The 132,477-nt window shown below is 45.3% G+C and overlaps 3 protein-coding genes across 14 annotated transcripts; 1 reads left to right on the forward strand and 2 right to left on the reverse strand.

The window, feature by feature from the left end:
* Nucleotides 1-5,540: 5,540 nt before the first annotated feature.
* LRRFIP1 (LRR binding FLII interacting protein 1) lies at nt 5,541-109,608 on the reverse strand. 12 transcript variants are annotated; one of them, XM_084209710.1, is made up of 26 exons: nt 109,410-109,608; nt 64,746-64,832; nt 58,189-58,206; nt 54,855-54,902; nt 53,574-53,618; nt 53,012-53,062; nt 49,765-49,797; nt 48,279-48,326; nt 44,931-44,987; nt 42,013-42,093; nt 40,800-40,844; nt 39,882-39,947; nt 36,955-37,032; nt 29,257-29,289; nt 28,376-28,501; nt 27,187-27,258; nt 24,960-25,130; nt 23,970-24,062; nt 23,417-23,509; nt 22,207-22,299; nt 21,595-21,736; nt 11,441-11,487; nt 10,601-10,718; nt 10,091-10,170; nt 9,362-9,466; nt 5,541-8,374 (listed from the first exon to the last, which is right to left on the reverse strand). In XM_084209710.1, exons 1-26 carry the CDS (start codon nt 109,497-109,499, stop codon nt 8,264-8,266), a joined length of 2,031 nt encoding a protein of 676 aa, XP_084065836.1. In that variant the 5' UTR covers nt 109,500-109,608; the 3' UTR covers nt 5,541-8,263. The 12 variants fall into 12 exon arrangements, with proteins under 12 accessions (XP_084065836.1, XP_084065833.1, XP_084065837.1 ...); XM_084209707.1 differs by lacking the exons at nt 5,541-8,374; nt 9,362-9,466; nt 10,091-10,170; nt 10,601-10,718; nt 11,441-11,487 and adding an exon at nt 15,495-19,964; XM_084209711.1 differs by lacking the exons at nt 5,541-8,374; nt 9,362-9,466; nt 10,091-10,170; ... (1 more) ...; nt 11,441-11,487; nt 109,410-109,608 and adding exons at nt 15,495-19,964; nt 71,692-71,774.
* A 16,242-nt stretch (nt 109,609-125,850) lies between these two features.
* On the forward strand, nt 125,851-129,735 carry RAB17 (RAB17, member RAS oncogene family). Its single transcript, XM_084209110.1, has 6 exons — nt 125,851-125,888; nt 126,507-126,660; nt 127,897-128,048; nt 128,229-128,354; nt 128,533-128,626; nt 129,385-129,735. The coding sequence occupies exons 2-6, from the start codon at nt 126,510-126,512 to the stop codon at nt 129,495-129,497; spliced, it is 636 nt and encodes a 211-aa protein (XP_084065236.1). The 5' UTR covers nt 125,851-125,888; nt 126,507-126,509; the 3' UTR covers nt 129,498-129,735.
* An 805-nt stretch (nt 129,736-130,540) lies between these two features.
* PRLH (prolactin releasing hormone) lies at nt 130,541-131,037 on the reverse strand (the record flags this gene model as incomplete). The annotated part of the gene is made up of 2 exons (XM_084209066.1): nt 130,541-130,689; nt 130,938-131,037. The coding sequence occupies 2 exons, from the start codon at nt 131,035-131,037 to the stop codon at nt 130,541-130,543; spliced, it is 249 nt and encodes an 82-aa protein (XP_084065192.1).
* Between the last annotated feature and the right edge of the window lie 1,440 nt (nt 131,038-132,477).

Consider the following 132,477-nt stretch of genomic DNA (forward strand, 5'->3'; position numbering starts at 1 on the left):
GAACATGAAATAACAACTGTATGGTGCATCACTTGAGTTTTATTCCTGGAAAAAAAGCAGGATTTTGAGACTGTGAATGCTACAAAAAAAATTAAGGCTGGAAATAAGGCTTGGGGGTCCCTCTGGATAACACCACTAATTATAAACACTCCTAGAAGCTACGGATAGCATCTACAGTACCATTTAGCAATTTTTGCCTGATAACCAGTTACCCATTTTATTTTAAAGGACATTAAAGCACATGCCTCCCAAGACAGGTGTTTTCCTCCAAAGCCAGCTCATAAACCTTCAAGCAGTGCTGGTAGCACATCTCATAATAGATGGCCAGGAGCTGCAGCTCGGCTTCAGTTGCTCTCTGCAGGACGTTCTGACAGCAGCTTGATGCAGAATTCTTCCCAGTTTGCTTGTTGGGATGTTCTGCCCTTTAAAATAACAGCAACAGAATATTTATTCCAGGGTTTCAAGATTTTTTTTACATTCATGGTGTTTTATTTAGAAGCAAGGAGCTCACCAGAAGCTATTTTTGATATGATTTAAGGAAAATCCTGTTTAGCCCACAATAATGACTGTAGCATTACAGTCAGTTTTATCTGAGAGATGGGAACTGCACAAGCACATCATAATTTCTGTCCAAAAAGTGAAGCCTTAAGAACAAAAAGAACCTAGCAATGCTGTGGATCTGCAAACACATTGTTTCCACAGACATATAGTTTAGGAACAGGAATAGTTTAGGAATAAACACAGGAATAGTTTAGGTTGGAAAGGATGTCTGGAGGTCTGCAACTGCAGAACAAGGCTACTTTGGTCTCTGTTTAACTGCAGGAAGTCTTCAGCTCACTCTTCTCACCCATCCAGGCCCCTGCAGCAGAAACTGCTGCCCAGCAAGCTTTTAATACCATCAGTTTTGCCAAGCCACAGACAACCTTTCAATCATGAAAAAACCTCTGATGCAGGATCTCAAATTCCAAAACCAAGAACAACTCTTGACCCACCTGTCAGACAGATGATCTTTGGACTCCTGCTTTTCCAAAAAAAAAAAAAAAAAGTCAGATTAACACCTATGCAGACAAGTTAAAATTAACAAAAGTTCAGTCAAACTGATCTGGTGACCTTTCTTGTTTTGTGTCAATTACCTGCAGGTGTGAGCTGAGAGCTCCTAAGGACCATTCTGTGTTGGAAGCAGCATCCACAAAGGTTTGACCCAGCCACCCCACGGGCTGAGTTTTGCTCATCATGGTTACCTCTGTGCTCACTGCCCTGGAGCACAGACAGACCTGGGCACTGCTGCTTCTGCTCGTTGGGAATCCAGCTCTGGAATCAGAGCCAGCATCCACAGTGGCACTGGGAACGCTCCTTGGGGCTTCACCATGCTCTGACTTCACAGCCCTGGGGCTCCCACCAGAGGATTTGTCTGCAGCTTCCATGCCAGCCACAGGATTCTTGCCAGGGAAGATTTCAGGGACTGGGAGCTGGATTTCAGCATCCTCTGCAGTGCAGCTGGTACCACGAGTGCACATTGTAGGCTTTTCACAGCTGCTGAAGTAGGAGGGCTCTCCGCGTTTGCAGAGCTGGGCCTCCTCCCTGGGTGGCAGGAGAGAAATGTCTGGCTCCACTGCCCCACTCTGGGTGGGTCTCTGGCTCTTTCCAGAATCTTCTTCACCTGCTGTGATTTGGGGTGGCACCTTGCCACCAACCAGTGGCATGGCCTTCACCTCTCCAACCTCCTCCTGCTCAGAAAACTCACTCCAGTTGTTCTTATCCTCTTCGTACTCCTCGTGAGCACTGAGATACTCCAGCTGTGAGTCTTCCCCTAAATCTGCACCCAGGCAGGAGGTCTGAGTGAAGCAGCTCCTTCTGCTGCTCTTTTCCACTTCCATGGCACCAACACGCTCTCCTCCTCCTCCTCAGAGGGAATCACACAACTCACTGCCACTGCAACCTCTCAAAGTCACTGGTTTGGCTCTTCCTACCTTAATAAAAATGAAGAGAAGTTCAAGATGCTCCATAGTATACAGAAGGACAAAAAAAATACATTAACCATCCTGTTTTCACCTACTGCGCACTACTAGAGCGGGTAGAAATTCTACAGCACCTTCCTAAAGAAATCCCAAGAGCTGATTTCTGAATTGGTGGAATCCCTGTGACATTACACAGCACACAAAGGGTTAAAATAAAGGTATTATATTAAGGAAAAAGTGGACTTTGACCTCTGTGCCTCCCAAAAACTAAAAACCCCTTCGGTGCTGGACAAGGGGGACATTAAAGCACATTCCTCTTAATTCTGGGGAAGCAAGAAGAAACTTACCAGGGACAAAACCCTAAGAAAACCTGAGAATCTTTACAGTCATAAAGTTGTAAAGGAGCACAGGTCATTTAGCAATAGAAGGAAGCTGGACAATTCACCAGATTAAAGCAATACACCTGCTCTGAACTTGCAGCACACCCAGTTTGGTAACAAGCACCAACAAAGAGCAGAGAGAAAGCACGCAGGGATGGAAGATGCTCTTTGTGAAGTTTGTTTCTTAGAAATATTGTTAATTCTTCTCTGCCTTCCCTCAAAAGCTTCTATCAAAGAAAGGAATACATAAAACATTAGCCATATTTCTTAATTATATCTGCTTTCTAAACTACTTAAATGACACATCCCAATTCCAGTCACTGTCTCTGACAGCCCTTCCCCAGCGGGTGGGGGGGAATAAGGATTAATATTCAATGTTCAAATATTCAAGCCCTCCACTATTCCAGGTTGCTCCAAGCTCCCTCCAACCTGGTCTTGAGCACTTCCACGGTTTAATTATACACTTCTACAGTCATTTTTGCCTCAAAAACGTTGTCCTTTTTTTGCTACAATAACTTTACTTTCACCTCCTAACTGAAGCTTGAGGAACTCCACGGAATTAAAAAGCCGAATGCTGCCAAAGCACATCCCAGTTGCCTGTACAGAAATCTCAAGATTATTGTCACATGGAAGTGACTTTTCCCTTGAGAACAAGAACCAAAACACCTCCACGCCCCAGATAAGGTAAAATAACCCCCCTTGTCGCTGCTAGTGATACAACCAAACGCCGAACCGCAGCCGAGCCCGCCCCCGCCGCAGCGCCGGCTGAGGGCGGGGGTGCCCTGAGGGCAGCCCGGTGCTCCCGCTCGCCCGGGGGGAACCCTCAGGCCGGAGAACGGAGTCTCACCGCAGCTCCACAGCAAGCTGAGGCGCGGTCCCGCCGCCCCGGGCCCGCTCCGGTCACCGCTCGTACGAAGCCTCGGGCCCGCTCCGGTCACAGCCCGCACGAAGCCCCCGGGCCCGCTCCGGTCACCGTCCGGCCGCACGAAGCCCCCGGGCCCGCTCCGGTCACCGTCCGGCCGCACGAAGCCCCCGGGCCGGCTCCGGTCACCGTCCGGCCGCACGAAGCCCCCGGGCCGGCTCCGGTCACCGTCCCGCCCGCACGAAGCCCCCGGGCTCGCTCCGGTCACCGTCCGCCCGCAGCCCTCACGGCTCCCCCACACGCGCACCCAACGGCCACTGCCGCGCCCCACGCTCATTGGCTGCGGAGCGCAGCGCTCCGACGCCTGATTGGCCGGCGCGGAGCCCTCTCTCCCCGCGTGCGCCTCCTCCCCCCTTCCCCTCAGAAATTAGGGCCGCCGCCTCCCCTCAGAGGCAGTGCCGCCATATTCCCTCAGAATTGGTACCACTGTGTTCCCTCAAAGGTGAGCCGCCTTGTCCCCCCAGAATCAGTACCGCCATATTCCCTCAGAATCGGTGCTGCCGTGTTCCCTCAGAGCCGGTACCACCATATCCCCCCAGTATCGGTACCGCTGCATCCCCTCAAAGGCGGGGCCGCCGTGTTCCCTCACGGCTCTCCCTTCACGGTCCCTTCTGTCTCCTCATGGATCCTTCTTCCACGGTCCCTTCTCTCCCCTCACGCACCCCTCCCCTCACGGTCCCTTCTCTCCCCTCACGCACCCCTCTCCTCACGGTCCCTTCTCTCCCCTCACGGACCCCTCTCTTCCCCTCACGGACCCCTCTCTCTCCTCACGGTCCCTTCTCTCCCCTCACGGACCCCTCTCTCTCCTCACGGTCCCTTCTCTCCCCTCACGGACCCCTCTCTCTCCTCACGGTCCCTTCTCTCCCCTCACGGACCCCTCTCTCTCCTCACGGTCCCTTCTCTCCCCTCACGGTCCCTTCTCTTTCCTCACGGACCTTTCTCTCTCCTCACGGTCCCTTCTCTCTTCCTCACGGACCCCTCTCTCCCCTCACGCACCTTTCTCTCCCCTCACGGTCCCTTCTCTCTCCTCACGGACCCCTCTCTCCCCTCACGCACCTTTCTCTCTCCTCACGGTCCCTTCTCTCTTCCTCACGGACCCCTCTCTCCCCTCACGCACCTTTCTCTCCCCTCACGGTCCCTTATCTCTCCTCACGCACCTTTCTCTCCCCTCACGGATCCTTCTCTCCCCTCACGGACCCTTCTCTCCCCTCACGGCTCTCCCGCCGCCGAGCACTGACAGACCCAAGCGCGGCCGGCGGGAAGGGAGCGTAGCAGCTCTTGTACCGCTACTACAGACTCACATTATTACCCTGTGCTGCAAGGGACCCACGAGGATCATGGAGTGCAACCCCCAGCCCTGCCCAGGACACCCTACTAATCCCACCCTGTGCCTCAGAGCACTGACCAAACTCTGGCAGTGCCTTGAACTCTGCTTTGGGGCCGTGACTATTCACTGGGGAGCCTGTTCAGTGCCCAAGCCAAACTTTGGGGGAGGAACTTTTCCTAATATCCAGCTCCAGCCTCCTCTGGCACACATTAAAACCTACCTGAAAGTTTCCAGGCTGAAGGAGCACATTACAGGAGCGCAGACAAACCTACCTGCCACACAGGTCCATGTTGTGCAAGGAGCTCTGCTTCTTCATTTAAACATGTAAAGGTCGTAATGAAGTGTGTAAAACATCACTCAGTTGCCTAAAATTAACCTTCAGAGACATATGAGGGTTTAGAGCATCTAAAACAAGGACAAGCACTACCCTGCTGCTTAGTCTCCTTCATGTAAGTGACAGCTCTGGCAACACACCAGGGCAAGAGGACATTTAATACTAAAATAACATACTTTTGATGAACCAAGCTGCCTCCTGTTGTGAAGGAGTCTTCATGAAGAATTCTTCCAGGGAAAGCTACTGTGTGGGTTACCTCTGTGTTCACCATAAATAAAAGTGGAGAATGAATCCAATTAGCAAACCATTGAAATTTCTCCTGATGGGGGACTGTCCCTGTCCTCCCCCTCCCCAGGAGCACCTGGCTATGTTGAAATTTGGAGGTGCATGTGCCTCCTGCCACTAAAAATGTTGGAGGTACATCTCACACCAGTGCCCTCAATCACACAAGCCCCTGAATTTCTACATTTCCCAACCAGTGTTGTTCATGTTTTGTGTGATCCTGCAGCAATGTTTTGAAAAGGAAAATGAGCTGTTACACCCGTATCACCCTGAATTTTCTGTATTTTCCAGGAGAACCTGTACTGGTAACATCAGCATGGACAGACCACTCCATAAAAACTACCCAAACAAGTGACATTTTATTGGCGAGTTCTGCTCATAATGAATTTCCTTTTCCACGCTCACATTTCCTAACAGAGCGATTGGGGGGGAAAAGAAAAAACCCAACAAAAACAAAACCAAAAACATTTTGGGTAGCATTCCATTTGCAAGCGATAAAAATCATGTAACATTTAAAAATAAAACAGAGGATAACAAATTGAAACAGAAGTTGTAGGAAAACCCGTCCTGGTTCCCCCAGGAGTTGTTCCTCGCCCGGCTGCCGCCACCTCGGCCCCGCTCTCAGGGTACCGAGGTGCTCTCGTTTGGAGCTCAAATTTTAGGACTGGGACGTGTGCTATTATCACCATTCAAAGCCCTGTTGTTGTTGTTGTTGTACATTCTTCACAGAAAAACATAGAACAGTTTGCAGTAAACCAACCAGTTCTTTTTCTTCCCTTATTCTAACGCTAAGTCATACTGAAAGTTAGGGGAGGGGGGGGAAATGTGGCTTCAACATTCACCTACTTTATTACACACAAAGGTTTCTACTAAGAGCATATCCAGGTTGAAATACACATCTGATTTCCGTCATGAGGTTGATGCTTATGGGGTGTGAGATGAAATCTACTTCAAAATGACAAACACATCCCTTTTTGATGAACAAAGTGATACTTTTTGCCTTTTGGACCAACACTTGGTTGCTGGGTTGTTCCTCCTGAGCCTTGCCAGGAGAGGCAGCTTGCACTGCTGCCACAAATGAAATGATGGCTGGTGGCAATCACACACCTTACCATTGGTAAGATGTCGTATTTAGCATCTTTGTTTGCATTCTGAAAATCCCTTTCCTTGTTTTTTAGGCCCCCGAGGCTTTGTACACCAGAAATTACACAAGTCATGCACAGAAAATTGTAAATTGGTATCCACAGCCATTTTGAGGTATTCCACAAGAAACCTGGCTCTGCACCTGAATGTTCCTCTCAAAAACAATTTAAAAAAACCCAAAAACCCAAAGCCCTAACTGGAGTGGAAATTTAATTTAAAAAGATTCCTTCCAACCCCATGTTTCACCACATTTCATCAACAGACATACTTAATTCCCCAGGGGCACAAAAAAAGCCTTCTTCATCCTTTTCCTGGAATAATAACTTCAGTACTTCATTCCTAAATTTTCCTTGTGCACTTGGAAGAGATGAAGACGGGTGTTGTTTCCTAGCCAAACCAGAGAAACACATTCAGACAGCGGTTTTGGTTTACTGAATTTGTGAAGGTGCTCGAGGAAGATACCAGAGATCCCCTTGTGTTGGAAACAGCAGCGGCTCCTGCTCTAACCTCCCATCTGCGAGGAGGAGGCTGGGGAAAGACCTGGATTGCAGGGTCTGAAGACCAAGTTAGGAAGAAATGTGATCTCCTGGGCATGGATTTGGCTCGGTAGAACCTCTTGAGGCAGCCACGGCCGCTCCCGTGGGACAGGAGACGCTGCTCCACCGCGTGAGCGGATCGCAGAGGGACAGGCTTTCCTGTTAGGGCTGAGGTGGGACGGGCAGCTTTGTTCCTGGGGTAGCTGCTGCTCTCCTTTGAGTAGTACATTCAGAATGAGTTCTGATGAACCAGAGCTGTAGTGCCAGCCGTGTGCCATTTCTACACACGCAAGGATCGCCTGCAACATCTCACCGGGTTACGCTGTTCTGCGTGAGAAGTGGAAAACCTCCGCGGTGATGTTAGAAGGAGATAACTCGCTACTTCTGTAGCTGTAGAAAACCCATAGGCAGTAATATTTTCTAAAGTGCTTCTTTACTTAGCAGTTATTCTTTTAAAAATCAGACTTGTATTTTGTAGCGGCATTGTTTCCTAGTAGGTCATGGACCAGCAGATAGTTTCTGATGTAAAAAACCCATTACATATTTTGTTTAAGCAAATGACACTTGCTTTGATAAATGCACCAAAGAGAGTGACCCAAGTGCAAACCCCACCATTTCTGAAAACACGGCCTTATGCTGGTTTACTAATGCAACCTTACATGCTTTAAAAGTCATTTACTTCAACTCCAAGAGCAGGGATTAAATAATACAAATAAAAATTGAAAATCCAATGAAGCTATTGCCTATTTACTCTGAAATAAAAGAGTCTCACGATTCTACTGGTGCAAAAATCCCTCCAAACACATTTGTTTTATTGGCAAAGTCATTTAAGGTCACTTTTGCTTCCAAGACCATCTTCTTCCATGGTTTCCACTGAAGGAGTTTTGCTTTGTAATGGCTTGTGGTTCCACAGTGATTTGTAAATGAAAAACCTACTATGAATAACTCTACCGTAGTCACTAAATTACAGATACTGTCATGAGAAAAGTCCCAAACTTACAGTGTTTGTTTTAAAATTTTCAGCAAGACACAAAAATTCCAGTCAAAGTGTTTTCTTTGAGTGCCATTTTAAACGGCAATAAATGGCTGCTGTGCCCTCAGGATGGAGAATTCCATGTGCTTCTTACGTGTTGTACTTCGAATGTCCCCAGAGCTCGGCGTGGGAGGGCTCCCGCGGGCACAGCCACGTGGATCGGCTCCTCCTGTGGATGTAGTGCAGCAGGCTGGGATCTGCGCGGGGAGGCGCCGGCGGGGAGGCACGGAGCAAGTGTTGGGGCGGCCTGGTCTCGGGAGGCGATGGCACGAAGCGTCCCGGGCAGCGGGACACGGAAGCGGCGGCGTTCCGGTTCCGAGTAGCGGCGGTTCCCGCGGGAGGGGGTGGCTATTGCTGGGACAGCAGCGCGCTCCGGTTGGCCTTCATCTTCTCCAGCCGCTTCACCAGGTGGCCGTTGCTGACCTCCAGCTCCTCGGTTTTGTCCAGTGCTGAACGAAGCTGGAGGAAAGAAGGAAGCAGAAAAACACCGTGACTTTCACCGTGCTATCCCTTTGCAAAGGCACAGCAGGGTTTGTAGTTGCCAACGCTAACTGACTACATTAACTTGGAACATAAAGCAGCTGAAAATTCCTTTAGCAGAGTTAAACTGCTTTGCAGGCCACACACACAGGTGTTTAAGCACACTGCCAAAAAAACAGGGCATTTACAGAATGCTGAAGAAAGAAGGCCAAGGTAAGAAGAAATGTGGTCTCCCAAGTCTGGATTTGGCTTGATAGAACCATGTGTTTTGAGGCAGTCAGCATGGACAGAAGGTTACTCCTGTGGAGCAGGAGATTCCCAGACAATCACAGAATTTCCCTCAATCCAGAGGCATGAGGCTTTGGGTGATGTACACCTGTCTCACTGCTCAGCTTTTGTGTTTCTGGTTCCTAGAACTCTATCCACAGCTGTGACTGAGAGCCTCAGTTTCCTGTAAAACCCACCACGAGACTGGGGTAGGGAGAGAGAGCTGGACTGCACATATCTATAGGCAGCAAAGCAGAAGAACAAGCAATGAGCCATACTGGAAAAAAAAAAATCAAAGAAGCACCTCTGGAGGCAGTGAGACAGAAGCTGATAAAGGTATTTAGGCTGTAAGGAGACAGAGGCATGGTTAGAGTCTGTGGACAGCCACACTACCCCAAACAGGCCTGAAGAGATTGGTAGAGCAAGGCAAACAGGCTCACAAAGAACAACTCACATCCCTTTAGCGAGTCAGGAAGGAACAGTGAAAAGGCAGTGGGAGCTCACAGCCGTGACTGTGCCTCCAGTTTGAGTGCTGAAAACTTGATAGCACATATAGAAGGAGTAACTAAAGCAACAAAGCAATTAGATGCTTGTCCCTTGCTGTGCCAAGGAAGGTGGTTCCTCCCCTAAAAGACCCCAGGGAAGCAGGTTTCTCCCACAGGAGCAGGCTGACCTGTGACAGCTTGCAGGGGGAGTTACCTCTCTCTGCAGTTTGCGTTTCTCTGCCTTCAGTTCATCTTCTACTCGCTCAGCATTCTCAGCAGCAGTTTTGTATCGGGCTACCTGGCCTTCCAGTCGTATTACCTGAGGTGAAGGCAAAGGCTGGGAATGAGAAACTGTACCAAGAAGTTACTCTGAAACTTTACTCTTCCACTAGTACTCAAGAAATAACCAGAGAGATGCTAACTCCTCTTTGATAAAATAAAGGCTTATTTGCAGGGAAGAAAACAACACCGAGGAAGCCTGGCAACAGTAATTTACTGCTGACCTTTTGTACATATCCATATTTAATGTGCTTCCAGCAACAAAAAATACAGTCCATTGACTAAATTTCTCTTAGCAAGAACATTGCTGATGTACCCTGGACATCAGAGCAAACAATCAAAATGGAACAGCTGTGTATAAACTCCATCTCTACCACATCACATGCTGGGAACCATTTAAAACCTGTTGACAACTAGGCATAAGAAAGTGTTCAGCAGAGTTCATCAGGTACTTCTGGTTTTGATCATTCTTCCCTCAGTACAGATTAATATATTCCTTCTTCCCCATACAGAAATGTCATAGTGGCCCTCATGCTTCAACACTCCTGTTTCTTATTTTGAGGGAAAATCACAGTAAACATTATTTCATTTCTCATTTATCAAAACACACTTTCTTTTTGTATTCTCACCATGCCTGAACAAACAGAACAAGCCAAAAACTTACATTCTGCTCCAATGCTGTTATCTCTTGCTCAGACTTTGCTAGTTTAAATTTGAGATCACTGATCTGTCTGTTGGCATCTCCTAAAAGAATTGCAGATTTATCAGAGATGTCAGAACAAGCGTGAACAGTTTCTAATAAGTCTGTGGTAAAATTTCCATGCATCAGGGATCTATGTGGGGCTGCAGGAGAGTAGTTATCTCAGAAAGTGGCCAGGACAGAGGCCCCATTCCCAGTCCTCCCCGATTCCCTGTGAACCATTCTGAAGGCAGAATGAATCTGAACTCCCCCTAGCTCTGCTGAGGAGCAATAATGGAGATTTCCAACTGCAATCTTAAATAAAGGCTCCTAATTCCCTTGCCTCTGTAGAGGTGCATGGCTGCTCCCAGGCTAAAGCTCCCTTGGGACTGAAGGCTCATTCTTACTCAGAGCCACATGCTTATTATTGTACTGATACATTTTCTCATTCACATGCAGGGCACAAAATTCTCTTAAAATTAAAATACAGCTCACTTTGGAGGTCAATCATGTGCATATCTGTCCCGTTTTCCAGAACTTCATCTTCAGACTGTGTATTTTCCATCTTGCCATTCCTTTGCTTTTCTTCCAGTTGTCCCTTTAATTTTTTAATCTGAAGGACAGAAAATAGTTATTAAAATCACTAAGGGAAATTGTGGCTTGAATTTACTCCAGTATGATAAAACAAATTATGTATTTTTTGAACATAAATTCAAAAAAATCTTCTGTTACAAAGCAACATCCTAGAAATTCTTTTGGCAAATGACTCATGGTATTTTATACATCAGTGCTTATGTACAAGTTCAGGATCAAAACAATGAGTGAAAAATGACTGGTTTATTAGAAAAGCCATAAATCTTCTGCAGGCACATCCATGTAAAACAATCTTAAAAACTCCCAAAGTTGCGTTTGGTTGTGTGCAAGTCTCAAGGCCAAGGTCACTGAGCATATATGAAAGCACAGAGTGTCCTGCAGGGCAACAGATCAGCTGAGGTTTCTGGAATAAGCTTTATAGCCACTATGGAATACCATGGTACCAGCAATAATCAATAATTCCTTTAATTGCTCTTTACCCATCTGCAATTCCTCCAACAAACCTTTCCAAAAGGCTCATTTACCCACAGACCCAGCAAAGGGGAGGGCTTACTCTTGGAGAGAAAATTTGCTTCTACAATTTCTGAGCCATGTCACGGGAGGAATGTTTTGGAGGAAGAACAGAGTGGCCAGCAAGGCAGCAAGTCCTCAGCAAGAGCAACCAGACCCCAGCGCTGTTGCTCTACACCTTGAGTTTGGGCTATTTTTGTTTTCTGAATCCTTCACTTGCCCTGTGATTACCTGGTCTAGCAAGGACTCCCGTTCATCAATGAGCTTTTTCAGCCTGTCTGGAAGAGAAAAGGGAGAGTTCAGTGCTGACCGAGCCAGCGGCGCGTCGGGGAGCGCGTGTGGGACACGAGGCTGAGCCGCTCAGGTTAGTGACTACTGATGGGGAGTTAGGGCACGTACCACAGGACACGAGGCCCAGCGGGGCTGGGAGGGGGCTGCAGCCAGGGCACTTATGGCATTCTCACAGAACATGCTTGTCCCAGCAGTAGCAGCAGCCAGCTGCATGCAAAGAGGCTAATCTTCTACGTTAGGTTAGCATGCAAGAACTCTAGGGTCAAGCACAACTGCAACACAAAATCTCACAGATCTTGACAGTTTAACACAATGACAATACTGTAAACACCTATAATCACATTCTCAGCACTTTTAACTCTTCCCTTCTTTTACATGGCAATGACATTTTAGCTCCAATATTATGACCAGAAAAAAACATTTCCCCATCAAATTATTTGTGTTTCGAATGCAGCAGTCTGGTAAAACTCTGTTTTCTCTTCAGAGTCAATTCTCCAGGTCAAACATCAAGAGGCAATGGACAACCTGCACCAACTGTTGTGCTACATTTGGGCTTGGAAGTGCTACAGATCAGCACATGGGTATGTGCAGCCTTCCTTAATAAAGTGCACTCTACAGAATGAGACAGCTGGAAAAAAAAAACTACAAAGTAAGCAAACAACTTCAATTTTTTTCTGTCCCCATTAAGGGCTGCAAAATGTGCAAGCACATTTTCTTACCACCCAAATGACCTAAATGATTAATTAACAAGCTCAGTTTGTTCAGGTACACCTCAGGCAGGAGTGCACTGCAACACCACATGGAAATACACTCATTAGGAGAGGATCTGTTGACCTCAGCTGGGTCTCACCGCAGGTTTGTTCAGCTGGCCTCCCTTGCCAGCAGTGCACAGCTCAGGCTGTTCAGAGCTCAACTCCACAGCTGAGGTCTGGCCTGCTAATTAAATGGTTAAAATCCACAGGTCACTCAAGAAAAGGATTTTTTTGTAAACTTTAGGAAAGCAAGGTAAATTACACATAAGAGCCTGGCAGGCTTTTACCAAGTAAATTCTGTTGATAGACAGACTTAAATATTTTTAAGAGCTTTAAAAATACCATTTCTTCTTTGTTGACAACTCCTGAACAGGCCAAAGTCTTGTGGTTCTCCCTTTTTTCTTGTGAGCACATGCACTTAAAGGGAACCAAGAATCTGTATTGAATCAAATCAGGGTGAAAACTGTTCTCCCAGTGGAAGTCCCTCTGTACAGCAGGCATGTGGAGTCCATTAATGGTGGTACACATAGTCCCTTTCCAGAGCATGGAATAAAACCTTTACCTTGGCTTTTGATGCAATACCCAAATACAGATCTTAGTGTGACATCCCAGTTCAGCAGATCTTTGGATTAATTTTGAACCTCCTGAAGTCCTATTCTTTTTTTTTCATCCATTTGTAACACACCCAACACCTGAGCACTGATATGAAAGAACAAAAACAAGCCCAAATTCTTTTGTAAATACCACCCACAAACAAAATGTCCCAGTATAAACCCCTTTAAAATAATAAAACATTTTCACAGATCTATACGGGAAGGAAAGAAAACTTAAGACAGAAATTCTGCAAAAGATGGAAGATATGGCAGAAAAACAAAGGTCAACGAAGAAAGCAAGAACAGCAAACAGGTTGGAGAAACTTGGGCTCAAGAGATTGTGTTGGGATTTAGAGGCCAGCAAAGACTGAGAAATGGAGTTCCAAGGACTGGAAAGAGAATGAGGACTGGTGCAACAGGAAACCTTTAGGCCACTACAAAATCAGCCCGAACTCATTGACTCCAAAAGGGCAAAGTAACACATTTTGATCCTGAAAATCATTTAGTTGTGACTTTCATTAACACAGCCCCTGCTGTGGGGTGAAACCTGCCTGCCTGAAGAAAGGACATCTCTGCCAGCCTCCACTGAGGAAGCATACTTGCTTCCCCAAAGCCCTTTTCCTGCAAAGAGGATGCATTTTGGGGTGAACCTTCAAGTTTGGTCTCACAGTCAGATCTCTCGGCCCTCATTATGGACATCTGTGCACCCCACTGGGACATGCAGACAGCAGGGTTTACCAGATCAGGGAAAAAATGAGTTTGCTAAAATTGCCATTCACATAGAAGAAAAGTTTTCTGCCTGTAGAGATGAGGGTCTCTTGGGTTTCACTTATCTTAACCTCCCACATTAGCACAGAAACCTACTCTGCGGGGTCACCTTAATTTTGCATTTAGGAGATATTTTTCCAACAAATCTGAGGACCTTGAGAACAGATGAGCAGGAAAGAACAGCTTATTGAATCAGGACAGGAAGCAGCTAATTAAAATTCTCATCTGTAACAGTCATTATCCTTATTCCACATAGAAAGATACTACAGAGGATAATGAGAGTGTGACATTCACCTCAGTTAACTTTGGAAAGGTGATTCCCAGGGTACTCACTGCACCAGTTCATGGCCTTCCCACACCAGAGTTTAACAGAGGACTGAGGAGGAGATGGGGCCTGTGAGGGAGCAGGACACAGAAGGGTGAGCACGGTGCTGACCAGTGTCTTCTGCCACAGTTCTGAGTCCAGTCTGATCTCATTGCCTTGGCACTGCGGGTGACTCGAGGCATTGCTTACTCAGGTGCTGCTCCAAACATTCCCAAATCAGCCACAGATCCTCCATGTCTCTTTCCACTTGGAAGGGAGCATGGGATGGGAAGCAGCTGGTTTTACCTGCATGATTTACATGATTCGTGGCCCAGGAAGAAACAAACCCTGATGTAAAAATGAAAAGGGTAAACTGCTCTTGGAGGGTGGAAAGACATCCCATGGAATCCCAGCCCCAAGCAGAACAGCCTGCAAGAATCCAGCTGTCAGAGCAGGTTGGGCAATGCTCCCTCTCCAGATCTGTCAGTTTATTTTGCATGATGAGAAAATGCTTTCCTGTCTTCCTCAGAAGAGGGACACTGCCAGGATTTGGAAGCACTGGCATGCAGTACTGATTTTGAGGGGGACAGGAGAACTCTTCTCTATAGGAAAGAAGATATTGACCAAGACCTTTTCACTATTTATTCCCCTTTTTTATCAAGTAAGTTTCCTGAGATACTGCTTTTGAAAGCATTTCAGGCTAGCTCTGATGTGCACAAACCTGGGCTACAGCATTTATTTGCCACTAGGTGATGACCAGAAAACCCAGTGAGCATTTGGGGTTATTCTGGAAGACAAAAGTTTCCTACTTGGGTCACACACTCATCTTCAACATTCCAGGATGGATTTCTGGCACAGCAGCTACTCTGCAGTGCCTCTCCATGTTCTTGCTCCCAGTTACACTGGGAGTGGGATCAAAGATAGTACTTGGACAGGTAAGATTGGAGGTGCTTCTGCTCCTGTGAGCTGGCTTTAAAAAGGAATTCTCTAGAAGATGCTGTGTTTTCTGAAGTGGAAAAACTAGTTAAAATAAGAAATGAACTCGTAAGAAATAAAGGATATAATGGCATGTTGCCTAGTTTAACTCAGATAGATCCATTCACAGTACAGGTGAAGCCAGGTAAGAACATTTAATGATCTGTTTAAATCTATTTAACAATTAAAACCCATTTCCAACATTAAACCATATATTACTGCTGAGAGTATGGCAGAGCCAAATCTTTAAATAAACACTGCTTTTCATTGAATTTATTTATTATTCAATGAACTATTTAGAATATTATATGAACTACTCAGAGCCAAATCTTTAAATAAACACTGCTACATGCTAATAAGAAATGCTTATAAGATCTATGACTTTTTGGATTAGCATCTAGTGTAAACCTTAGGAACAACTGCCAATACTTACAGAAACCACGGTGGATCTGCTGTAAGTTGGAGAGAAGCCACATGAAAGGAGTGACAGGGTTACAGACCTGTTAGAGCTCTACAGTTAAGGTGCCATCACAAATTCAAGGTGCTCAAACCCCGCGGCTGCCCAGTCCTAGGGAGATGGCTCTTGTAGCTACGTGGCACAAGGCAATAAATAGAACAAAAGCTGCAGAAAAATGGTGTTGAAATGATACAGGTTTAAATAACTCCTTGTGCAGGTTTAGAAACAGTGCTCTGGACAGGTACTTTAAAGTATAAAATATGTTTATTTAAATTATATACAGCAGTACATTTTGATATACATCTTCAAATTTTGCAGTCTGTCTGCGCTCTGACAACTTTGTAACATCAACACAAATACAGCCTTCCATAGCCCACCCCCCCCTCGATCTGCATTCCCTTGGGACATTCATTGCTTAACACTTAAAATGAATATTTATATATGCAAAACATGCTCTTCCTCCCAAGCACTAGCAGAGATGCAAGAGGAAATACAGCAAGGGAGTCCAAGAGCCTAATTTATGCCAGCAATTCAAAGCAATCCAGCTTTTCCAAAAGGCACAGGGGGGCTAGTACACAAAACAACATTCATCTTTGGTCTGATATCCAGCAAGAGTTAAGACATGCAAAGTTATCTTCTTTCCAGAAGGAAAGAGATAAGATTTGTTTCAGAGATAAAAACATTCTTTCAGAATCAGAGCTTGCAAAAAATAAAATAAAATGCAGTAAGCAAATGCAATTTTAAACAAAAATCTTATTGGAAAAATAGATATTTTATATATTCATATCTAGACAGTACTTGATAGCAAACCTAAGCACACATTACAGTGTGTATTGACACTTTCTCTGGAAAAGAATAAAAACCCCATGTGAGACATGGTGTAAAAGGCCTATTGTGGTGCAAAGTGCCTAAATGAAGTAAACATGTAGATATTTATTCCTTTCAGCAAACTAAGACCTGCATGTTGCACTTTCTCCAAACTGTGTATTGCTCTTCCCAAGTGCTCAGACTAAGCAGATTCACAGTGATCTAACTATATTTTGGAATGTGACCATATAAGAAATACACACAAGGTGGAATGAAAAGATCTTTTTTCTTCATATTAAAAAAAATAAGAGATTGGTTCATAGGCTTTAAGCATTCTGAAAGAAGTTTCACCATCAGTGATGGCTGATCTGCTGAGTTCCTTCATAAAGAGTTCATGTACTTGCTGTAGATCTAAGTACAAGTAAGCAGCATGTGCATAAGTTCACCAAGGCCCAATGTACATTCAAGATATTGATCAACTAGTCTAGAATAAAAAAAAAATTCCTATAGAAATTCCCCAGGAGCAGCTATCCACACTAGAGGTACTTTAATTGCATAACAGTTTGAATAGTCAAGTGGTGAAGCTTCCTCATCAGGTGATAAGCTTTCCACCTGAGACACAGCAAAACCAAAGCCAGTCACAATTTCTTGTGGCTGGGTACAACAGTGAATAACTTAAAACTTGCATCATTACCACATCCGTGCTTTATGCTGAGTTACCTACAAAGACAAAGCTCTAAGAGTACTCCAAGGTCTGATGTCTTGTGCAAAGTGCATGTTTGTGTCCTGGGACTGCTCACAGGGCATGGAACTTGTGCAGGTTTGAGATTCTGAACTCAGGAGATGGTACAGTCATCTCTGGATCTGCCCTTACTCCTTTTACCAACCTGCAAATCCTCCCTGCTTTCAGCCTTCTTAATGAAAGCACTTTCCAAATCCTGTTCCAAAACATCTCGATGCTGGAATTTTCCCACTTTACTAGAATCTGATACTTTGATTTCATCTTCCTCCACATCAGCCTCAGCCTCCTCATCAGCTTTCCCCAATGCTTCCCCTTCCAAGCACCCTGTTTCTTCAGGCCCATCTTTTTTATCCTGCAGGACTTCACCTTTGGTCAAGGCATCTTTGGTTTCCATTTTGTCTGCTCCCTCTCCAGCTTTGTCTGTGTGAGCAGTTTTTCCAACAGCACCATTTGCTCCATCACCCTCTTCTCCCTGTGCATCAGCTTTCTCTCCATCACATTTTCCATCAGATTCTAGTATTTGATTTGACTCTTCATCAAAATCAAATGCATCACCATCATCTTCCAGGCTTTCCTCTGCTTGGTCCTCCAATTTCACTTGTTCACTAATGTCATCCTGCACAGGCTTCTGTGCAGGGGAACTATTTACACCTTCCTCTAATTTAACTTGTTCACTAATCTTTTCATCCTGCACAGGTTTCTGTTCCAGGGAATTATTTACACCTTCCTCTAATTTAACTTGTTCACTAATCTTTTCATCCTGCACAGGTTTCTGTTCCAGGGAATTATTTACACCTTCCTCTAATTTAACTTGTTCACTAATCTTCTCATCCTGCACAGGTTTCTGTGGCAGGGAAGTATTTGCACCTTCCTCTAATTTAACTTGTTCACCAATGTTTTCATCCTGCACAGATTTCTGTGGCAGGGAAGTATTTACACCTTCCTCTAATTTAACTTGTTCACTAATCTTTTCATCCTGCACAGGTTTCTGTTCCAGGGAATTATTTGCACCTTCCTCCAGTTTAACTTGTTCACTAATCCTCTCATCCTGCACAGGTTTCTGTGGCAGGGAAGTATTTACACCTTCCTCCAATTTAACTTGTTCACCGATGTTTTCATCCTGCACATCTTTCTGTGGCAGGGAAGTATTTACACCTTCCTCTAATTTAACATCTTCACCAATGTTTTCATCCTGCACAGGTTTCTGTTCCAGGGAATTATTTTCACCTTCCTCCAGTTTAACTTGTCCACTAATCTTTTCATCCTGCACAGCTTTCTGTGGCAGGGAAGTATTTACATCTTCCTCCAATTTAACTTGTTCACCAATGTTTTCATCCTCCACAGGTTTCTGAGGCAGAGAAGTATTTACACCTTCCTCTAATTTAACTTGTTCACCAATGCTTTCATCCTGCACAGGTTTCTGAGGCAGGGAAGTATTTACACCTTCCTCCAATTTAACTTGTTCACTAATTGTTTCATCCTGCACAGGCTTCTGTTCCAGGGCATTATTGGCACCTTCCTCAGAAGCAAATTCCCCACCAGGGTGGTCTGCAAGCTCTACCTCTTGCTCATTTTCTTTCGGTGTTTCTTTACTGGCTTTGTTTTCAGTAGTTACAGTAACACCTACACCTGACTCCTCTTTAGCTTCACCTTGTACTTGTGCAACCACCTTCTGCACTTCTGCACCCTCTAAAGGAACATTTTTCTCTCCCTCTGTGCCACCTGCAATTTCTTCACTACCCTGACTTGTTTGAATCTCTGCCTTTGGATTCAGATCTTCTACCGATTCTCTCCTACTTTCCTGTCCTTCCCCAGCCTCATCCCCTGTTTCCAATTCTGACTCCTTAATTTCATCATCTAAAAGACTTGGGTCTAAATGGATTTCCTGAGTGATCACCTCTCTCCCAACCTCTGTTCCTGGCTGTGCCTGCTGCAGCTCACTTCCCTTTCCCTCAGGAATGGAGCCTCCTGCCTCCACAGATGCTGCATCCTGCTTGCCTGTTTCAGCAGAACCTGAACACTTCTCCAGCTCTTCCACTAGTTCTTCCTTCTGTCCTTCCTTCTCACCTGTAGCAGTTTCCTCTTCAGTTTTACCTTGTGTACCTGGTTCCTCTGGGGATGCTGAAGCACTGTCCTCTGAAGAAGCTGGCTGGATCAATGCCTGATGTTCTCCACCTTCCTTTCCAAGTGGCTCTGCTGGGACATCCCTTTCATGTGGCTCTGTCCCCTCCAAACCCAAAGACTCAGTTTCCCTTGGCTGACCCTTAACTGTGTTCCCAACCTCATCTTCTCCTTCAGCTCTGTTACCTGCTGTTTTATCACTTCTTCCATCAGTGCAGTCAACACACTTTTCCTCCAAGACATCTGCAACCTTGTTTTCAGCACTTTCTTCTGAGTGCTGGGGTTCCTCTGGAGTGGAACTCTCCACATTTCCCTCTTCCCTAAGCAAGCCTGCCGCTGCTCCCTCAGGTAGCCCTGACTGGTTAGAAACCAACTCACTGCTCTCACTTGTACTGTCAGACCTTTCATCCATTTCATCATCACTCAGGGCATGGCTGGTTTCAAGATCCTCTTGTTCTTCCTGGTTGGGTGCAGCTTCTCCCAGCTCCTGCTCTATACCAGAGTCACAAAACATTTCCTGAGGAGTCTCAAAAATTGGGTGGCCTTGCAGAGAGCCCAGCTCCAGGTTCTCATTTGTCCTTGCACTCAAGTCATGGTGTTCAGCCTCTGTACTCTCAGGCTGCTGGGCTGCTGTGCCCCTGGACTCTGTGCCCCCTCTCAAGCCATCTGTGTCACTGCCACTGTTTGAAGAAGTGCTCCCTGACACAGGTTCTGTGAGGCTTTGGGCTTGTTCTGCAAACCTACTCTCTGGTAACATCACTGCTGGCAGGGCGTCCCGTTCTTCAACCATTTGTTCTGCCTTTGCATTTTCAGCAGCATGCAATGTCTGTACTTCCTCCTCCTCAGACTCCTCTTTGTGTTCCTCATGCTCAGTATTCTGCAAGATTTCTCTTTTCCCCACATCCTCCAAAATCTCATTTTTCATCTCCACTTCATTGGCTTTGCCTAAAAGACCATTGAGAAAGTTGAGGGGGCTACACCACAGCACTTACCTCCCCACTCAAAACCCGAAAGACAGAAGGAGAAGAACAGGTTAATAAAAGATCAGCTTTTGCCAATTTTGTGAGGCAAAGCAGCAATTGAATTAGTAAGGATCCAAGGGGTTTGATCAGTGAAACTCACCACCACCCTCTCAAAGCAAGAAGTCTCTGGTGCTGGCTCGTGTTTTTGTAAGGGAGGAGATTTTTGCTCTTGGCTGTGGGAATGACAGCTCTGGTAGAGGAGATCAGCTGGTTGAAGCAGTGCAATTTAACAGCAATACTTGCAGATGTACCTCTAAGGACTGCTTTTCCTCAGCAATTTTCTCTGCAACTTTAACCCTGACACCCCTCTATCCATGCAGGAGTCTGATGCCATTGCCATGGAATCATGAAGGACTATTCAGTAATATTTTGCTTTTAAAATCTCAAGACAGGCATCATCAGTGCACATGACAGACACTAAATGTAAAATCTGATTGGCAAGTGAATAGTTTGGCTGTTCAGACCTCCCAACACAGATCAAAGCTCAGGTAATGTGTGCCCCTTATTTCAGCCACCCAAAGGGGTGGGGACTTCTGTGGTTTTTTGAAGGTTATTTTTGTTGTAACACTTTTCCTTCAATTTCTATTTAAAAGCAACAGATATTAAAGCAATAGTGTTTGTTGTTAGTTTTTGGGTCTATGCTGTACCTATTCTGAAAAAAGAAACCCCAGGATTAGGAGATGTAGAGAACATATTACATTTAAAAATACACCCTTACCTTGGTTTTTGGTGTTCCACATTGTTTCCACACAGAAACTGAGTGAGGAAAAAGCAGCCAAAAGCTCAAAGCAAGAGAACCTGCACTTGCAACAATTGGCTGCCTGCAGCTATTTATTAGTATGTTCATTCAGAACAAAAAAATAATCCAACAAAGCAAAAATATTACTTTATTTCCTTACACTAGTACAATAGTTCTCTAATAAATTCACCACATAAAAGCATAAAGAGGTTTTGCCAACCAGATTTCTCCTTCCTAACGCTGTCCACTTCAATTACATCCTTTGAATTTAAGTGTCAGTGTAACAAGTAAAAACACAGAAGTGTTAATTTTAAGTGTTCAATAGCACAGGAACAAAGAATTTATCCTTTGGTGTGCTTTGGCAGAGCCCAGCACTGTTGTTCAAGCAGACACAGTTCTCAGGGATATTAATGAACCAACATACAAGCTCTTGATAGAAAACTAAAATGCCTTTTTTCCTGATTATTTAAGGCATGTGCTGAAAAATACTGAGCAGCAGTAGGATTTTCCTGGGACAATTTTCCAATTCAGAGTTTAAATGGCAATGTGAATGACTGTTACTTATCTGCAATATCCTATTTGCATCCCCATCCTCTGTCACCTTGCAGGGGAGGTGAAGTCTGCTGCTGGAGGAGACTGCAGGACACACTGGGAGTGATAATCAACATGAAGCAGGGAAGTGCACAGGGAGTGACCGGACAAGGAGCATGCTGCGTGGTGTTAATCGTCCCACTAACAACTGCCCCATCCAAGCAGAGGTGGATGAATGAAGGACAGACAGGCAGGAGGGGCTGAGAGGACACACAGCACTTACCTAGCATCCCCTCCCCTCCTGTCTTTAATGCCTGAGTGGTGCCTGGGGCAGTTCGGGAAGAATCCAAGTGTCCTTCGTTATCCAGAATGTCTGATGTGTCCCCGTTGGTGGCTACATCAGAGTCTGGGATTATTCCATGTTTCTGTGGGAAGCAAAAGCAATGCTTTAGAGCCTGCTGCTCAGAAAGGGAAGGACTGTCAAGTGCTCTTGTCCAAGATACTCTGAATAAACAATTGCTTCAATCATTCCATTTAATGTGGCTGGGAGTCAGGAAGGAGAACAGATATTGCAGTTCTCAGTTCAGCCATTCTGACAGAAAGCATGTGATCCCAGCTCTTTTTGGGATTTTTTTTAACATAAATCTGCTGCATAAGATGTTCCTCAGAGAAGCGACTCCTACAAAAACAACTTCTTTATACTTCAGTCTACACTAAGAACTCACAATCAATAGCAGGGGAAAGGACTTTATATAGAAAACCCCTGAAATGGCAATTTATAGGCAACATGAAAATCGAGTTATTGCTACTGAGCTAGACCTAATTTTTCTGCCCAAATGTACAGGGGAAAAGGGTCAGCAGGTGAATATAAATTCATTTTATTCCTCTTGCATACCTTCAGTTGCTCCTTCAGCACAACCACTTCGTCTCTAAGGTCATCCCGCTCACTCCTTATGGAATCAAAGAAATCTTTCTGCCTCTCTAGTGCCTGAGTTCCCACCACAGACAGAGGGCCAGGAGATGTGAAGAAAGGAAGGGAGACAAGTAAAGGCCATGAAAAGCAAATGTAGACAAGAATGAGCAGATTTGAGATATTCAGGGGATGGAAGGGGCACAGATGAAAAAGGTCGAGTTTACAGATTATAGGACTGAGTTTGCATACAGAGAGAGAAACCTCAAATCCAAGAAAGCTTCCCCAATAACCAAGAATTCCTACAAAGACATTCAGAGCCCAATTCTTCACTGGAGACCCTTCAAATGAGGGTCCACTTTTTATTCTTATCTGCTAGACAAGCTAATCCAAACCCACGTTGCTTTAGCATGCACACTGAAGACACCATGCCATTTCCACGTGCTAATGGAAGCGCATGGAAGTAGGCCCACTGGATTTCAGGAGTCTTTTTATTTTACATTTTAATTAATTTGAAAGCTGCCATTAAGTCATCCTTAGTCTGGGATGCACCATGTGCAAATGCGTATTTTGCTACTGAACTCCCCCCTCCCAGTATTTCTACATAAGTATAAATAGAACAATTAAAAAAAAATCAGACAATTTTCAGTTTCAAGCTGCTAAAAATTATTGGACATCACAAACATGGGCAAGCTGCCAGATTTCTCTCTCCTACGTTCTTCAGGAAGCCTTTCAGTGTTCAGCTGGAAAAGAAAACCAGAGTGGGTTTCCATGTGGCTTTGATAGGAGGTGGTGGGAAGGGATGAGAAGCAAGGGAGAATTTCATCCCAACATCCTATAAATAGCTCCATTACCTCTTTATCCCACTCCAGTTTCTGCTCAGTCTGCAGATTAAACCTGAATAAGAGAAAACTCAGTGCTGATGGAATTGCATTATAAATAGCACTTCCTTTCCCCATATGGCAAATGCAAATGGTGCAGCACAGCAAATCAATTGCCCTTGGTTTGGAAGCAGAGCAGCTGCTAGGTTTTCCTTGGATTTTAAGGTACTACTGGCCAAAGACAACACTTGCTATTTGCTACTTCACTGGCAACATCATAGGACAGCCACAGCAAGCAAAGGCACTACAGAGGGGTTTTACAAAAGCAGGATCAGTGTCACTTTGAACACATTGCAGGAGTTGACAAGTCCTACCCCTATTTTTTTGTCTTTCCACTCTATTGTCTCCTGAAGATCAGAAATTTCCCTGACATAGCTCTGCTGTTTCTGTTGCAGCTGTTGGATTTCCTGAGGGGCAGGAGCAAAACAAGAAGACAGAAAGCAGGTAACAGGTTAACAAGGAAGGCCAAGTTTGCAGTGATGCCAAAGAATGAAAAAAGTCAGGTGCTAAAGTAAATGAGTAACTACAGTGCACAGTTCCTGACATCCCAACTGAACCTGTGCTCTTGAAGGCAATCTTATTATCCACAACATCACTTCAAACAAGTTACACAGTTCTGTTCTTTTCCTCTGCATCTCCACATACAGCTGTTCAAAATGCAATATTTAGGAAGAATAAGGTAATACTTAGGAAAGTACTATTTCCATTAGTCAGCTCTGAACCTGTTTGGCCTGAAACACTAATATTTCTTCTGGTGAGAAACTTGAATAGGGAAAAAAATTCTCCATGCCTCACATTCTCCACTCTACTGCTACTTGGGAATGTACCAATCAAAGAAGCCATTAAAAGAAAAAACCAGTTACTTACTGCAAGCATTTCTTCTCTCTGCTTCAAAGCCTCTTTGATTTCCATGAACTGAAACTGCAATATGCTATGAGCATGCTTCTCCCTCTCAAATTCCTGTGAATAATGAAATATTCACAAGATTAATATTAATCAAAAATAGCATCCCATCAAAAAGAGGAAAATAAGCCCAAACACAAAGGAAATGCTTACTGCAATGTAATTCATGAATATCCCTCTAATCACAATCCCACAAGAGTGCAATTTTTAACAAGTTTGTCCTTTTTCCAAGATGCTATTATTGCACCAAATATAGAAGTGGCAGACATCATTTAGCCCATTTCATGAGCTGAGCAGCAGGCTGAAGAGCTGTTACACTCCAGTCCTTCAGACTGCACAGATGAATGGATGGGAATTTAACCCACTCTTCCCACATGGCCATGTACTGAAAGTTAGCTGGACTTTCAAATAAAAAGAAAAAAGACACATAGTATCTTTCAGGAACTGTGTTCTGAAGTGGGGTGTAGTCAAATGTCCCAAGCTACAAGAAGGCAGTTCTGAAAAAATAAGCCCCAGTTTTATTATTTAATACCAAATCACTGTCAGCTGCTGAATTAATGTAAAGCTTAATTCAACATTTAACCACGGAGCTGCCTGAACTGCACAAGTCTCCCAGAGGCTGCCTGGAGACACCTTTGTGTGCAAAACTGCTCCAGAAGTCCCTATGGATAACCCCTATGAATTTACTTTAGAGACGGAAAATAAAAGGAGATGTGATAATATCAATGTAGCCTTTACCAGCCAGAACATTTCCTCCCTTCTCCAGAAATGGATTAGGGAAAATTCTCATTTGTGTGATCACAAGTACACAACAAATTGGTATTTCATGTAATACTAATTAAACCCCAGTGATTCAAAATATGGAATAATAATTTAGCTGCCTCCTCCCAAAGATCTCTATCCCCCTCCCAATTTCTCCCTGTTTTTTCCCCCATGCCAGAGCTCTTTACATACTTTACTTTTCTCTTCATATTGCCTCCTGGATTCTGCCAGCTGTTCCTCTAACTCTAAGAGTGCATCCTTCAGGGTGTCCACTTGGTACATGAAATTGGTTTTCTCATTGTCCAGCTGAGCATTTGACACCATAGCCTTCTTGTATTTCTCCTCAACTTCAGCCAGAGAGTCCTGCAGAGAATAAGCAACCCTGGTCAGAGTCAGAAATGAAGGAGGACATTTTGCCAACCAAGACCTTCAGTGGGGAAATAAAGCACCAAAGCACAAGCCTGCCTGTGGAAAGCAGCATGAATCCTGTGCTGGAGGCTTCCAGCTGTCCCAAGGTGAGGAAAACCTGCCCTGTCCCCTTGTGCTGCCAAGCAAGCAGCCTTACCTCAGCATGGACCAGACGCTTCCTGTGCTCTGCTGCTTCAGCTCCTGCCTTCCTGCTTTCCCTCCTTCTCCCTCCTCCCCCTGCCCCTGCACATTGGCAGCTCAAAGCTGCTGCTGAAGATGGCAAGTTGGGATAGTTTTTTTTTTTAAAGGTAAACTGGCCTTGATTTAAGATCACTTTGGATGATTTGAGGCCAGAAATCAAGGCAGATTGACAGCCACTTCACAGTAATTTCAGAGATCCTTGCAGTGTGGGAACCCTTAAACACTGACTCAGGATTCACTGTGAAAGAGAAAGCTGCAGCTTTTGTGACCTGATATGTGATTTCCCATATCACATCCCTTCTTTACAAATTTACTCTCTACGATACAATTCCCAGTATCTTGAAAACCCCTTCTTGTCAGCTTGACCTGAGTATAAGATACTGAGACATTTATAACAACAAATGATGGTAAAATAAAGATTAGCATAATTTTTTATTTATGCAGACAAACTTTGCACTATTTGACTTTAGCAAAGAAATAAAAGAGTTATATAAACAAAGGAGTGTAAATGTGCAAACAAGGAGGACACACATGTCAACATTTTAGTTTACAGACCAAACAATTTCTCATGGAACTTGTGTAATTTTAATTATTACAACTGAAGTATGGGTGAGTTTCATATACTTCCTTTTTCAGTTGATAACAGAACTAAGGATGACAGTGGCAAAGTCTAAATCAGTTTAACTGACATTTCTATTAACAAATGAGATAATTTGTCATTTAGGAAACAAATTTGTCCAGTTCCAAATGCTTAAATGTGTTTTGGATCACTTTCCAGCTCCAGGTGAGAAATGCCAAGCACAGGAAAGCCACCAGGATTTGGAAAGCTCATAAAGGAGCTGGAAAGGAAGTATATGCAAGGAAGAAGTTAAGGAAGTTCTGCTCCACTCCTTCAGCATGCCACATTTTGGTGTCTTAGCATCAAACAGTGCAGCTTCAGTCCAAATCACCCCAAAAGGCAGTCTAAGGGACAAGGATTGAAACTTTTTTATGCAGTGTGATTATTTTGCTCTATCTGCTACTCAGTGACCATGAAGAAAACCAAAATTTTACCAAAAAAAGGCCTAACTACCCTGCTTCCAGAAAACTCACTTAAAATGGCAACACCTTCATCAGTCAGTGCTGAGCTGATGACACAATCAGCAATTAATGCTGTCAAATGTTGGATTTATCTATTTGCCTTTTCCAAAAAGCCACAGCTCATGTCACTGCTCACTTAAGAGGTGGGTGGAACATGAATGTACAAGCTGGTTGTTGTATTTATGTTGTATTCATAAACAAAATACATTTTGTTTATACAAAATGTATTTATGACTTCATGGAAGCAGTAAGAGCTTCAGCATTCCTTCTTCATGTGACAGGCTTTGAGAAATGGAGTTTTGTTGCAAGAATTGTTTAAGGGTGTCTTCTGTCATCTAAAGATGAAACCAAAATGACACCTCACATGGCCTTATAAAAATAAAAACAGACAAGGTTCTAAACTCATATTTGTTTTTAGTACTGTAGGAGATGAGTTCTAGTTCATCTCCCAACACTGAAAGGTTTCCTGGATTAGGAAACAATATTAAAAAACCCCAAATCATTTTAATTTGCTAGAAAAACAACGACCTCCTCACACCAGCAAAGACAACATGCAGAAGCAACCAGCAGCCTCTCAGGGAACACTTGGAAGCATTTCCCACCACAACCCCCCCAGTCAGAACAGTCTGCCAGTTAATGAGACACTCTGCACACAGTTCCCAGGAGAACAGCATGCAAGGGCAGCTCTGGGCTCACACTGGGGCCAGGGTTAATGCTCACACACCAGTACCTTCAGCTCTTTCAGCCCCTGCATGTATTTGCCTTCTACATCCTGAATCTGGTCCTTTAACTCATAGATGTCCTGAGGGAGGTGAGACAGGTCAGTGACAGCACGGGCACTGCGGGCAGAGTGCAGCTGGCAGGGACAAGCAGCGCTCAGGGTGCTGCTCCCAACACCTCTCCCACACACCTTAAGGGCCTTGCCACACAACCAGATTGTGGGAGCCCAGGAAATTCCTCTGGCTGCCCTCAAGGGCTCAAGACCCTGCCCAGGGGGCTCAGAGACCTGGGCACAGAGCCCAAGACCCCTGTGCCTTTGATTTAGCCCTTGGGAAAAACAATTACCAACCTCTATATGAAGAATTACAAGCCATGAAAGTTTAAATAGAATGATAGTGAGTTTATCACAAGGTGAAAAAGTAGATTTTGGGGTTCTTAGAATGGGGGTTCAGGGGGCAAGATGGAGGAATCTGGGCATGTCCAGCCTTTCTCTTTCTTCTTCTTGGCCTCCATCTTCTGCTGTGATGGTGGCACTTTTAGATTGGTTTAGAGTAGAAGCTCACTGTCTAACATAGGTAATAGGTATTGGAAAGTAATTGTAAATATTGTATACGTAGTTTTTAGTCTAAAAAGATAACACTGCCCCAGGGGCAGGCAGAGTGCCTCAGACTGTCTTGCTGAGCAGACCTTGGCTGGACAGGAGAAAAAATTTTATAGCTAAGATATAATAAACAACCTTGAGACCAAGAACTGAAGAGCTCTGACTCCTTCTTCGAGCACTGGGCTGGGAAAAGAGACTTTTACGTATCTCGGGGTCACTCTGACAAGCTAGAGACCCCGAGACCAGATTTCACAGTCAGGGGTTTGGGCTAATTCTGATTTTCTTTTTCTAGAAGAAATGGAATTTTCAGCGTTAAGGACGAGGTGCAGACCCAGGTTCAAAGGCTCCAGCAGTCCCAGCCCTCTTTGTCCCTTTCAGTGATGATCACCTTCTGTCCCAGGCTCTCTCCTCTGTGTTATCTCCACCCCCCTCCCGTTCCCTGTTCCAGGCTGGGAGCTGCCTTTTACAACCAGTCCCATCTGAGACACATCTCCAGCAAAGCTTCTCCTCCCAGCACCCCATTCCCTGCCCCAGCTCCTTCCTGGGGAAAGAGCCTGAAGGATATTCCCTAATTGATTCTGGGATAAGCATTCCTCACCTTGATTTCCCTGATGGATGCCTCTGTGTCAGCTGAGATGGACGTGTCCCCGCTGCCTCTCCGTGAAGAAGTTCCACCCAGAGAAGCCAAGGTAGCTGCTGATAAACTGGAGACAGTTCGTGCTCCCTACAATCACACACAGATAAACTGCTCAGATCTTTCTTTTCCACATGAATTATGGGTTTGTAGCTTTTCCCTTTTCTTCTTTATTTTTTCTAATACACACATTACACCAATCCTTGCACTTCTAAATGATGCGCTTTTGATTAAAATCAAACTTTCCAAGAAGTAAAAAATCAAAATCAAGATTTAACAAGGGAACCTAATGAGAAAAGGCAGATCAGAAGTATTTAAATAATACTGCAATAGGAGTTTGCATAATTTAGCTTCTAACTGTTAATTCTGAATTGGAGAAAGTCTTTAGGGGCTAGTATCAGCCTGCCAGACATTTTCAAACCTTGTAATAATACATTCTGTGGAAGCTTTGGAAGCTCCTCTCCTCTATGGATATTTATTCACACTGCAGCAGTGGCCACATGAACTGTTTGACTGTACTCAGGGTTAATGTAGCAGCCTCCTCTTCTATTATGATGATTTATTTATTTTTACATAAATAACTTAGGTCTTATAATTAAGATCTAATAAACACACACAGTGTTTTGTGGCTTAGCCTAAAGCAGTTTCAGCCAACTGCTGCTGAAGGTCAGCTACTTAACATTGAGTAAGCAGGGGCAGAAAAGTTCATCTTCAGAAATGCTGCAGCAGAAGGCTCCAGAAATTCAAATTTTATAGGAGATTTCTGTGCACTCATGGCAAGCTGTACCCACTGAAAAGAATGAACTAAGCATTATTGTCAGAATAACTGATAAGATCCTTCTTACCTTCTCAAAGTCTTTTTCTGGCCTTTCCTCAATCTGTAAAAGAGAGGTTGAGAAGGAATCATTAATAGAATCAGTAAAGGGTAAGAGAAAGCAGTAATATACCAGAAATGCCACCACATCCTCCCCATCCCAAATAGCAAGGTACCAAGTTAGACTTGAAATCTAAAGCTTCAGACCTGTGGTTAATATTCCTCTCTCAAGACAAGCAACTGCAACTTCAAGCAAAGATGCCAGACTACAAAACTGACCCTCAAATCAAAAATCAGGGATCAGTCCAAAGTCTAAATAAATGGCTCTTTTAGGGTTTCAGTATTTCACTGCAATTTATTAATTTATTAATTTAAAGAGAGATCCTGTACCAAAACTAGTCTACAAGAACCCAAACAGTGAGAAAGCAGCATTTAGGGGGACAGAAAATTACCATGGGTGCAGAAAGCTGAGGGGTTTAAAAGTTACAGAACATCTCCATCTAAAATGGAACTAAGCGTAAAAAGGACTGAATGAAATTAAAAACTCAGCAGAACTCAACAAAACCTGAATTCTTCTTGGGACATTCAGCACAGTCAAGTTGGTTTCCCAAAAGACTCCTAGAAAAATTAATGTCTTCCCCAGACCAAGAAGAGCCTATTTGCCAAAGGGAATAGTGTTTTTGAAACTACTGGAAAAACAATCACGACAGACCTGATTCAGGGGAAGGCAGGGCATAACTGAGGTTAAGTTGATAATTTCCACTGAAAACACACTCAAAACCTACATCTCTTCCTAATCAGCACACATTTGGCACAGTTTTTTGGAGCTTTTTTTTTTTATTATATAGATTAATATAGGGATAATCTCACTCATTATTCTTCATATTACCAATGTTACTCTATTAAAAAAAAAAATCTCAAAACTGTGTTACAAATCAGCTTTTTACACTGACATCTCACAGCTAAAATTTCCTATGAATTACCATTAAGAAAACTTCAGTCTGAGGCTTCAAAGTAAAATAAGCCAGACTTAAAGCACTAGATCTAAACTTGCAAAGACACTGAATACATAAAATCTTCAGGGGAAAACCCCTCAAATCTCTGATTTTGGAGGCAATAAGACAGGGTCATTAATGAAGACAAACAATTTAGCTCAGACCAAGAACAAGATGGACTGAATTGTGCAAACAGCTTTTTATTTTCATGCCAGACAGCTCCAAGTGCTGGATTTGGCAGCCTTCTAGCCTGGCCAAACACTGTGGTGTTGTTGTTTATCCAGACAGCTGTGGCAGTGTCAGTAATGGCACATGACAAAAGATTGGTGTGTCCACACACATGTACCTCTGGCAATCTGTGTACAGCCTTTGCAAAATCTGTCTTACAGGGCACAACTCAAAATACTCATTTTCCTTCAGCCATTTGCACAAGGGCCTCTATTTTCTGGAACAAAGTGCAATCTCAGTTTTTAGCAAAATAAAGAAGGGAGCAAGTATCGCTATTATTTTAATGATGCATCAAATGAGTAAAATAAAATTAAAATAAAATAAAATAAAATAAAATAAAATAAAATAAAATAAAATAAAATAAAATAAAATAAAATAAAATAAAATAAACTCATCACATGAGTTAAACAGAAGCTTGCATTTACAAAGGGGAATGTTGAAGACAATGTGGTGAGAGACATGACTGCAGTGAGTGTTTCTACTCAGAGCACTCCTAACCCCACCTGTGAAGCCTGCTACACCTTTATTGCAAAACTATCTTAAATAATGACTCTGGTGGGGCATAATCTCTAATAATGAAAGCTATTAAGTAACATCTACAACTGAGCTGGTTAAGGAAACAAACCAGATTTCATCTTCATCTTTCATCCACTCAGTGCCATGAATGCCATCCTCAGAGCAGTTTCTCCTCAAAACCAGCAACTATCCCTAACAATTCATTTAAATATTAACACTTAAAAACTCAATCCATTTCAAGAAAAGCCAGTTCCTCACACCAAAATAATATCCTTATATTACACAGATGCCTCCTGCTACACGAGACTTTTCTAAGCAAAAAGCCAGGCTGAAACAAGCAGCATTTAATTTTATGGTTACAGGGCAGTGATACACCAAAATCTGTCTTGTACAAAGAGAGAAACCTACTTTAGATTAATATTTTATACAGCTTTCATCGTGCTTATGTTTAGATTAATGTGTTCACAGTACCCTTTAAAAAGATAAATTTTTCCTAAATGAATCAGCCACCAGAGGGACCTCCAGGTTTCCAGCTTTCCCCCAGTCCTCCCCAAACCCTCTGGCAGTTGATACAGCAATAAATGAAACAGAGAAAGGTCAGGAGAGAAATGTTTATGTTTATTTGAAGTTGTATAGAATTCTTGCCCCAAACACTTGGCTTCTGGATTAGCATTCAATCAAGAACACTGCAATTGTTAAATAGGCTGAGAAGAGCTTCTCCACCTTCACATGCACTCAGCACAACCTTTCATAAAAATATCCTGGCTTTGGGACTTTTCCATCCACAAACATAAAGGACTGACAGAATACTTGCCAGAAAAGGAGATTTAAAGAGGGATTCACCTAATGGTACCTTTAATTTACACAACCCTACCATATCTCATTTGCACAAGGGTATGGGTCTGTCTCCAATCACAGATTATCTTCCTCTCCACCAACAACCGGGGCAATTTGTACTTCTGTGCATAAAAAAGCAGGAAAAGGAAGTAATTTTCCAAGGAACTCCAACATGCACATCTTTGTTTTGGCTGCTCTCTGCAAAATAAGTGCAGTGGGATCAGAGTTCAGCCTCTCCTGACAGCAATTTCAGAATAAATCCAGAGCCACAGGACAAAAATGTCAGCAATATCAGAGCTCACCACAGCTGGAAACAGAACACGAGCACGATCACCCCACAAGCCTTCATATGGCCAAAGTGCCTGTTTTCCATGGATTCAAAGGGTTATTAAACCCTTTTAGGGTGAAACTCTTTGCCACCAGTGGAGTAACCAAAATGAGTTCCTGCAATGCTAGCACAGAGCATCCAACCAACCAAACACCTACTGCAAGTACAGGGATCTTAAAATCAGTGAAAGGCCAGGACTGAGGCACAGTTTCCAGCCTCCAGCTCCTGAACAAGGCCAGGGAAAGGGAAGCCTGGAATTCTTCTGCCTGTGCCATGTCCCATGCTCAGGTATCAGAACAGCTTCAGTGCTCACTATGTGGCTGTCCCTGCTCGGCTCCAGCTCACATCTTGCACTTAGCTCAACTTCCTCACAAAAGCAAGGGGGATTTTTGGTGACAAATCAAATGAAGATCATTTCCTGCCCTTAAAGTAGCACAGCAGAGCTTGAAATGGAAATGTGGCCCACAGCAGAGAAAAATTGTTAGGCTAGAGCCTAACAATTATCTACAAAAACCTGGAATTAAGAAGAAGAGGTACTGCAGTCATACAATCCCTCCAACAAAGCCCATCTTACCAGTCTGATCAGCTGGGCTGGGCCAGGCAGTAACAGAGCTCCTGCTGCTTCTCTGAGAGCCACCTGAACTCCAGCAATTAGCAACAGTCAGCAGGGGAAAACCACTGCTGAAATCTGTCAGGTCTGAGGAAGGTTTGGGAGAAGAATCCTCTCTCAGGAATGAGTGCTATGCCAAACATCCATGCCTAAACAAACTTATCAGTGCCAGAAATGCAAGTTAGCACTGCAGCAAATCCTCACTCACTCCAGAGGGGCCCAAAGCACATCCAGACCATCAGAGGCAGGGCTAGGATACAACCCACCCTAAACCTGCAGGCAGAGAGAAGGCAAAGCTCCCTAAGTGCCTCCACCACAATTAAGTCTGTCAGTGCCTTCATTTTCTTTCTGGTGAGAACACAAAGTGTCTGCCAGCCAAAGGTGTTCACAGCTGGGCACTGAGGTGTGCCCTGGAGGCAGGGACACACCGGGGAGTCAGAGAGCAGCAGGGATCTGGAAGTCCTGGTCGATGGCCAGTTGGATCTGAGTCAGCAGTGCCTGGAGCCAGGAGGGACATCCCTGTCCTGGGGGATCACCCCAGCAGTGCCAGCCAGGCCAGGAAGGGCATTGTCCTGTCTGCTCTGGGCTGGGGCAGCCTCACCTCCAGTGCTGGGGGCAGAGAGCCTCCAAAGGAGGGACAGAAGATGGGGAAGGGGCTGCAGAAGCCACACAAGGAGCAGCTGAGGGCAGCTGGTTTGTTCAGCTAGAGCAGAGGAGACTGAGGGCAGAGCATGGCTGGCATCTTCCATCCTTGGGACAGCTCCCATCTCTGCTCCCTGTAATTCCTCTGGATCCAGGGAATGGCTGGAGCTGTGTCAGGGCAGGTCAGGCTGGAGATCAGGGAAAGGTTCTCCCCCCAGAGAGTGCTGGGCACTGCCCAGGCTCCCCAGGGAATGGGCACAGCCCCAGGCTGCCAGTAGATACCACTCCCAGGGATGCACAGGGTGGGATTGTTGGGGGGTCTGTGCAGGGCTTGGACTGATGATCCCCGTGGGTCCCTTCCAGCTCAGGATATTCTACAGCTCTGTGTGTACTCAGGCTGAACTCTCACTGCTTGTGTTGCTGCCTGAGGCTCCACAAGCTAGGATGAACCATCATCATCATCATCATCTCAGCACAGCCCTCTCCTCTTGTTTCACCTGCCTTGCCTTAGAGAGCCTTCAGACAAATACTACTGCATCCTGAGCCTGTTTCAGATTTAGAAATAATTGCTTTTCACTAGTAACTTCTTGATTTAGAAAAGAAAAAGAACAAAACTCCTGCAATTCATATTAAAAGTCCAGCTCTGCCAAAACATGCTGAGAGCTCAGGCCCATCTGTACAGAAATATCTGATGTTTGCTCTCAGTAGTGTTAAGATCTGTACTTTATGTGAGGATGGTTTTAATATTAAACAACATATTTGCATATCTGCAGTAACTGCAAGGACAGCAGATAATTACCAGTGGGATAAGATGAAAAATGTTAAAGAAAAATAAACAAAAAGCAAACTTCATTCAGATATAGCGAATTCTTAAAATAACTCCAAAGACAAATATTCACACATGGTGTTGAAGTATCTTCCTGCCTTTGACTGTGCCACCAACGTGGTAACACAAATGAGAATACCAGCTAGCAAAGCTGTGCACAGCAGGAAAACCACTGCAGGAAAACTACTGCTGCTTTTTGCTCACTGTTCACTGAACAGTGATAGGAGGGGGAAATAAAACTCTGAATAAAAAATTGAGCTGCAGTGACAAGCTACTGTTTGCTTTAATTTATAAAGTTCCATGGAATCATTCTCCACTCTCAAGTACCTGACTGAAAACTCGACAAGAACACTTTGAAGCTTGTCAGTAAAAGTGATCCCTCCCGCTGAGCTACAGGAAAAGCAATGTTTGTTTAATGCAGGAAAAAAATATTATAATCACAAAGTGCTGCTGGATTGACCCTGTGTAGCAATAGAACTTTTAGGATCAGCTGGACTCACTATGACATAAACTCTGCTCTTCTTCAAGGCAACAGAGATAAGGGAAGCTCTTCAGAGCAGGCAATAAACCACTAATTACACCAAAAAAAGATAATTTAAGGAGTGCCTGCTGTCTCCCTGCAGAGCAGATTCAGCTTGGTGCTGACTCAGCACAGCATCTCCAGCCACTTGCATACCACGGGGCCAAAGTGTAAGCAGAGAGTTTAAAACCCAAAACCTCCCTTGCACCTCCCAGCATCCTGTGATCCCTGTCAGCAACTTGCAGGAGTGACTCAGCTGGCACACAGAAAACACCCAGTGGGAACCAACTGCACTGTGTGGGTACCCAGTGCTTAGTGCCCTCACAGAACTGTGATGGAATCCCTGTTTATTCTGATTAGCTCTCGCTTTGGGGGTAATTGAAATTCAGTTTGCAAAGCCATTTAAGATGTATTACTAATATAAGTTATATTCTGCAAGAACTCATAGCTCAGGGACTCAGGTTCAGGGGCTAATTGAAACACTGATTTATTTATAGCTCACCGGCTGCCATACATTATCTGATGAAAATCCCTCTGTTTTTTAGCAATTTTAAAAAGGGAATGTACCCTTAGAACACCAAAACTTCAGAGCACACAGCTCTGTTGTATCAGTTTTCAAATGGCAGATTCCAAAACTCACTCTCTGTGGCAAATTAATGTTGTTACATTTTAGTTTACTGTAAGCTGCCTGTTTCCTCTACCAGACATCCTAGTGCACTCAGCAGCTGTCCCCATGCTTAGAAATAAATCTGAAAGATTCCCAGAGCTGGAAACAGCCACAGAGAGGAACAGCCACAGAAAGAAAGCACAAGGTGCCATTAAAAAAATTGAAGACAGAAACCCCCTAAAAGCAGGGGATGGCCAAGCCTTTAGTGATGCCCTGTGAAGGCTGACTTGGAACAGAGGCCAGACAGAGCTAAAGAATAAAGTAGGGATTTATTAAAAGGCCTCCATGGATCCACCTTGGGCAGCACAAGAGCCCAGCCAGGGCTGCACCCAAGATGAATCAAAATGGTCACAAAAATGGATGACTGGTCACAGGGTCTCTCACTTTTAAAAGTTCTGGTCCATTTGCATTTTGGAGTTAATTGTCCAATTACAGCTTTAGCCCATGAAGTTCCATCCCTCTTGCTTTTCTCTCTTCAGCCCACATTGTTTGTGCTCCTGGGCCTGAGATTTGGATCATTTGTCCTTGGTGCCCAGCTGGAGCAGGAATTGTTTTGTCTCCCTGCTCTGTGCAGAGAGCTCACCATCCCCTCATATGAAGCTCAGACCCACACACTAAAGCAGCACAGAATGTGAAAAATAGAAAAGCTCAAACCTGAGGCATCATTAGCACTGGAGCATTGCTCAGCCACAGCTTGTGCTGGGTGCTCTTTATCCCTCTAGCACTTCACCATGCTAAAGACTGCAGTGCCTGGCACTCTGCAGTCCCACAAAGATGTTCAAAATCCAACCTCTGGAGAGCCCTGCAGCTCTGCACCAAAATACTGCTCACTGGAGAGAAACTGAACTGCTTGAATGCTGCAGGAAGATTTAGGGCTTCCTGCTCCCCCAAAAGGAGACACAGCACTCTCATCAACAGCCCAGTCTTTTCCACAATAACCTTGCTGGGATTTTTCTCCATTTAAAGCAAACTCTCATTGTCATGAGAGTTCAAAGTGCACTTTCTGTTGTAAAAACATGCATTTCTGCATAGAAATTACTTCAGCTTTGCAATTCTTCCTCTGCTTTATTTGTCTTAAGCACTGCCCAGAAGGTCCAATTAACACCCTAAGAACCTCACAGAAACTCTTTTAACTAATTTTCTTCATCACTGCATTTATAAATCCAGGGATACAAGCACTGATAGTTAGAGGATTCATGCTCAGATGACTGACTAGGAGTTACTATTTGACAGTGCCATTAAGGGACTAGTGGGAAATGTCTGAGGTAGATGTACCTGAACTACTAAAAAAATCTTCCTACTGTTTTATGCACTACCAGGTTGCACATAGAATTTTACAGCTGAAATTTCTGTGCTGCTGCCTTTGCTACTACTAGAGAATTTTTCACTCTGAGGTTCCAAGTACTTAGGCAGATTACAGGAGAAGTGTGACAGTACTTTTAAGGAAATAATACATCCCTTGAGAATTACTCAGAGACAGTGACCTCTCTGTACAAAAAAAGACCTTGAAGGAGAGAGGAATGAGACAGTTGAGGGGCAAAGAGAAATAGAGGAGCTCACCACTGGACTGGCCCGAGCAGAGCTGGCTCTGGAGGATGCCCGAGATCCCGACCCAAGGTAGCAGCTGTACTCAGAAGGCTGCAGCAGGAAAACCAGGAACAGCAGGCAGAGAAAAGAGAAAGCCATTAGAGCTGGCAAGGGAAGCAGGAGAGGATGTACAGCATCACATCTGAAATTAGTTAAAGAGATGGTTACATGCAGCTGGACAAAGGAACAGCAGTGAAAAACAGAGAATTGTTAATTTGAAAATTAAGGCAAGCAGTAATTCCACTGGCAGTTCAAGTAGAGTTTTGACTCAATTCTTAGAATACTAATGCTTTATTTATATCTCTTCAGGTACCAGTGACAAGTAAACAATTCAGTTTCTCTAGAAAAGCCTCCATCCTCCCACTTTCCAAGATCTCTGAGGCTCTCTGGTGAATCACTTTCCCATGTTCCCAACACTGTGCACATATAAAATGAATTCCTTTGTACTCCACAGGCCAAAGGAAGAAACATCCATCTGTTTGGGGATTAAAGTAAAAACTGAGCCCAGCTCAGAGACTGAGTCTCTCTCCTGGTTTTCCAGCACCTGCAAGTCCTCATCTCCTGCCAAACAAAGTCTTGTAGCTTTTTTTGAAAGGAAACATCTAAGCAGAGATGCAGGACAGGCTGGTTGCTGACATGGACAAGGAATGTGTCCATGCTGTTTTATTTCCAGAGGTTTTAATGCAGTGGAAATGGAGCAGGGAAATGAAAGTTTAAAGCATCAGGGAAACAGAACTAGAACTTACCCTGGAAACAATGAGTTTATTTCAGAGGTGATTAGGACTGTTTCTCAGGTACAAACACACAGAAATCTGAAGATTTATTATACTTTGGAGATGCTGTGGGCTTTTCCAGGGCTTTTTTTATTAAGTCACCTGGCCACTACAGGAGCAGCCAGGCCACTGCAGGGCTGCTCCATCATCATTAGTCACAGCAACACAGCAGCACAGCATCACCTGCAAATTAAGCTTGCAGCACTAATGAATGGTGAGAGGCTAAGCTGGAAATAACCCCAGCTAGAGCACAAGCATAGGGTCACAGCCACTGCCCACAAAACATCCTGGGCAAGGGGCACAGCCCATGGGCAAGGCAGTGCCCTCGGAGGCACCCCGAGGGAGGGCCTGGCACAGGGTGTCCAGAGCAGCTGGGGCTGCCCCATGCCTGCAATGGTCAGTGCTGGACAGGGCTTGGAACACCCTGGAGAGTGGAAGGGGACCCTGCCCAGGTGGCTTTTAATGTCCCTTCCAACCCCAACAATTCTGGGACTCTATGTCTGACACTGATCTTGGTTTCAGAGGTGAGAATATGCACAGTTTAAACTCTGCTGCACCTGCTTCCAACTATTGCCAGTCCCACAATAATTCCTAAATTAAAGGCAAAAAGCACTGAAGTAAAAACACAGATTTGGTTTGGTCACTGCAGTGTTTTATGCTTAACAAAAGAAGGGTTTAGAGTAAATCTGAAACGTGAGACAGGGAAAAAGTTTTAAGTGCTGATGAGTCCCACATTAATGTTTCCAGGCCCTATTAATCCCACAGCTGCTCCCTGTGCATTGCAGGGCTGACTGTGCAAATAAGTGGCTGTGACCAAGCAAGGCCACTCTCAGCCTCACCCCCTGCATCCACCTGCTCTTCCAAAAACATTTTCTGGGAACAGCCACCCGAGGTGACACTCCCTCTCCAGGTTAAAAGTGCTGCAAGGTTCAGAGGCACTAAAACAACCACAGGTGTTATGACAAGGTTGCTGCCTCTGAGGCAAACCCCTCCTGCTCCAGCTCTCTCATTACTCCAGGAACTGGAAAGGCTGGGCTACACACAAATAAATACCTGTGGCTCTGGGTGGGATGGGGATGGGGATGGAGGGAGGGGAAAGCACCAGGGTTTCAGTCCTCATGCCACTGACAGCCCCTGAAAGACCTGCAAACAGGTTTTGGGCTGAAAGGTCTGCTGTAAATGATTTCTCACAGCTGTGAATCAGAGGGGTGGCAAGAGGATGGCACAGCCCTTGAAGGACTAACAAGCGTTTAGTAAGCATTCTTGGAAATGTTTCCTCCTCCAAGCTAATAAAAATGTGACATTTAAAGTTAACACCACTGCTCTGTCTCGAGGTTTTTCACTCTTATGGCCTTAGATGGTGGTTATTTGTTTGCTGGGGTTTCCTTGGTTGGTTGGGTTTTGCTACGAGAGGCAGAATAAGCAGAGGGTCCGCAGAGGAGGACTTAAAAATCTAAAGATTGGCTTTTTTTCTTTTTTCTTTTTTTTTCCAGGTGGCCACAACAGCAGCAGATGGACTGCCTAGCCCAAACACCCATAGAGGAGAAGATGTGAAGGCATTTTCTGCCTTTTAATCTGTAAATTAACTCCTGGAGTTTCTTTTTTGAAAATAAACAATTTATATGGTCATCCCTTATATTGTTGCTCCCCACCCATGACAGAGCCCTCCACTCTCAACAACACACATTTTGGAAGGACTCTCACAAATATGAATGTAAAATATATTTGACTGTAAAGCCAAGAAACAAAACCAAGCAACCCATATACTCCCAAAAATCATTCACTTCACACTGCTTACGTGGAACTGATTTTTGACTTTTTGGCTGATTATTTTTTTGAACTTGCATTTTTCTCAGTTTTGACAAGAAGAATTAAGTCTCAGGGAGGGTCAAGGATTTCATGTATGGCCTTTCCAAGGTGTTTTATCTGTGCAAGGCAGAAGTGGATTTCCTGTCCCACAGAGGGACGAGTTCCCATCGATCACTGCTTCATGGAAGCTCATGGGAACGGCGCTCCCATTCCTGCTGCCTAGAGCAGCAGGTCGTGGACGTCCCACAGCCCATGTGGAAGGTTCCCCAGGCTGGCAAAGGACAGGGACAGAGCAGGGAAAAGCAGAAAAGCTCTTACAGCGCGGGAACTGGGGGCACTATAGCGCCGGCTCCCGCTGTAAACGCTCTCCTCGTACACCGACGCCTACAATTGAAACACAGAGTCAGCACAGCAGGACAGCTCAGCCTGCACACTCACCAACTCAGCCAGCAGCAGGGACAGGGACAGCTCCTGGGTGCAAGGACAGGGACAGCTCCTGGGTGCAAGCACAAGCAGCATGCAGGGGAAGAGCCGAGGCGAGCTGACGTGCAGGGTCTGTCATACCCCGAGATGGGACACCAGCCATTCTCCCAGGGCTTCAACTCAACTCCAGTTCAATTCACTGCCTGCCCATAAAATGGCTACATCAATTCTTACACTGGTCCCATCTGTTTCATCTTCATTGCTGGTGCTGGCAGTGATGAGCTTCACTTACCACCTGATGAGCTTCACTTACCAGCCAGTTTAGCAAATTAATAAAATAGGAGGAAAATGCATGTTTTAAGACAGACTCTGGTTTAGCATAGAGATACATGGCTCAGGAAACACAAGGGGAGTAACAAACTCTACCTTTAAGCTTTGAGAAAAAATTTTGAGAAGGTCATTTTAAACAAGAGGGCAGGTATTTGTCTAAAAAAAAAATTTGTGAACAGATTTTTGTTAGGTGTTAAGCAGCCAGCAAGAATTGATGTTGCCTCTCTGTGCTGCTCCTGGAAAGACACCGAGGAAGACAATTCCCTGGCAGCATCACAACCCCATGAGCACAATCCCAACAGGAATTAAAGGAAGGAGCAGCAAACCCAGGTGTGCACAAACAGCATCACACACGTGGCATTCAGATGGATGGGACACCAGGGGGTGAGACAAATGCACCCAAGGGGGAATTACAGACAAGATGTGCATGGCTTGGTGGTGGGTGGCTCTGGTGTTGGTGCTCAGAGCATCAGCACAACAAACCCTGTAACTCCTGGCTGGCAGGGCATCGCTGTACAGCAGGGAGGGCTGGGGGAGACAAGCACAGCACTTTTTTGGTTTGGCACAGTAAATTCAACGGAAAAAAAAAAAAGGTGCCTACAGCAGAATGAACCCTCTTGGTGAGAGATTAGGATCACTACATGACAGCAGAAGGAAGCCCAGTACGGAGAATATTAGTCATGTGCACCATGAAAGCATTAGATCTCTGCTCCCAAAGACTAAGAATACCAAGCAGGCACGTGCATTTCCTACAGGAAGGGAGGACACAGACAGTATGCAAAAGCAAAACAGTAAAATTTAATTTTAGGTTGTTAATCTGTTATTGTCTCCCACACATATGTGTACAGGAGCCAGAAATGAGGTTTCTCCTCACTTCAACCAAAGCCAGAAAAAGAGCTACACAGAAGTGCTTCAAAGCACACACTGTTAGTGTTTCACACAGCTGTAAGATCATCTCCTGTGTGCTTCATTATTCATAAATGCAGAGAAAACCAACTAATTCAGGAAAAAAATTACAAGTGCTTCAATCAGAGCAGCCTGAAACAAGTGTTAGTAACCATCCCCCCCAAAATGCAGCAGTTCAACAAACCCAGAGCACTCTGTGTGTCTGGCAGAGCTGGGTGCAAGAGACACTCCAGCAGTGATCCCCAGCCCAGGTCCTGCTGCCAGTGCCCCATCCACACCCCTGTGCTGTGCTGTGTCCCCAGGCAGGACCTGGGGCACTGCTGGAGCTCTGCTGGCACCCAGCTCTGCCACACACAGGGGACAATGCAACCTCCCAGGGGTTTTACACTTCACTGATGTTCTCCCAGCACTCTGGGAGTTGCTTCCCTGTAATTTTGTGTGGTGCAGACTGGATTGTCTCAAGCTCAGCAGTCTGACACGCGAAGCAGAGGAGCTGCCTCAAACAGAGAACTTCAGGTAATTAAGATTTCCCTTATCTTTCCAGACCAACTGAGGCCAATGGCAGACAAGGAAAGGGAGGAGCAGCAAAGGAAAACTGACTGTGCTCGTTTGAAAACAGTTTTCCATGACTCATTCCAATCTTAAAAGGTCTGATTTGTTTGGGGCTTTTTTTAAAGTTTCACTAAAAAGAGCTACAGAGACTCTTGACAATTGGTCCAATTGATTCAAGTACAAGAGGTTGTATTATCCAAACAAAGTCCAGGCCAGGTGAAGCCAGAGGGCAACAGACCCAATTTCCATTTTGGGAAGAAAGTTGAGATGTGGAAGCATAGGTGCTGTTGGGGAGACCCAGGTCAGAGTAGTAGGAAGCCTGCATTAACAAACAAAGCAAAAAAACAAACAAACAAACAAAAAAACCTCCTTGAGAACTCAGTTTCTTTCTTTATTCCTTTAAATGGGAAGCAAAAAGTAAATTAAGTGAATACAAACTGCAAAGCAGTCAAAGTTGTCACAGATGCAAAAAGAAGCGAGAATTGCCTTAAAGCTGTGAGGATGTGTGAAAATGGTGGGACCTTTGAAGCACTGGAAAAATGCACTGGTCAGAGAGCTGGTCAGCTTCCTCCTGAGATCCTGGGGAGCTTATGTCCTGTAAGCTACACCCCTGGAATTTATGTCCTGTAAGCTACACCCCAGGAGTTTATCTCCTGTAAGCTGCACCCTGAGATGCTGGAGATGGAGAGCAAAGCCAGGGACCTGCTGGCTGTGCCCAGCAGGAAGTGTGAGCAGCCCACTGTCAGATATGTCAAGACTGAGTGGGGAGAAAACTCCTCTAAGAAGTGAGACTGTGTACATTAAACACCTTCTTTAAATTAAACACCTTCTTTCCCTGTTTTCTGCCTTGCATCCCGTCATCCCTGCGCTTCTGGTCCACTTGGGAGATCTTAATGAGGAATGGTTGTTCTGAAAGATCTCACACCTTCACCTCCTTGCTGCTCTCCAGAGCTCTCCTTTCACACCTATTCCCTGACACCTTTCCAAACATTTCTCACGGGGGTCTAGAGAGCCAAGGCTCTCTGCTTTCACCTCACAAACCCTAACTCATCCTTGCCTCACCACTGTGGTCCATGGAGGTGATAATTTCCTCACAAAGGAGGGAGATCTGTGGCAAAATAAAGACATTTGTTTGCTTTCTTCTGTCACTATGAGCAAAGAGACATTTAGATATGGCACAATACCCACAGGTACAAGCTGAGGGCAAAATCATTGTCCAACCTCAAAAAAAGCCTAACCTAAGAAACAACCAGCCACAAACCAAAACCCCCCAAACAATGCCTGCACAATAAGATTTTGACTGAAGGGAAACCTGAACTGAACTTTAAGAAATGACTTTCATTCCTGCTTAGAGTTTGCAATCTGCACGTGGGCTGTTTGGCACATGGCATTAATCATATTTAAGGGATCAACCTGTGACACTGCAAGTGCAGTGTTCACATGGAGATCAGTCCATTCTGGGACTTCAAACTGGACACTTATTTTTGAAACAGCGACTGCCAGCAGGTTCATTCATCATTTCCCTGCTGTCCCGAAGAATTTTCCTCCTTTTCATTTTTCCTTGTCACTTTGACAATCTTTGTGATTCAGCTTGGGCTTTTTGGAGAGAATATTCCTCAAAAGTGAATGCCAGCCAGACTGGCATTAATTTGAAGTTTCAGCTATTCTGAGTTACCCCCAAACTTTCCTCCCCCTCCTAATTAATGATTAATCCAAACAGCAACAGAACTACAAGGAACTAACGATGTTGCTGTAATTAAGCCCTACTCAGACTAAACCCCCACGCTGCAAACGCTAATTCCAGCATGATTTTAAATTATTTAAATGGAAACCAAACAACCTCTTCTCCCTGGATGACTTTCTTGCAGATATTTTGCTCTCCCTGAAGTCCTTGGAGCACTGGAGTATGTCAGTAAAGAGTAAGAACATCATTTATCACCAGCGCTACAGAATAAAGCTCCTTGAACTCCTCAAATGGGCCAGCAAGAGTGCCAGCAACAGGACAGGCTGTTTTTTCAGCAGCTCAAGCAACAGTATTTCATTGTCTCTTATCCACATAATGCCAGCTAAATTATATGGCAGCAACAATTTTTGATGGATGTGAAATATCAGGTTTCACTGTTTATCCAGGCTCCTGCTTAACTTCGTGCCTACAAAGTCACCCCCTGGACTCTCTCTCATGTTCAGCGGGTTATTGCTCAAACACTTGGATAAATGGAGGCTTAAAAGAGTTTATTTTTGGCCTAAACACTGAGCTTTAGGCTGCATAGCACTAAATTTCTTTAGAAGCACAAAGATCAACAGACTCTGAGCTTTTGTCTGGCTTTGTTAAAAAAAAGGGGGAAAAAAGAAACCCAAACAGTTCCCCCCCTTTAGCCCCCAGGCTGTGCCTGGACAACCCCTTTAAATCATTTGCACAATCCCCAATATTTAACAAAGCAGTGCCAGGAGCTGCTGTAATTGACACACAACACTTGTTGTGGAACAGGAGGGAACATTGTGACCTGCATTCTCACAACTGAGTTAATTATTAAGCTTTTTTGGACCAGAAATAAAAGTCCATCAATGTTAAGTAGTTAAGTGGGAACACTTGCACTGGCTCTTCAGTTCTATAGGCATTTCCAGAAACCCTAGGATATGGTTTATAAAGGGAAAAAAGAAAAAAAAAAAACAAAAACCCAAAGGCATTTAGTTAAGCAAACTTCAAATAAACAACGTGCATTTGGGGAAAATTCAAAAGCCAAAGTCCATTTTAACTATGCAAATCTCAAGGGACGGACTAAATCAGGAGATTCAGTACTAGAGCACAGCATGAACACCTTGCAGAGGTGGAAATGCACTTATTCTGTTTCCAGCAGGTGGAAATCCTCCCTGCCAGTGCTGCCACAATGTAGTTTTTAACCAGTTTTTTTACAAGTTAAAGCAGTTCTGGCTCTCAAGATCTCTCTGTACCAATTTCTGAGATTCAAGGCTGGATTTTTGATTTTTTATTTCCCAGACAGCTTCTGGCTGCACCTCCAGTGCCTGACAAACTCCAAACCCACAATGTGCAGGACAGGTAAAACCTGCTTCACTGCCAAAAAGAATTTGCTAATTAGCTTTAATCCCATTAAATGGAGTGATAGAATTTTATAGCAATAGAAATCATCTACTAACCCTGCTAGATTTTCTACTCTGGGATGATCCATACACGTCTTCCTCATAACCATTGGTCTGTTATGGAAGGAAAGGAAAAACAAAAAAGGAAAGACAAAAAAGGAGAGAAGAAAAATTGACGTAGACCCCGAAGGGCATTTTTAAGCAAATGTCATCACTTATGAAAAGCAAAGGCAGAGACAGAACTTTTCAAAGATACACAGGAACAGGAGCAGTGCAGGATTAGGTCATGATTTCAAACATGAAGACACAAACATTTGTGTCACTGCCTCTAGAACAGCCAAAAATGTCAAGGATACTCCTGCTTGCCCTTTTTGATCTCCTCCTTTCTTTTTTCTTTTTTTTGCCTCCCCTATGATTACTATATTCAAACGCTCTGTGAAGGGAACAGGGTACAAAATGGGGGCAAAAAGGAGATCAGAGAGTACAACAAAGGGCATAAATCACTATAACTTTTTATACCTCAGGCAGCTAAACATCTAAAAAGCTGCAAATTGTAGTAGAGGAATTAATTCTATTTGAGAAATCCAGCTTAGCAAACATGCAGTGCTGTATAAATTCTCTTCTTTTTGATTTTGAGCGTCAGAATTAAACCCAGACAGTGGCCATCTGCCACACCCCAGGATTCTGCAGCAGTCTGAGGGCTAGTAGGAGATTTGGGTGGGCTCAGCTGTCCTCCCTGGTGTCAGGAGGGAAAACAAACAAGCCCAGAAGGACTGTTCCATCAACAAGGTGAGGTGCTTCAAATCCCTGTGGCAGCAGTGCTGGGAATAAAAGAAAACAATCAGTGACTCAGTCCTGAGTCTGGGAATGTGGTGGTGAAGAAGAGAGGACAGACCCAAAAGTCTCCTCAATGGACAGCATTAAAAGCTCAGGTTTCCCCAGCAATTCACTGTTCAGGTATCACCTCACAACCAGCCCTGGTTTAACATGAAAACAAGGAAGCACTCTGTGTATTTGGGGTGGGGGTTTGGTGGAAATTTAATTAGAAATTCTATTAAAATTAAGTTTTGAAGTCCATGTTTTAATGAGTTCCAAAATGAAAATCCACTAGAACCAATCTGAATCAATTTCCAAGAGAAATATTTATCATCTGCTATACAGCAGCTTGCATGAAAAATTAAACAAATTAACTTAGAAACGAGTTCAGAGCTAAGCAGGGAAAGCCACTTCTGGGAAAAGCTTAGAATCTCTATTGAAATGCAATACTATCACCCCAAGTGGAAGGCAAACTTCCAAGTTTCTTTTATTCAAGAACTGATCTGAAATACTGCTGTAGCCTTCTCACACCGATTGGCTTCCTTCCAGTTTTTCCCAGGCTGTTGTTTGGTTTTTTTTTTTCCAAGCTCCCTGAATTTCTCCAAGGCTTAAGAATGGTTAAAATGGATCTCCAGCAGCTGAAGGCAGTGCTCTGTGCAGACCAATTACCTCCACCACTCCTTTTATTGCTACACTGAGGACTTGTTTGCCTTTTTCAGCTGTGCAATATTGACTAAATGTAACCTCAGATCACTATCTGAACATCCTATTACTTTGTAATGGTACCTTCATTTTTCCCAGATGTGGTATTCCCCATTTGTTTTTACTGTTATTCCATTCTGACAAGTTGTCTCCTGTTTATCATCAGTATTTTCACTCTAACTTTGTATGAAACTGCCTTCACTCCCTGCACGTAGCCAGCCAGGCAATACAGACTCCTGGGGAACTGCTTTTCCCTCTTTAAAAAACCCAGATAATGCTGTCTTAGCTGGGAACAGACCAGCTGAGATCCTTCCCAGCTGTCCTGTTCCCTAACAAAGTTCTTTTCCAACTGTACATTCCTTTTACAAGAACGAGATCTGGCCCAAGGTTCCCCTTAATGTCACGCAGAGACAGCCAAGAGCCTCACAGTCAATTTACAGTAACATCCTTTATGCCCTGGAATAATTACCCTGCTCAGGACCTCCAGCTGAATTGGCATGATGGATTTTCCACAAGCCCAGGGTAATTGGTTATCACTTCCCAGTTCAGGCCCTCCTAAAGGAATCTGCCTCACTTGCCCTGCGTCTCCCAGATTTGAGGCTGAAGCCCAAGAGCTGAGGCCATTTGCCCTGCCCCTCTGACCCATCCTCTCCAGAAACCTCTCCAGTGCATATTTTTGAAGGCAAATGCTCCAGGCAGCTCTTGGAGACCGGGGTCAGTTTTATCAGACCTCCTGGCCTTTGTTCTAGGCTACATTTACATGCAAAGCATCTGACCCTCGTGAAAACTGGAACAAATAAAACTGCATACTGCATACTGCATACTAGGGAGGCTAAAAAGACTCTATTTTACTTTTCTCCCTTTTATGACCCTATTTCTCTCTGTATTTTCTTCTTGCTTTTGACAAAGGAAACTATTTCACTGCCATTGTGTCCATTTCTGCTTGCAATGTTGGTTTTTTTTTACCTCAGGCTGTGGCTTGTGCTGCTCCCTCAGGCTTTCTCAATCCCACACCCAACCTCCAGCCCTCAGAAAAATTCTCTGCTCATTTCCAGTGTAGCAAAGAGCCCCAACCCAGCCTCCACCTGTGATGAGCCAAAGAATAAAGTAGGGATTTATTCAAAGGCCTCCATGGATCCACCTTGGGCAGCACAAGAGCCCAGCCAGGGCTGCACCCAAGATGAACCAAAATGGTCACAAAATGGACAACTGGTCACAGGGTGTCTCACTTTTATAAGTTCTGCTCCATTTGCATTTTGGAGTTAATTCTCCAATTACAGCTCCAGCCCATTCAGTCCCATCCTCATTGTTTTTCTCTCTTCAGCCCATGGTGTTTGTGCTCTTGGGCCTGAGATTTGGATCATTTGTCCTTGGTCCCCAGCTGGAGCAGGAATTGTTTTGTCTCCCTGCTCTGTGCAGAGAGCTCACCATCCCCTCACATGAAGCCCAGACCCACACACTAAAGCAGCACAGAACCTGAAAAATGTAAAAGCTAAACCTGAGGCATCAGTGTCCTCTTTGCCTGCCTGGAATAAGATTCACCCATGACAGGGCGTGGAAGGAGATGGGGTTTCAGGGCCTTTCTAAGGCCCAAACCATTTAGGATTCTATGCCATTCTCTCAATATTGCCTACTACAGCTCAAGTTAGGTAGCTCCAGTAAGGTTTTGAGTTTTCCCACATGCTCTTTATGCACAGCACTGAAATAAGGGTTTGGATTATCCCACATTTTGGGGAGGAACTTATGCTCATTATTCCCTATCAAATGCTGATAGCTAAGGTGTATCCTTGACACTGGGCTGGCAGCTCTCCCACCTGCACACACTCCTTGTCCTGCCACAGCGGCTTTGGAGGCAGAACCCTCTCTGAGACACACAAAAATACATACTGCTTTGGAGTAGTTCTTCTTTTTGGTCCTCTCACTCTCTAATCCAGCCTGCAGTGGGATGAAGAACGTGGGGTGAGATCAGTGAGTGTGTGCACACCCAAGCAGGGCCAGGCATGCACATCCCCATGCAGGCAGAGGAGCAGAGCAGGGCTCGGGGAGCAGCCGAGTCAAGCGCTCGGTTATCGGGGAATATCGCTCAAGTGCTGATGGCGCTGGTAAATTTAGCAGCTGTGCTTCCAATCAGCCACGCTGGCTGGGCTCACTCAATGCACAGGGCTGCCAGCTGTCCACCCTGACTGTATCAATAGAGCCATGCAAACACCCAAACGTGCTGAAACTATTCTGGGATGTAGGTCAGGCACAAATGGATGCGCCCAGCTCCTGGTTGGAAACGGTGCTGGGAATGAAGGAGAGGGGAAAAGCAGGAGAATCTGCAGGACTGCGCTGCCCAGTCTGCTTCCTGCAGACACCAGCACACCTCCAGTTCAACACAAGGCAGCTGGAAATGCTTTAAACTGAGCTTTAGTCCTCGTTGTTCCTTTCTGTTCTTTCAGGAGCAGCTTTATCTCAGTGTTCCCAGAGCAAATACTTGCTGTCAAAGCATTATTATTAATGTGATTTTGTCCTCTAAAGTGAAGGTAACACAAGCTACAGCTTTGGCAGGTAGCGTGTTTGTCCTGTCTGTCACTGTCCTGTTTTCTGGAAAAATCCCTTCACCGGTATTTCTTCTCCTGGGAAGCTGAGAAGCCTCAGAGAAAAATGAAAATAATAATTATCTGATTGCTTCTCCTGTGTTTGCTGCTTTGGAATGTGGTTTGGAGATTGTTTATCCAACTGGTGATTGTTTGATTGGTTTCATGTGAATTGCTTTGACTTAATGACCAATCACAACCAGCTGTGTCGAGGCTCTGGGGTGTCATGAGTTTTTGTTAAGCCTTCTGTCTGTATCCTTTGTCTATTCTTTAGTATAGTTTTAGTATAGCATTCTTTAATATAATATCATGTAATAAAATAATAAATTAGCCTTCTGAGAACATGGAGTCAGATTATCACTTCCTCCTTTGTCCTGGGAACCCCAAAAATACCACATCCTGTCACCTTTGCTAGATGTATTTACAGGGAGTTTATGAGAGTTTTATTCCTTTCCAGACCTGTGCTGAAATAAATCCAGATGCAGCTGGTCCAACAATGGACAGGCTTTAACAGAGACAGTGTTTCAGGGGAAATCCAAGCCCTTCTGCTCTGCCTGTGGTAACTACTGAGCTAAACCCAGCTCAGATCCCACTAATGATTTGTCACTTCTCATCTGAACTGCGTCAGAGCAGGAGGAGAGGGAAGTGGCACCCTGACATCACAGACCACAAACTGCCTCAGGATGCTTCCAGATCACCCTGATCTCAGAGCAGTTATCACAACCTGTGTTAGCTTCTTCATGATTAGTTTCTGAACACACACACACACACTGCAACTTGCAGACTATTCTCACCACTGGGTAGGTGCTGGCATAATCCAAATGAGACTGTAAAGGCATGAGAGGAGAGGAAAATCAGAATACAAAGTGGAAAACGCAAGTTATGTCAATTAAAGGAGCTCCCCAAAACAAAACAAACAACAAACAAACACAAAAATAGGCAGGGAGATGGAAATCCCAACTAAAGAATTTTGATAATGCAGGATTTCTTGCACAAAGGCACAAGTTTGGAAGCTGGGAGGATACAAAACAAGGATGCAGAAATTATTCATGAGTGATTGGTAACACAACAATATTTCATGCTGATGGTGTTGGATTAGAGACAGCCAGCTGGGAAGTGGAAGAATCATGACAAATGAAATAAAAAAGGGACTGAAGAGAGGCTCAAGAGCCTCAACAAACACAGGCTGATGTTACTGAGCTTTCCTAGGAAAATCTGCATGATACAGAACTGAGCTTGCAGAACTCCTGAAACAGGAATGGCAAGAGCTGTTGATGGGCTCAGGATTTATCAGGGAAGCTGCTGAAGAAGCCTCTCCATGGAGGAGCCACAGAAACAGCCCTGGACCCCTTGTCCCTGTTTGCAGCACAGTCACAGCTGTGGAGCCTCAGTCCATTTGCTGGCCTGGTCTAATGAATATCTCTGGAGGTTCTGCAGTGTGTAGTGCTACCTGCTCTGCCAGAAGCATCCAGAAGCTCCCCAAAAGCTACCTCAGCATATCTCTGGTGCCTGCAGTCCAGGCATCCACTTCAAAAATATTCCAGGAAAAAAGTGCAGAGTGAAACCCACAGAGATGAGTGGGGTGGTGAAGCCCTAGGGAGAAGTGAATGTCTGATATTGGCTCATTTCAGTGAAAACTTCCTGCACAGAAGAGAAGCACAGCAGCAAAAAGGAAGCCCTGGCACCACCAGCCCCTCACAGTGCAAGGAGCCTGAGTGCCAAAGATGGAAGAGGAATTTTCCAAAAATTGCATCCTGCAACAATGAAAGGAGAGCCTCCAAAAAGGCAGCATCGTTCAGAATTCTCCAAGTCATTTTATAAACCCTTCATGGACACAAGGCAACTGTTTCTGATGCTGATTTCAGGCCAAAATAGCTCCAAAGCCAAACTGGACACCAGAACTCAGGTGATTTTTTAATGTTGATCAAAATTTATGGGGCTTTTGGCTTTGTTATTTTGAAGACAGATGCAGCAGGAGCCAAACCTTCACAGATTGGCCACAGATGTGGCCAAATTACCAAAAGCATCTGCTGTAAATCCACTCTGGGAGAGTGATCAGAGAGGCTGTGTACAAGGGCCTGACAGGGAGTGACAGGGAAGGAAAGAATGGCGTCAAACTGACAAAAAATAGGTTAAAATTGGGTATTAGCTAGTAATTCTTCCCTGTGAGGGCACGCCCTGGCACAGGGTGCCCAGAGAAGCTGTGGCTGCTCCCTGGAAGTGTTCCAGGCCAGGTTGGATGGGGCTTGGAGCAACCTGGGACAGTGGAAGGGGGTGGAACAAGATGAGCTTTAAGGTCTTTTCTGACTCAACCCATTCTGTGATTCTATCAATTAACTATGAACAGAACAACTGGAAGACGTAAAAGGCTAAATTTCAGTTCAGACTGGCAAATATTTACGTGCTTCTACAATCCCAGTGACACAAAAATGAGGCAAGGAAGCTCTGTCAAAACTTTTCCTGTGCCTGCCAAAATGTCAGCACATCCATCACCAAATAAATGCTGCTTTTTGGGGACAGGGCCTGTGCAACATCACTGAGAAACACCAGTGTGGAAAGTTTCAGGCAAATCCTTCTGTCAGAGAAGGGCATTCCTTGCAGAAGTATGAGGAATTTGGGGCCATCCCATGGAGCAGCTGGAGGCTGCTGGTTATCAGAGCCTGAGACTGCTCAGGGAAAAAGGGCCAGAAAAGCTCCTCCAAGGCATAGTGAGGAGGCAGAATGCAGGGGTTCTTCTCTTTAAATGTATACAAACCCCAGGATTGTGTTGAAAAAACACCTCAGAAAGAATCAGTGGTGGATTTCCATGAAGAGAAGATGTTTCAGATGAAGATGTGCTATAAACACAGAGCCAGTGTGTTTGCATCGTGCCACGTTACAACCAGGGATAAACAACCCATTTGTGTTGTCATCGCCTTCTAAACAGACAGAATTGATATTTCAACTGAACTAGTGATCTCTTTCCCCTCCAAAAAACACTTCCATATGTCAACATTTAACCCTAAGTAAAATAAACACTGCTTTACATGTTCTGCTGCGCAGAGAGGCTTTTCTTCACTGAATCTTTGGAGCTTTGAGGCATCTCCTAGCTCTGAAAAGCACTCAAGTTTGTCATCTTGAGCAAAAAAGGTTTAAACAGCAATTCATGAGTAGCAATAAGGATTCCACTAAAAAGGGAACACGACAGCACTTTATATATTTAAGCACATTTTTGTGCAATTTTACAGTGGGATCCCTGAGAAGGCTCTGCAACAGAAACTTTTTTTTTAATGAGTCTTTTAGACAGTATGTAAAAACAGAGTTAAGGTTTATATAAATGTGTGTTATCTGGGAAAATCCTGTCAGTGCTTTACTAATCCCCCCCTCCACAAAACTCAGGTCTACAGATGATCTTCAAGTATTTCTAAAGCATTTTTAAAGCCAGTAACCAGTGATAGGACCTAAAGGAATGGCTGGAGCTGTGTCAGAGGGATTTTGGGGTTAGATATCAGGGAAAGGTTCTTCCCCCAGAGGGTGCTGGGCACTGCCAAGGGAATGGGCAGAGTCACAAGCCTGGAGAGTTTGGACAAGGCTCTCAGGGATGTCAGGGTGGGATTGTCTGTGCAGGGACAGGAGCTGGAGCAATGATCCCTGTGAGTCCCTTCCAGCTCAGGATATTCTGTTATTTTATGAGTATTCACCTGCAATTCCAAAGCACCCAACATTTATTTCCACTCATCAATCACTTCTGGTTTCCTGGGCTAATAAACACTGACCCCACAGCACTTCCCCCTTCCGTATTTCCAGTGCCAGGAGTGAAACAGGGGAGCTCACAAGGTGCATGCAGACACCAATGTCTTGGCTGAGTCCCTCCTGCAAGAGTGAAGAGCAGTGACCACAAAGGGTCCTGCACGGGGCACACAGTGGAGACAGTGATCAGTGATCCACTTGAAAAAACCCAACATGGAGCACGTCCAGGACAGCCCCCTCAGAGTGTGGGGGCACAGGGGACAGTGACAGCCATACACAGACATGCACACAGAGGTTGCACAGTTTACCAACCCTCAGGCTTCCACGGCTACCCACTGACATGCGCTCATCTTCATCCGAAGCCTAGCGAGAGAAAGCGTAGAGACAAAAAAAAAAAACAGTGAAAAGAACACAGGTAACAGGCACTGATGGCTTTGATGGGACAGGAGGAAGGGAAAGATGCACAAACTAAATGTTTTTACAAAAGAATTGCATTTAAAGTATAAGCAGAAAGCAAATGATACCCTGCCCAAGAAACAGTTAAGCATTTTACTGTAGGGTGAAGGAGGAGCTTGCTCAGGTGTTCCCTGCTCTATGCTCTTGGCCCTTTAACGAACATTAAACACTCCAAACAGGTTATTTCCCCACTTTCCACCCCCTTTATTCTTGCACATTTGCAAAAGCTCCCTGGCGCGACTGGGGAGAGGGCAGAGAAGTCAGGAAGTGGCTTTGGGGTTTCCACTTGCTGGGGGTGGCGGGAGTTTGTTTTAGTTCCTTTTCTTTTGAGAAGGAAGTGCCTTTTAAACTCATACAGCGTCTGTTTTCTTAATCTGAAACGTCTGGCTGAACAGAAAAAGCAAAAGCAGATACTGACCGAGGCATTTCTTCGGGCTCTACGGGAATAACGCTCACTGTCTTCCTACCAAGGCAGCAGAGAGAAAACAGAGGGAGGTGTTGAGAGGACAGACACAGCAACAGAGCCTTCCAGAAACACACAGTGAACTCCAGCCACACTTAGGAGCCAGTAAAGTTCAACCAAACAACAAGAGGTGACACCCTGTCAAAGCAGAAAAACCCTTCCTCCCTCCTCTCAGACCCCAAATTTCCTCTCTGCTACGCAGCCTCGGTGACACTGGAAATGCCATCAGATGTTTTACATTTCAACAAGCTGGTTTTAACAAACTGATTCACCACTGAATTTGGAAACAGCAGTAGAAAACAGAAAAAAAAAAGTTTTAATATTGTAGTCAACAGATTGTCACAGGTGAGCTGATTTCCAAGCAAGGGAACTGCCAGTGAGGTGGAGTTATGCTCATCCAGCAAGGATTTGAGGATACTCGGTGTGAGTCTGGGGTGGGTGGGTGGTCCATGCAGACCAGTATTTACTGATTAATTATCAAAGACTAAGGAATCTGGGGAGTTTGGGAAGCTACCTTCCACACTGGAAGCTGGCTGTTCAGTTTTGCCTTTGCCAGTGTGCACTACTCAGTTTTGCAGGGCAAGGCCACAGCTTTCAGCTGGCATCGCTGCTAACTGGTTTCATAAACTTTGGGTTTGAAGCCAGTGACTTCCAGCCCATTAGCAACTTCATCTCTTATCATGGGTGTTAAAACAGATGTTACTAGTGGCCAAGTCTGCAGCTGGTATTCACTGGTTTTAGGAAATTCTAAAATCCAGGACAGGGTATTATTGGAAAAAAGTGAGGATTGCCACCATAGCAGTAATAATTCCTCTGAGGGATTCCCCTGGGCCAGTACATGCTAAGAGAAATGAAACAGCATGAGTGAAACTTGCCCACAATTTACCTGAAGGCAGAATTAAGAAGACTCAAGTGGTGATGAAACCCACAAAAAGTAAAATGAGCCCAAATACTCCTTTTATCCCAAGGGGCTTTAACAGATTTTTATCCTAACCTGACCTTCCAGCGATAGTGTGGAGACAGGTCTCAAAAAGAGATGGCTCTAACCCAGTCCTTGCCAGTTTTAAGCTGATCAAAACTCACATTTCAGTCGGAAAAGCAAGACTGTGGGATTGCTTGGAGTGGAACTCACACTCCCAATGCATGAAAATACCTACTTGGAGGGATCTCAAACTCTATGAACTACACAGAACTGCAACACGCAAAAGTTGTTGAGCTACGTTGATCAAGTCCTACCATCCATTGCTCGATGTCTCCCCACTTAGTATCCAGCCCATAATATTTCTACAGACAGAAAAGGGAAAAAAACAGAATTTAGATGAGAGAAGCAAACACAGAACATTGAGACATGCACTGCCAGGCCTTGGCCAAGCCACACAGCTCCACGTGACTCTGCCAGCGAGAGCTGTGCCGCATGGCACTGGAGCCCTCCGCAGAGAGTGCCTGGGAAAAGCTGCCTGGAAAGGGGAAAGGGGAGCTTGGGCATGACCAGGGTATTCAGCAGCTTCTTCTCCCTCAGCACTGCAAAACCTCCTGTGCTGGGGGACAGGAGCAAGGAGAGTAATGAGTCTTGAATTCCTGACCCAGTTAAGTCAAGACTCATTACAAGGGAGGCGAGCACAGGACACTTCCAGGATGAAAATTGCTGTCAAATCATGTTTCCCGTAAAGGTTTGTCAAACTGGGCAGACAAGTTGGGTAGAACTCATCTCTGGGCACCCTGATTTGCTAGATTAGAGCTCCACAGAGCTCCTTTCAGAGCACCAGGCTTTTTGCCTACATTTGACCCACCTGAGAGCAGTGGCAGCACTAACAAAGGTACAAGGGGACAAGATCCACCAGCGCAGGCAAAGACGACACCGGGAACTTCCCAATGAACTTGAATTTCCTCCAGGCAGCAAGTTGTTCAAAGATCCACAGGTTTAATGGGACTTTTCTTCCTTCCCAAATAAGCCTGTCAAATCTGGTCTCAGGAATTTTGTATTTTTAATGATGCCCGTTAAAGTGATTCCTGTGTGAATTCAAATCACTGGCCTAAAGCACAGCAATAGGCAAATGGCAATCCTGCTTAATTAAGAAAGAGTAATATGTAGTTTAGAGCTTTCTTACAGGCTTGAAGAGGTAGGAGTATCAACAGCCAAAACCTTAGGAAATTATTTTTTAAAAAATCAGAAACCTGTTGTGTATTGCACTCTGGTTTTAGCACTCGCTCAATGGTATTAATGTAATTTTATTTTCACCCTTAAAACCTCAGTCACTATTTACTAATAAACCAAAACAAACAGCTGCACATTCTTCAGTGCTGTATTACTTTATTTACACTTCAGATTCATAAACCACGCACCAGCTTGTTATAAAAGTAACTGTTATGCACATCTCAGCCTGAGAATGACCCCTGAGAATTCCACGAACTCCCAGAGCTGTGTACATGATGAGAACCTACAGATTATATGCTTTGTAGTAAAGCAGGTCAGGTAAAGCCTTATTAGAGGCTTTTTAGCCATTAACAGACTGAGAACATTTTCTAACCCTAGACATCAATTTAAAAAACTGAAACACACTATTAAAATGGAGAATCCTTTTTCCCACAAAGGAAGGATCCATAAACACATTGTAATTATTTTAGGGTTTGCTGCTTCTTTTTCATGCCCTCTCACTGTCTGACACTGGTTTATGAATTCAGCCTGGCAAAAGGCAGATAAGGAAACAACCCTTAGAAGACTTGCTATGTCACAGTTTAAGTTCCACTTATAAGCTTTTCCTTCTCCATTTCAAATTACTCAGCTATGTGCTTAACATCTCCTGAAGAAAAATCTTAATGAACAAGACTGCCCAGAGACTATTTTAATTTATAATTTTTTGAAGAGCACGTGTCATACTGGACTGAACTGGCAGCTTTTGAGCTCTCAACTATTTTGACCCCTCACAGCCACTTTTCTCAGTTCTCCCTCTACACCAACTCTTCTGTTCTGCCCCCAGGGGCCTGATTCCAATGGGTTGGAGGAGGAAATGCTGCTTTTCTATTAATTCAGGTTTCAGTTAGAGGCCCTTGCTGGACTCAGGTTCCCTTCCACCTTGAAAAGTGTTGTTACAATTCAATAATTAATGATGTTAATACCATTGAGAGAGAATTCCTGATGAGATTCGCACACTGAGTGCCAGTGAAACTGCCAGACTCACAAACTCACCATGGGATGTTGGGAGCATAACCCACTTATCTCCTCATCCATGTCAGGACACCAACAGTAAACAACCTCCTGGGCTCCCAGGGGGCTGCTTTTGCACCAAGAGGTTAAATTAGTTCCCATAAAGAAGATTAATAAGGAGCCTGTCATTTCATGAGTGACATTGAGTCACTCAGTGTGCAGTCAACTCCAGAAATAAAACCAGGAGTGAGAGGGACTTGTTGCCAAATTGATGGAGTCAGGATTAAATACCAGAGCACATGATTTGAGCAGCTCTTTTCATATACATACACACTCAAAGAGGAGAACAGCACTCCCAAGAAGCACATGCAGGGCTGGGTCAGGCTTTGAAACATGCAGTTAGGGCAGCTGGAGTGCCAGAACCAAACCAAGCACACTGTGGTTTAGAGAGACATTCATCACTCAGCAAGCAATAAAAACATCTCAGGGGAAAAAAAGAGAAATATTCAATAAGGTAGAAAATGGCAGGCTTGAAGAAAAAATGTGCTTTCTCCCTCCCTGTAAAAGTCCTTGGGAGTTATTTCTGTTTCTAGGTGCCACTCAGCTCACATGCTGAAAGTGCAGAACAGCTAGGCTGTTATATTCAGTTCTTCTCAGGTGTATGGCTGTTATTTCAGCCAGACATCACAACAAAACCCCCAAAATCTCTTTCTACATAGCAAGTGACCTCAGTGAGAGCTACTGTTATCATCCTCTTTGCCATCATCGTGGAAAGGAAACTGGGAAGAGGGAAGAGATCATGACTTTAAACTGAGATGAGAGAGGAATAAACAATATAAAATCACTTTTAATGTGTGTGTGCCGTTGGAAGGAAGTCCATACAGTTTATTTACCCAAGGATTATGAATTCAAATACAGCATCCCTGATTTCCTTCAGTGACTTTGTGCAAATAAAGTCAGCTGCAAGTCATTCTTCCTGCTGGCACCTGTTAAATGCTTGCCCAGCCTGAAACATTCCAGTGATTTTCTTGGCCTTCAGCACATGAACAGAGGTGACACAGGGAGCCACTGTGCCCTCCTGTGACCCTGCTTTGCCAAGTCACTTCTGTGTTATTGCTTATCCTTTGCCAAACAGGCTGTAGAAAAAAATCACATTAAGTGCCTGAGCAGACACCTTACATGGGTCATCTTCCCCCACTCCCCTTGTTGTCCACCCCACAAGATTGTGGGGGGGAGGGCAGAATTACATGGAAATTGGCAGCCTTCTGGGCATCTCCCACTCTTCAGAGGATTTCCAAGGTTGGACTCCAGGATCTTGGAAGTCTTTTGCCACCTAAATGGCAGTGTGGTTGTGAAACTGTAGCAAGACTCACAGGGTGGGAAGAAGGCGGCATGCAAACAAGAAGGAAAGCGAGCAAGCCCTACCTTCTGCACCTGATAGATCTGGGGGGAAAGGGAGAGGAAAGAAACAAGGAACAAAGCTAGCATGAATGATGGATACATAGCAAATGCTCCACAGCTCGTTCTGGAGGGAAAAAACAGCATTTATAGAGAAAATACAGCAGAACATCAATACAGAGAAGAGCACACTGAAGCCCTGTGGATTTAGGCAGGACAAAAGCCGTGTTGGCATCGTGGGGCTCCTCCACGTGACTGGCTAGAACACAGCATTCCTGTTCCCATTCCCACCAGGCTCTGGGGTGCACATGGGACATTTTATCCCCAGGCTTTGCACCAGGCCAGAGCCCAGCCCAGCTGTGAGCCAGGACCTCTCATTTTTCCAGCCTTCCCTCCAAAGCAGGAATGGATACCCAAATATTCATCTGGGACGAGTCGTGTATCTACCACCACAATAAAAGCATTAACTACAGACCAACTGTTCCTCTTTGGAGGATAGAATTTGTCCTTGAGGGATGAAGCACAGTTACAAAAGCACCAACCCCACACACCTTTCACCTGTGCACAGCACAGTGCCATTGTGTGAAAATTCCTTGCACGTATATTGCTGGCCTTAAAGGATCCCTGCAGGTTGCTCTGTCAATTTTTAATGTTTCTGTGGAGCCTAACACTATTTTCAGGCTTTAATAAATGCCCTGCTGACACTGTTGTTCCACAGTCTTGGAGCACTCTGATAAGACACAAAACCTTTACAGCCACTCTGCTGCACCTGAATTTTGTGCTCTTGGAGACCTGCCCTGGACTGATGAGCTTTGTGAATCCACATGAAAACAGAAAACAGGTTTTTTTCTCACACCTTTCCTGAAACCAGAAATGTTTCTGGTTACCCAAAGAACCCTTCTTGCTCAAAAACACCTGGCTGGCTGCACAATGCCCTGGTGGCAAGGCAGTCAAGTCTCCCAGATTTTGAGGTATTTGGAGGATCCCTGGCATTTACTGTTCTCAGGAATACCTCATGGGAACCTGGATCCCAGTGCTGGCAAGCAAAGCTTATGTCTCTCAATCCCTGCCCTCCTGATCAGGTTCCCCTTCACGAAGGACAACTGCACAGCCCAGATTAATGCCTCAGCAGCTTTAATTCCCATTCCAGCAAGCACAGGAGGGAAAATTAGGACCCATTCAAAAACCAGCATTCCCACCACACAAGGAACCACCCCACTTCCCTTTCCCTAAGAAAGCCATGGAGAGGAAAATGAACTGGGCCCTCCCACAAGGCTGCAACCAATTCCAATTTCTGACTTCTCCATGGCACACTCAGAGTGCCTTTCATGCACACACAGCAGCCAAACACCACAGGTTCAAATGTGGCAATTACCAGCTGATTAACCTCAAAGCTTTAACTTTTCCATGCTGCTTTTTCACCCACTCCTCGAGGCAGCTCCATGGAATCCTTATTTTTCAAAGCCCAGTGCTCCAGGCCTGGCACAGCAGGTATTCCCTGCCGAGTCCAAAGCAAGGAGCCTCGTGCCCAGGACCCAAATTGCCAATGGACAAGATAACAATGGGGCCTTTGTTCAGGCCAGGCCCCGTGGAGGGAGGTGGGGATGCCTCAGGGATAAAGCCAAATTCATCATTTACTATCCCAGCTTTTTATAAAACCTGGAGTTTTGGAGGAACCCATTAGCCAACAGGCATTACAACAGCTCTGCTCCAAAGTGACTGATCCCTCAGCAGTGCACGAGGGAAAGGTGTCCCTGTCCATGGCAGGGAGGTTGGAATCAGGGGATTTTTAAGGGTTTTTCAACCCAAGCCATTTTAGGATTCTGTGATAACATTGTCCTCTTTAGAAAAGAGAAAACATACACTTTTAAACAATCACCTCTGTTGCAGATGTGTCCCCCCCAAAAGAGTCACTACACATCTAAGCAGTCAAATGCTTTAAAGAGCAGTTTCCTGTATTAGGGTACACAGGTATACAGTTTTCTGTATTAGGGTATAATCAAAAAACCCAAATCTGTTTCATCCACAGTATCAACAGCAGACAGCTTTCCTGATTTCCTCATCAAAGGAGGCTGCCCACAAAAATAAAGTTTTTCATAAAGTAGGTTTAAAACTGGACAGAAAAAGCCAGTGTTAGATGGTGGCAGAAGAAGAGTCTGCTAAAAACATCATCCACATCATCCCTCTTCAAATTTTCCTGGGCATCTTCACAGTGAGTGTATAAGACACAGATGAACCACCACAAACCTCCTTCACTTCCTCCCTGCTTATGTAAGCACCAAGTTCCACAGCCAGTCTCAGCCCTCCCCATTGGAGCCACAAGAATCTGCTTTTCCCTTTTTTTTTTTTACTAGAAAGCATTGGTAGTCTATTTTATTCCAAAGAAATATGAATCCAAAGGGGGAAAATATGTGCAAGTGAGGTAAGGAAGGAATTTCCAAAACAGCCAAGGCAAGTTTCATGCTGTGCCCTTAAAGCAAGTGCTGCAAATGAAGGCAGGAGACTAGCACAGTGCACTTGCCTTGAACCAGAAGTACAGGCTCATCTGCTGTGTGAACTGGCAGGGAAGAATCTTATCCCACCGATTAAGGAGTGGGAGGAGATCAGTCTCTTTTCACTTCAGGCACTAATATCAGCTTACACTGTGGTCTCCAAGTGTCAGCCCTTGAAGAGACATTTAAAGCCTTGCCAGCAGAACACACAGAAAGCACTCCTACAGAAAGCATTCTCTACAATTAGCCCTACTGCTGCAGCTTTCACGTGTCTCAAAACTGTTACTGTTAAATATTGCTTGGGAAAAAAAGGGTTTAATACATTTCAGGTCAAACTTCAGAGAGAAAAAAAATAAATGCACAGGGAAAAAAAAAATTCTTCCCCCAATTTTACCTTGTAGCCCCTGAGAATTACCGGACTGTTACTCAGAAAAACTGGGCTGCCCACTCCTAGCTTGCTGTTCTGCATGAATTAGCAATAAATACCTGAATGCACACAGGAATTTGTCTCAGGACCAGGCACATCTTAACAGCACAATCCAAAGGGACTGGTCTCAGACTCTGCAGCTGGAAACCAAACATTTCAAAAGCATGGCAGCATGGTATGGTAAACCAGGACCCATCACTGCTCTGACTCCCACCAGTGCTGGGAAACCAGGAAAGGGAGGAAATACCACATATTTTAATTGTCCTTCTAGCTCAGAAAGGCCCTGGCAATGAGAGCTGCCCTGCATTCATTGATATGTGGAAACAAACCAGAGAGCTTAACTAAACTTCCAGATTAATTATTTACATCTTTGGTGGGTAGCAATAACAAAGCAGCTCCGAATGAGAAGTCAGAAGCATTCAAGCTGTAACACTTGTCATGCCTGTGCCTCTCCTAAAGCCTCATCACCAAGAACACATTCTCTAATAAACAGAGAAATTGATTCACATCTCTGTGATTCAGGAGTGATCAATACCCTTATCTTCAGAGGGACTCCCCATGTCCTGGGATGATCCCACTGTGTGGGCAGCAGGAAAGGAGGGAATTCTGCCCTGCTCAGATGAAACCCCACCTGCAGAGCTGCTGGAGAGAGTCCAGAGGAGGCACCAGGATGATCAGAGGGATGGGACAGCTCTGCTGTGGGGAAAGGCTGGGAGAATTGGGAATGTTCCAACAGGAGCCCCATCAAACAGGAAAGATGGTGCAACAGAAAGAGAGTGACAGGGGGGAATGGCTTCCCACTGCCAGGGAGTAGGTTGACACTGGATATTGGGAAGGAACTCTTCCCTGTGACAGGGTGCCCAGAGAAACTGTGACTTCCCCCGGAGCCCTGGAAGTGTCCAAGACCTGGCTGGACAGAGCAACCTGGCTAGTGGAAGGTGTCCCTGCCCATGGCAGGGGGTGGAACAAGTTAAGTTTTAAGGCCTCTCAACTCAACACATTCTGGAATTCTGCGATCAGGTCACAATACTGGTGCTCACTTTTTTCTTCAGCTTCAGAAAACACTTTTCATGTACCCAGCTTATACTTCCCTATGAAATTTGTGCTCACCTTCTCCTCTTTAGCTTCCTTTCCCCAGAGAAGAAAAAACCAAACAACAAAGAACCAAACCAAAACACGCAAACCACTGGCACAGTTACCCTTCTTTGTGCTGCCTGGCACGAGGAGGTGCCAGGTGAGGAGATGATACTGCCTCTGGAGCACACCTGCAATCCTGCCCCACCGCAGAGCAGTCTCCCACAGGAACTTTCCCACATCTCCCCCTGCAACTGAGAGCTCTCTGCCAGAAGCCCAGCTATTCCTGCTGCACAATTTCTCAATCCTACGTGTAGACTCTTCATGCAAAAGTCACCCAATTACTTTAAAATGAGGGAAATGAAGTGCAAGATTGAGAAATGTCATAAATATGAGGTGCTGGGCAGGAGAGGAGCCAGTTTCCAAACCCAAATCATTAAAACACCCTCTTCCACTGCCATAGTTATAGCCTGTAATGGTAGCACCTGGAAACTTTTAACTCAGACCAGCAGTGTAAATATATTTCCAAGTAATCCATGCTCCACAAGAAGCCTGCCAGGGCATGCACACGGCTTAAAGCATGAAAGACTACACGCACACGCAATAAATTCATTTATTGCTTTTTAACTCCCAGAAGGGAGTTAGGGCTCTAAAAAGCCTTCTGAAGTAGTAAAGCAAGTGCTTTAACTTCTGGTTATTTAACATGGCAGCAGTGGAAAAGCGCTCTTTATGTTTCTGAAAAGTTTGCAAAGGGAAATGAAGATGGCAGAGAACCAGGTGTACAGATCTCAGTGTCACAGCAGGTTCCCCTCCAAGGAAGGGCTAGGTGCCAAATATCTTGTGTTGATCACTGCTTGGGATTTTCTGTATTTATGTTTTATTATACCTGCAAGACACTTGTGGCAATGAAAAACTTCCTGCAGCTATCCTTAATATCTCTACCTGGCATCTGGGGGCTAAGATTAAACTATTTCAAAAAGCTACAGAATACCCAAGCGTGCAAAACATTAAATAAATGTGTCATTTATGCCAGTGAGCACACAAAGCAGACTGTGATGGGTATCTGGCTTTCAATGACTGTGGTATTTCAGAGGGACACCCTGCCCTACCCAATTTCTAGCTATACAAAGCTCTTAATTGCAGGAGCTTTAGTTTTCACACCTAAATTTCAGTTTACCAAGACACCCTTTGCAGCATCGGCTTTTAATCTGCAAAGGGGTCATCAGCTTCATTAAGTCACCTGTAAATTAGATGGTGTCAGCTGCCAGGACACCCCTATTTACTTTGCTACCCAAACAAAACACGTGGTGCTTGTTTAGCACAGCCCTCCCACAGCTGCTCCCAAGTCCCCCCCGCCCCGGCTCAGCAGTGACAGCACTCCCCAGGGTGGGCCAGGCTGCAAGAAACATCCTTGAGAAAGCATCAACTGCAGCAGGAGAAGGCTCCCACCTTCCCCAAGCTCTGTGTTTGCAGCAAGGGAGCTGAGACACATCCAGACCTGCCTCACCAAAAGCTGAGCATGGGCAACCTGCCCAGGAGCTTCTCTGTGGGCTGGCTGCTGCAGCCTGCACTGGCACTGCTCTGCTGTCACATCCTGATCCACATCCTGCTGTCACCTCTTTATTTGCTGCTCCAAAGCTCAACCAGATCCTGCTCTGCACCCTAAAGCAAATGTAGAACCACTGAATTACAGAATGGTTTGGGTTGGAAGAGACCTTAAGAGATCATCCAGTTCCACCCCCTGCCATGGACAGGGACACCTTCCACTATCCCAGGTTGCTCCAAGCCCCATCCAGCCTGGCCTTGGGCACTTCCAGGGATCCAGGGGCAGCCACAGCTTCTCTGGGCACCCTGTGCCAGGGCATCACTGCCCTCCCGGGGAAGATATTTTTCCTAATATCCAATCCAACTCTGCCCTCTGTCAGTGTGAAGCCATTTCTGTTTTTTCCTGCCCCACATTTATTCCTACTATGTATGTATTCCCAGACTCGTGACTTCTTCCTTCTCCTTCAAAAATCTACTGAAAAAAACTAAATTGTGATTACTGTTGTCCCTCTTGCAGCCACTCTGCTGCTTCACTGAATGCACATCACCAAGCAGAAGTTCTGAGTGCTTCTGGTTCCGTTTACCAGGTAATGCTTTGCCAAGTGCAGCTTCTACCCTTGCCCCTGCCAGGGCAGCCCATCCTTTCTACAGACTTGGGGAGGGCACAGCACCAGCTTCACAGCAGGAAGCAGAACAGCTTCCCACTGGAGTTACACAAAGGGCCAGGAATCTTCCATATTCATTGGATTTCTAACGAAGTGATAAGAATCCACCACCTTCCGACAGGCACACAAAGAAGCTGCATACTTCAAAGTTTAACATTAAACAAGAATTACTAACCACCAGGATTTTCTGTGAATAATTACGCTGGCTTCACCGAGATAAAATCCTTGCCACCATCCGCATTTTTTCCAGGTTTTCCTACAATCAACATTAGCTCCACGCAGACTGTTTCAGCAAAATACAGACAAGCCCTCTGTTCCAGGATCTCTGAACATCCTCCTCCCTGGATACAACCCGGGCACCCCCCAAAGCCCCGGCCTTACCTCCTTCTGCTGCCTCTCCAGCTCTTTCATCCGGATCTCCCGCGCCTCCGCCCGCGCCGCTCGCTTCGCCGCGAGTCTGGCTTCAGCCTGGGAAGGGGAACACAGGGATGGGATGAGATCAAAGCTGGCCAACCCAACGGGGAACTCGCTCCGGAAGCAGGGCAGGGAATGGGGAGGCTTGACTCGGCAAGGCTGTAAACACATCTGTGGGAGTTAATTCCCTATTGCAGGTAATGGCCCTGCCTTCCCTACCTTGTTATCCTAACACCCCCGTGCAGGCACTACCCTCCCTGAGCACACTTGTGTTTAAAACAGCTCTTTAATTATTATTTGTGTGGCTGGAGAGGAAGCAGGTTGATTTATTTAAGAAAGGCGGGTTTTGCTCTTTTTGTTTTGGGTTGTTCTGTTGGTTTTTTTTTTTCTTCCCCTGCAGCATAGATTGTTTTTTTATTTATTTATTGAATTTATTGAATTAATTTGACCAACACCAAACACATTATATGCCATTTTTCCTAACCACTGTCACTGTGCACACATACCTGGGCACAGGATTTGGGTAAACACTGGAGTTCAGTATGCACAGCTAAGGCTGAAATCATGAAGAGAAAATGCACTAGCTCCATTATAAATCTCCAAAAATTCCATATTCCAGTCCAAACCTCACTGGAGTGGAATTCTGCCAACAACAGGAACAGACCTCTTGAGAGATCTACAGTGCTTCCTCACTTCAGCCCAGTTGGAAGTGATGGAACATGCTACAGAGTAACATTTTTAATATTCTGCTTTAAATCCCAGGCAAAGCCAGTAGATCTTAGAGAGGAAAAAGTAAAATTAGCTCAGGCTTGGTACAGTACAAGTGTGAGCAGCTCAGAACAGCTCAGCAGGGAGCCAAAGGCACAGCTCACAGCCAGTCACCCTGGTGTTACACCCAGCTCCTCTCCTTCTGAAACCTTTTACTGTAAGTACAGCACCTAGATTGACAGGAAAATCTGCCATAACATCAAGGTCAAGCACACAGAGAAATCAAAATGCTGGTGTTTTCAGTAGTGCTTCTAAACAAAAGGAAAACCACCAAAAAACAGAAAGGTGTAATTTCTTTTCCCTTCTGTAAGTGCAGTCACCACTCAAACCTAGGGAAAAAGGTCACAGCCTTCAAAAACACAAACAAAACATGGAAAAAAAGCCAAAAAAAAGGAGTAGGATGGTTGAAACTTGCAGTTAACAGAAAAGGGCTGATGAAAATCAAGCACAAGGTGATGCACGGGAAGACCAAGAGCCTTGTGATGATGTAGACCTTAAAACATCAGACTGGAGGAGACCAAGAGGGGATCTCACCAATCCATGCAAATATCCCAAAGGCAGGTACCAAGAGATGGTGCCAGACTCTTCTTAGGGGTGCCCAGTGGCAGGATGAGGAGCAATGGCCATAAACTAAAGTACAAGAAGTTCCACCTGAGCACGAGAGAGAACTTCTGTTCACTGAGGATGGCAGAGCACTGGAACAGCTGCCCAGGGAGGCTGTGGAGTCTCCCTCTCTGGAGGCACCCCAAACCCACCTGGACATGTTTCAGTGCCACCTGCTCTAGGTGACCCAGGGGACTCCTGGGTCTGGGAGTCCTGACTGGGACTCCAGAGGTCCTGTCCAACCCCAAATGTCCTGTTATCCTGTGAAGTCTGAAAAATTGCTTGTGAAAAGGAAACAAGCCTTCTCAGAGAATTAAAAAAAAAGCCCAAGGCAGAAAGAGCACAGGGCTGGTTTTGCACAGAGCTGCTCTCCCTCGAGTTCTTTGCCTGAATTTTGAGGTAAGTGGCTCTGCCATGGGCAGAAACTCGTAGCAGGAGCAGACTTTCCACACCTGCACCTAAACCATCCCCTCCCATAACCTGTTACTTACAGAGCCAGGTGACAGCAGGCTCTGGGTGCAGGCATGAATCCCCAGACGTGTTTTCAACACCACCTCCCAACCTGAAGCAGTCTGTCCAGGAAAAGAAAGCCCCAGCCCTGCTGATGCTGGGCAAAGCCTGGGTGGAATCCCTGGCAGGCAGTGCTGTGACCCACCTGCAGTGTTTGGAACTGCTGATGGCACCCACTATCCAAACATGCCCTGAAATGTGTGCTGAAGGCACGAAATCACAGCTCTAGAAACAAGCCTGGTATTGACTTGATGTGATCCCTCCCATTTATTTAAAAATAAACACTGGCAAACCCCACCTGATAGAGGTAAGGAATAACACCAGCACAAACTGGTTTTTCCCTATGGAAAACAAAGGGCCCTAAAGTCTCCATAAGCAAAACACACCAAACAATACAAGCTGTGTATCCCCAACTTCCCTCCTGACAGAAAAAAGCAGAAACAAGATTATTTGGATGTTAACATAATTGTAGTTGTCATCCTCATGAATTTCAATAACCAGCTGAGCTTTCACATCAGAACTAGGTGCCTATGGAAAATTCAGATATAATTCAAATGATACATATTTCCCCTTGTTTACCTTGTATGATAAGGGCCAAAGGATTTACACACCTGCTAGCTATGTTGAAGAATTATATATTCTCCCAGCAGTAAGCACAATATAATATGAAGTGAAGGAACTTGAAAAATAGGGAAAAAAATTTACAATTTAGCCAGGTTTTTCAGGCCTTCCTGAGAATGAGGCTTGCCAGTTTCTAAATTACAGATACCAACTGCAGGAAGTGAAATGAATTTTACCTTGTGCAAAACCACACATTTTGTGCGTCATTTCTCAGGATATAATTCTGCTTTTAGTGCCAATCCATGGTGCATCTCTACTTTTTTCTATTTCATCTTTGCAACCCTCCAGCTGCCCATTTAAAGCCAACCTGCAAACCTTGTAAGAATAAAAACACATTTTCACTCAGCAGCTTTGACTAACAATGGCTTACATCTTGGAACAAGCATATTGTTTATTTATGAACTTTTTCTTTCCATTACCACATCAGCCTTAAGTATCTTTGAATAAAAAACAACAGAAACAGTATCCTGGCTTCTTGAACTTTAAGCTAAAAACATGTGGTTATCAGAGACTGGTACCTTTGTAAGAAGGCATCAAGTTTTCTTCCATCCTGAGCACTCATATTTTAAAGAACTCATTTTCATCACATCGAAACAAATAATTACAGAATTGTTTGGGCTGGAAGGGACCTCAGGAGGTCCTGTCCACCCTCCTGCTCAAAGCAGGGTCAGCATCACATTCAGATCACACTGCTTAGGGCTTGGTCCAGATGGCTCTTGAAAACCTCTGAGTTTGAGGCTCTGCAGCCTCTCCAGGCTCCTGTTCCACTGCCTGACCATCCTCATGGAGTAAAGGAATAAGTCCCCACCAAATCATGCTCTTGGCTCCTTAGTAACCCCAACTTCTCTGTCAGAAGGCTGCTGTACCTTGAAGGCTGCATCAAGCTCTAAGGAATATTTTCAAGCACGTTCTCAAGGATGTCTGGGTGCCATTTAGATGATTACACAGTTATTTTCACCATGGTTCCTGACCAAACACCAGCTCATTTGTGCTGGACAAAGGAGGGTTTGTAAGAAACAGGCCATCCTTCCCTAAAGGGTTTTTGAGCCCACAGCAAAATGAGAGAAGGGGGGACAGGAAATATGCAAAGAGGAGAAAAAAAAAGGCATCAGTATGTGAGGCTACCCACGAGTCTTTGGAGGGTACTCTCCAGCTCAACAGAAATACATCATGCTACAGTCAGGCCAGCCATCAAATGGTCAGCCTGTGGCCTTCATAATCCCATTTCTAGCATGCTTTGGTGGATGGAATTACTCAATTCAGAATGAATTTTTTTTTAATACTCTGTAGGTGGCATTGGCGATGAAGCTGGTGTCGCCTGTGAGCTCAGAGGAAGTAAATCCATCAGGACAGGGAGGAGTCCACATCTCACTGGGTAAGAAGTTATCAAAGCCAAACCAAAGTCTGGTAGCAAGCCTAACAAACCCTGCAGTGAGGGTGGGAGCCTGCTGCACACAGGATTTCCTGTGCCAAAGCCCAGCTCAGGTACAGTGGGTGCCCTCCAGAATGGCACAGGGCACGGACACCCACAACAGCCCCAGCAGTTCAAGCTGTGAACCTTTAGGACATGTAAGAATAAGAACACAGGCCAGACTTTCAGACACACACAGAGGAGTGTCAGATTTATTGTGGGCCTCGTCCCCAGCAGCACGGGCGTGACGGAACGCATCGGGGTTTGTCAGACCACACTCTCTGAGCCTCCTGGACTCTGCTCTGTGCTATAAATACCTTGATTTCTTGCGCAGCCTGCAAGCAGCAACGCTAGCTTTACATTTCTCTCTCTGTGCTGACTAAACCAAAACAGGCTTTGCCTGGCTGACTTTGGTCTTTGTCCAGCCCAAGCACTTGACAGAGCAGAGTCACCTCTAAGGGCAGTAGCAGAGACACACTGCAGCCTGCAAGAGACACTGCTAAACATTAGAAAACCAGCCAAAAATTCACATACTTCAGCTTACTAAAAAGCTGTTCTTTAGGCTGCCTAAGGCATAAATAACTATTCAAGGAATGAAAGATTTAAAAAAAAGAAATTAGAAATCACTAAGACTGAAGAAGTCCCCTTGAGTTCTTAAAATCATTTAAAATTCATCAGTGACTCAGCAAGCAATACAGGCCTCAATCAAAAATGACAGATCACTGTCAAAAACAGAAGAATAAAAATATGAAGCCTAATTGCACTCATTACAAAGCTTTTGCAACTTCCCTTTTATGAAATAGTGCTCATCTGACAAGGAGAACTGGCAGCTTCAGCCCTACTGAGCATGTCATACCAAAAAAACCCAAACCTCATCAGAGGCTTCTGTAAGGCCCCATGGGCAAAACGAGAGGAGATGGCAACCAGACTGCTGAGATGAACACAGAACAGGGCACCAGCTGAAAAATCATTGCCTTAATTTATGGGACTCACTCAAATACTACAAATATACACACTGAATTCTTGGGTCTTTATTGCAGTTGCTCAGAATGATTTACAGTCACCAACCCCTGAAAGAAATGCACTGTTGAACTCCAAAATGCTTCTTGCTTTTGCTGGGCTACTTGCTCAGCCCTTGACACTCTAGCTTAAGGGTCACGCAGCCTGAAAATAAAAACCCAGCCCTGTGCAGCAGCCAATCTTTACCCTGGCTTAAGGATTTCAGTATGTTTAGATCTGAAGAGGGAAGAACTAAGCAGGTTGTAACAGGAGCACAACTACCTCTGGAAAAAAAACCCAAAGCAGGTATTGGGTGTCAGCTGGAAAAGGTGAGAAGCATCTTCTGCTGCCTGCAGAAGTGGGAGCACGGGATGTGCAGCTGCTGTGGAGAGACCCCTACCCTACAGAGCCCCTTTTTAAACACCACTGGTGGGGAACAGGCCTGGCTATGGCCGGGGGATGGAGCACAATGGTGACGGAAGCCACGGCTTCCTGGCCCCGCGTGTGTGCCGGGGAAGCTGCGCTGTCATCATAGTACGATGAGAGAATTATTGAGGTGAGCTGCTAAGGTAGAGGCCAAAGAGACACACACACATACACACACACATCCTGAAGGTGTGCATTCTCAGAGCCTTTCCCTCCTGAAACAGCCAGGGCTTCATTGTTCGCCTGGCAGCCCCAAGACACAGCCAACAAAGACAGGAAGTTATGCTGCTTTTCTGAGCGGTGAAAAATGACTATGTTGAATTGCCACATAGTTACATGTGTAAGAGTTTTCCAGCTATACAAAGCACCCCTCAATTCCAGTGCGCTCCAAATTACCTGCTTCTAAGACTAGTAATCAAAGCCAGTGTCATATTTGTCGTGGAGGATTGAAGTGTTAGCTTGCCAGCACCAAACCAGACCCAGAAAAGCTCTCTGATCCCACTGCCAGAGAAACCTTAAAACACAAGTCTGCCTGACTAAATTACACCTGCTCCCTGTAAGCAACCACTGCTGTGCATTGCTGCAATAACTATTCTCAGGCTGATTTAAACCTCTTGCCAACATGCTTAAGACACAGCCAGCCAGTCATTTTTGGGGCCAACATAATTTTTCATGAATGGATGCTGTCCCATTGCAGTATTCTGTATCCTCTTCCTCAAATATTATAGGACTGTTCATTCTGTTTAGCCAAGTCACACTCCATCGGTCAAAAATCTGATAAGGTTTCTTGCCCTCCTACATAATTTAAAGTCTGTTTGGACATGCAACACCTGATTTGCAATATTCCTGTAACGCAGCTGACCAACATAGCTACTGGGTAGAACCAGTGCTAACCCATGGCAATGTTTTTCCCGTCTCCATTTCAGCAACATGTGACCTAACCCAGGAGTTCCAGGAGCTCAGCAGGTGAGTGATGGCTATTTAGCATCGAAACAAGAGGGACTATAACGACTCCTGTGTTTAAGAGGTCAAACCAGCATATTTATCTGACATTTTTTTGCATATGAGTTACAAATACATACAACACTTTGCACCACTTACTCATATGGTAATGAACCAGTGAATCACGTAGGGCTCGGTCAGTCCACATCCTGCTTTACTCCTCACCTTTCTCTTAAATGCAAATTACTATTCAGAGGCAGCAGGCTGATGAACCTTAGCCTACACGTATCCATAGGGATTCCCTTCTAATACCCCGACAGCCCATCCTGGGCTGGTCTGACAGCTCCTGTCCACCTCGCAGTGACAGCGGTGAGCCCGAGTGACAGCTCGTGTCGAAGGATGCCCGACCCGCCCGCGGCCACCTGACGGTCCCACGGGGCTGCTGCGACACTTTACTCAGCAATCTTTCACAGGTTCCGCTGGCACGACGGCTCCCGGAGCAGCTCACAGCTCACGTTCTGCCCAGCGATTGTGCAAAGCGAGCCCGGGACAAACCCCCGGGCTGGGCGCCGCCCGCTCCCGGGCACCCCGCGGGGCTGTCCCGGCCGCGCTGCCCGAGCCCCCCGGCCTTACCTGCTGCTGGGCAGCCGGGCTGAGGCAGTCAGCAGCCGCGTCCATGGCTCCCGCTGCCGCCGTCTGTCCCCGGCGGGGCCCGCCCGGACGCGCCCGGACGGCCGGGGGCGGAGCGGGGAGCGGGCGGGGAGCGGGCGCTGCGCTCGGCGGCCGGGGCAGCACCGGGGGAAAGCCGGGGGAGCGCACACGCACACACACACACATATACAGACACACCTGCCGGGCATCGCTCCGAAACCTGCACGGAAAGCGCCTCCTCGCCTCCTTTGTGTCCCCGAGGAGGATAAACAGAACATCCCAACGGCTCGGCGCACGCCCGCCCTCCCTCCGGGCTGCACATCCATCGGGGCAGATGCTTATAAATGTATATTCCTGTTCACGCCAGGCGGCCTCTGCATGGCAGAAACAAACCGCCCCACCGCTGCTAATTGCTGCAATTATATCGGTGCTGCGGATTGCGTTGTGTAGAGCCGAGCTTAAAACGAGCCGTCCACGCTGGATGGGCTGGTGTTGGTTTTATTCTTTCAGAACTGGCATTACACGCTATGGAGTAATGGAAAAAAAATTTCAAACCCCAACACGTGTAATTGAAGTCTGACAGTACCGCAGAAGAGCAATCGGGAACAGTGGCTGGCCAAAAAAGAAGGACACCCTGCATTTCAAAAGGTCTCTGGTGATGAGGTGGATGAGCCGAAGGCACAGAAGGATTAGAGGGCACAAGTGGTTTTAAGTGGCTCTAAACAGAACGATACCCCAAGAACAACTGGAGACACGGTCAGAGCAGATATCCTGGCTCCACGGAGGTTAATGCCATCTGTTCATTCCACCGGATTTCACCCAAAGCATCTCTCGATTCCCCTTGACTTCACCTGAAGCTCGCACACCCGTCCCCTCCCAAAGGCCAGGGAGAAACGCCCGGGGCCGGGAGAGCTGCGAAGCCTCAAGAGCTCATTTTACCCACTGCCATTCCTCAGCAGCGACAGCAGAGCACTCGGGGACTCATCTCTTCCTGGCACGGGATTTTCCAGCCAAACAGGTTGCTCCTTAGCAACTCAGCCTGCACCCTCCTTCCCAGTCAGGAGCCCAGCGAAGCCTCCACCCAGCGGCTGAGCTCAGTTTTTCCATGAGCTGCCTGCCCAGGACAAGGAATCTGGCTGCTCAGCTGGCAGAGCACACGCTGCCATGCTGCTGACTGTATTTGAGCTGATCTGGAAGCGCTGGCACTGTTTTACATTTGGGGGCAATAACTTGGCAGTGCCTGGACCCAAGCCATGTCCCACTGTCCCTGGGAAGGCCAGTCATGCTTCCTTTAAATAAGAGGGATTAAGGATGGTCTAACTTGCACCCTGCCCCTGAGAGAAAGCCTGCTTAGGTCAGGTGAAGCTCTAAAATTATAAAACAGACTGGTTTTATGTGAATCACAGAACTACAGAATGGTGTGGGTTGGAAGGGACCTTAAAGCCCATCCAGTTCCACCCCCTGCCACAGGCAGGGACACTTTCCACTATCCCTGGCTGCTCCAAACCCCATCCAGCCTGGCCTTGGGCACTTCCAGGGATCCAGGAACAGCCACAGCTTCTCTGGGCACCCTGTGCCAGGGTCTCGGCACCCTCACAGGGAACAATTTCTTACCAATATCCCATCTAACCCTGCCCTCTGGCAGTGGGAAGACATTCGTCTATGTCCTGTCACTCCCATACACTTTGTCAAAAGTCTTTGTCATTCCTATAACAATTCTTTAAGTACTGAAAGGCTGCAATAAGATCTCCAAGTCACATCTTTCATTAATCTCCAAAGCCACCAGTTGAGCCTACAGGTTATTTTTAACTCCTTCACCAGGTAAATGACCCAACTTTACTTTAACAAAATAAATCTAAACTGTCTCAAATTCACTACAGCATGTGCATAAAGAAACTAATAAATACTATATATGTTCCTGTGAAGCATCTATAATTTAAATCTTCATTTAACAGACACTCACTTCATCCTCCCGCAGGTCTGTCTTTTGTGAACAGCCCCAAGTCCAAGAGAAGTCATGTCCTAATTCCCAGAGGCTGCTCAGCATTCACTTTTGGAGCAGGTAACAGCTTGATTTGAGGCTTCCAGCAATGTTTGGTGCTCAGCTCTGAAGAAGGCACTTCTGGACTGTGGCAGCTCACCCCAAGGCAGCCAGGACCAGGCACTAGAGTCAATTCTTCAGGAAAAATACATATTGCCTTAAATTAGACATTTTAACAGAGAAGGGGAGTGATGTTAACTGTGTAAATCTGAAGCACCAGAACAACTCAGCGTGACAAATATCTTCATCTTGGCTTGAAACAGACAATTTGTTCTGGTTCTTGGTTAACAAGAATTAACCTCCCCTTACATTCACTGGCAAATCTCTACAGGTTTTGCAGTGTCACTTGGAAAATACACTGAAAATATAAGTATTTCCTAAACCAGGCATAAATTACCTCACCACCACCACCTTTTCCTATTTACTTTCCAAGCCAAGATGTTTGGTTTTCCTCAGTTTACTTGAGGAAGCACTTCATACATACCCCGGGATAAATTCAAACAAACAGCTGTACTACAGACCTGCTGAGTAGGAACTGAAGGATCAAGAGGTCATTTTAATGCTAGCAAACTTCCATTTTTCAGCAATACAGAGCTCTGAACACACACTTCAGCATTTTATAATTGATTTTATGTAAAAGGAGGCTCAGAATTTCCATCAGTTCCTGACAAATCCCCCCAAAACTGCAGTGCCTATCTCATCATAGCTCTCTTCTATTCAGAAAACAGCAGCATCTTCTAAAATTGATATTTATTTATTTATTTATTTATTTATTCAGCACACAGTTCTTGCGTCCATGCATTTCCCATGTGAAATAGGATGCTGTGGAAGAGTGACATTAATTCCGGGACATATCTAAGCAGGAAGGATGTCCCCATTTATGCACTGCACATATTACAATGCTAAACTGAGCTTAAGAAAAACAGGTAAGGGGAGATTGGTGGGATAACTGTGAGCTGGGTATGTCTAAGCAGAAAGTAATAAGGAAGTTTACTGCATTTAGGACAGCAGCTCTGATTCCAATGACACAGACTCCTTATCTCCCTGTGGGGAACACGCCTCTCCTTTGCAAACACACACACACAAAACGCATGCCTGCACTCAGAATAAGGCAATCCTCCCCAAATGCTGGCCCAAATCCTAAAAATCAGCTCGCCAGAACTGCACTTTACCCATAATCAACAACATAATCAACGAGGAGCTGAGTCAAAAGCAAGAGGGAGAGATCACCCAGTCAGCCTCCAGGCATGTTAATATCACTGATAACTCAAATTCCAAGGAAGCCTGGCCCCCAGCACAGCTCATACTCAACTGATTTTTATTTTGTCTTCAAGGCATGTTATGGGTAAGTTAAGAGGCATGCAAGTAGGCATAAAGTAGTCAAAACCTTTAGAGACGGGTTTAAAAACTGAAAAAAAACTGCACCTTAGAGCACTCTGGCTCCAGCTTAGCTCACACCTCAGTATTAATCCCTCAGCCACTTCCCAACACTATCCATCACCACCACATATAACTCAGATGATCTCTGAGTTATAAAGATTATAAAAATTAAATATAAAAATGAAATTCTGCTGTGCATTTCCTGCATTCTCTTCAAGTAGTATCACTTCTGGTGGATTTGCCAGTGTTGGATTATTGGTTGGACTTGATCTTTCCCAACCCAAATGATTTTATGATTCTTAGAATTTCGGCAATGTCTGTCAGTGTCTTATTCAGTCCTGGCTTTCCAAACAGTGGGAACAGAGAGAGAAAGTCTCATTTTGTGGGAAAAAAGCTAAAAAATACTTATATTAGAAGAAATATTTGGTTATTCCTGTTTTGGGGTTTTTTTTAAATAAGGATGACAGTGTTGTTCTTCGAATACTGAAGAAAGCCAATAAAAACCTCTGGAGTGACACCCACCCGAGCTCAGAGGGACAGGAAAAGTGACATCTGTGCCTCATCACTTCATCATCCCTGCCTGCTGGGCAATCCTGACACGCCTGGAGCCCAGCTGGCCACGGGAACAAAACCTCCTTGTAGCCACCACCAAGGCAGTGGACTGCAGCAGACGCAGCCAAGTGCTCCTTAGGAAAACAATGTCCGGTTTTCAGCACCACCATCCCCTGCCAGGATCAACAGCTTATCTTCTGGCCAGGCTGCACGGCGGCCTGCAGGGAGGAGGAGGAGGAGGAAGGAAAGTCAGGCACAAGGCAGACTGAGTCATGCTCCAGCAGGGAAGCTGGGAGGCTCATGGGGAGCCTGTGGCACATTTGTCGTTCAGCTTCGAAACAGTGATGCCATCAACAGTTGGATACTGAATTGTTAGAAACATAGAGGCTGAGAATTTTAAACTTAAAATCCAAACACACACACACAAAAATACTATAACAAAAAACTTCCAAAATTAATTAATAACACTAAAATTACAAGTATATAGTTTATATTATTATTATTACAAGTATACAGTTTAAATCAAAATATATACTATAGTATGTGTATAATATATCTATATGTAGAACAGATATAAATGTCTATAGGTATAATATATATAATGTCTATATGGACATGTGTCTCTGTGTATATCACATATATGTCTATATGTATAATATCACATATGTCTATATGTATAATATTATATAAGGTTTTAGAATGTAATAAGATATATGAAACAAAACAGAAATACTAAAACAAAAACTAATCCTTCTTGTTTTCCTTCTTCTTCATGAGGTTAAGTAGTATTTTGTAATTAGACAAAAAAAAATCCGCATTGTGGGCTTTGAGTAATTAGTTATTAAATTAAAAGTAAAAATAGTGTCATTTCTAAATTAGATAGTTTAACCTTAAAAAACCTTACAACAAAAGATACTTAACCATTTTGTACCTTGTTAGTAAAATACTACAAAACTCACTACCTGTAAAACTATAACATAAATAAGAAAAAATAAACATTTAAACCTAAACATGAAACATCATCTCAAAAGCTTCAATCCCAACTTTAACAAAAGCAGTAAAAAAAGAAGTAGTAGTAAAAGTAGTTAAAAAAACCCAAAACCCAACATTGAATATATTAAAGTTGGACTACTTCAGCTTCAGAAATTTGAAATTTGGTTGAATGAAAGCTTCTTAAATTGGAAATATGGGTGGATGAAAAGTTATGTGATCTTCCTGTTGTAGAAGTGACAGATTCAAGAGTTGCTCCCATAATAAAAATTCCTGGCCTAGTCTTAAGCTTTTCCATTCCTCTGCTTAATAATGAAGAAAAAAAAGATCAAACCAAAGGGGAAAGAAAGAGTTTTGGTTTGGATCATCTCACAGAACCCGAGTGTAAAAAACCTGTGTAGAAAAATACAAAAATGATCCAGCAAGAACCTTTTACTTGGTGAAAAGTGCTTTTCTGGTGGTGTACCCATAGCACGAGGCTTGCCATCTCCCAGGCTCTACTTCCAACCTAATGAGATTAAAGAGTTGGAATTGACCATTCCCACCACGACTGTAAATGCTGTGAATTGGAAACCCAACAGTAATTCCAAAAAGGGCAGAGGTTCTACACTCCATCCTACCCCCATCAGGGACATTAGGTGGGAAAGCACCAGCAGCATTTGTAAGCTCTGGGAGTGCCATAATTAAGTCACCAAGCTCACCCACTCAGACCATTAAAAAAAAAAAAAAAAAGACAAATCAAATTCACAGTAAAAATCAAATCCAGAAAGTCAGAGTTACAGCTAAACTTCATCAGGGCTTCAACTGGAATATTTGACTGTATTCACTAGAGAGAATGAACTAGGATGGCACCTTCAATGAACAGGGATCACATCCTCTGCAAACACCAAAGAATCTCGTTATCAAACACTTGAGCAAAAGAATTGACAGTTGTCTTTAAGGAGTGTCCAGTTTTCCCATAGAAAGTGGATAATAAAGTATACCTACAGTGGAAACCTGGCCAGAAGAACTATTGTGGTGTTCCCATGAGCACCCTGACTGCAGCCTGAACCTATTTCCCTGGGTCATCCACACCCTGCAATCCTACAAGACTGAAGTTTGGTGGGAGATTAAATGATGGAAAGATTTTCTTGCAAGGGCATTCCAAGAGTGATTTCCAATTTTGTTTTTAGGGTTTCTCTGAATGCCAGAGCTCTGGTTTTCTGTTTTCCTTCATTCCCAAGCACCAGGAGTGGGAACAGGCATTCACTCTGCTCTGACACACTGAGGGTGCTGCTGTGAGTTATCTGTTTTAAGGGCTCAGCATTCCTGGTCCTCTTGCTCAACATTTTGAGCCCAAGACTGGGAAGGGGAGGAGGGAATGAGAGCCACGACTAATGAAGGAATTTATACATGAGCACTGTGCACTTTGGAGAAACATTTGCTGATGTGTCTGCCAGGAAACCCATCCTGGAGATAGAACTTAGGCATGCGAGCAGAGGCTGCAAAGTCTTGTTGACACAGACCTTTTCCCCCCCACAAAGGAGGAGAATGTTTATTCTGCACTGAACAGCCTGTACAGCTCCACAATGCAAGACACAATTAGGGACTTGCATCCTACCTCGTAAATTATATTGCCCTGGAGTCCCAAGGAGCTGCTGCTAAAAATACAGAAATAAACAATATTTAGTCTAAACAATAAATGAGCTCCACCAGGATTACCAAAGCAAATCCTGCCACAAGAAATTGATCTTAAAACACCTCTTAAAACCGAAGTATCTTGTTATCATTTCCATCTTGGCAGTGGTTTAGAGGCATTTATTATCTCAGTAAATGTTTTTGTTGGTGGGGTTTTGTTTTGGTTTGGGTTTTTTTTTCATAAGCATTGTAGCTCCGTTCTCCAGCACCACTCTATATATAGAGTGCACCGCTTCCACTGCTATTTAGCAATCAATCACTCCTGCTGTTTCCACTCCAAAAAAGCAAAACAGGGATGAAAGAGCAACTCCAGGATAGGATGTTGGCTGGCAGCTCCTCAGTTAGTATCAACTGACCACATTTACGTCACTTCTTCAATTGGCATTTTCTCCCTAAATAGCTCTCTGGTCAGTAAGTGGTTGGTCCCACCAGGGAGGAATTTGGATACTCCTCTACAGCTGTAACTTCTGAGAACAAATCCATGTGTTTTCTACACCCTGGATAATACTGCAGCCATGGATTTACATCAAGACTGGCAACTCATGGAAATAGTTTTGGGGGAGTCTAATTGACTTTGGAAACAGCTGGATCACTCATACAAATAAATCAATCAACCAGAAATGATAACTAGAAGGAGAAAAAAAACCCCAAACCCACTGGCAGCATTAGAAAATATGGGCCGGAATTTCACAAGAAAAGCATAAAAATCTTCCCAGTGTTGTCTCCTGGAATAGTTATTTGTATGCAGCTGCAGCCAGTGGTTTCTTCTACTTGTTTTACCCAACTTCTTTATAAAAAGAGAGAAGTTTCTCCTCTGCAGTGACCACTTGTAGTTCTCTCCATGGCACCAGCAGTGTTTTGCAGCAACTGTTGTTCTCATCTAAAATTTAAATAAAACTGAACCTCAGAACATCCAAGTAGAATGGCTGTATTGCAGAGTGTCACTTCAATACCATATTTCTGTTTGATTGCAGAACTGAAATTAAAGTCACTCAGAGCTCACAAATAAAAGAGTTGAGTTGTATTTCAGACTTTTGGTGTTTGACTTCTCTTTGGAAGCAAAGCTCCAACCAGTGTTTCCCACTGGGGACTCATCCTCAGGCACCAGCACACAGCAGAAAGGCTCTTAACAAGGAGCACACATGCAAAATTAATTCAGCCACTGCTGCACGTTACTGAAGAGCAAACACATTTGTCTTGACCATAAAGTAAAGTACAATAACCCCATTTTGAACCCTCAATGAAGTGCAATTTCTCATCTGGTTCCTTTACAGTATAAACACAGGGTGGGGAGGATTCTGGGGTTGAGTGGGTGCCAACATCATTTGATGCATGGACAGAAACAGAGGTTTTGCTGCTGACTGGTAAAAGTATTTAAAGTATAAATAAAAAGTGAAATTGAGGGATTGCTACAAGCAATGTAATCTGTGGGGATTACCCTCTGGTCCCCAGTGAACTACAAATATCATCTGAATAAAAGGTGGCAAATCCTGAACACAGCTCTGCACTTAGAGCACATTAAAATGTAGATACAAACCCCAGCAACTGCTTAAAATAATGCTCACACTACCAGCCAAAGAAAAGAAAATCACAGGTTTTGAAGTAAAGGTTACTGATGCTGTTCTGGGGATTACCCAGTCTGTGACACAAAATGATATAAAGCTTCAAGAAAAGGCAGAAAAAGAACACTAAGTTCTGTTTGGTTTTTTTCCTCAAATCAACTGCACCCGCTTCCTAGTTTAATCTCAGCCAAAATCCCACCTTTGCCTGCATCACAGAAAGAATAAATACCTTTACAGGGAATTCATTACGTGTCCAACAACAGCACTGGGTCTCCACAGAAGCACAGACTTTGCATGCAGGCACATGTAAAATTGATTTATTCTTTTAAGGCCAGGTAAAAGGAAGATCAAAAGTTTCAGGTAATCCAATAAACACTCTCCAAAGCTGAGATTTAATACCCATATTGCAGTTCCTGGATAGAAACAGTTCAACACGAGTGAAGTGATGGAAACTGCAGTGCTGAGACAAATCCTATCATTATTGTGAAATGGTGTAATATTAGAAATTACATCATGTGAACTGCTCTTGTTTCAGTGTCACACTCATGTGGCCCCTTCCCATTTTGCAAGAGGTCAGGACAATTTGTCTTTTAAGCTTCAGAGGGAAGTTCCTGGAAGAGTTTCACGCCAAAAACTAGTCAGTGAAGCTGCACAGGTCTTTGCCATCAATTAGAAGCAGTGAAGAAATCCACAGCACTTCAGTTTCTTATCCAGAGAACAGAGATTATATGTCCAGAGCTCATCTGTCTCTCTGGAGGAAAACAAACATAAGCAGTATTTGTACATCTTCAGGCACAACACATTAGATGTGGAGATTTTAGGCCAGCAGAACAACTGAGAAATTACAAGAAAAAAAAAACTTTCCCCAGCTACAGCCTTTGCATCTATTTGGGATACAGGAGAGCAAATGGGAGGTAGGGCTATTTTTGGGGGGGTTCAATATTCAGGAGCAACTCACTTAAGAAGGGCAGCAGCTCTGACTATGGGAGAGGAGGTGTCAGAGGTTTCACTGCTGCCAGCACAACCAGACCTGCTACAGCTGTGCTGCTGCCTCATCTCTGCTCTGACAGAAATGGAAACCCTGCCACATATTAACAGCACAATGAATGGATGAATTCTTGAAAAAAAAAAAAAATTAAATTTAAGAAGTGAATTAAATGCTTTTACAGATTTAGTCCCTTTGATATCAAAGAATGCTCTGATTTATAGAGGTACACAGAGGAGCAAGTCTTAAGGTCACTACCCCACCCAGTATATCAGAGGAGAACCACTGATTAATTCCTCCATCTAAACAGACCAAGAATGAACTCCAAGCTCATTTGGACTGGCCTGAACCCCACAAGAGGGAGCAGCAATCAAGCAAATCAAGTAAATCAAGCAAAGCACACTTTTTTTGTGTCCCTAAGGAGACACTACTTCCACCACACAGAGCTGGACCCCTGAATTTTCAATGTAAATGTTTAATTACATGGTTATTCAGTCATTGAGGATGTGGATGAAAATTACCATTAGAGGATAAGGGACACTCCTCTGTATTCCTACTGAGGACCTGGTAATTGAGCATTAAATTATTACCATCACCAGATACATTTCAACCACTTAGGTCAAAAAGCAAAGCTGGCAGGGAGTGGGGATGTTCAGAAGTTGTGTTAAGCCTACAGACCATCCAGATTCTCAAAATAACCCAAAAATCCTATCTGGCTTTATTTTTTAAGTAATTCCTGTTCTGCATCCTCACTCTCTGCCCCATCTCCAATACTTTTGAAGTACTCAAACAAAACCTACAGGGTTTTTTATTTAAATACCAACCAGCCTGTCCAAAAGTAACAGCTTCCACATTCAGCATCACTTTAACAGCAGGAATAAAAACAAACATGAAGAGGTTTGAAAAGGTTCACAATACAATTCCAGCAGGCTCCCACAACCTTGTGGCTAAGTGGAAGAACAGGCAGCAATGTGCTGTGCTGACAGATGGTTTTTAAGTAGGAGCACCTCAGAGCTCAAAGCAGAAGCTGAGGATTCAACTAAATGCTGTTTTTAGGGGCAGAACCTCCTGCATTGTTTTGTCTCCTACCTCCCAGGCTCAGTATTTTGGGACTCATTAATCATTTATTGCCTTTTCTTAGTTAGGAGTGGGAATTGTAAAGAGAGACCATTTAACTATAAATTACAATACAGAGGGGAGACTGGTGGAAACTTTCTGACAGAGGAACAGATTGAATTTCTTCTTTTTGTACCTCAGAGCAACATCAGGAGGGCCAACAGAGCACAGCTGAACTTGGTCACTGACACAGGAACCACAGCTGAAACCCATCATTAGTTCTTCTGGCTGTTCCTGGAGGGTGTGTTCCGTCCTCTTCTCATCCCTCTGGTATTTTTTGTTGCTGTTCTCCTTTCCCAGGGTTCTCCTTCTAGGATTACCCACAGTGACCTCAACAGGTATTTCATTATATGCACATCCTACTGACTGACAAAGGGAGGAAAGAAGGAATCTGAATTGGAGCCATGCCTTTAATCATTAAAAATATGAAAATTTTACATTCATCTGTAGAATCCAACACAGTGCCAATATCAGACACAAAACCCCCCCAAAGCACACAAGGCATTTTTATATGTTCTGGGTTCCTTTGGCAGTAGACTTTGCACACATCAATCATCCCAATACAGACTTCAATAAAGGCTCTGACTGCTCCCCTAATTTTTTAAAGCTGTCTGTTATGTATGTAGAAATACTTGGAGCTACAGACATACAAAACAACAGGCTTTAGAGGCTTGTCTGCCAGAGAACAGCAGATTTATTGTAAATTATTCCAGAATATTAATGTCAAATATTAATCATAACAACACAGTTTGCTACTAAAGCTAAAGTAGGGTTTTAAGTTATATTAAAAAACCAAACCACCATACATATGGAAGTTATACAAAGAATAACTTCAATTATCATCTCAGCCCTGAAAACAATTTCATGCAGAGTAGCATTTCTGAAAAGAATCACAGCAACTTCTCCCAAGCTGTGGTGATGCTCACAGCCATGTCAAACAGCACAAGTTCAAACCAACTAAAATTTGGGGAGAAGACCTCAAAGCCTTCCATGTCAGTGGAAAAATCTCCCAAATCTCCAAGGCTCAACAGCACCAATTAAGCAGGGAAGCAACAGAACCTGAGATGCTGCCTGAAAGGAAAAGAAAAGTCTCCTTAAGGTCACTGAGAATTCCTGGTGACCTTTTGCAAACGCAGATAAACCTGTGGGCTTGTCCTCAGTGAACTCCTCCAGGAGGATCTGGTGCCAGGGCACTTCATACAGTTGAGAAATTCTCCTGTGGTACGAGCAGTGAGCTGAGGAAAATGTACCCTTGCCAAGCCAATTCCAAAAAAATCAATCAGTGCAGGCTCAAGGGCGTGAATGACAAGCTAATTCAGCTGCTCACAGCAAACACCAGGGAGGGAAGCAGCACAACCTGGCCACCTTAAATGACAGAGATGTAAGAATTGTTGCTGATCAAAATATTACCTAAAAATTGCATGAATAAATTAAGATGGAACTGCTGACAGCATGCAGCTCCAAATTCATGTTAAACACTTCTCTGTCTTTTAAGTCCAGCATAAATCTTTTGTTAGGAGTGCATTTTAAATACACTGCACCAAATCAGCACATATTACTTAGGGAGTAAAAGCTGCTAGGGAACCTAAATGTATAAATATAGCATTCAGCTTGGATTTGCTGCATCCACAAGGAACTGAGAAAGCCTACTTTCACCTCCCAAAAGCATTTAACACTACTTTACATCTAGCCAATGCCGAGGAAGAGACTTGTGAGCTATTTATACACGGAGATAAAGGTGCCAAAAAAAAGTTTTTAAAAAACCCCTTGAGGTCAACAAGCCTGACTCTATCCAGGAGATGCAATTTTCTGCTATCCAGCCACTCCTTCATGCAGTTTCTAGCAGAGAAAGAAGTAAAAAAGGGAACTCTTTCTCTGAAAAAGACATTGAAGACAGAAGCTCAAAGTGCTGAGGACTGGGCCAGCAGATGAATACACCCAGCTTACACCGTGCATTAGCTACCAGCAGGTTTAAGGTTTCCTCTGAATAAAACATGTGGAGCTGCAGATTTCACACCAGTATTCAATTAATGGAACTGTCACTTCAGTGGGCAGCAATATCACCAAATCAGTCACTGCTCCATTCATACAGCAGGGGAAAGGCTGTGGAGTTCTACTCTTATTAACCTGACAGGGCTTTTGAAGTGCTGGCATTGCCAAGGTTATCTGGAAACCACCTTCAGCATTCAGAGGACACTCCCCAGCTAAGTTAATGGCTCGACAAGAGCGGCAGTCAGCAAAGTCTGCTTCACTGAAAGCCTCTAGTACAGAGCCTGGAAAAGCCACTGGAGTGTGTAACTGCAGCTTATGCAAATCCATGGTGCAGGCCTGGGAAAAGCAAGGCTAAATCCCTTCAAACGGGAGAAGCTCTGCCACAAATCCAGCTGTATAGTAGGAATAAGCATGATAAACAGCCCAGGTTTTTATAAAAATGCCTTTGTAACTGTTCTGCCGCAAAAACTGCTTGGAAATGCTCACATGCTTAAAAGAGTATCTGGTCACATCACACTACGCCTGCCAGGATGCTACAGCTCATATCCCAGAACAGGGAAAGGTTATACACAAGAGTAGGTGACAGTGCAATCCATATCAAAGGCCTCACTTAGCATTTAGAAATTGGGATGTGTGAGAATATTGCTAAGTGTTATTATTTGTTAAAAATTTCCACGATGTTATTTTTCAGCTGAACAGCAGGATAAAAAGTGATCCATAGAATATTTAAGAGAGAAGTATGTGTAGACTATCATCCCAAGGAAACTTTACATACAAAGATGCAACTGAAACAGCTCTTTAGCAACGCAAGAAAAACTTAGTTGCTTCTTTTTGAAGAACTTAGGAAAAACAAGTCACTTCACATTAGGCACGTATCTGCATTCGCTTTATGGCAGAATGAAAGCTGAGCACTGATACTGAAAACTGGGAAAGCAGCAGCCAGGACAGGGCCCCAGCCCAGCCACCACTCCTCACTGGCCAATTCTCCCACACCCAATCTAGGAATAATTCTCCTCCAAACACTGCCTTGAGGGGTGGCAGGGAAGGATGCCCCACTCTCCAACATTTCCAGCAGGAGCAGAGACACGCAGGGGTTTCACTGGGGAACACCTACGGAGCTCCATCACTAAGGAATACCTTGGGGACGGGTTCCTGCTGACCATGCAGCTCCTCTCCAGGGCTCTGGCAGCCAGCCCAGCAGCTGGCTGAGCCCTGTCCCACTTCCCAATGCCAGGCACAGAACGCCAGCCCACTCAGCCCTGTCCCACTTCCCAGTGCCAGGCACAGAACGCCAGCCCGGCGGCTCCCGGTGAGCGCTGACGGGATTTCACTCCCCCATCAGACACTGCTGAGCTTATCTCAGGCAGCAAAACAAACACTGGCTCTGCAGAGCCTGGCCCAAGGCTGGCTCAGGAGGTGCCAAAAGGAGAGCCCAGCTGCCCCAAAGGACAGGGGGGTGCGGTCCTGCAAAGGACATAGCACACACTCGCTGATGCTTTAAGTCCGCCTCTCTGGGGGCCACTTCTGAACCACTTTTGATGATCTGACCTCCTCCGACTGATTCTCCAACTAAAAACACAACCCGGAGGATTCATTTGAAGAGATTGATACAAAATCAATATTGATACTCTTCAACTAATTAATTGATACTCTTCATTTGTTTTCACTAGGTATCACCTTTGGAGATAAATTATCTACTTAAATGTAACAGAACATTGTTGCAGCTAGGTTGCAATATTTACTCTTAGCAAGTAAGGATTTTTCATCTCTTTCTTGCAAAATACCCTTTTAAATGTTGGTGTTCTGGCGAGATTCAGCTGAGATCACAACTTGCCTGCCTAAATATTTGACTATATAAGGATTCTAGCTGTGATGGACAATGCAAGTACAACACTGATACCAGGGTCAGCAGTACCTGATTTATCTGGCCAATACCATCACCCACATAAAATAAACCACTTAGCTGATCAGGGTTAAACATGGAGTTTGCTCTATATTAAATGTTTCACATGGTTTCGCTTTTGTTCTCAAAATGGCACATAATTAGCAAAGTAGGTAACAGGTTTAGTGTGCCACTCCTAGAATACATTCCTGACTTTCATGCAGATTCCTGTGGATTAAATATACTCTGGAAGAGGAAAGCTTTACCACAGTCACAGAAAAGTCATACACTCCCACCTCCTTACAGCAAAACATTGTACAGCTTTCATTCCAGCCATCTCTTTTATGAGGAAATGTGCTTATCCTATTTCGCTCTTTGTGCATTGTGTTTTTTATTAGTCCTGTAAATTCCACACAACTGCACTGCTGGGAGTATTGATCATTCTCCCTGGATCTGTTCGAGCTTTTAAATCTTGCTGTGACATTGCAATAACAACCAATTCTCACCACCACCAAGCCAAGATGAAGGGTTTGTTTTCCCTTATGATGTCCAGGATTTAGCCTCTGCCACGTCCTTCCACCAACTCCCCTGCAGCAGGGAGAACCCTAAACAGGCCAATTAAAAACCTCCGTGCAGAGGATGCCCTCAGGGGCAGCTGCACAACCTGAATATTCCCTTTGGCATTTACAGAAGGAATTCACACGTTTCTCCAGCGCTGAACGAGCAGCTCCTGCGCTATTCCCACTCCGCAGGCACGGCTTGATCCCATCTCCTTAGGGAATTAATGCCCGGAGCAGGCACGGCAGCTGCCACCCAGCCCCAGCCCGTTTGCCCCCCCGCAGCAGCGACAGCCCCGGCCTCGGCCACACAGATCCAAGAGACAGGGGACAGATGGCACTGGCACTCCAGCCACGCTGCTCCACAAACCTGCTGCTCCAAGGAATCAGCCTGGCTCTGATGCCAAGGTGTGAAAAATGTGTGTTTTATGATTGGCTTTTCGCAAATATTGAAATGAATATTAAATGTGCTGTGTTAGAAAGTGATGCTGTATTAATTCTCTTAAGTAGTGTGTTAAATATAGTTTAAGGTTATAACAAAATGTTAAAATAGAAACTGTGCCATGTAAGATACTTTTTTAAAGACAGGACTTGCAGCAAGACAGCAGCCACAGGACACCTAAACTTTCAGAGAAAAAGAATTTATTGCCCCATTATCAGAAGAAACGAACTTTTTCCTGCCTTGCTCAGCCATGAAGACCCTGTCAGGATTCAGAGGAAGAAGCTGACACTGCCCAGACAGAATCCTGTGTTTGAATGGAATTAATGCATCATGTATGAGGTGTATGAATATGCAACAGGTGATTGTTTTTAAGGGTTAATCCTCTGTTAACGTGGGCCCCTTTTTCAGGCTCGTGCTGCCCAGGAAAAGGTACCTGGATGTCCACAACTCTTTGTCTCTATTGTCTCATATTGTCCTTATCCAAATTGTCCAAATTATTATTACTCTTTTTATATTGCTATTTTATAACCATTTTATTATCATTAAATTTCTAACCTTTTAAAAAACAAGTGATTGGCGTTTTTCACACAAGGGATTCTCCGAGAGTCCCCCTGAACCAGCCACTGCTCCCTGTCCAGCCACAGCTGGAAAAATCATAGGAAATCAGTGATTTCCCTGCTCATCCCTCGTGGTGTGTCAGTGCAGAAAGAGAAATAAAAAAAGAAAATAGAACAGGCCATTTTTCACCACATTCACACTGTGATGTCTCCCCGTGACAACGCTGCTGATTTGCGCAACCGCTATTTCTGTCGCTAACAAAAGGAATAAAGGAGAGGGAACAAAGGGAAAATTGAGTAAGAAAGGGGGGAAAAGCACCACCCCAGCGCTGGAAATATGATTCAAGTATTAAAAAATGCAATCTGACTTAGAAAGGGTACAAAACTGGCGACAACTGTGTTCTTTCATTTGTGTGAAAGACAGCTCTGGCACAGGGAGAAGAAATGAGACCTGGAAGTCCTGTTTGTTATAAAATTTAGGGCCTGATCTAGCTGTGAGACTAACAAGGAGAAAACAAATTTAAGTGCTGACCTGTAGTTCTAAAATTAGTTTCATTAAATGCATTTACTACGAGCAAATGCCTTTCTGATGACAGGAAAGCCAGGAAAGGACTCTGGAAAAGCTGCATGTTCCTCACAGCACACATCACCCTCCACTCCAAAACTAGGTTCCTGCCTGTCTGCTGGCAACAATGCTCTTTATAAATACAATTATTAGTGGGTTTTTATGGGCTTTTCTATGTTGTCTTAACATGAAGAGTACTTAAGATCTCACCTTTACAGCCCCTCAATGTCAAAAAGCTCCAGCACTGCTCTGAATCCCACAGAGCTGCCCATAGCCTTTACAAAAAGAACAAATGTTCAAGCGTTCACACAGAGCCATAGTTCTGCTAAATATAAGTGGAATATTATATTCCTGATCTTAAAGAAGCATCAGAATTGACAGTTATGTGACCACGTTTTTTCTAGCACACAAGCTGTACAAAAATAGTCTTTTCTCCTCAAACCAAGACTTTCATGCCTCACAGTGACATTTAAACCCTTTGTGCTACGGGGGCGTTTCATAGTGGATTCAGCACCGTTCTTGTGCTGTTTTTATCTTTAAAATGTGTTCACTAAAGCACTCAAAAACCACTCCATTGGACTCACACTGCTTTTCCCCCAGGCACTCTCAGTCCCAGCTTCCCAAGCCATGGTCCATCTGCACAGCACCAGGCTTTCCAGGAAACCATTTCCAAGAGAAACTGGAACACAAAAACTTATTGAGAAATTCCTTTTTTCATTACTTTAAAATTACTTTTTCCCTTCTTGCCACCACCATTACCAACCACTGCTCAGACTGAAAACTATGAGAATCAACCTTTTAAATATGAACCTTTTTCCTCAAATACTCGTAAACAGGTTTTCAGTTTCATGGATTGAAACCTACAGGAGCAATTTCCTTCAAGCTTTCAGAGAGCACAAGATCAGGATCTGTGACAAAGCCACAGTGAGGGAGACCACTCCAAGGTCTCTGAGCTGACCCTTAACTGCACAACCATGATGTTGAAAAATGCACAGAACTATAAAGATAGGGCTTTTAAGTCACTGAGAGTAGGTCAAGAAAATATTTTCACAGATCTGAGCTTCAGGCTTTTGATTTCAAATTCACTGGTAGCTGACAGGTTTTCAAAGTGTCCATGCGGCTCCAGAGGACTTAGGCATGAAATAGTCTTAAGTAAAAAGCTACTAAACTTTGTTAACACACAGGTATTTACAGAATACTGCATTTAAAAATGGGCAGTGTCTTGATTTTTCTAAATCTAAACTTAAACCAACATCAACAACAGCCTACATAAAAATCTGAAATACTCATCAGCTACACCATTAGTATAGCAGAGTCTATAATGGTTTTAGTTTTGCAGTTTTTAAAACTCAGCAAATTCAACCGGACAGGAACCTTGGCACATGATACAGTGAATTTCTAACCCAGTTCTCCAGTAAAATCCTGGTTAATCCAGTCCCAATCCCTTTATTCTCACCCCGTGTTTAGCATTAGTTTTTATTTTTGCCAGCTGACACTTAGTTTGCTCATACACCTGAGCAGTGTTTATTACAAACAGAAAAAGGACGAGCTCATGAAAGCAACCAACTAAAGTCACTCTCACTGTCTAAGCATCCACAGCCCTGGGAGCAATGGAAGTTCAGTCCTACAGAGCACAATCTTTACAGGCTAAATCCTTCATGAACACTTGATTTCACCTGAAAGAATGTTTTATTCCCAACTTCAGGGCTGGAAGCAATGAAAGCCACACATGCTGTAAAAAGCTGCCTGGAGACACAGCAAGGAATTCTTGCTTCACCAGGAGAACAAGAGCATCCACATAAACTTTGCTACATTTGAACAGAAATGAGACTCAGCCACACCAGACAAACAGCTCAGTTTGTGGCTAAAGTCCAGGAATGAACATCCTGTATTCTGATGATTAAGGTATTAAAGTAATCTTTAACCTTTAACGGAAAAAATGCCTCAGAAACAGGACCAAGAAACTGCAGTATCCTGAATTTTTTGCACCTTCTTAGCTATGCCAATCAGAGGAAGTTGTAACATACTCTCCCTTTCTTGCTTCCACAGGATTTGTGAGGAGTGGGTGGTATTATCTTTTCATTAACAGGAAAAGCACTGAGAGTGCTCCCAAATCTGCCTGGGAGACTGAGATTACCGAGTGCAGAGATTAATGTTTGCACTTTTGGGCACCACAATATAAGGAGGATAGAAAGTTATTAGAAAGTGTCCAAAGGAGGCACCAAGGAGCCTCCAGCAGCAAACCGTGCCCAGATTAACAGCTGAGTTTCTTTTCTGCATCTCTTCCATCCTAATTGTTATCACAGGCACCCAATTGCAACAGCAATTCCTTATCAATACAGACCTGACAGCTGCAAATGAGAGTTTACAGATCCCTCCAGGGACAGCCTAAGGCATTAACTCCCCTCCACAGTGTCATTTTAAGATTATTAGAAGTGCTCAGGTGACTAATTCATGCTCCCAGGCAGTCACAGATTAAGTCAGGAATTCTCTGTGTAGGTGCTGCAATCTAAGGAGAAGCAAGTGGAACACAAAGAGCGAAAAAGCTACATAAATTACCTAATTTGGCACACTTTTGGTCGCAAAATGTCAGCTGCTGGAAATTGTTCAAGTGCTCAGACAAACACTTCCTCTGAAATACTACTTAGGAACTGTCATCTCAGTGCCAGCACTGCCTTGCTCATTTCCAGAAATCTGCCTAAAACCTGGATGTTTGTGTTCAGAGAATTGTTACTAATTTAAGAGGTCCCCGCCTAGTGCCTCAAACGGTCTAATTCTTTTAATTTCTAATGTGCTAGCAACAGGAGAGGTATTTTCCATGTGCTCAGATATTTTTACAGCCTTATTTTTGGTGTGGTGAGCTGTTTGAGGATTTATGTGCAACCTATGGCAGAGGAAAAGGAAAATATGCTGCACCATATATTCCCAGTAAGCTTTGGATGCCATCCTTCGTACATTTAGATTCAGGCAGAAGCAACTTTACCTGAGCAAGCTGAGGTTAAAAATTAAGTCTTGTTAACAAATCTAAGTTCTCTTTCTTATTTCTGTTTTGATTCTGCTTCCTTATTTCTGTTTTAAAAGAAGTTCTTTGATTTCAGATGGAACTTGCCTTACAGTAATCCCACTCTGTATTTCCTTTGTCATATTTGTCTTGGCAAGAGGTTGAAGGATAGGACATCCAGTTTCTACACCAAAATCTCAGTAAAACCAGAGATTCCAGGAAAAAAATTACTTTCCACTGCAGGAAAATCCCAAATGGTAAGCCACTATCATCATGACTTTTGGAGGGGAAGAAAAATAAGAAAAAATTAAAACCAAATGACAACAACCCCCCAGGGAGTTAAGAACAAAATAAATTTTGCAGATTATGAGCTCGTTCTCATATCCAGCTTTCATGTGCAACCTGATAGACTGGACAACTCATGGCCTGCATAGTGCATCCACAGGGATCGTGAGCTGCTCTCTGTGATGGACTGAGCTCTGTGCAGATGGAGTTCATTAAAATAAGCACTGTGACAAAAAGGAAACCATTCACACGAGAGCAGAGGGCTGCAGCTGTCGACCAAGTCCAAATAACTCCCATAACTCCCTCATGTAACACAGCCCTTCCTTATTTGTGCCTCCCTGCCTGGGAATGACTCTGGGGAGGATTCTCTCACCCTTCCCATCCAATGGGAAAAAGGGTAAGGGGAGAAGATTCAAGCTGAACTTACCTTTCAAGCCTTCAAAAATCCAAGCACAGATGGGTGATATTAGTGTTGACCAGTCTTAAATTATCCAATATAATTATTAATTTTGATGCACAAGGTTTATAAACAATACTATCTCCTCGAACTAGAAATATCAACAAAATCCCTGCCAGACAGCTGCCACTTTCCCTGTGAGGTCTTGTTTGTAAATCACAGCTCTGCTAGGGCCTATTAGTCCTCACCAACACAGCCACTTAATCTTTATTTCCCTAACATGTAATTTCCCCTTAATTATATTTGGAGAATATTTATGAGGTTATTAAAGTTAATTGTAAGACTCAGAGAGGTCTTTAGCCATAATTACCAGTACAAATCAAAGCTTTGAGCAATTTTTTGAGGGGTGTTTTTTTTTTTTAAAAAGAATCAATTTGATCATCTGCCATCCTGAACTGCTCAGGATGATGGAACTGCTTCACTCAGTACAGTGAGCAGCTGAAACTGATAAACATGAATATCTCTGTGGACAAGATTTAGCATCCAACTATGAGTCTGCAACAGCCCTTTCAAAATTCACTTAGAGACACAAAATGGGCTTCAGAGGAAGTGTTAAAAGAACTGACGCTCTCCTCTTAAGCTTTCATATAAATCTTTTTTACTTCCACGCCTGTTTGGAGTGCCATGCTTCATAAATTGAAAATCAGGGATATATTTATGCTCAGACCTCAACTGGTATTTTGCAGCGATTAGGAAATCTGGTTTTTAGGTAAGGAGTGACACCTGGATGATTGTCCCAATGGGAAAAGCAGACACTGCCACTTTTGAGGAGCAGAAATAGGGGGGAACTTGATGCTGCCAAGCTGGGGGAGCACAGGGAGGTGTCCAACAGAGGCTGGTTCAGTTGCAGTTGTCACACACAGATTTCCTGCCCCTCAAGCTCCACTCTCACAGATCATATGGGAAGGTTAATATTGCATCCGCAGCATCTTCAGAGAACCCTGCACAGAATCTGAGCAGCAACAAGTGTGACAAGTCCCTCCCCTTTTAAGTGTGCCAGTTCTTCAGTTCTCAGCTGTCATCTTCAATGTCTTTTTTGACAAAACTTGGCTTCAGACGCCAAGTGATTGCAACATAATCTTGTAAAAGAGATGAGCTAAGCTTTCAGCCCTCCTGCATGGGAGAAAACCTCAGCCACAGTCAGAATGCAAAGCTCTCTAGATGAGTTTTTTTCACATTTTTACTAGAAGTAGGTGAACATGAGCACTCCCAGCCCTTTCAGAGGTGTCATTTGTAGCCCCCTTTGCTTGTACACACATCCCTTGGTCACTATGAGGGTGGGAGGAACAGATAAAGGGACAGCTCTGCTCCTGAACTTTACCAGGATACTTTTCCAGCTCTTCTCCACAAAAAGTTCTTGGAGGCTACTGCTAAGCAATCGTGGCCTAACACTGCTGCAGCTACATTAAGAGAAGAGCCAGGATGCCAAAAATCTTGGATGTCAGGAAGTGACTCCAGTCCAAAATCAGTGATGAAAGGTGCACTACATACAAAAGCAGCCAGAACTATTAAGAATCTCTTGGCTTGTCCTGTCTGTTCTTTCACCTCATTCATAAGTCCTACTGAGTCTCTTCTCCAGAATTAAATACTTAAAAGTTATATGGTTTGAACTCACCAAATGTTGGGGACACACAGACACAACTTCTCAAATTTGCACTGGAAAAAAAGATGTATTCAAGGAGGAGAAGAACTGCCAAGCACAAAAGCTCATTTTCTCTGAATTCTGCTAGTAAATCAGTACTGCTTTTAAATACATCCTTGTCTTGTAGAAGTATCCTAAGACAACATCCAGTGCACCAGGGAGCTTTTTCTCACAGAAAGAAGGTCTGGTGCAATTTCTGCTGAACTCAGGCTGTGGTTTCTGAAGTGCAATTCCGCCCAATGTAATCACTTTATAATAGATTTCAGATGCTAGAGACCAACACTGGATTAAAATCATCCTGACATGAAGATAGTGAAGCACTATCAACACCAAGGTTAACCTTCCAGTCAATTAATCTCACTAATCCTTCAATTCTAGCTTCCTACCTTGCCAAATCCAGGCAGGAAAAGACAGGTCTTCTTTAAGAAACAAAACAAAAAAAAAGGCATTTCCTGCAATGGTTTCACTAATACCCAAGATGCTGTATCCAAAAAAAGCTGCCAACGACCTCTAATCTGTTTCAGAATGGAATTGAAAGTTAGCCAGCAAGCAGAAAAGCTCCGTGACACCTGAACCAGAGAGACACTTCACACTCTGACCTACTTCAGCCTGGAGAACTGCTCAGTACATTTACAGCCCTGAGGCAAAATCCAAACTCCGAAGGAGAAAGAAAAAGGAAAGGAGAGCAGTTTTCTTGCACTGTGCATTCCCAGAAGAGTTATTATGTTTGCTCCTCTAAGGGGTTAACTTTGCCACTTGGGTGCAAGTGTGAGTCAGCAGCAGGGAGGGGAAGACAGAACCTTAGGGTTACACCATTCCAGAGCCAGCACTGCTTCAGCTCTCCTTCAACAGGAGAAGTGAGGGAAGCAAGTGTTTGGGAATTAAGAAAGGAGGATAAAGATGCACCATAACTGGGTTCTGCTCTCATTCTTTACTGGCGCCCTGGATGGACACACAGGATCATGTCCCCTCCCTTAATTATGGGACAACTTCCAAGCAGCTGGTAAAATCAACAGCAACATTTGCTTTCAAATATATTTTAAGGTATAAGAACACCTCTATCCTTTTTCTCCTCCTTTTCTTCCCCCACAATCAATTCATTTTCCCTTTTTTCCTTCTTTTGACTAAGTGTTACAGTGCACTGTGTGACATTTGACAGATTTTCCCAGAGCTCTCTGCCAGGATCACTCTGCTCCTGGTTTGAATCCATGTCCAAGAGAGGGAAGTTCATTCTCCATTTCCATTCCAGCCATAGCCCTTTCTCCTGGAATTTCAAGCTATGGTAGAAAAAGCCACCAGACAACAGGACAAACCAGGCTCTTTGTTTTCTGCCCTGCACTAAAGAGTAACCAAAAGAAGACTGAAACCTCTGGATTTGATGAGCTTGGAATATTCCATAATGGAGACAGCTGATGCCAGCATGGGATGCATGAAAGTAAGAAAGCAGAACATTATCTTCTAAAAGCAGCAACATTAAATGGCATTCAAGCAAAACAAATGCAGAGTGCTTTGACATCTGACTACAGAAGCTTCCAGTGGCATTATCATAATTTTCTCTCATGCCCCTGAACTAGTCCATTTCTAAAATAAGCACTGACTGACAAAACTTCTAGGAAGCTGTAAGTGTGTGGGGTTTGGGGGTTTTTTTTCTGTCTTGGGATTTTATTTTTATGCAGCATAATCTCACAGCATAAGCAACCAAGCAGGATGAGGAGATAAACCAACACAGTGAAAATTCCTTGCTGTGCTCAGATCCAGCTCCCTAACTTGGATATCTTTTATTTAAGAGAGACCTTTACGCTGGAAGTTTGATTTCATTTATTTTTTATGGAGGGAAAAAAAAAAGTATCATACTGAGCATTGCCAGCCATACAATCTTTCAAGGGACCCCATCTTCAATAAAACTTAGGAAAACACAAGGACACTTTGAAGCCAACATCTCTATTGATTGAGCTGCACGGTGTCACACAGGGCAGTGCCACAGCCAGGCCCCTGAATGAGCACCTTTCAAGAACTGTGGAATCACAGCATCTCATTAATGAAACAACACTCAGGAGCAGGAATCATGCATAAATAATTACTCCTGCTTCTCAGAGATAAAAAAAAAAGTTTTAATTCAGCAGAATTAAGACCAGCAGCTGATAAGTAAGAGCACAGAAATTGGCCAAGAGCCACCACTTTAGGGAATAAAAATATTTATTGCTGACTCCCACCCTGCCTAACTATTTTCATGTACTATAAAAATAGGACTGGTTTTAAAACTATTGTGCAAGAAAAGCTATATCAAATAAATAACTAAGCATAGAAGATTATCAACTAGGCCCATTATGTTAAGTAAAAAAAAATCTCATTTCTGTACTTCCCAAGGTGTTCCCTGCACAATCAGGTCACACTTCACAAAGAATCCCCTGAAACACTACAGAATTGGAAATTAAATCCATTTATATAATTGTCCTGGTTTGACAGCATTGGGATGAATGTTTCATCTCACTGCATCCCATGTCTGCTTTCCTGTTGCACAAGTGAGGAGTGTGACAATAAATAAATAACTCAATAAATCACATAACTACTTTATTACCCCTTTTGAAAGCATATATAATATTTTGAAGGAAACAATTCAATGTACAATGTCAATTATCTGCATTTCCCTTATTTACCAGGGCACACTTTCCCTCTTTCCCCCAGTCTCCATCAGCTAGCAAATCCAGCCAGAGCAACCACTTTAGTGCATCTCAGATGGAATTCTGTCAAGCTTAGCACATTAAAGAGAGTACTAGAAGTGTGTAGCTTCTATATATAACTGCCTGTCTGGTGCACAGTATGTCTGAATTATACAGCCTGCCTGACGCCAAATCCAAGCTCTCCTGGATGAGGGGGGAAAAAAAAAATCCCCCTTTAGAGTTATTTTCAAAGCACCCCATAATTCTCAAGGAGCAGGAGTGCACAGAGTCTGAAAAAAAAGCCATCACACCTAGCACTTGCACTTCATTATTGAGTTTCTTTAAGTTAGCAAAGCCTTTTGTAAAGAACATCATTCAAGGAAGTAGAAACAAAGATTTGAGGCCAGGAGCACACAAAACCCTGCAGGAGTGACAAAGCTGCACCACTGCTGCCATCAGAACTTACCAGCTGCTCCCTACCACATCTCACCTTTCCCCCAGGTGGCCTCTGCCTTCTCATCCCTTTGTTTAAATATTAAAAATACAACCAAGAAAGCATTGTGCATTTATTCACAGAGTGTGTGTTTTATCCCACACAGGAATAAAATCACTTAAGGTTTTCAGCAATAACACAACACAGGTATAACACAGCTACCCTTGACCAAATTTATAAAACTCTGCACACAGAAATAAAAACACCTGAGGTTTTCAGCAGTGACACAACACAGGTATAACACAGGCATAACAAATGATCAAATGTATAAAACTCTGCAGGCCTTCACAAGGTGACAATGAGACTTTTGGCTGCCAGGCAGGATTTCCTGCCATGCCCATGGTGTCAGCTCGTGGAACTTCCTGAAGTCTAATGTAAAAATCACAAGTGAAATTAATTTTTCTAATGACTGCTGAAGGATTTTTAACCTGTCCAGTTCCCAGAACTCCTGTTCTCTGCTTCAGCACATGTCTCTTCAGCATTTGGGCAGCACTGACTGCTCAGCACTCCTCACCTCAGGTGCCACACAGAATTTCTTTTAAAGTCTGTGATCAGACTGCATAATCAAACCAGGTTACACAGACCCCCCATTATCAGTTGCTATCAGCACTATTTAAACTGTTAAGCAGCCAAAATAATTTTTATTTTATCTCTGCTAAGTTTTTATTGCAACAGTTTTGATCCTCAATCCCACAGCTCATTGACAGCAGGAGAAAAATCAGTGTGTTGGAACACTCTCATGGCAAGGCAGATGTCCAGAGCCCACTTCCAAAATGTAATATAAAAATGTCAAAACAAGGGATAATGCTGTAGAAGCCACTCAGAAATATGGACACTCAATAGTGTTTGAGCACCCTTTAAAAAAATAAGTCCAAGACAACTTTTCAGTAGTGAAAAAGGTTTCATCTGCACTCAGTGGCATTTTCCTTTCCCAGCCATGTATCTGAAAATAGATACTCTCCTTTTTCCTCATTTAAGAGCCTTTTGCCCTGGAAAGGACTGACCTAAAATTCAAGATATTTAAAAAACAAATTAATATTTAGAGTTAAGTTCTTTAATAAGTGGGAGTTCAAAACAGAAACATTCAAGTACCAGAACAAAGGGTTCAAGCTCCTTTTGCACAGCACTTTCATTTCAAAAAGTGTTAAATACCTACAACTACATACATCTAATAGACAAAGTTTTTCCTCATGCCTTATAGGTATATTTCTAACTTCTCTCACAAAAAGGCAGGGAGACAAAACCTCTTCAAATAATTAATAATAATTAATCCTTAAAGGCACATCCCTGCCTGACCTCAAGCAAATGAAAGACAAAACAAACTTTCACATGCATTAAGATTCAAAACATTAAGATTCAAAACAGGAGATGACCTTTAGTGCACCCTTCCATGAGTGGAATGCTCTCATCCACAAGCAGATTTAATTAAATTTAGCTCTTTAGACTGATTAGAGTTAATAAAGCAATTTGTTAATAGACCATTTTATTATGTTTACAATGTGCTGTTTTGTTGGATATTGTGCAATGGTTACAAGCTGCAAGGCACTGGTTTTTCACCCTCTCCAACTGCAATGATTTATATGAAATCTAAAAGAAGGGCCCAGAGTCATCATGAGCACTGGAGAAGAGCAGAAGCACAGTATATAAAATATATTGCATGAGGGGCCCTACAAGAGATGTCACCAGGGGTGACTGTTTTTATTTTATATATAAAACAAGCCATGCTTCGAATTTACCATATGAGAGAAACGCTTGTAAAAAAAAAAATCATCATATACAAGGGAATTATTGTAAAAATTGTGATGTTTCATGCCCCTCACTGCTATACATTTCTTTTAAACTCTGGACCACTTCTTTGTGTAAGAAGTGTTTGGACAGATCCAGGTGGGAAAGAATTACACGGAATTCTTCAAACTGTACCACCTTCCTGCAGAGAGACTGCGCTTCTGGTTAATTTAGATATTCTGCTACAGGAAACAGCCCACAGCTCTCCCTCAGGCTGTCCATATTCTCAAGGGAAAGGCAGAACACTTCAAACACAGGCTGAAAGTCTCCATTTGTAACATCCACCAAGGGAATGCCATTACCTGCTTGAGCAAATCTGATAGAAGGGAAAGTGTCTAAATCCAGAAAAACCACCTTAAAAAGCTGGGCTTTTCTTGTTAGTACAGCTGGATGCTGCAGAGGATGGATAACAGCTTCCTCTACACCACGCTGGACTGGATTTTCTGTCCTTCAAGCACAAATATCAAACTTCAAACATTTAGCAACAGCACTGAAACCACGGCTCTCCAGGAGAGGAGCCAAGTCCTACACTCAGTTTGCAGAAAAAGCACACAGAGGATATTTCACAGGGAACAAGGTGTTGTTTTTTAAAATTGCTGCAAAAGTGTGAATTTAAGAGACCTGTCAAAAAAAAAATTAAAAAGAAAATTAAAACTACACTGTCCTCTGTATCTCACTACTGCAATCAGCTCAGAAATTTGTGAGATGGTCTTACCTGGCTGGTGGACAGGAGTTACCCTGTCATGCTGCTATCATTCCACAAGCCTCTCCCTCCTGGGAAGAGGAATTCCCCAAGAGAGAGCCAGGACATGTCAAGAGGACTTGCCCAGAGTTCAGCGATGGCGCTGAACCACCCTTCAACTGGGATTAGGGCTAAAAAAACAGCATTGTTTGAGAAACGATTGGACAGCTTTTGTGTGGGGGTGGGAGGGGATTACTGCCTCCAAACTGGGGCTGAGCAGTAATGGATTACCTGGAGAATCTGTGTCCTAACCCTCTCACCAACAAATTAATTCAGTTTGAAATGTGCTACTGGGCTACACACACCTTGTCTAGGGGTACAGCAAGAGCGGCCTCCACAGCTGTTTTTACTGGGATTTTACTGGAATTCTGGAAATCACAGAATGCCACCTGGAATGCACCAGCAGCACAAGGCAGCTCGCCCCTGGGCAGCTCCTTTCCCTTGCCTGCTCCATTTTTCCCTAGCAGCCTTTACCACCCAGCAGATAGAATTATAAATTGTATCCTCAGTCACACAAACTATTTAACACTCAGATTGTGCAGACCTGTAAGTTTAAGGTCAGGAGCAGCTGTGTTTGAAAAATGGCAAAGAAACAACAAGTGTTGAGAGATGGGATAGGCAGCAAAAGCTTAGCCCTTGGAGAATCACATTCTATTAGAGGAAATTACAATGAAACCCCAATTCCCTTCAGGTTTTCTACCAGTTCCTGAGGTGCAGCAAGGAAATCTTAGAAAGGTTATTCCTAAGGGGTTTATACCTGATTGCTGTAACTCACAGAGCAAAAGTATTTTTTTTTTGGGTGCACTGTATTGATTTTATAGTGGGAAGACTGACAGAGGAGCCTTGTGCAGCCAGCAACACAGGCAGCAGACCCCAGAGAAGCACCTCTGGATAATTCAGATCTCTAAAAAGCTTGTTTCTGTTCTAACAGGTTCGGTATCCTCTAAACAAAAATGAGGCTAGGTTTTTGTAACAGCCCTGCAAACCAACTGATCTTTATTTTCTAATGCTAAATTTGTAGGTTGGCTATACAGAAAGTTCTGGGTTACCTCTTGACTGAAAATTATTGCTCAGTTTGACAGGATGTGCTTATCCCATCAGTGACACAAAAGCACATACAGAGAGAACCTTTCTTCACTTGCTCCAGTTCACCAAATAATGATTTTTTTCCTACCCCCCCAGGGTAATTAAACAAGAATGCCCAAATATTCCTAAAAACACAGTGTAACCCTCTATAAATAAAACAGGGACATTCTCTACATACACCAACATTATCTCTTGCATCCACAGTATTTCCCAGAGCCCCTGGATTCCTCCACAGTTCATGTAAAGGTTAGGTCACATCACTGTTCCATCCAACACACTCATTTCACATCGGGGCAGATTTCAATTTCATATGCAAGAGACAATGGAGGAGTGTGACCTTTGGGTATCACAAAACATGTCCCAAAAGCCCACTTTCATTTTCAACAGATGTTGGTTCAACATATTTGTCAGTGTAAATCCTCTTAAAGCCCAGCAGCACATGCGGCAAAGGAAGCAAACCAAGACCAACACACATATTTTTTTCATCTGGGAGAATGGACATTTTCAGGAAAACAGCTTATGGGAAATGCACAGTTGCACAGCAAAAAAATAGGGGTTGTAGACCATCAAAAAATTGACTTGTTTTCTAAGAGTATATGAAGTTGTATCTAGTATTTTCCTGTTGAAAGAACTTCAAGTTTGCGATCAGAGAGAAACAAAATGTAAATACAGATTTAAAAAAACAAAACCCCAAAGCAGTAGGCTGTTTCCTCTGTAGTCAGAAGAAGCAAATACAATTTCATGGGTTTGTGTGAAGACTGCAGCACTTTGGCACTGATAAAAACAGGCATATCTCAACTATCTGACTCTGAAGCAACATGTGTTTTAAAAGGGAAAAAATGTGAAGCTATAAGAGTCCGATAGGAGACCAGAGCCCAGGGATTTTTCTGCATGTGAGGCACACCAAGAGCCTTTCCTTGCTCTCCTGTCATCTCAGCACGTTAGCTGATAAATGCTCCATAATTAGAAGACCCAAGTGGGGATGCCTGAAATCCATCTGACCTGAGGGAATGAGTTTAAAAACCTGACCCAGCTTTTAGCGTGCCAGATCCTCCTGTATTCCATTTCTGCCTACTGGAAAGGGCTGGCAAAGGCAGACACAAGAGACAGACTCAACTAAACATGGTATTCAGTGGGATTAGAGAAAGGTTATTTTGGGACGTAGGAAGTACTCAAAAGAGGAGGGCAAAGGGAAAAAAAGGAATATTAAATTTAAATCAGATGCTGGCGAAGGGAAAGGTCACAAGATACGCACAAGCAAAAACCAGGAGGGAAGAAATATTACTCCTTTACATTCCCTGTATGAGCAGAGCATCTGTTAGACTGGGGAATGGCTTGCAGAGAATCATCAGTGGGACAGAGGCATCACCACTGCACTGCAGGCAATATTAACACACAAGCCACTGCCCAAACAGCTACGCACAAATAAACTCCTTTTGTGGAACTCTCTTCCAGTAAACTCGGCCGCTCTGGGAGAGATAAATCAATCTGACACTAATTACATCCAAAATCTGCAAGTAATGACATCATGTAGGAAAAGCCCAGCTCTATTTTTGAGGAAGCCAGTTGGAAATACCATCTTGCTATTCCTTTGACAGAAGTTTGGATGCAAATTGAATATTCCAGTCTCGTTCACATAAACCTTCCAACAGCTAAAAGGAAAGGAAACTGCAGCCCTGAGACCCAACTACTGTCTTTGCATTTCTTCCCATGCCAAAGATAACAAGCACTCTCATACCTGATTACCTAACATGGCCACAGTGGTGCACCTGGCAATTACGGTGTACCAAAGCCTCAGATTTCTAGTACAGCAACATGTAACACTAAATAAAACCCGAATATTGTCTCCAGGAGCACAGGAGCTCAAAGTGTTGGAGAAGCAGAAGGCACACGGTGTTTTTGCAAGCCTAATGCGAGGGTTAAGCTGTATGACAGAAGAATCTCCACTCTTGTAGAGAAAAGCAGTGGGCAGGAAGGAGGAAAGAGAGGTGATAAACCAGAAGCAATAAGAAATGAAGAGGCTTCCTCACTCCTCACCACATCTGAGATGGGAACACAGCTTGGATTTGGCACTTTCAGATCACTTTCCCTGTCTCCAGCTCAACTCTGAGAAGCTGCACGAGTGTTTAGGTGGATAAACCCACCGCCCATGCCAAGCTGGCTCACCGGCACACAGAAGGACAAAGCAGATGCCACTGAGCACATCCACCCCTCCTCCTATCACACCCAGGCTATTTCCTACTGAAAGCACTCCCCAAAGCAATCAACTTCCCACTTCTAGGTCAGACATTTTTAATGAGCAATTAGCTCAGACACTCATTTTTCTTGGCATCAAATGGGATCTTAAGTCCTTAAATTAACAAAAGTTATTTCAATGTATTCAGTGAAACTTTCAAGTCAGAACAAGTCACTTGAAGTTTTAGACCAGAGCTGTGCCCTTTATGTTCAAGTATATCCAAACCCCAAAACATCCATCCTTCCTCAACCCAGAAATAAATACCTTTGTTAGAACTTGCACATATTTATGTCTGAAATTAAAACCAACATCTTTTCCAACTATTTGAAGACAAACATCTCTCCTTTCAGAATTCCACACCCTGAAGTAGCACACAGTGAATCAGAACTCCACTTCCAGGAAAACATGAAGCACTGAGGGGATGGATGGCAGAACAGAGCACAGAATTGCAGACTGGATGCTCAAGTGCAAATCAAATCCATCTCAGGAGGACACTGCTTCATTTTAGCCAGGGACCCACCCATTTCTGCCCAGTTTTTGGTTTAGGCACACATCCACATCCCAAAACAAGCAACGCTCAGTTTTGGAAACGGCAGCATTAGTAAGTTTGTTTGAGTCTTCTCCTCTCTCAACACTCAAAATTCTCAGCTGGTTGGGCCAGAAAAGTGCTCCTAGCTCTGCTCAGAGGGAAATGCTTCCAAGCCTTGCCCTTCACACCTCATGCCACTTAGCTAAGTTTGTTTAAAAGCAGCAGGAGAAACCATGCCATTACTAATCGGAAATGCCTTTGGTGCTGAGGTCTAGGTGAGGGCATTTGCAAACCCTCCCAGTGGGCAGAGCTCTGGTCCATTCCTGCCAGCGTCAAAGTGGCATTTCTGTGTTTTCCCAGACCTCTGTACCCTCTCTGCAGACCCTCAAAACCTTGACTTTTTAACAGCATGAGCAGAACTCCCACATCCTTATAACAGAAAATTAATTCAGCTACCTGAAGTCATTTGCAAGCACTGCAGGGCTCTTCCTGCCTATCTAAAACCATCACATGCCTTCCACTGAAGTACTGCTTTATTTAGTATTTATTGTGCCACAGCAAGCTTTAATTTCAACACCTAAATCTTCTGCAGCCAGGTCTTTGTGAGCTGCCTTACATTTCTTGCAACCTACTGCTTCTACACCAAGCCTGCCCTTAAGGATGCTTTTCAAATATAGTTCTGCCTATGTAATGTTGTCATTTCAGTGCACAGACCAGCTTATTTTCCCAGCATTAGCCAGGAAAGTTCTTCAGCCTTCTTCTTAGTTCCATAAGTAAAAAGGTGAAGGAAAGGAGAGTTAAAGGCTACAAATGTCTTCTGACAAGAATCCCTTAAGTACTTCCCTCATCTTTACAGTGTGTTGAAGCCCCAAAATCAGCTATTTTTCTACTCCATGCAAAGCCAGCCGTGTCACTGGTCGATTCAGAGGTGCAAGAGCACCAGTTATGAGGGAGCTTTCTCTGCTTCTGGTATTGAAGTGACCATGCACCTCCCATTCTCTTGGGGTCAATATAAACCCTCAAAGTCACCTTTCTCAAGGAAAATTTGGTTTACTGCAGCTCCCTCACCCCCTCCCCCCCACACCCCACATTCCAGTGGGCAGCTTCTCCCCAAAAAGTATTTCAGCACCAGCGAGACAACAGCTGATATTTCAGAGCTGCTATTTTAAGGATTGCCTACGAGTGCTCCAGTCTAGCTAAACAGATTCACTGCTCTTGGCAACCTGCTGACTTGACAGGAGGGACAAATACCTCGCTTCACAAACCCAAAATACCACCTGGATTATGCTCCTTGCAAGCAAAGGATGAAAAAAAAAAAAAAAGATCCCAGTGTTGAAAGCCTTGCAAGCACATTTGAGCTCCAACTTTATCCAGCAACAGGCCTGGAAAAACATCCTTTTAGATGAGGTAATGATTAGTGTTACATCCTGCAGCCAAGCTCAGCATCTGGGCTCACAAGGACAGAGGCTGGGCTTCCCATGCTGTTAATCCTACCAGTAGTCCCTTGCTTGACTGGAACAGGAATCACAGTTCCTAAACAGCTGCTTCCTCAGACAGCAAGGGAACAGCTGAAGGGGACTCAGGCCAGGCACGGACACAAAAAAAGGCAACTAATTATTTCAAGTTGAGAGGCAGACTGTAAGACAGGCTCCAGTCACCCATTTAACCAGCATGAGATGGGTCTTCAGATTTTATCTCACTTCTTTAAATTGCTCCTTCCACATTTACTTTGGGGGAGAGAGACTGTTTAAGTGATGCCAACACCATTTGTTAGATATATGGATGCAAAGCATTAGGGGAAAAGGAGAGTTTGATGAAGAGCATATTTGCCACATAAAATCATCTCAAATCTGGCACAATTCCCCACGCCCTACTGGCAAGCCTCACCCACAGAGTCCTCCTCCTTTCCTATATTTAGGTCAGCCAGGCTGAGTCAAGGCCTCCAAGAGCATCCCTTGCTTTCGTAACTTTCTGTTCTAGGACAGAAAAGCCAGACATGCTTTTCTCAGATCGTTTGTTTGGATCATCCATTAACACTCCTAAAGGCAGAAAGTAATGCAATAAAGAAAATAAGTCAAGTATTGGTGCTTCATAAGCCAGGCTGTCTCTAAGGGCTTCTCTTGGAACATCCACCCAGTTTACAAAAGCCTTCACACATCTGTAATGCCAAATACTGTTCAAAAAAGTTCCACCCCTACCCTGATCTTATAGGGAATATATCCTAAGGGAGTATATCCTTAGGGAACACACTGCTTTAAATGCTCTGCTTTGCATAACAGGTCAATAAAGTTTGTGTGGCTTGTGTTCCCATGTACAAATAGCCACTCTGCTTGCTTTAGCTTCAACTTGTACCAAATTGTTTCCATCTCTATTTATGGAAGTCACCCAAAGTGCTGTATAAAACAGAGTTTTCTCCCCCAAATGAACCCCTCAATTTAACAGTTTCCACATTCAACCATCGTAGCATCTCTTCACTAGTCTCTAAGCTCCAATTTAGCCTGTTGAAGTTACTTAGTGCCTTCTTACTGTAACCATTACACCTGGCTGGCTGGTGTCATTTGCATTTTGAGCTTTTTCTAATTAGCAACACTTTCTGTGTAACATCCCAATTTTTGAATCACTAAGAATACAGGTCAATGCCCAAACTGATTACTTCAGTGAAATAATCAAATGCATGGTCCATAAATGGATTGTGTAGTTTTCAACAAAGTAATAATTGTGTATGTACAAAGATGTAGGTGACTTCTTGAAAGTGACATAAAGCGTACAAAGAGTGAAAGCACAACCCTTGCAACATTACTTTCTTTAACAATAAAAAATAAATCATGCTGCTTGAATTACTAATATCAAATTAATTATTACCTAAGGAGCTCTGCTCTGTAAAATGGTGGATGAAGATTTCTAGCAGAGAGAGGACACAGGCAGGATCATTTTTCTGAGCAGTGTAACACACATCTGCCTGCAAAACTGTGGCAAAACAAGGTGTCAATTACATTCCTAATACAAACAAGAAATTGACCTTGTCCTTCCTCATTCAAGAAAATAAAAAACAGTAACTAATATTATCTGCCTGCAAGTGAAATATCTAATTTACACAGCACCTTGCTGGATTTGCAAAACTCCTGCCCACGGAACAATATTTACTGCGGCTAGCTGAGTGGAAGTTAGCAAAAAAAAATATTCCTTTAAGAAACAATGTCTCAAGTAATCACATCAAAGCCATCTAATCCAAGCAGGAAGGCAGCTCCTAGAAGGTTCAGCCAGGCAGGACTGTGCCTTCCCGAGTCACACACGCTCCATCCGGACAGATGAGCGCGCAGCACGCGGCTCCCGCTGGCTCTGCTGGCACAGACCTTGAGCAGTATCAGAGTGCTAGATTCTGCAAACACTGCTGGCCTGTGCTCACCGAGGGCAATGAAGGAGCCCAAAAGTTTCCATTGGCCTAAACACGGAATAATCTGCTGGTGTGGAGGCCAGCCTGAAAGCGGAGAAGCCGATCATTGATCGGCTGCGCTGCCGCCCGGGAAAAAACAAGCTCAGCAGCACAAGCCAGGTGTGTGAACAGCAAATCCTGTGAGTGACAGCCTGTGAGTCTGTTAGAAACTCAGAACACCGTGTTTCGTGTTAATTATATTTACATATTTGCCATCCACTTAATTACCATGCCTGTCAAACACTGCAGGTGGGTCTGGTGATACAGCACTACCCTTTCCTGATGGAAGGGATCTGCACCTTCTACCTCTGCTCTGAACAGCTCTAGACAAGGTGATAAACTACTTCAGAAACTGCCTCAAACATTAAAACTACTACTGATTAACATGACTAATACTGCTACTAAACCCTTGTCACTACAAGATGCTTCACTCTCACAATTTCCTTCCTCTTGCTCAGTTACTTCCCCTCACGCTCACTCTCGCTGCCCTCTTCACCATGCCAGGCTCTCTCCTGGGCTGTGCGAGACACAGAGCAAGATATCCCACCTGCAAATCCACACAAATTTTATATTCAAATGGCAGGAGTTTCACAAAGTCCCTGCAAGTCTTGCTGTCTTCTTATAGGAGCACATAGTAGAGTGAGAATGGTGGGTTTGCCAAAATAACCACAAAATAAAAGGTAGCTCTGTAAGTCAGTCTGGCTTGGATGCTCTCCTGGGCTATCCCGTATGGACATAGGGAAAATGAGACTCTAGGATCTGCAAATAACTCGCCATCACCTCTGGCTTCTGGATAACAAAGGACCAAAGCCAAGAGAGGATGAAAAATCTATGTGCAAAAGCAATGTGTCCGTGTGCCAGCTTTGTCTAAGCACCTGTGAGGAAGGCTGGAAGAGCCAAAATATCAGGAACCCTCCCACCTTCTTAACATGGAGGCTCTCAACATCCTTGCTAAGGACAGACAAAAGGTTTAGTTGACATATTCTGGATGATACAGAAGGATTCATCTGGGATCCTTTGTGTGGAGAACAGGCAGTTAAACAACAAAACAATTAAAGTGCTCTGAGACTGGGTAATGCAAATAGATAAAATAATATGGGAAAATGCTGAACCTTGAACTTGGCAGTTCACAGTTTTAGCACTCAAGGGAAAAGATAAAAGACATGCTTGTGTTGGGCTTTTTGAGCAAATGGAGTTGTCCTTTAAACAAACCCCAGGAGAAAGAAGGGAAAAAAAAAAACCAAAACAATATTTGAGTCCTCAAACCATTACACAATGCAGTGAAAAGCAGATCTAAGATAAAGAAAAGAGAAAGTGGGAGATAAACGTGCAACAGAAAAGAGCAGCTGGGTTCCTTGTTAGAGACTGATGCCTTCCTTGATCAAATGACAGCCCAGCCAGGACCCATCCATGGAATTCAAACCCTCATCCCAAAACAATTCTTAGGATATTATCATGACTCTAACAGACAGCACAATCACTCTTACTTGCTATCTCACGTCCAGGACATGAGACATTCTTGTCCTCCTACCTCAAACTCCATCCTTGGGAACCTTCTCATCACCCTGCCACAAAAATCTGCCTTCAGAGAACACACTATGTGAATCACTCACACAAAACTCTGCTGGATGCACTCCAAAGATGCTACAAACCACCAGAAAATGGTGCACAACAACTGGTGGTAAGGAGGAGCACAATGTCACAGCTAACTCAACCTACCGGTGCCACCAGAAATAAGCCATACATTAGCATTCACCTGCAGCACGATCCTCCTGCAGCTCTGAATCAGGAAAGGAAACCAAGACAGACTAAAACTCCAGAAGAGCAATTTATCTTGTAACCCATCCAGGGGTCACACCAACACCAGGTGGGCTGACACACACAACCCATGCTAGGAGAAGAGGATGCTCACCATCAGCAGCAGCATTGGAGCAGTTCAGACATGGAATCACAGAATGGTTTGGGCTGGAAGGGACCTCAAATCAACCCCATGCCATGGGCAGGGACACCTTCCACCAGACCAGGTTCCCCAGAGCTCCATCCAACCCGACCTTGGACACTTCCAGGGATAAGGCAGCCACAGCTTCTTGGGGCAACCTCTGCCAGGGCCTCTCCACCCTCACAGGGAAGAATTTCTCTCTAATATCCCATCTAACCCTGGTCTTTTTCAGTCTGAATCCATTCCCTCGGTCCTCTCCCTACATGCTCATGTAAACTGTCCTTTTCCATCTTTCTTGTAGGTTTCCTACTGGAGAAGAACCTCAGGGCTGCTTATCCCCCTTTCCCCCATTGGAGGATGGCTACAGCAAGGATGGAGAACAGGCTTTGTCAGATTTAGGAAACGTAAAAAACAAATTCACATTATCTTGGTTACCACTGAACCAATTTAAGTGCACATAAGAAGAATAAGGAGGGAGGACACATCAGCAATCAGCTGGTTTAGAAGGTTAAAGTCACATTGAGCACAATGCAGCATCTGGTGGGCAGCAACATAAAAACCAGTTTCCAAGTGAGAGGGGTCACTTATGCCCACACCCAGCATCACCTTGCAGTATTCTGGCTTTCATTTTTCACCCCCATCCCTGGAAATCTTCCAGGCCAGCTTGGATGGGGCTCAGAGCAACCTGGTCCAGTGGAAGGCGTTTCACGGCAGGGCGCCTGGAAGGAGATGATCTATGGGATCCCTTCCAACCCAAACCACGCTGCCATTCTATGATATACACCTATCCGTAACACACCCGAGCGGCCTATTCTCAGCGCTTAACACCAATCCCAGCGGTTCCCAGCAGCAGCGGCCGGCGATGGACATCCCTTGCGGCGGGGCTGGTGCGGGGCGGCTCCGGCACCGCTCGCCCTTCCCTCAGGGACCGCGGGAGCGGAGCCCGGGCACGGCGGCACAGGCGGGGGTGAAGCAGGGCTTCCACCTCGCCCTTGAGCCGCCGCGGTGCCGGTGGCCGGGGGCGCCTGCGCGGCGCTCGGGGGAGCCCGTGGGGGAAGGCGAGGGGAGGAGGATGGAGAAGGGAGAAGGGGGGATGCCGCCTCCCGCCGCTCACCTCGCGGGCGATCTGGTTGAGCGCATCGTCCTCCGCCGTCAGGCGCTCCCGGTTCGGCAGCCTCTTGCGTCCGGCGCCCGGCGTGCCCATGGCGGGGCTGTCCCGACCGGCCCGGTCCGGCCCGGTCCGGAGCGCAGCCGAACCCGGAGCCGCTGCCCGCCGGCCCCGAGCGACCCTCCCGCTCCCTCCGCCGCCTCTGCCGGCGCGGCCGTCACCGCCCCCCGGCCCGCGCATGCGCCGCCGCCCCCCGCCCTGAGGGGACGGGCTGCCTCACGCCCGCCCGAGACCGGGCCGGGGGTGCCCGGTCGCTTCTCTCGCCCTGAAATCCTGCTGTGTTTAGGGGTCCCTGTCTGCCGCCCTCACGCCGAAGTCGGGCTGTGTTTGGGGCTCCCTATCTGCCGCCCTCACGCCGAAACCGGGCTGTGTTTGGGGCTCCCCATCTGTCGCCCTCACGCCGAAATCGGGCTGTGTTTGGGGCTCCCCATCTGCCGCCCTCACGCTGAAATCGGGCTGTGTCTGGGGCTCCCCATCTGCCGCCCTCACACCGAACTCGGGGTGTCTTTGGGGCTCCCCATCTGCCGCCCTGGCACCGAAATCGGGCTGTGTCTGGGGCTCTCTGCTCGCTGTCCTTACGCCGAAATCGGGCTGTGTTTGGGGCTCCACATCTGCCGCCCTCACGCCGAAATCGGGCTGTGTCTGGGGCTCCCTATCTGCCGCCCTGGCACCGAAATCGGGCTGTGTTTGGAGCTCCCTATCTGCCGCCCTCACGCCGAAATCGGGCTGTGTTTGGGGCTCCCTGTCCTCTGCCCTCGCCGCCCGGGATCGTGTGTGGGTCCGTGCTCGCTGCCATCACCACCCAAAATCGGGGGCTGTGTGGGACCTTGCTCGCTGCCCTCACACCCGGAATCGGGGTGTGCGTGGGATTCTTCCTCGCTCCCATCACCACCCAAAATCAGGGTGTGTTCGGGGGTCTCTGCTCTCACCACCTGAAATTTCCAGGGGTGGTGGTGGTTGTTTGAGGGACCCTGCTCGCTGTCCTCGCCATCCAAAATCGATGTGTGTGTGTGTTTGTGGGATGGTCCCTGCTCACTCTCCTCACCACCCAAAATCGGGATATGTGGGGTCCCTTTCCTGCTCCCCCAGCCCCACTGTGGACCAACCCCCTTGCCGCTGGGGTGCCTGGGCTCCCTGCCAAGCTGTAGGAAATTACAGAATCCCAGAATGGGTCAGGTTGGAAGGGACCACAAAGGATCATCTGGTCCAGCCTCCCTGCTCCAGCAGGGTCATCCCAGAGCACAGGGCACAGGATTGTGTCTGGATGGCTCTGGAATATCCCCAGTGAGGGAGGCTCCACAGCCTCCCTGGACACTCTGTTCCCTGCTCAGTCACTGCCCAGGGAAGGATGTCTGCCTCCTGCTCAGTGGAACTCCTGGGCATCAGCATCTGCCTGTTCCTCGTGTCCCATTGCTGGGCCCCGTGGAGGAGCAGAGCCTGGTCCATGCTCTGGAATACCCAGATATATAAATATCCACCCTTTGGATATTTATACACCTTACAGAGGTCCCCTCTCAGCTGTGCCTGCTCTTGAGGAGCCCCAGCTCCCTCAGCCTTTCCTCCTCAGAGATGCTCCATCCCTTCATCACCTCTGCAGCCTCTGCTGGAGCCCCTCCAGGAGCTCTGCCCCTCTTGTCCTGAGGAGCTTAGAACTGGACACAGTAAATTTACCAGAAATCATGGAAATGGGCATCAAAACCTTGCCTGTTGTAAAGCTGGGAGGTTCCTCTGCCCCAGACAGAGGGGGAGCAGGACAGAAACAAGACTCTTTGTGCCCTGACACCTTAGACATCTTCATAGTCCTGTGAGGTCTCTTCAGCAATGAATTTTCCTATTAAGTGTAAATGGACATCATTAATTTTAGTTCCAAGTACATGAGTGCTTCATTAACTCACACTGACAAGGAACATGTGTTTTCTGGGATTCCTGTCACAGCCCTTACACCTCAATTTTCACGCTAATTCCCTAAATATGAATTAAAGTGGCTCAAGCTCACATTATTACACAGCCAGAGTTAAAGGACCACAAAAAGGGCTACAAAACCCACCTACTCCCTTCTGACCAGAAAGCTGATTTTAATCTTTATGATTTAATTTTACCATCAATTTAAACTTGATTGAAGTAAATGGCAACACCTGACCGCTCAATATTTATTGGCCGTTTTTATGTACAACACCTGAGATCTGAGTCATCCTCAGCCTGACTGGGTAGTGATACTGCATCGATGCTGCTCTGGCACCTCGGACTGTTTATCTGTGCAAGAATCAAATGATTATTTTGTCAGCAGAAGCAGATGGATGAGTCCCCCACCTTGCTTGGGCAGCAGAACGTGCGTCACACCCTCAGATTTGGTGTCAGGTTTACTCTGACCCCGCACAAGGGGATTAAATGGGACCTGCTTTGCAAGACAGCATAGGGGCTTTAAACTGAGCTCTCACGCTGGAGGCAAAGCTTTGCTGGGTCTGGTTTTCCTAGATATCCCTCAGGCTTCCCTTTTCCATCTCCCCAAGCCCTGGCTTAGCACTACCACCACCCTTTCAGGCTCTGCATAACTCATTCCCTGAGCCCTTATCCTTGCATTTGCCCCTGCCCTTTGAGGAATTCTGGCTAGAGAGGCGGGGCAGTGCCTTATTTTTAGGTCCCTGTTACCCAGGGATTTCGGCCACCTGTGCAGCTGCATCACGGTATCCATGCAAGGAATTTCCCCGTTCAGGGGTGCAGGAGGATTTGCATCAGTGTGGTTTGCCTGCCTGGCTGAAGGCCTTGCAGAGCCTTGGGATAGGCAGGTTTTTTTGTCCAAAAACCGACTCTTGAGGGGACAAAGGAAAGGCAGAAGGGAAGGGGAGGAAGAAATAGAGGGGAAATAGAAGTCTGGGGGGCAAAGGGGGAAGAGAAAGGAAGAGAAATACAGGGGAAGGAGGAAAAAAAGGGGTGGGAGAAAGGGAGAGGGAAGAAAGAGAAAAAAAGAAATGCAGGGGAAAGATAGGAAAGGGGGAGAAGAAAGGAAGAAATAGAGAAAGGAAATGCAGGGGAAAGGGGAAAGAAAGGTGGAGGAGGGAAGGAAGAATTCAAAGAGTAAAGCAGAGAAATTGGAAGAGAACATGCTGGTGGGTGACTGCAGTCAGATTTCAAATCACTCACTGAATGCAATCTGCAGTGTAAGAAATCCTCTTTCCCTGCATTCCAGACACGCACAGTAATTTTTTTTCTTTGAATATAGACAAAATAAGCCATCTCGTTATAAAAATACTATACATAGATAATTTGCCCAGATAAATTTGAAATAATCGTTCAAACCGCGTTGGTTTTGGCTGCGCTGTGGAGCGCAGTGAGTGAAAATGAAACACTGAGCATACATTCCTTATTTTAACAAGCAACACAAGGGCGAGGCTGGTTTTGTCTGAAAGTCATGACTGTGATGAATGATAGTCGGACAACACTGAGTATCCCATGCCAGTCTTAAAGGGCTCTGTTATAAGTGCATAATAAACCCTTCATTCTCCAGTATCCTGTGTGCTAGGAGGCTGCTTTGTGCAGAGCACACCCTAAAAGATACAATTTTCTCTCTGTGCCGCTCTTAAACCAAACCCTCTTGTAAAACCCCCCTGCTGAGAATCAGAACAAGCAATCAGCTGTTCAGACTGGTGGTGGGGTACTTGATGAACCTCTTTTACATAATAAAATAGATGTTTTCATGTCCTGTGAAGGAAAATGTGATTACATTTCTATTAGAGGCAAGCCCTGGGACAGGGGAATCCAGTGGCTGAGCGAGGGTGTTATAAGCAAACACAAGGGCACCTCTCCACTCCACTGTAAGGTCACGGCATCTGCCAAACCAGAAATGAAGACTGGCAGCCTTAACAAGATGTCCATTAGTCCAAGGAGAGTGGAATGCTTTAAAGACCTTGGAAAATCCACACTGAGGAGGCCAATATTTGAGATTGTCAGGATACATGAGATGAACAGGGCTCCATTAACATTGAAATATTTTGCAAACATAACAGCAGCGGTATCCAGCAGGGTCTGAAGATTTATTAATGGAAAAAAAATTACATAACAGACAAATATGAAATTCTGCATAAAAATGAACAGAACACTGGTGGAACCAAGGTGATCCTCTCCAGCAAATCAGATCTCCTGGGAAAAGCTTTCAGGTGTGTTGCCACTTCTGAGCAGTGTCAAGACAGGGCTTGGGAGACTGGTGGTGTCCATGTGTATTTTGCCTGGATGAAATTCCTTACTGTTATTCTGTCTCTTCAAGTCAGTAAGGTCATTATTTGCATCAGCAGAGCCCGGGCTCTTGGGGAGCCTTGCTTAGCTTTGTCATGTCTAGCCTGGAGTTTGTAGTCACACAGCAAAGCCAGAACTGATTAGAGTCTTCCCAGCTGGTCCAAAAAAGAGATCCATGGGCTTGGGTTGGCCAAGGACAATACTGTGGGGCTTCCAAGCCAAGCTTTAGGAGGACTGGAGAAAAAAAATCCCACAACAGCAGCAGCCCTTGATCGCTTTTAGCAACAGCAATGTGATGTGGGTTGTTTCTGAAGAAAGATTTTTGGTTGGCTTCATCTTGCCAAAACCCCTTAATGAGTTATTGGCCTCCTCTAATCACCTTGGCATGCCATGAGAGATAGATTTCCATTTGTGAATTTTTCACAGGTCACTCAGGATGCCTCTTCGGGGAGCTTGAGGTCTCAGCATTGGATTGCTTTTAGAATCTTCCCTTGGAGGGAGTTTTCCAAAGGTTAACCTCAGGGCTGATTTCATTCAGTATTTTCATCTGCACCCCAGCACAAGTAGGACAGTGCTAATGAAATAAGCTGGTGACACAGTGTTACAGTGTCACCAAAAAAGGAGGGTAAAGTCATACAAGAGGTTAAGGACTTGAGAAACAAGTGGAGTGAAATCAAGCAGACCCTGCCAAAGGCTAAACTCATGATCTCACCAACTGTTAATAAGGAAAAAGGAAGAAGTTCTGGGGTCACAAACTGGCCAAGGGTTGGTTGCATGCCACCATCACAACAGAAACACTGAAACATTGCATTTAACACTGAGGGCCCTTCAAGAAAGGGTCATTGCACAACCATCTGCAAGACCTTACCTAAAATGGTGCCTGCAAGTCTGCTTTTCCATATTAAAAATAAATCAAACTTGAATACTTGTGGAGAGAGCAGCTCCTAGGATAAGCAGCAGGAGGACTATACTGAGATGAGAAGGGGTTGGCCTGTCTGTTCAAAGTGCATCTCTCTTCTGTGAAGTCCTTTGGAGATAAGTGTGATGGAGATTATGCTATGTAAAGCTTAAAGCCAAGGCAGCACAAAACCATACAGCTAAACAGACCATATATCATTTTAGTCTGGATACCAGAGATTTCTTACCAAATTTCTGAACATGCACCCCAGAAGAGGTTGTGAGTAGGTATGTCAAGTCTGTCTGCCTTAGCAAGCACTGGGCCAAACACTGCAGGCTTTTCACCCTGCCAGGAAATCTGGGACATGGGTGTCCATCCCAGCTGACACTCAGTCACCCCAGAGAGGTTCTTCTTGTCCCATCCATGCTCCTGCTTGGAGGGCACCAGCCAGCCTTCACCCAGACCAACATGTGCAGGCTCTGTGTGACTGTGCCAGGCAAGGAGCTCACCTGCAGTGATCCATGACTGAGCTCACTAAGAGCAGCCCATCTCAGGCAAAAATGGGAACCTGCTCAAGGCAGCCTCTGTGCACCTAATCTAATTAGCAGCAGACACACCATGGCTCAGTGCTCCAGCAGAGCAAAGTGAAGCCAGCTCCACAGCAGCTGGGGTTGTGAGGAGCCAAACCCATCCCAGGCTGTTTCCCAAAGCCGGATGGTCATGGTCTGTTGTTTGCTCTCCCTGCTCCTATCTGCTATTCCCAGCCTGCCACAGCGCTGCTGAGCTCCAAATTTGGCTGCTTCTCCTGTGGCTTCCCCTCTTGATATGTGAAGAAGGCTACATTTTAAGAGAACCCCGAGCTATTTTCAGAAGAAAAGACATCCTAGTCTCTTCCACCTAGTCTAAAAACACTTCTTGCTCCCTACCTTAAGTGCTGTGGGCCTAAAACCTATTCCAGGCTGTGGGATGCCTTGCATCCCCTCTGCCTGCACTCCATGTGGAATGAAGGCGAGAGATCAATGGACATATTTAATTTGGGAATACAGCCTGTACATCTGTCCAAAAACATAGTCTGAACTAGTAAATCCTTCAGCCAGACGAAATCGGGCTGGCTTCAGTGCAAACAATGCATTACATCAGCTGGAGCAGCTGAGGAACTAACCCTGCATCACTTTGGGATTAATATATCAAAGCATTCCTGCTGCCGTGGTGCCGGTGTCCTCACCCCACTGACAGCCTGGAGACACGGGAGTGAGGAATCACATGGCCTTGATACAAGTTTCCCTGTGTTTTTCCTGCTCCATGCTGTGTGGCCTCATCCACTCCCATCCCAAATGTTGCAGCATTAAGCTGAGCCACATTTTCCAATCAGGCCCTCCAGATTTTCTGAAACGCCAGTTGTTTTGGAGTGGGGTAAAACACAGCCACAACACATGGCCTAAAAACAACCAATTGTTTGCAAAAGACCAAGTGCTTGCACTAATTAGTCATAGTGTTCTGTAAAATGCCATATGAACATGCTTTTGGAAGAGCTTTTGGGAAACCACATCACAGTTAAAACTCCCTCAGCTGGAGCGGAAGAGGGGAAGGAGGTGCCGTTTATTGTCCCCATGGAAAGCTATCCAGATTCCTCCAAGGCACAAACCAGAGGCAAACCATCCCTCTCCTCAAGCACAGAAAGCTGTGCTCTGCTTGAAGCCATCTTTCATTCTTGTCAGGGAAGAAGTATTTTCCACTCACCTATTCTACAGCAAAGTGAAAAATGGCCAGGCTTGTTGTCAGGGAATGGTTCCAACCACTTGACATCAGACAGAGGAGCACCTGTGTGATGTCCTGTGGTTCTGCTTTATCATCTGAAGCTGTGCATCCCTACCCCACCTCCTGTCACCTCTCTACCTCTCCTGTCACACAGAACAGCAGCGAACCAGCCATGGCAGCTAACAATTCCTGGCTTACCTAAAGCCATGCTAAAGGATTTCACATTCCAGCTGGGATAATCAGCAGCAGGGCAGGAAGGCAGGTCATTATAGTTTCCTGAAATAAAGGACTTTGCCTAAACTGGGAAGTGAAAGATGATACTAGTAACAAAACATTAGAGGAAACGGAGACAAAACATCTGAGATGATACAGTGTGTTAGAGCTGGTGCATCTGATTTTAAATCATAACACATTTTTCTGGCATCTACAGCATTCCTGGTTTTCCATGCAGAGTGACTGATGAATAGCATATGGGCCTGACTTCACCTGCCCAGTGCCTCACTGGGAATCCCAACCCAGTTCATCCATCCCAGTCCTGCAGCAGGTACTGTGCTCTGCCATTTTCCTCTGAGTTTTTCCTCAGCTTTAATTATTGCAGTGCTAAAACCCCTCTGATCCTTCCCAGTAGGAGTGTGAAGCGATCAGCTCCTCTCCTTTCCATCAACAAAGAGCCAAAACAGTCAGGCAAGCATTGTCAAAGTCTCCAGTTTTTCGTTTTTCCTCCTCTTGTAGCAACAATTAGGAAAATAATTTCCCCCCCACCCCCCCCCCCACCCCGCTCCAAACACAATGAGTTGCTGCAGAACCCTTTTCTTTCAGCTGCTGTAAAAACAATAAATAAATAAATAAATAAATAAATAAATAAATAAATAAGTAGATAAAGCACAGAATCCCCCAAACTAGACAGAAAGTAAAACATTTTGCATCTAGAAACTACCAATTTCCACAGCCAGCTGAACAACTTGTCAAGGATCACACTGGAAAAAAGAAGCCAGAGACAGGAGTAGAATGGACTCTGCCACCAAATCTCTGCTTTTCCTTCCTCTTGCCTTCTGCCTTTCCTATCTGTGCCTTTGCCTAAGGACAGCTACTCGATATATTGCAGGGTTTCCAGCCTTAAGCCATGGATGTCTCGGCACTGTTAGGAGGAGGCACCTCCCCAGGGGCTCACAGGCACCGCCTTTGTTGCTCAACTTCAATTTCTGCCGAGGTTTTCATCCTCTCTGACCTTGGAGCTGTGGTGGCAGAGGGGAAAGGCAGGAAAGACACTTCTCTGCGTGGCCTCTTTTGGGGAAGCTGCTAGGTTAAGTTTCTGAAACATCCGGAGCACATTAGTGGTTCAGCTCAACTAATTAGAAATTCCCAAAATAATTTTTAATACCTTTTTCAATTATAAAAGGAGTTGCTGGAGGTAACAGCAGATAATGGTGTCGTCCCCCCCCCGCCCCCAGGCATCTCTGTTCCTTCCAAGTTATTGGCAACAGATTACTCATTTCACCTCTGCCCAAGATGACTGCTTTACAACTCTTCCAGCAGCATCTGGCCTTAAACGAGGTTACTCAGGCTCAAACTGATGAAATAATTTCTATTCTTGTGCCTATACAGACCATGCCTGTAACACACAGTGCCTGAGACTAAAACCCAACTGAAAACCAGCCAAACATTTAGATGTGACCTGAAAAGGCAAAACCGTGCTGTGGCCATGGGCCTGGCTGCCATGGAGAGGCAAAACCTGTCATAAAATGCCCTGTGAAGTTTTCTGGGCTAGGCATCCCCAAAGCTGGGTGGGGCTTCAGGGAAGCTAAGCTCATATTCACACCCACGTGAGCTTTTCAAGTCTGTGCTAGACGGCATTGCTTAAATATTTCTCTTTCCATGCATAGGCAAAACATTTTCAGTTGCATTGGATACAGCTGCTGCGCAAACACAGAGAGATGAAGCGCTTCTGGGGGAGAGTATTGAGCAACTTTTGGCTCTCAGGGAGCTCCTCTAGAGCCCTTGGCTTGGAAAGGTACCACCTAGAGCCATTTTTAGCCTAAGGGAACATGTGTGATCACTCTGCCAGTCCCACACTAAAAGCTGAAGCCAGCTGGCCAGTTGCCACCAACTTTTCCTCAGAGGTCAAGGTCCATCCCAAATGTGATATCCCCACTGGCAAAAGAGCAGCACATGGAGCTCAGGGCAGACACCAGACCCTGCACGTGGAAGAGAGTGCTTAAATGCTTTAATCATGTGAAATGCTGCCAAACCTGCACCTTGTCAGATAAAGATGTCTCTCGTTTCACTGAACCATTTCCTCCAATTCCATGGCCCTTGGGAGCTGGCTTTTCCTTTGAAGTCGGGTGCCCAGCCTAGAGCCAAAGGTCTCTGTGTGGCAGCTCTCCTGGCAAGGTGGGATGGACTCATTGATAGGGATCCTCCTAGCCAAGGTCTGCTGAGAAGTAAGAATGTGAAATTTCAGATAAGCAAACTGTTCAATGCAGGCATCTTTACTGGAGCGAGCCACATACATTTACTTGTCACCCAAGCTGCACCTTGCTCATTAGACATATGGCAAGAACCTCAGCACATGCCTCAAGGCTATTTATTGTGACCTGTCAAGTGCAATTTCAGGGGTGAAAACAATCTCACCTGTCTCTTCAAGTGCTAATGCTGTAGGAAAGCCTTTCTTGTGGTTCACACTTGTATTCTTTTTGTAATTCAATGCCACCAGACTTCAAATGTTTATTGTAGTCAGTAGTTATTTTCCCTCCTCGGTCTTTAACACATGCTAATGTTCCCCATCACTTCTCATCTGGGAGCTATTAATATTAAGTTTGTTTAATGTTTCCAAGCCAATCTCTGGAGTGTTTTAGCAACGTTAATAATTAATACAGGAAGACAAGCATTTTAGAGGCCTGGAGCAGTTCAGGGCAGGCTCAGTTTTGAGCCACAGTGTAAATGATCTGTTCACCATAACAGCTCCACCAATCCTTAAAATATGTCTTAACTTCTTAGCACTGTAACAGTGAGAACCTCAATCTTTTTTTCGTTAGCAAAGGCACAAGCCTTGCTCCTCTCAAAACAAAAAGATCTTTTAATGCTCCATGGCAGTGGTGACAGACCTTGCCTGTATGATCACCAGTGGAATTCCCTGGGGTTTCATTACTTCATCACACACAGAAAAGGAGAAACAGCAAAGACCAGGACACTTCAAGCATTGCCATTGTATGATTTAACTCCTTAGTCATGTTTTGTATGAAAACCACCAGACAAACAAGGGATGGCACATTTAACAGCACAGGTATGGCAAACAGTTTTGAGAATATAATTTGCTGTGACCTCTGGATGGATCAATTATTTTGAATTTATTTTGCAGACCACAGTTTCAGGTGTTTGTTCTTAAAAAATTAAGAAATGAAAGTGTTTCGGATACAAACTGACCCATCAGGTAAATTTTGTGGTATCCAGGGGCCTCAGAGGACCAAAAATGCTGAAGATGAGCATAATTTCAGAGCAGTACACAGTCTAAGCTTCATTTCCACAGCGTGGGCGCTTTGATAGTGATCAGATCTCCTGGGCTGGGCTGCTTGCACAGGGCACACCAGGGACCACATGGAATCCATGTGGATGAGCCCAAGGAGAGGGGGAGAAAAAAGTCAGAGGAGAAAAAAGAACTCTTCCCAAAGGCAGACAGCAAACCAGTGGCAAAGCTGAGTTTCAGTCTCTGTGTTCAGCTCAGGGCTGTGCCTTTATTGCCAGACTCTGCTGCCTTTCCCACACAGCCACTCTTCCTTAAGCAAGGGAGGATTTGCAGTGCCCACATCGATGCTTCCTCACAGCAGTCACAATCAGGGAGACCCAAGTGCTACACACCCACTGACAAAGAACCATCCAGGAGTTTCTAAACTGCCCCACAAAGATCTGTGTGCTTGTGCCTTGTCCTTTAACTCAGATAAAGGAGGAAAGAGAGGCATCCTGCTCAAAGTTATGCAGCAGGCAGAGCCAGAAATACAAGATTATTGGAATTATTCTTGAGTGCTTAGCCTAGAAGTTTTATTTTGACCTCCTCTGGAATTCTTGTGCACCAGTGACGTGTCAGCCTTTCCTTCACAGTTAAAAATCAAATAAAAAGGCTGAGGTGGAGCAGTGGGGGAAGGTCTACAAGGTGTATTTGATCCACACCATTTCTGTGGCCAGACCCATCCTCCAAATTCTCATGACACAATTACATCAGGTGGCTGTAAAATGAAATGCAGTCCCTAAACCTCAGGAAAACAACCCACGCCCAGGTTTTACCAGCAGAATTCATTTCAAGTGAGGAGCCCTTCACTGCACAAGCACAGCAAGGTGCATCCCTAGGTTTGTGCAGGATGCTCCAGGTGCTCTACCCATCCAGTACCAATGCAGCCACAGCGTCTATTTGCAAACCACTCACCAATGAAGGGGTCTGATCCTCAGCATCCTGCATAGTTTTCCTCACAAGAAGCAGGCAAGCAGATAGAGATACATTGGAAAAAAAAATTGGCTCCCTGGCACTGCAACAGTGCTTATCAGAGATGTTCACATTCCAGTTGTTTGGAGAGCAAAGAACAAGAGAAGCTTGGCTGTCCATCCACACTTCTGGCAGGAAACCTGGGTCCATCTCTCACGGGCTGGTGTCTGTCTGGCTGTCCGGGTCAGAAATGAGGCTGGGCAGCAGCAGCATCCTCGCTGTCTCAAAGGTAGATGAGCTGTGCCCTCTAGTGGGGTCTGGCTCAGCAGGAGCTGCAGAGCAGCCTTCCAGGGGAGGCTGTCCCAGCCCACACAAGGGACATGCTCCCCTGGGCTCTGCAGGCCTCCGGGACATTTACACCAGCCAGGCCATGGCACTTTGAGCACCTCCTCACCACCGCCTTCTTTTGTAAAAGCTCTCCACAAAGGCCTCTGAGAGGTGACACCTGCTGGGGCAGAGGAGGCTGGTATGAAAATAACAGAGCAGCACAAACTGGGAATGAAGTTTCTCTTAGCCCTGACAAAGCCATCCTTTCATAAGGGTTCCAAGCCTCCCAGCTTTTTTTTCCCTACTAAAAATTAGATGCTGAGTTTAGGTGCATGATGCTACCAGAGGTTGTAGGTCCAAACCAGTGGGTAAAATCATTGTTGTGGGCAAGGATTCCTGCTGCAGCAACCCCATCTCAAGGTATCCACACTCAGCCCTTCCAAAATCCTGAAACATCTTCCTACCCCCTTGCTGTACCAACTGTGCACAGGGTGACAGAGGACTGACTACTCCAATCCCCTAGGGAAAAAAAAAAAAAAGAAAAAAAAAAGGCTTTAAGTCAGTTCCTTTGGGAAATAAGTTATAAGAAAGGGGTGGGAGCACATTAAACTGTTTCTGGACTGGAAAAACGATATATATTCATAGGAACTGTGTTCAAAGGATCCCCCAATCCAGTTCTATCCTCTGCAGAGCTGATGGGAAGGACCTGGGAATGTAAACTGTACATGGCTTTTCATCACTGAAATGGGAACTAATTGAACTGCAGTCCTTAGGCCTTGGAAGTCACAAGACACATTTTTAATTTCAAAACTAGGGTGATACTGTTTTTAAGCTTTCTTGTAGGACTTCTGCTTTTCACCCTGTTCCCTACAACCATTAGGACTAGATTTTGTTAAGTCTGTTTCACTTCCAGATCTCTTACTTGAAGGACAGACACTGACTATGACAAGAGGAGTGACAGAAACACAGAATTATCATCATTCAGATGTTTAATTATCAGATCTTCCCATTCTCACTCCAGACCCCTTATCCCAATGCAATCTTACATGCTGTGAGTTCTCTCTCAAGGTATTAAACAAGACCAGCTTTCTTCAAAGCACCGAGCCCCAGCTGCCTGGGGTAACCAGCTATTACCCTAATTAACAGGCAGGAAAATGCTCAGTTTTTGCTTGCTTTGTACCTCCCAAACTCAGGAGCAGCTGAAGCATTTTGCCAGACAAGGGGGCACATCCCCTTTGCAATCCCAAGCCCGGGATTACCTGAGCCTGCCCCTGGCATGAGACCAAAGCCAGGTCTAACGTTCAGCAGCAGAAATTGCCATGTTATAAAAACCCAGAGAGGACAGATCCCGTGTGTGCCATGACTCCAGGCACACCCAGCCCTCCCTGATCCTCAAACCTTGGGGGGTTTTACCCCCATCTCCTTGCTAGCTGGGATGCTCTTGTGTGGTGTTTGTGAGGTCCCCAGGACGAGGTGAGAGATGAGAGTCTGACTCCATGTTCTCAGAAGGCTGATTTATTATTATATTATATTATACTCCACTAAAACTATACTAAAGAAAAAGAAAGAATACAGACAGAAGGCTTAACAAGAATGAGGATAAAAACTCATGCCTGACTCCTCAGAGTCCAACACAGCCGGCCGCGATTGGCCATTAAGTAAAAACAATTCACATGTTTGGATAAACAATCTCCAGAGCAGCAAACACAGGAGAAGCTGAATCTTCTCGGCTTCCCAGGAGAAAATCCTGGGCAAAGAGGATTTTTCAGAAAATGTCACGGTGACACTCTTGGATCCCAAGACACGGGGAAAGCCCCTCCCACCTGTTCATCCGTCTGTCCGCCCGCCCATCCATCCACGCACCCACCGCCCAAGCCCAGCGTGGGAAGCGGGGATGGAAGGACGGAGGGAGGGATGGAGGGGGGATGGCCAGGGTGATAACAGCTTGTCGCCGTCTTGCCTGGCTGCCAGACCTTAGGCGCGGTGTCAGGTCTAAGGTTCACTGATCTCGGGCTGCCTCTCTCACCTTTGGCACCGCTGCCGGAGCCGGTGCTTTCGCTTTTAGCTGCTCCCGGCACGGAGCGGCTGGAGCACACGGATGGGGCCGTCACCCTGTCACCCCTGACACACGGACTGGAGCCCTGGCGGGACAGCGACCCTTCGGGAAGGTAAAGGCATCCTCCGCTCAGGAATTCCCCACCGGGCAGGGGAATCCCCCGAGCCGCCCTCTCCAAGGTGCCTTTCCCAGGCGATCTCCGGAAATCCTCCCATCCTCACGGGGCAGCCCCGCATCCGAGGCACGAAGGGTGCCACGGTCCGCAGTGACTCCTGCCCAAGAGGAGAGGTTTTAGGAAGCTGTGTGTCCTACCCCCATCCTCCCAGAGCCGCTGTGAAGGGCTCGGCAGAGCTCTGGGCAGTCCGGTTTATTGCAGCCTTACTTCCCCTCGTGGTTAATGATCCTCATTCCCTTCGCTTTGGGGGGAGCTGCTTCTTCTGAGAGATCACCTCTGTGTAAATTTAATATTTACACATTGTGTCTTTGCAGCTGAGGTTGCTGTATCCCCCGGTAACTCTGGCTTAAGTGAATTTTCTGAGTGGCCACTCTCTTATTTAAGCCAGAGCTTGAGCAAGTAGGAGGAGGCTCCCAAAATCAGAGGACAGCTTTGAACTGAATGCTTGAACTTAACTGGGGAGGTAGATGCATGGCACTATTTTGTGTGTTGGGGGGGAAAGTTAAGTATCTAAATCTGAAAGAACCTGGAATATTGTGTCCAAAACCTGCAAGGTTAAACACTGCAGATTTACACAGTTAAGTGTTCAAGTCCTGTAATTTTTCTGAGGTGCTTAGTAATTTTGTTCTGGTTCACTCTTGCACCCCTTTGCAGAAACTCAGCAAATGGCTTTAATGGTATTAGGACATAGAAAAGCTTAGACAAGAGTTAGACATTATTAGACTTAAACAACATTAATTTTCCAGAAAGCTAAACAGGGTTTTAAATAAGACTTCTCAGTGACTCCATCCCCAAAGGCATGCCTGATTTTACTTTTATTACTGCTTTCCTTTGGAAATAAAAGGCAACAAATACACCAGGATCCCTCCAGCCCAGGTTAAAGATGCTGAACACAATTTCCTGCGTGCAGCAGTGTTAAATCCTCCCTTAGGAAGTGAGAAATGATTGGTGTTGTGGCTGTTTGGGAACTCACCTTCAGGACAAGTGTAGGATCAAGCAAGCCTGCCCCTAATACCTGTGCTAGACACAGCTGCCACAAAATATCAAGCTGTACCTGAAGATTAAATCCACCAGCAGGGTTTTTACAGCAGATTGGAGATAAATTGGTTTGTTTTCTCTGGCTACATTGGATCTGAGCAGGTTGAGCTTTCCCTGCCCCTCAGGGTGGCCTCTTGGCACAAGGAGAGGACCTGCCCCACCTCAGCTGTTGCTGCCCAGATTGATGGCAGTAGATATCTGCATGCTTTCCCCACAGTCCCTCATCCAGGAAATGCAGGGTTTTACTCTGTATTCTCCTTTTCCAACAAAAAAAAAAAGAGGACAAAGCTCCCACCATTTTCTTCCTAAATCCTGTTTTCCATTGAATCAGAACAAAACCACTTGTTTTGCATCCTTGCCATGCCCCCCAGGTGGGAAGGGAGACTCACCCTCTGTCTCCTAACATGAAGAAAAAAATTGTTTTAAGTGAGCTTTGGAAAAACTCACTGCAGTAAATCTCAGGTGAGTTTTGTTCCAGCATCAACCCACCTTTCTAAGGTTGAACAGAGAGCAGCAGGGGGAAATGATGAGAAACTGTGTTTAATACAGACAACCTTGGGTAGTTTTCAAGCAGCTTCCTGTTTCCTTAGAGAGTTTTATGGCTTTTCACTGACAATAACTGCCCAGAATGGATGGCAGTCTTGTTTCCAGCCTACAAAAAGGCCAATGTATGTAATCAATACCCTAAGGAGCACATTCACGCTGTGCCACAGGGCTTATCTTTTTCCTGCTTGAAAAATATGACTAACTAGCTGTTCTGCACAAACCACGGTCCTGCTCTTCATCACAGGGCTGCATGAGCTGGGGGAGATGATGTTACTTGTGTTTTTTAAGGGGAATAAAGCCTGTCTCACCCAGCAGAAAAACTACTTGGATCTAAAGATACAGACCTGGGTTCAGCCAAGGAACGCTCTTAATGACAGCCTTAATGAAGAATTAAAGGTCTGGAGCCTGCCAGATTGCAGAGGGAGGACAGGCCAAATAAAGGAGCCGCGTGGGATGAGCAGCTCACAGGAACAAGGGGCTTTTGTCAGGAGAGGGAACTGCAGGGAGCTGCAGGAGGGGAGCTGCAGGAGCTGCTCTGCTGCTGGCATCTTTGTAAAAGTACTTCTTGCTTCCACAGCCAAATCCCTGAGGCCTCACGTAGAAATTGCACCAGTTCTTCATCATAAGCCTTGCAGATCCCTGCTGTCTGCCCCACCAGGGTTTTATTCCACGTGGAGGGAATCCCCCCACTCTGGCAGAGCACAGCCTGGCATCCTGCTCAGCCCGACACCCTGCGAACTTCCCTCTCTCCTTTATAACTGTCCACATGGGCTGAGTGTTTTTGGAGGAGGAGCTCTGTCTCTGTGAGGAGGAACCAGGGCAAAGCAGGGCAAAGTGTTGTTTGCTGCCCTGCACTGGCAGTTCCCACCCAGCAGTGCCACTTCCTTGGCCCAGGGCTGGGAGGAGGGGACACACGTGTCACCCAGGAGGGCTCCCACTGACCAGGGTACACGAAGGTTCTGCAGCAGCTCTCTTCCACTCAGGTTTGAGGCAATCCCCACTACTGAGTCTATGTTTCCTGCCATCCCTGGGCACAGCAGGGCGGTCTGTCACACTCTGGGGTGACATGGGGGTGGCACTCTGGGGGCTTGGTTTGTTTTGGGGGGTCTTTATGCGGGTGCAGGAGCATCTGCCACCTGCTTTGTGTGCTGGGCTGCTCAGGCGAGGGCCTCTCACTCCTGAGGCTCTCCTGATATAACTCCTAACCAGAATAAATGTGGGATATCAGCCTAAGCTCTTCACCGGGACCCCGGGGAAGGAGGTGTCCTGGAGAGCAAGGCACAGCCAGAGGGATTTCCTTCTGCCGGGAAATTCCTCCAGTTCCTCCCTAAAGGAGATGCACCAATCTCCTTGCCTACATCCAAGGAGGCTTCTGGCACCCGGTTTCTTCCTAAACATCTCCACCTTCTGGTCATAGCTGACAGTGGCAGATGCTTTGATGCATTAAATCTGCAGCTTATGGCGTGAACGATTTTGATTTTATTCTAGCCTATTTTGGAGTTAAACCCCAGCTGCCAGTCAGGAGCTGCTGCAGGAGGCTCGGTTGATGCTGGGATCACTCGCTGGCAGGTGCCCACTGAGCAGAGCTGGTTTCCTTGCAGGACATGGCAGAGACATCAGGCACCTCCCCAGAGGGGCCCCGTCCCTCCTACATGTACAAGGTGGTGCTGCTGGGCAGCATGTCCGTGGGCAAGTCCAGCCTGGCCTACAGATACGTGAGGAACGACTTCAGGGAGCTGCTGCCCACCGTGGGATGTGAGTGAGTGCCTCCAACAGCTCTGGACGAGAGAGCAGGCCTGGTGCCCTTCCCTGCAGGGGGGTGGGATGCAGGAGAGCTGAGAGTCTGAGCTACTCCATCCTGCAGTAGCACAGACCCACTTTGGAGCGTGGGGCAGGTTTGCCCAAAAGCCAGATCCTCCCCTGTGCTGGTGTTCACAGGATGAGGGAAGAGATGAGAATCTTGGCTCCATGTTTCAGGAGGCTGGTTTATTATTTTAAGATATATATTGTATTAAAGGAAAATGATATACTAAAACTACACTAAAAGAATAGAAGAAAGGATTTCACCAGAAGGCTTGCAAGGAAAGAAATGGAATGACAATAAAATCTTGTGACTGACCAGAGAGTCTGAGACAGCTGGACTGTGATTGGCCATTAATTAAAAACAACCACATGAGACCAATCAAAGATGCCCCTGTTGCATCCCACAGCAGCAGATAATCTTTGTTTACATTTTGTTCCTGAGGCCTCTCAGCTTCTCAGGAGAAAAACTCCTGGCAAAGGGATTTTTCAGAAAATATCATGGCTACACTTCCCCTTCACATCTCTGCATTTCCAGGCCACAAGCAAAGCCACATCCACATCCCACAGGTCTGGCTTTGTGCTGCCTTTTAGAGGCAGGTGAGCAGCAGAATAATGAGTAAACTGTGCAGCCCATCTGCTCTTTGCATGCTGTGCTGCCTTCCCAGCTATTCAGGCACCCCAGAAGGGTCTCTTAGAAAGGTTTGCATTAAAGATCACCTGGTTTCAATTCCTACAGCACCTAGACATTATATATATTTATTTTATGAGATGCACCTGGGTTTTGCCTTAAGCAGGTACAGAGGCTGTGATCCCACCTGCAGCTGGTGGAGCAGAGCAAAGTGGAGCTTCTCTTGTCTCTCTGCTTGAGGACCAGCCATCTGCTCCCTGAGGGAAAGGATGGAGGCCCCCCTCCAGTGGGAGCCCTTTCCATGGATATTCCCATTCCCAGCAAAGTGGAGCTGTCTCTGTCTGGGAGCTTTCCACAAAGCTCAGAGTTACCCAACATCAAGCCTGGTGTCATCCACCCAAATCTGCTGCCAGGAAGGGCCACCCCAGCCCAGTGCCAGTGGTCACCAGAAGTCCCCCCTGGATTCTGTGCATTAGAACATCATTAACCCCCTCAGGGCAGGGGATCTGAGCTCCCTGCTCCAGCTCCAAGTGAACAAACCCTCTGCCTCTTGCCTGCAGGCTCCTTCTTCACACAGATACTGGAGCTGGACGAGGCCACCGTCAAGTTTGAGATCTGGGACACGGCAGGCCAGGAGAAGTACCAGAGTGTCTGCCACCTCTACTACAGGGATGCCCACGCTGCCCTCCTCGTTTATGACATTGCCAACAAGGTAAGGCCCCTGGCAGGACCATGCCACCACCCAGGGGTGGTTCCTGCTGCCGTGAATCCCATCTGTAAATGTGTTTGAGGGCTGGTGACCTGAGAGGGGAAATCAGGACTTCCCTTGGTCTGAGACAAAGGGATTAAATCAAAACCTGATGACTGGGTGGTTTTGTCTCCATCTCTCCAGCAAACATTCAGCAGAGCAAAGCTGTGGCTGGAGGAGCTGGAGAAGAAATTCCTGCCTGATGAAATCGTGATTGCTCTGGTGGGCAACAAGACAGACCTTGCTGCTGAGAGAGAGGTCACCACTGAGGTGGGTGCTGGGGTTCCCTCATCACCCCTCACAGGAAGCACTGGGATACATCCAGGGAAAATTTCCAAGGAAAGCCTAGCATTTAAGAGGTTTTCAGACACCTCTGAAATCCCTCTATATGAAATCCACCATAAAGCCCCAGAGAGGGCAGGGGAATAACTCTGCTTGTTTCTCTTAGGAGGGGGAAGACTTTGCACAAACAAAAGGCCTCCTGTTCATGGAGACATCTGCAAAATCCAACCACCAGGTGAATGATGTCTTCATGGCCGTAGGTGAGTTATGGGATGGCTCTAGGTGAGAGCAGAGGCAGGTGAACCATGAAAGGCTCAGCCCTGTGGTGGTGTTTGCAGGGGTCTCAGGAAGAGGGAAGAGACAAGGATATGACCTTATGTTTCAATAAGCTTGATTTATTATTTTATGATATATATTATATAAAACTATACTAAAAGAATAGGAGAAAGGGTTTCATCAGAAGGCTTGCAAGCAAAGGAAAAGAATGCAATCAATAACAAAAGCTTGTAATTCTCTCAGAGAGTCCGAGCCAGCTGGCTGTGATTGGCCATTAATTAGAAACAACCAACATGGACCAATCAAGGATGCACCTGTTGCATTCTACAGCACCAGATAATCATTGTTTTCATTTTGTTCTTGAGGCCTCTCAGCTTCTCAGGACAAAAAAATCCTGGCAAAAGGATTTTTCAGGAAATATCATAGCTACACAGCCCCTTCATTGCTCCTGCTTGTCACTGAGATGCTCCTCCCAGCCAGTCCAACCTGCACCACCCCTCAAGGCAGAAGGATGCACAGATCCATCCCGTGACATTCCAGTGTCAGGGAGGGTTTTCAGGCCTTCTCCCAGAGCCACGATTTTATTTGGCATTGGTATCCATTCTGGGAGTGCAATGGTGTCCCCAGCTCAGCTGTTCAGAGAACTGCAGGACGGTGCCCTGGGGTGGGACACGGGGTGGCCGTGACATCCCAACCACTGTCAGGGGAAAAGAGCCTTTCTTTGCCTTGTGTTTCCTCCCAGTCCAAGAGCTCCTGAGGAGGGAAAAAGAGAAGGCACCCAGGCCATCCCCACGTGGGAGATCCACCGTGGACCTGAGGGAGAGCGGGGCGAGGCCAAGGTGCTGCCGGAGCTGAGGATGTGACACTCTGCACCTCCATAAGTGACAGAGCAGGGGGGCTCAGAGCTGCAGGGACAGCTCAGCCTGACCACCCTCCCTCTCAAAGCCCACTCAGAGCCCATCCTGGCCTGGTACAAGGGGCCTCTTCAAACCTTTAGCTCCATCCTTAGCTGGGACATAAAGCACAGGGGTTTCCTCCACCAGTCTCCCATTTCCAGATTAAAGCACAACCAGCCAGGAACGCTGCCACTGACCCTGACTGGTGACATTCCCCCACCCCCAGCTGTCACCTCCTCCATCTCCCTTTCCCTCTGAAAAGGGAGGGTTTAATTTCCCAAAGCAAAGATCCCGGTGGTTTTACATCCAGGCTGCAAATAAAGAGAATATTGCCCTAAAGGTGTGTATTTTTTCCCTCCCTGTCCTGCATGTCAGCCTGTAGGGAACCACAGGAAGCCTGGGAGGGGCAGGGACCAGAGCCAGTGCTCTCCTCACCTCACCCACCCAATTACAGGGGTCCCAGCCCATCCTTGGGGGCAATCACTGAGCCAGAATGGGGTCAAATCCCACGTGTGGTGTCACAGTGCCCTGTGCCTTGCTGAGCCTCCCCTTTACACTGTGCAAACTCCCCTTGGCTGGAAGAGGAGAAAAAAACACCTGTGCCCTCTCCAGGGGCAGCAGCACTCACCCTGCCTGCAGGGCAGTGATCTCTGAGGTTTTGGGGCATGGCAGGAGGGTGGACAGAGCTTCACACCCTCCCCAGGAGTTTCTGACCCCACAGAAACGGGATGGCTGTTTCTGTCCCCAGCTCATGGAAATGAAGGTGTCAGGGGCACTCCTGGGAGCTGGCACGCCCGGGGGATAACCCTGGGAAAGGAGAACCTCTGTGATTATTTTTAGGGTGTTTCTTGAGGTGTGAGGGGCTGTCACACCCGCAGGGCAGGCAGAAACCCATGGCGACCATGCAAATTTTGGAGTCGCTGCCCCCACGCTGCGGTTCGGAACAGAGAGGCTGGGACACAGGGCTGAGAGGAGGAGAAGGGATTTTATTGCCGGCTCAGTTCAGGGGCTCAGCTCCAGCCGGGGCGGGCGGGGAGCTGCGCAGCCCCGCTGCCCGGGCCGGCCGCCCCCGCCCAGCGCTCGCCGCCTCCCGAAGCGCCCCACGGGCCGGATCCCGCGGCCCGTGTACCACGAGGGGTCGATGTCCGGGTCTGAGGGAAAAGCCGAGAAGCCGTCAGGGGGTTGGAGAGGAAGGGGCATTGTGCCCACCGGTGAGGGGATGGGAGCACCAGGGGGATGAGGAGGATAAAAGCTGTCACAATTCTCTCTCAAAGCAGACCTGTGCTCCTGCACAGCGGCAGCAGCTCCTCACCCCCCAAGTGCAGCTGAGCCGGGGGATGCAGAGGGGGCTGGAGGCAGGGGGTGGCTGGGATGGGTCCCTTACTCATGTTCTCCTTACTCCTGATTTCCATGGAGCGCTCCAGGACGCGGCCGTGGGTGGCAGGCAGGCTCAGGCAGACGAGCAGCAGCCACAGGAGGCAGGCGACCCCCACCTTCATCCCCAGCACTTGCAGACCGCTGAGACTTGGCTGTGAAGTCTCCTGAGCCCTGCTGAAGGCTCCGATGTGACTGCAGGAGAGAAGGGATTTGGGTGCTGATGTGTGTCCCCAGGCCAGCAGCAAAGGGCTCAGGGACAGCATCAGAACAAGCCCAGGGGTTTGCTGGGGCTGACACCTCTGGGGAAAAAATACCATCTCCAAACACGAGCTGCACAAACCTCATGGTCATTGAAATAGGTTTTTATCCTAGCCTGGTGCCTTAGGTCAGGCCTGATCTTCTCAGGGACTCCCAGGAAACCTGTGGGACCCCAGAGCCCAAGGGATGGGGACCAGCACCAAAATGCAGGGATGGATGGATGGATGGATGGATGGATGGATGGATGGATGGATGGATGGATGGATGGATGGATGGATGGATGGATGGATGGATGGATGGATGACCGCTTCTGCACCCTTGGCACCCACCCCTGGCCGCGGCTGCTGAAGTGACAGCCTGGGAACACCCTGCGCCGCACTTCGGGGCACTGAGGCTCTGAGCAGGGCGGGCTGGGTGAGGGGCTGGGTCTCTGCAGCTGCCCAAAACAGGGAGCAGGGCAGGGCAGCCGAGCGGGAGAGCTGGGCGAGGCAGGACACGGCGGGACTGGCGGCTGCTCCATTTCCAGCCACTTTTGCGAAGGAAAAGTTCGCAGCGCGCTGAGCAGGAGACACCCCGGGCTCCCGGGAGGTCAGGTTTGCTGCGGCCACCAACTTTTGGATCCCTCCCCATCCCCTCCAGCCGGCTGGACAGACGCGAGGACAGACACACGGAGAGGCAAAGCAGGCTCGGGAATTACCGAGAGCATCACGGCAGGCGGAGGAAAGCGTGGCTGCCGAGGCGCACTTACCGGGGCGGGGCGAGCAGAGGTGGCGGCTCCGTCCCGCTGAGCCAGGTGCGGCGGTGTGAGCCGGAGTCCCCTCCATCGCTGCTTTTATGCCGGCTTCGTGCTGATGTCAGAGGCGACCGAGCCGGGGCATGTCCCCTCCCTCCCCGCTGTCCCCTCTCATCAAATCAGCACCGGGATTTTGTTGAGTCAGAAGGGACCAGCTTTTTATCTGGCTCTGGCTGAGGGAGATAGTTTGGGAATTTGTTAATGCCCGTCCTCGACGCGGGATTATTTCGGACAAGGGGAAGTTTTCTGCTCCTTCACCCCCCCGGCGCCCACTGCCGGGGTCGGTGTGTGTGTGCTGCTGCTCGGAAGGCTGGAGGGAACAGTGCAATTGCACCGCAGGATTTACACCGGTACCACCACCCCTTCCCCTCCACTCTCCCCAAAAACCCCTGCTTTAGGGAAAGCAGAACACTAAACACAGAGACCAGGGGAAGGCGATGTGCTGGGGCAGGAATGGGCTATTCTGGGCAGGAGGGCTCCAAATCCCCACCCCCCCAGCCCCTCACTCCCA

The sequence above is a fragment of the Fringilla coelebs genome (assembly GCF_963513975.1).
Source record: "Fringilla coelebs genome assembly, chromosome: 7".
NCBI lineage: Eukaryota > Metazoa > Chordata > Aves > Passeriformes > Fringillidae > Fringilla > Fringilla coelebs.

Bases quoted from the DNA above. Each gene is read 5' to 3' on its own strand.
- RAB17 (XM_084209110.1), top strand. From the start codon at position 126,510: ATGGCAGAGACATCAGGCACCTCCCCAGAGGGGCCCCGTCCCTCCTAC. The intron at 126,661-127,896 runs GTGAGTGAGTGC...TCTTGCCTGCAG, and splicing joins GCTGCTGCCCACCGTGGGAT to GCTCCTTCTTCACACAGATA. The intron at 128,355-128,532 runs GTGGGTGCTGGG...TGTTTCTCTTAG, and splicing joins AGAGAGAGGTCACCACTGAG to GAGGGGGAAGACTTTGCACA.
- LRRFIP1 (XM_084209707.1), bottom strand. From the start codon at position 109,499: ATGGGCACGCCGGGCGCCGGACGCAAGAGGCTGCCGAACCGGGAGCGC. The intron at 53,063-53,573 runs GTCAGTATCTGC...TTCTCTCGCTAG, and splicing joins GAGCCCGAAGAAATGCCTCG to GCTTCGGATGAAGATGAGCG. The intron at 29,290-36,954 runs GTGAGCTCCTCT...TCTCTTTTACAG, and splicing joins CTGCTCGGGCCAGTCCAGTG to ATTGAGGAAAGGCCAGAAAA.